At 39.6% G+C, this 144179-nt stretch overlaps 3 protein-coding genes across 6 annotated transcripts in view; 2 read left to right on the forward strand and 1 right to left on the reverse strand.

The window, feature by feature from the left end:
* The first annotated feature begins 25088 nt into the window (after positions 1–25088).
* On the forward strand, positions 25089–50344 carry oprm1 (opioid receptor, mu 1). The gene is made up of 3 exons (XM_072678422.1): positions 25089–25615; positions 46965–47335; positions 48489–50344. Exons 1-3 carry the CDS (start codon positions 25356–25358, stop codon positions 49022–49024), a joined length of 1167 nt encoding a protein of 388 aa, XP_072534523.1. The 5' UTR covers positions 25089–25355; the 3' UTR covers positions 49025–50344.
* A 26407-nt stretch (positions 50345–76751) lies between these two features.
* Positions 76752–81670, forward strand: sf3b5 (splicing factor 3b, subunit 5). Its single transcript, XM_072677061.1, has 2 exons — positions 76752–76892; positions 81125–81670. Exon 2 carries the CDS (start codon positions 81149–81151, stop codon positions 81407–81409), a length of 261 nt encoding a protein of 86 aa, XP_072533162.1. The 5' UTR covers positions 76752–76892; positions 81125–81148; the 3' UTR covers positions 81410–81670.
* Positions 81671–96991: 15321 nt separating this feature from the next.
* Positions 96992–144179, reverse strand: part of phactr2 (phosphatase and actin regulator 2) — a 56158-nt gene continuing 8970 nt past the window's right edge. The window contains exons 1-13 of one of the 4 annotated variants that reach the window (XM_072678426.1): positions 138714–138874; positions 120445–120606; positions 119960–120034; positions 118615–118755; positions 116798–117022; positions 112044–112524; positions 110550–110713; positions 109204–109360; positions 108563–108618; positions 102198–102259; positions 101366–101503; positions 99723–99799; positions 96992–98421 (exon numbers count right to left, since the gene is read on the reverse strand). In XM_072678426.1, coding sequence (XP_072534527.1) covers positions 98406–98421; positions 99723–99799; positions 101366–101503; positions 102198–102259; positions 108563–108618; positions 109204–109360; positions 110550–110713; positions 112044–112524; positions 116798–117022; positions 118615–118755; positions 119960–120034; positions 120445–120606; positions 138714–138726 — 1767 coding nt within the window. In that variant the 5' untranslated portion in view covers positions 138727–138874 and the 3' untranslated portion in view covers positions 96992–98405. Of the gene's footprint in view, positions 98422–99722; positions 99800–101365; positions 101504–102197; positions 102260–108562; positions 108619–109203; positions 109361–110549; positions 110714–112043; positions 112525–116797; positions 117023–118614; positions 118756–119959; positions 120035–120444; positions 120607–126425; positions 126712–138713; positions 138875–144179 lie in introns of those variants that run through there. The other 3 variants (XM_072678425.1, XM_072678424.1, XM_072678427.1) reach the window with 3 other exon arrangements.

A 144179-nucleotide genomic window follows, 5' to 3' on the forward strand; every position in this document is an offset into this window, starting at 1 on the left:
AGTATCAAAAGGCACCTTCATAAGTTTTGTTAGGAAAGGTGTTTTATCAATATCAGTATATTATGCAGGTGGTCTTAATGTTTTGGTATTTTGTTTGTTCTGTGTACATATGCAGTATAGTGTATAATGTGAATGTAAGGAAATGTGAGGATGTGGTAAGGATGTATCACCTGGTAATTGGTACATTTCAGTGTTGTGATCCTGACTGATCATCAGGACATCAGGAGCTGCTGCTGTGATCACACTTCCCAATTAAACCAAATCCAAAGCCTGAGCCTCCACCTTCTCACTTCTGAAAGCAATACTTGTGCTCGGGCTGTTGTGTGTAACACTTAGCATTGGTGACACGATTGTTTCAAGTCCAAAGGGCTGATAAATGGTTGTGTTTAAGAGAAGTTTCTGGCTTAGGATGGCTCCCTGCCTCCTCTGTATCAAATCAACGTCCCGAACAGGCCATGCAAGAGCCGTCCTCTCTCTCAAGATCAGAAAGGAGAAGAGTGTAACAGTCCAGACCAGATGGGGCCAACGGAAAACTAAGCAGTTAATGTTGTAACAAATCACAAAGCCTTCTTTACTTCTCTTCCTTCTTTAATCTCTTCCCAGTAGTTTGGGAAAGCACTAGAGTTACTCCTAACAATGCACCATGCCAAGGTCAGAGTTTTAACAGGAACCTATTGCAGTAAACCAAGCGTGGCCCAAATTAATTATTTCAAGTTTGCCATAACAAAGGCAGTTTAAGTCATGAAGTCATCTCTAGCCTGGTCTTCCATTGCTTTCACAACAGCTTGCATTGTCTGATGCACTTCACAGAGAGGATGGTGAAATATCTGCCTTATGGATGAAACTCAGGCCCTCTGTGCAAACTTGTGAGATTTAACTCATTACAAGGTAATAATTGCTCCAAATAATTTGGTGAAATTCATTTTTAAATAAGCCTTAAGGCTTCAGTGATCATCTGAGTAGGTAGGGCCCTCTCGAAGACAATTTCATTTTTTTATTTCACTTCATTCTTGTTCTAACAGTAAAGTCCATGGGGGCCAGGCTCTCATTTTCCCAATCTGAATGAAGATGACAAAAATGCCAAACAGCAAAAATAACAAGAAGAGACATTTTCCAATAAAAACATGGCACTGAAAAGCTTAAGCACAGAAATCACGCAGCTCAGTGCACTGGAAACTTATCAAAGTTAATCAGGGTTCCAGTAAACACCAACAGAAAAGGCACATTTCAGAACATTGCAATCTAAAACTGAGCAGATTAATGCTAAATTCAGAAGAGAAAATGGAACAGTAAATCACTGAATTTACTTGATGTAACGTAACAATGGCAGAGAAAAGAAGAGACCACAAACTATCTTTAACAAGTTAGGGTAGATACTTAGTACTCGAGTGCTAGTTACTACCTAACAAGTGCTAACTAGATACTAACTGCCTGAGGGTTAAATACTTCTAATAATTTCTAGCTAGATACTAACTGCCCAAATAATAGAAACCTAGCTAGATACTCACTGTCAGTGTTCTAGATACTTTTAATACTTTAATAATTTAGTACTTTTAAGTACTGGATAGATACTAACTGCCTGAGGGTTAAATACTGAGTACCTAAGGGTTAAATGCCTGAGTACCTAAGTACTAGCTAGATACTCACTGTCGGTGTTCAAGATACTTTTAATACTGTAAGTACTAGATAGATACTAACTGCCTGAGTGCTAGATACACTGCAGTGCTGTGCATATGACTGTTTAACCTGCATTCATTTTCACATGAACATTCAGAAAGTGTCCTGCACTTGCTCACATTCTCATAAGTCATGGCTTGCTGTCAAATTAGCAATAGCTCTTCATGATCTCAGTCTTTCTGACCAGTTTTTCCTGCTATAAAACAAAGATTAATAACAGTAGATTAAATTAATAAATGCCATTCCATTGCCACGGCTAATAAATGTTCCTTGATTTTCTCAGCACATTATTTTAAGTAGGCCCAAATCACAACTCACAACGGTTCATAGCAGGACTATGAACTGTAAAAGAGTAAGTTACCAAACTCATGTCAGTGGTAGCGTCACTGCGATCAACATGCATAACCACACAATTTAACATCAGCCCTTTTTACCATTAACCATAGGAACCATTACTGTTATGTAAAAAATACATTGTATCTCCAACAATGGCAGATTCTTAACCTTCCTAACTATATTTGGACACAATGTAAATAACAACTACTAGATTCACATTTTGTCATGTGTGTAAAACATAAAAAATGAAGATGCAAGGTTTTGCTCATCAGCATTATGTTTTCATGTATCTTCTAATTAGTGATGTGATTAATTGTGTGATTAATTATGATTAATCACAGGTTAAAATCACAGGTTAAAATGCTAGCTAGCACGTCCTTGAATTTCTGGCCTGGAGAACAAAAAATGTATCCCTAATGAACTGTCTAGAGGAATACATTTTTTAAATAATATTTCAGTGTAGTTTTGAGAACTTCCATATTTCAGTGAATAATAAATAAAGTGTAATCTAAGTTAACGTGTTAAAGTTTGCAGATTAATCTTGTGTGCTAATGTGTTAACACTGATAGCACTATTTCTAATGTATGAGATGATTATGATGTTCTATTAATAGCATCTGAAAGCATTTGCCATGGAACTCCTATTAAACCCAAATGGCTGATGACCCTGAAATAGGAGGCTGTGTCCAGTTTGTCCTCTGGGTAATTTTTTCCTATTACAAATACATCTGTTATATTTACAACGACAGAATGCTGCCATTAGCCTTCAAAACTTTTGGTACAGCTGCATCCCAGAATGAACTTTTGTCAACTGATTGTTAGGATTTCACTGAAGTTAAGAAATATTGGGACTCGAGTTCAATGTGACTTTAAATAAAAAAGCCTTAAATCCTTTGCCTGTGAAAACTAACCAAACAATCACAGAGGTTCTGTCAGCAGCCCTGGGGGAGATTGAACAGAACAGCAGTGACAAAGTGGCCACTAGTTTAGAGATTCTACAGAGGAAACAAAATACACTGAAAACCTCTTAGCCTTTTGCAGTGTGGATCTCAAAGGTGTCTTTAACTTTGTCTTTAAAATTGATACACTATCAAACAGGGGGAGTGCCAACTAAAAAGCATCCTGGGATTTTTTTGTCAAACCAAAAGTGGGGGGGTGGGGGTGTTCTCATTCCGACCTGCAGACTGCTTAAATAAAGCTGTCATTTTAGCACACTTTGTGCTAGCTGTATACTAACTTCCTAAATGCTAGATACTTTTAATAAGTGCTAGCTAGATACATTTAACCAATTCTGGGTAGATACTAAGTACTGAGTGCTTGATACTTGATAACATGATAATTATAAATACTGCGCAAGTGCTAGATACATTTAATAAGTTCTAGCTAGATACTGTTCAAGTTCTATATGCTTTTAACAAATGCAAGGTAAATACTAACTGCCCAAGTTCTAGATACTTTTAATAAGTAATAGCTATTTATTAACTGCCCGAGTGCTAGATACTTTTAACAAGTTTCATGTAGATGCTAAGCACCCAAGTGCTAGATACTTTTAATAAGTACTAGCTATATACTAACTGAGTGCTAGACACTTTTAATAAGTACTAGCTATATACTACCTGAGTGCTAGACACTTTTAATAAGTACTAGCTAGATATTAACTGCCCGAGTGCTAGATACTTTTAATAAGTAATAGCTATTTATTAACTGCCCGAGTGCTAGATACTTTTAACAAGTTTCATGTAGATGCTAAGCACCCAAGTGCTAGATACTTTTAATAAGTACTAGCTATGTACTAACTGAGTGCTAGACACTTTTAATAAGTAATAGCTATATACTAACTGAGTGCTAAACACTTTTAATAAGTACTAGCTATATACTACCTGAGTGCTAGACACTTTTAATAAGTAATAGCTAGAAATGAACTGCCTGAGTTCTAGATACATTTAACAATTTTTATGTAGATGCTAAGCACCCAAGTGCTAGATACTTTTAATAAGTACTAGCTATATACTACCTGAGTGCTAGACACTTTTAATAAGTAATAGCTAGAAATGAACTGCCTGAGTTCTAGATACATTTAACAATTTTTATGTAGATGCTAAGCACCCAAGTGCTAGATACTTTTAATAAGTACTAGCTATGTACTAACTGAGTGCTAGACACTTTTAATAAGTACTGGCTATATACTACCTGAGTGCTAGACACTTTTAATAAATAATAGCTAGATATTAACTGCCCGAGTTCTAGATACATTTTTACAAGTTTCATGTATGCTAAGCACCCAAGGGCTAGATACTTAGATACTAGATACTTAACAAGTGCTAACTAGATACTGACTGTCCAAGTGATGTATACTTTTAACAAGAGCTAGGTAAATACTATCTGCCCAAGTGCTAAATAGATTTACCAGTAGATACTAACCACCTGAGTGCTAGATACTTTTAACAACTGCCACCTAAATACTGAACCCCTGAGTGCTAAATTTTACAAATGTATACATATTATCAATAGATATACGTATTACTTGGTAGCCATATATTTGCCAGGGTTGGGAAAAAAGGACTAGCCTTTACAAGACTGGAGCCAAAAGGAAAACTCCCCAATAGCAAGTCCATACCTGCTATAAAATAGTGGCACAAAGTGTTTACTTACTTCACCTCTAATCCAAAAATGTTCAATAATACCACAAAACCAAAAACAATGTTCTTCCCGACCATATTGCCTCATAAGTTAATCACAATTTCTCTATTTCTTATTTTTATTTGATTTCTTAGGAAACAGACCAAACCTTGTCCTAGATTGGAGTCCAGCACAGTGTTGAGACTAGCAGAGTTTTACCCAGTCTACACTGTCCACTTTGTGTCTGGGAAGGAAGCCCAACATCTTTTACTTTAAATAACATGTCTTTTAGACAAACAGTGTCATTTTAAAAGAATGGATATGTCTTACCAAGAGTAAAAGCACTGCTTAAAATCTCCGAAACCCGTCTGCGTATAAATAATTATTGAATACAGGTTTGTTTTAATGGATATTTGCATGGAAAAAATGTCCTGTCTTTTGTCACGACCACTATAATGAGTTCTCTTTTTTATCATTTTGGGGGTTAAAAGGTCATAGAGAATGTCTCTAGAAAAGGGACACTGGAGAACAAGGTCTACAGTCCCATGCTCTGTGACCATGCATTTATATACTCATGTCAGAATGGGAGCTTGACCAGCTGTCACCTTTTCAACAGCACTTAAAATTACTACACTCTGTCTAGACACGAAACTGTGTGCGTTGAAAGATCACACTTTCTTTTTCTATTACAGCCATTTATCATTCAGAATCTAAAGGACAGTATAAAAAAGGGGCCGTTGAAACCTTTTCCCTAGTACTGTATGAAAAATGAGGTAGCTTCCCGTACTAATTCACTATGAAAAATGTTGTGTAGTAACTTCAAAAGCCCAAGAACATAAACTCAACTCGTACTTAAAAGGGCTTCAAACATTTGTGTTATGTTCTGTTGAGTCTAGAGATCACAGTCGAAGAGGATATGACGCTTTTGTTGTGGTCAGCATTGGGTGATTTGGGGAGAAACTTCAAACAAAATGATTACTGAATGAATTTGCATACAATGAGGTATAGTGTTACCGGAAATCCACTATGCTTGCAGGCTGTAAAGGAACGCCTGCTGGTATGCTTCCCTTTTTTTAGAAATGCTTACAGGACATCCCAACACATTCTGCATGCTTGTCTCATCATGGCAGCAAAAGTACTTTCAAAAGTCGTCAACAGGCGAAGCAGCATTTCTCTGGATTGTTTCCTTTCCTGCCCTGCTCTACCGGTTCCCATAAAACCTCACAGATGGTTGATAATGTTGTAATTGCCTCATTACTTCTTGACTCATCCTTTCCATCTACCCACTAGACTGACAATAATATCTGGACATGAGGTTCAGGGTGACTTCTAGCTTCTCTTTAATGACTATCCATACTTTGAATGTAAACTAGGGGCCCTTCTAGAACAGAGTTATACAGTCTTAATGGTAAAGCCGCAAGAAGGACGACCCATTTTACACAAAGCCAGTTATTCTGCACATCAAGCAAAGTTACAGACGTGTCCTGGCGCTATTATCTGCAGGCAGATTTTGGTAGATAAGGCAGAAAATACTCTGTGCAATTAACCGTGTAAAAGACAATGCTCCACCGCTTGACTCACTGATTCACTGAAGATGATTTCACATTTCAAAAGCTCCCAACCCTCCACCTCCGACAGCTGGTATGCAGAGAGACGGAGAGGAAAAGATGGCAACAACCCTCCAGATAATGAACAAAGTGCAGCAGAGCAGCTCTCTGAATTTTTCGTCCTCTTGTTCTGAAAGACATTAATTGCTGAAGTATAACAAAAAGCATTCTTTTTTTAATATTGAGGGTCTGATTACGAATTGGAGTGGGGTTACGAGATTAGCATTTCATTTATTCTCCGCCATTAAGCAGAGAGCATTCTGATCGGTTACTCAGTCCTGTGTTCAAAGAATAATAGTTTTGTGCCGTTCCGACTAAAGAACGAAAAGTAGAAAAGGGATAATTTGAACAGAAATGGGTGAGACATGAATACATGGTGTATTTTCATCGTAACAGTACATTTTTAAAAAATATTCTGTCTGTTGGATTGTTAAAATACCCATGACAAATCACTATCTCATAATACTATCTCATAATACTATCTCAATAAATGAGCATTTCATAGGAATGCCTCCTTTCCTTACCTGCTTTAGATGGTGTTCAGCTTTGTTGGCCTACTAACTACTAGTCTATTATTAGCTAACTAGTGTAATATTAGCTTCTTAGTTCAGGGTCTCAGTTCTGTTACAGCAGGTTGTACTGGCCTTCTCAAAGTCAGGTTTGTCTTTCAAGAATCATTCTCTAGTCAAAGCAATAAACTGACTGTCTCTGTACTGTGTTGGCTTTTTTCCAAGGGAAAAACTCTAGACAATTAAAAGGTTATCATACTTTCATATCATACCTGCTTTCCATGTCTCCACCCCTAGGCCACATGTTCCTGGATGCTGAAGGCTGCCTATGCTACACTATATGAAGGGAAGGTTTTCTACTAGATTTGAAGCAGTGCTGTGTGGATTTGATTGCATTCAGTGACAAGAGCATTATTAAGGTCAGGATGTGGAATAATCACCACCCCAAAAGGGGGACCTCAAAAGTATTGGATGGAGCACCAGCAAAACATATTCTGTCTGTTGGATTGTTAAAATGCCCATGACAAATCGCTATTTAATAATTCTATCTAATAATACTATCTCATAATTCTATCTCATAATAAATAAGCATTTCATAGGAATGCATCCTTTCCTTGCCTGCTTCAGATTTAGCCTATCAGTGCTCAACATTGCTGGCTTACTAACTACTAGTGTATTATTAGCTAATTATCACCTGCACTCACTGTCTATCACCTGGAGAACAAAGTGTAAAAGGGAAGTATTACCTCTGCTAATACACAATGTCCTTTCTTGTGTTTTCACTCAACAGGGAGTGGGGATGGAGTAAAAGGTCAAGTCTGTCTCACTGTGGCCAGAACCTAAAACTGTGAAAGGGCTACAGCAATTCCTGGGGTTTGTAAACATTTACTCCTGCTTAGTTCAGAGTATTAGTTCTGTTATAGCAGGTTGTACTGGCCTTCTCAAAGTCAGGATTTTAAAGTTAGGATTTTATACATTCCTAAAGAGTGTTGCACATCAGCCTTTGGATTTAAACCTACCGACTCAGTATTCTGCACTGGAGCTAGATGCTTATAAGGTAGGCATGGAGGCAGTCCTCTTTCAAAGATATGGTAATCTTCCTTTTTCACGCATTTCTCTAAGAAGTTATCTTCTAACTATTATATAGGCAATATGGAAGTCATTGTAGAAAGATTGACACATTAGGAGTGAAGTCGTTGGTTAGAGGAGGCACATGAACCAGTCTGAGAGCTGACAGAGCACTGCAATCTGGAAAGCATTAGTAAATCAAACTAAGAACTGTCTAAGAACATTAAAGCTAATATCTTTTCTTGAATAAACTATCAAAGGAACCTTAGAGCAAATTCTGCCACCCATCTTGTGGGATGTGGAATAGGATACCTGCCTGTATTAGTATGAGCATCCCATATCCTTCTCAGGAGACCTATAGACTGCAGAAGATAAGCGATTTGCTGATGATCCCAGTCAAAAATGGTAGATCAGATTATCCTGCAATGTTAAAAACTTTGGTCATTTTCTGTTATCTGTACCAACATCCCTTGTCAGCAGGTCCTATTTACTTTTCCACACTTATCTACACACATCATCATCTACCTTTTAAACAATTTTAATTTTAATCAAATTTTAAACAACAGATACATGCTCTAATCTCTTCTTTTCAGCATATTGAGGTTCTATTGCACGGTGGTCCTTAGCTTGCAATCCCAAGAATAAGCAGTCTTTAGAGAGAAGATAGGGTTCACCCTGAACCTCATGTCCAGATACGTGGAAAGGATGAGTCAAGAAATAATGAGGTTTAAAGAGAGCTTGGACTGTGTGCAGATCCTGCGGACAGTAGGCCCAGAACTCTTTTCATCTCTGTCAGACAGAAACAATTTCAGTGTTCCTTGAGCTAGGCGGAGGTTCATGCAGTTGGCCGATTTTGCTACATCAAGCGTGTTTGGTAAACTGCCTATGTCTGTCTTCCAAGAATCATTCTCTAGTCAAAGCAATACACTGACTGTCTCCGTACTGCGTTGGCTAATTTCCAAGGGAACGATCCTCCAGACGATTAAAAGGTTATCATACTTTCAGATCTTACCTGCATTCCATGTCTCCACAGATCCTGCTTTCCATGTCTCCTAGGCCACATGTTCCTGATACCTTAGATTGTGCAGAATCACATGATGCCCATGCACATGCACAAGTCTTTCTCTGGGTGCTAAAGGCTGCCTATGAATCAGAATCAGAATCAGAATCAGAATCTCTTTATTTCACCAAGTATGTTACCCATACAAGGAATTTGTCTTGGTGAGAGCAACACGCATGACAAGTAACAAAGAAACACAGAACACAGTCTTAAACTAAAGGAAAATGACACTAAACAATAAATAGGGTAGGGGATAAATTAAAAAAAAGTAGAAAGTACTAAAGGTAATAAAGGTAATAAAGGTAATAAAGAGCTGAAAAATATATTTACAGAAAAGAAAAGGACATCTGTACAGGTGTGCAAATAGTCATAGTGCAAAATAGGCAGAGTGCAAATAACTGTTCAGTCCGGTTTGGTACAGTTCAGTTGTAAGTTTAGAGGTTTACAGTGGGAGGTGACCACTGTGATTGAGGAGCGCTACAGCTCTGGGGAAGAAGCTGTTAGCATGACGTGTTGTGCTGGTTTTGATGGACCGCAGTCTATGCTACACTATATGAACAAAAATATTGAAATATCTGCTGATTCATGGTTTCTTCTGAAATCTTGGGAAATCTACTGGCCAGGGAAGGTTTTCTACTAGATTTGGAGCAGTGCTGTGTGGATTTGATTGCATTCAGTGACAAGAGCATTAGTGAGGTCAGGATGTGGAATGATCACCACCCCAACATATTCCCAAAAGGGGGACCTCAAAAGTATTGGATGGAGCACCAGCACAGTATCATTGTTCCACAGCTTACAACTCTCTAGCCCATGCCTGGGTTTATCTGCTCCAGAGAATCCTGCTCTATTGGCAGTACAGGGACTAAACAAGCTGTGTGTGCGTGCATTTGCACATCTGTGTCAGTAACGGGTGTAACTTAAACCCTTCTAGATTACAGAAGTATGACTTAGAGGAGCAGTGCTGGGCCATTGCCACTGATTGACCCATTCCCTATTCTAGTGGCTAGTCCTCCACAGAAGTCTTACCACAATTCTGGTGCTTGGGAAGGAGACTACCCCCCCCCCAATCTGATTCATCTTGATGGGTCCTGTTGCCTTTCGTTGGGCCTTTCATTTCTTTGCTATGTGCAGATATAGCCGGGTTTCAGACCAAGCTCATTTTCTTGTTTTCCTAAGTGGTTATGAGCTGCCTACAGAAGATGCTTAAATTAGCAAATAAACAAATGACCTGATTGTTAGATTCTTTAGCACATCATCTGCACTCATTATGTTATAAACATTTCAAATGTGAAAAGAATGCATGCCTAAACAATCTAATCAATAAACTGCATCTGAGGTAAATTAATCCATAAATGAACCTATAAAATGTTCCTGTAATATTAAATAGACAGGGTATGTAATCATATGCATTTGAAAATATACTTCAAATAATTTGCTTGATTATGTTTGTTTTCTGGGCATTTTAACAAATCATCTCTCTAATTGACAGAATTGTAACGAATGAGCCTTGCCAGGATGTGTTTGTCACCATGGCAACAGCCGGACTCTTCTGCTGCTGGAACACAGCAGCGTATTCCTGTTCCTGCTCATGCCCTTACGTCCCAGGGTTATGCAATGTCTTTACACATGCCAAAGAAGTGAAAATGGTTCTCTGAAAAAATGAGTTTGCCTAGACAGGCGTCATCTTTTTCAAATAGTGCGGCACATGTTGTACTACTGATACAATCTGTCCCCATTTGAGGACAGCAATTTAAAGGTGCTTAAATAATGATGCAAGAAATCGTGGCATCTCAAAAGGTCCACAGTAACAAAAATAGCTCTCATAATTTAGAGAACTATATTGTAGTTACTGAAATGACTGAAATCCACAGCCAAGTCCAGAAGCATTTGCACAGTGACACGATTTCCTTTGTGCACCATCTCAATTCATTAAAAAATAAAGCAATCAAAAGTTGTAGTTTTTTTTATCTCTATTTCAAGGAGTTTTACAAAAATGTTGCAGAAGAAGTTGGACAAATCAACATAATTAAAAATAGAAGGATTATTTTTAATACCTTGACGCAAATTCTTTGTAGTCAGTGACTACCTAAAATATCTGGAGCCCATGGATATCACCAAAGGTTTCCTTTCTTGAGCCAGTTCCATTGGCAGTGCCTCCTCCATGTTTGACAGATGGTGTGGTATTGTGTTGGCTCATTAACCCTTCCTTTGCTTCTCTACACTTAAGTTAATCTTCAGTCTGCCCTGACTTTTTCATTATTCTTGATTGTTACCAGTGCTTTGCATATTAATATAAAGCCGCTGTATTTAAATTCATGAACATGTCTTTTGTAGACTTTGACAATGATACTTTTACCTCCTTGAGAGTGTTCTTGAATTGATTAGATGTTGTGAAGGGTTTATTGAGGACGGAAATTTTTCCTTCATTACTTTTGTTGTTGACCATGATCTTCCAGGTCTTTTGGTATTGCTTACCACTGCAGTCCTACTTTTTAAATATGTACCATATTATTGACTCGCCCATTCCTAAAGTTTCTGCTCTCTCTCTCTCTCTCTGATGAGTTTGTTTTGTTGTTTTTTTCGGCTAATGATGGCCTCCTCCACTTGCATCGACACCTCTTTGAATTGCATATTGAGAGCTCTCATTAACAGCTGCCAAATGGACACTTGGCATCAACTCCAGACTTGTCCTTAATTTGTCAGTAAATAGAGAGGGAACATACCACATCTGACTGTCCAACTGCTAAATTTTCCAATAATGTTTGATCATGTGAAAATGGACTATTAAAAATGATTGTAATTCCTAAGAAATTTATATTTTTAATTATTAACCCAATTGAATTAAATCTGAAAGTTTGAACTTTCTTCACATTTTAATTGCTTCAAAATAAAACATTTTGTAATTGTACAGAAGACAAATCCTTGAAAGGGACCACCTCAAGTGGCAAGCATGGCATCACCTTAATGGTTAAAGATTAAAGATAGTTAATTCTTTGTTCAGTCAACTTTTGCACTTTAAAAAAATTAAGCTTTTTGGTTGGTGTTGCCTCTGCCTCAGTTTCTTTACTATTCCCATCTGTAGGTTAGAACATCTTCTATCACACAATGTCCTCAGACTGTGAATTTACACTACATAAAAACACAGTTCTGAGTACATGTACCTTTCTGTTCTTTCTTGGATATGAACATGATTTTAAAGCTCTAGAGTGGCACAACTGTCTAACAGCCAGCTTGTCAAAAGGCAGATCATACATTGGAATCACACCAATACCACAGTCCTTTAATGCCTCCTATTCCTCGCTATATAGAGGAGGCGTCCTTACCTGCAGATGGGAATAAACAAAGAGAAGCAGAGGAACATAGCCTACAAATCTTACAAAATATTTCACTGCAGCTCATTCACTAATGTTTTTGAGTCAGTAACTCAAATCTATCATTTGCCAGACTGAGAACTGAATAAAAAAACAGTTAGGACAACGTTTGACAACACTAAAAAATCGATCTCGACTGCTCAAAGTCTTGAACAGATCTTGGACCACAGCCCTATCAGTAATTAATGCTGTTTTAACCAAAGAACAAAGTTGGCAAAGTTACTGCCATTAAAGGAGTTGATCGTTTGTCAAGAACAGGACATTTACAGGTCTGGTCATAATGAAGGTAGCAAGGATCGATTACATCTTGGAGAAATCCTGTACCTGCCAAAAACACTTTTATATAGCAAGTTTCTTTCCTGTCCTGATATATCAAGGTGTAACCTTTGGCCAGACTGATCACCAGCATGTTAGAGAATGCATATGCAGAAGGAGTATCTTAGCCACTGTAAAATATGATTGGATATTTGGTAATGTGGGGCTGATTTACTGCCACTTATCCTCATTTGTGAAGATCAATACAATCATTAGTTCTCAAAGGTAATCTGACTGTCTGAGCCAGGATGCTTCATCTTGGCCAAAGACGGACAGTAAAAATTAAAATGCAGGCCAACTTAAATGATGACATAATGTTGAGTTGAGTTAACTAAACTTAGTTTAGTCATAAGTTCTCATAACTCACATTTTTCTCCTAACTGCATCTCAGATGTTTGGTCTACAATACATATTTTGGTTTGAGTTGAGCCAGCTCATAAACATTAGTAAATATTTCGGAAGCTTTTTTAGTCAGTGTTCCTCCGCATGAAGTTGTATATACAAAAAGAACACAGTTCTGAGTAAATCTCCTGTTCGTTCTGTCTCAGACACAGATGTATACATGGCTGCACATGTCTAGAGTGGCACCACCGTCTAACTGCCTGCTTGTTTAGAGAAAGGAGATCATCAGTTTGAGTCCTAATAACACCACAGTCTTCTGTGTCCAGGAGTCTGAGAACAGGAAGGCTTCACACTGGACATTACTCAGTATGTACTGCTGCCCAAATGGGATGCAGAACTAAAAAGTGTGAGTTAGGAGACTTTTGGACTAAACTAAGTTCAAGTATTGACTCCAGAATCAGTTTCTTTGTCATTATAAGTCAGACTGATTTTTGTATTTACAGTGTTAATGACAGGCTCAAAACACACTGCAGAGAGTTGAGTCAAGTAAATCATTAAATAATATTTTTGAAAATATACTTTTCTATGTGTTATACTTCCATTTGTGTTCATTTGTTGTTCTGGATATCTGTTTTTAATTTCCAGAGTTAAAAAGCAATGCACAAGACAAATAAACATGATAGGGATGAGGGGAGAGAGAAAAGAAAAATGTGTTATATTTTAACATATGAGAATTATTATATATCAGTATATGCTTTGATTATCATATAACAATACAGTATCAAAGCGTTTTTTGTGATGTTTTGTCTTTGCCATGAAAATGTACATGTGCACACAACAACAGACATAGACATGCAGACAGTATCATACACAGCACACCCCCTGCCCACAATTAGTCCACTGTTACTTCAGTTTTGCCCAAATGAGTGGCCATCTCCCCCCTAGCTGCTGTTACGATCTGCATAGGCAATATAGTGCACTTCTAGTTGAAAGTGCTGTTTCTGAGGATCTGCTTATTATAGAAGCAACCCTTTGAGATCTTATTGTTAGGGCACAGCAGCCAAATGTGTGTGTGTGCTGCCTCTCACTATTAAAAAAAGGAGAAGAGGTCCATACATGCACACATGTACAGCCAAAAACATACATCTACAGGTGCTGTGTGTTTTCATGCTTCAGAAGAATATTTTTTTTTGCAATGGTTAATGCTAAAAGTAGTGGTTAGGCGTTTTTTAAGATTGTGAGGTTTCCTGACAGGTACAGAGAGGGTATATGAGGGGTGGATTTTTTTGGGTAGTTTTTCCTCCAAAATTGATTAAGTGCTGCACATCCCCATAGTGCATATAGGTAGTTGTCTGTGGTGTGAAGTGGACATTGTGCACAGATGTCGGTTTCATTAAAACACATGTGGAACATCCTGTGTTGTGTAATGTGTGTTCTATGTAAGACCTTAGTGAATAGTGAATTAACTGTGTGTGTGTGTGTTTTTACTCATTATAAAGGTATTTCTGCAACTCTGTATCCAGTGGTCATTACTTATGTTAATACTAAGTTCTTCTTTCCATTTACTGCATGGGACAGATGGTGGTGTGGGTGCTAGTGAGTAGTGCATATAGCCTTGAAATTATTATTTTTAATGATTAGTGAATTTGTTCATACTTTTTTTTATGAAAGGCAGCGGGGGGGGGGTGTTAAGAGGTTTATCTGTAATACTGTTTTTTGTTTTTAATATGCTCTTTAATTGGTGGTATTTAAAATATTGATTAGCTTCAATGTTATATTTTATGCATAGTTCATTAAAACCCCATGAGTGTTTTATTGAAAAGATGATGTAGATGGGTAAAACTCTTTTCTTTCCATTGACTGATTATTAGGGGTGATTTATTTATTGCAAAGTCTGGTTTATTACATATTGGTGTATGTGAGCTGGGATTCAAAACTTGTTCATTTATTGGTTTTCTACCAGGCTGAAAGAGTTGAGGATATTGCTGTGTGTTTAAAACAGTTGCGGTGCTTTAACATCTATTTCAGGAATGGCAAGTCAGTTGATGGGTATATTAGTGCAGTCTGTTTGTTCTATGTCTAGCCATTGATTGGTATAGTAGTGTTCTTTTCTTAATTTAATTAAATATTGTGAGGTAGTATTAAAGAACGTCCTGAGCATCTCAGCCACCATGAGCCTTATTATTTTGTAATGTTGTGATTTTTGTTGTAATAATTTGTTTTGTTATTGTTAGTGTGATTAGTGTATGAGACTATGCTTTTTTGGGTGGTTCAATTGAAATCATAGAGAATAGGTAGTTGATCTTTGACAGAACTGTAATTTTGACTGTTGCAATGCACCCAAAAATTGAAATGGATAAGTTCATCAATTAATTTAAGTCGTCTTTAAGTGACTTTAACAGTGGGGTGAAATTGAGCTGAGATAATTCAGATATCCTGGAGGAAATGGTAATTGCACATGTGAAGGGAGAGGTTTTGGAGAGCAGCATTCCAGTTTGTTCTGCATATTGGAAAAAATAATTGATTCATGCCAGTTAGAATATATGGATATGTGAAATGTGACGTCTTTTATTGATTGTGTGGGATTCTGACAGTAAAGCAATATATCATCTGCATATGGACTTATTTTGTGCATGATGCTTCAGGCTTCGACACCAATGATTTGTCCAGTCATTCTGGATACCTTTTGGTATATATTAAACAGTGAGCTATAGTCTTAGTGCACCGGAAGAAATGGCATTTTGAATTTACTTGCTTTTAATGTGGTTGATAACAAATTGATAACATAAGTTACATCGACACTCTTGCTCACTAGTTTTGGCTACATTAAAATTCACTGTTGATTTAACATGTATTATGCATTTTTAATCACTTTTGAAACCACACTTCTTTTAGTGTGTCTGTGTATGCATGTGTGTATAAAAATACATATGTAATCTGTATTTGTGGCACTGTACTCATGGCCTCTTACACTGCAAGATGCATGAAAAGCTCTGTCCTGGCATCCAAATGGTAAAACAATCTTCTTCTAGGTATCCAAACAGCCCCTCAGCCAAAGTTCCTCAGTGTTTCCCAGTGCTGACTAAAGACCTGTCTTTTTCAAGAGCACTTAAATGAACACTAACTGTGTCTGGCAGTCTCTCAAGAGTATCTTTAAATTCTAGCCTATTTCCACTAGCCAGGGATATGTTATATAAGGACAACAAAGTGATTCTTCAATTCATTCACTGTAAGTAAAAGCATCTGCTAAATGACGTAAATGTAAATGTAATTGCACACTGGCTTTGAATGAGGTACATTATTGAGGAAATTGCTGAAATTCTGTACAGTGTTCCTTTACATATTTATGAAAATGTACATTGCAGCACTTTCAGAGCAGAAAGACAGATTTCATGACTTGTAAATGACTTTGCCCTGAGGGCTGACATGCCGGGGTAACTCTCATCGTATTTTCACAATGTAATTGAATCCATTTAACATTTCCAAAGGAAATAATGGCATGGGGACTTGCATTACCATGATTAAAATCAATTACTATTGCATTAACAGGGACTGTGCTGCTGATACCTGACATTTGACACTGCTAACAGAATTATAAGATGACACAAAACATTGAAGACTGTAGTATGGGGCCAAATATGTGCTGTTGTCTTTTTGTGTGTGGACAGAAGGGAAGAAAGTTTGTTTATTCGTGTGTATGATTTCTTTGTTGTTGTTATTATTATTCACTGAGCTGAATAATTGTAAATCAGGAGGCATGTTGCATATTTCAAACGAATGCAGTTATCTCCATGCTGCATCTGAACCACAGCATAATGGTGTGAGGAATAAATAAATAAATTAGAACAGACAGGAAAATTAACATACACATTGACTTCATTATCATACTTCACGAGCACAATCATTTTCGACAATTAGAAGTCGAGGTGAGGAATGTGTGAGGAGCAGTAAATGCTTTGATGGATGAAATGCTGAAATGAGATCCAATTCTTTCCATTGATCAAATATTGACCGTAAAAGAAAAGCCAGGCTGAAGGTGTGAAATTACCCTCCTGAAAAACTCGGACACGCAGCAAGATAGATGCGAAGGCCCTCTCTTCCAAAGCAGCCCATGTGCTCTGCCAGTGCTCATTTCCACCACACAAGCTGAAGGACACTGATTTAGGTTGAATATTGAGAGGGGTTGAGCTGAGCATTTCTATAAGAGGTCATTTCAGCCTGTCCTTCATAACGTACTGAGATTGCTTTATGACAGGGCTGTAATGGAAGTGGTTGCTGGCTGTCTCCAACTTTTCCAGTTTTTCGCAGTTGATTGGGCACATTTTCTGAAACATGGTTGAAAGTGTTAAACTCCTTTTCAGTAAAGTCAGCACAACAAAGTACCTATGTACGAGCTCACTGTAGATCCATTACAGTGTTTAACTCCTGCTTTAATGGATTAAATCTGTCAATCAATTCAACAAATTCCAAAAATTGCTTAAACGTACACTGCCAAAATACTGCAGACAGTGGGCCTCGTTCACCAACTATTCTCAAGAAGACATTTCTTCTTAAAACTCACTTCTTTAATGAAGATTCTGACCTTCACCAATGTTTTCTTAGTTTGGATTTGTTCAGTTTATGGAGACAACAGGATCCATCATCATAAGAGAAGCTGTGAACAATTCTGCAGCACATCACGTTTTTAAACCTTTTAAACAATCTTGATGTTGACTATTTGTCAGGACTTATCTCACTAACAAATGTTTAGAGTCCTGGCGACAGGGTAGCCTAAAAGAGTTTCTTTCATTCTATTTCATAAGATGTATGTTATTGTAATCTATTTGTATTATTATTCATCATCAGTACTTGGGTCATTCTTCTATTAGGGGAGTTTTTATGCCCCCATATAATAATTACAAAATAAATAAATATATTAAATACCGTATTTATTGCACCAACATTATGCTTCTTTGGAATTGTGCCCAACCCAAACTTTCAAATAGCTCCAATAAAATAATAAAAAGGGATCAAAAATACATGTTTTTTATATTAAAAGACACCTAATGTTTGATTTCTGTTCATATTTGAACATATCTGAGCAATCTATTACCGCTGCCCATATTACATGGGAGCTTATGTCAGCCATGAGAAAAGAATGGGTAACGTAGAACCACACCATAATGTAATGTGGGATCCAATGAGACAACAGAGTGCCTACAGATTCAGAAAGAGCAGTACCTGCTGTATGTTCACTTGTATCTACAGCATAACACTCTCTTGGTGAGTGAAAGCTTGATTTCAGTCAAGCTAGCAAATGCAGACCATTAGGCCATGAATTTATGAGCTGGCACAACACAGCAATATTACCACGCTGACATTTAGGTTAAATGGTTAGTGCTGAGAGTAATGCTGTCAATGTTCGAGCTGAATGGACGTATATGTTACTAGTCTATGGCAACTGAAGTAGAGGAGTGTAGCACTTAGCCTAACCCTCTTATACATCAGGGCATAATTGCTGCCTTTCAGCTGACTTTTCTGACTGTAATACCTTTTATTCATAAGCAAACACCTGATATATAGGGATAAAGAAAACTTCCAGGACAGCCTGTCATCTTTACAGTGTTGACAGTCTTGTTTAAGCAACAAAAAGGCTACTTCAGGAGGTGCTGGCTGTATTCAATGATGGATGTATTTCATTCTTGAACATGAATTAAACATTTCGAGAGTCTGAGCTCATGAAGGTGCAACATCTGCTATGCAACATAAACTGATGTAGTGACTGATATGATCTAATAAACAAAATATTTCACCACCATCAGGTCATTACTCACTGAAAATGTTTCATTCATGTTTCAGAACTAAGTAAATCAATGTACGAATGAAATGACACTGTAATGAAATAACACTATTTATTGCTTACAGTTGATCTCAGTCGCTTTGGCACAACGTTCAAATGAAAACACTGTTACTGAAACACTGAGTGAAAACCTCCACATCAGCAGTTCATTTGCTGACAGCTCTGTATGCTCCTCTCACTGCTCCCACACAGAACGTAGCAGGTTACTGCAAATACAAACTACAGTTGTCTTTAATTGGCCCAATGGTGCAGTTGAGTAAGCCTTGCTGATCAGAACAGAGGACATTGATTTTCTGTTGAACTGAATTACTTTCACATGCACTAATTAGGCTGCCAAATGTGTGAATCTGTACAAGCAAATTAGTGCATCCAACTCCCAAACATATACATTACGCTAAATACAGCGATGTTGCTGCGGTGTCAAACAAATAGACATTAGGCGGATAGCTTAGAATAGAAGAAGTCATTTAAAAATAATAGAAGGATTACATTATAGCCTGAAGAAGATCACTACTCTCACCATGTTTGTTTCTAATTGAGTGAGCAAGCGTGTGTTTTTGAGATGCTGCTGTTGCTGATGTTCATTTTTTTCTTTTTCAATGGCTAGTTGAATGTAACACTCACTGACATAATGAAACTCAAATACTCCATTTGGACGTTTTTTAGTTTCTTACATAATTTAATAAAGCCAGCTGCCATTTACACTGCCCTGCTAGAAACCATTACCAGTCCAGCATAAACCAATTTAGATGTAGAAGGAATTTGTGCTGGTCTAAGCTGTTTGTTTCAGGTTGATGTTTAAACATTTATGATAAATGGACCAGTATAAATCTTCCAAAGTGCTACACCCCCCCCCCCCCCCAGTAAAGTGTTTTAGCAAGTTTGAATGTTTATTTTATTTATCTTATATACCAATTATTTTGTCCTTATTGGGATTTCCTCATTGACAAAATTATTCAACCCCTTAGTGACATACATCATTACTACAACTAACTTGACACAAGTTTCTTGCAGCGATCTACAGGTGTCTTAGCCCATTCTTCATGGCAAAGGTTTGCGTAATTGCGATGGCCACTATAGAATCCTTCAGCCCTTTTTCTCCAACCAAACCATTGTAGAATTGGAGGTGTGCTTGAGATCGTTGTCCAGTTGAAAGGTCCAACATCTCCCACTGACCCACCACTATACTTCACAGTAGGCAAGGTGTTCTTTTCTGTATAGATCTTGTTCTTCCTCTTCCAGACATAATGTTGAACCATAGGCCCAAAGAGTTCCAATCTTGTCTCGTCACTCTAGAGAACAGTATCCCAAAACCTTTGTGGTTTGTCCACATGGTTTTTGGCATACTGGAGTGGCATACGTCTTGTGCTTTGGAGTTCGCAGGGGGGTATGCCTAGGAGTTGTGGCATGAAGGCCTTTATCTTGCAGTGTGTGCCTTATTGTCTGGGCCGAAACCTGAGCAACCCCCGCAGTTCCTTAGCCAGGGAATCTTTTCAACAGTTCGTTTTAGGTCCCGAACAGCAGTCGCCGACAGCATCCTCTTTCTGCCACATCCAGGTAGCGTTTCCGCTGTTCCTGTTTGTCCAATTACGTCTGTGAAAATAAAGGGACTGTAAAACCATAGCTTATCTTCATACATCCACTGAAGTGATGTTCAGAGGCAACATGACGTAATACACACTGACCTCAGTGTCAAAGTTAATGGGATAATGAGGCATGAATGCAATCTCACTTTAATGCAGTTAAAGAAAAGCTGTGCCATTAGCGCAGTTTTCTTGGACCCCCCTGACCTATAGATGCAAATCCATTGCACTCTAGCCTTCAAATGATTTTGTTTGTATTAGATGTCACTCTTTACTCTTTGAATTGGTGATGATGGAGGAAGGACTGTGAATTGGGACGTTCCATTTCAAAACCTTACCAGATGGTTCTCTCCTCCAAACTACACAACAGACCACAATCAACAGTGTTTGGCAGAAAACAACCTACATCTCTACCTCCAGATCGATCCAATGCCTGAACTTAGCCCTGCAGGTCTCTCTCTCCCTCCCTCCCTCTCTCTCTCTCTCTCTCTCTCTCTCTCTCTCTCTCTCTGTATTTCAACAGATTCAAAAATACATTGTTTCATTGTTCATTTTTTTCCCCAAAATCAAGGGTATAAAAAAGAGAATGACCTACTTTTGTTGGAGTAACTGTCTCTAGCTTTCATGGAATGCTTTCTACTATATTCTGGAACATAGCTGTGAGGATTTGATTGCATTCAGTGACAAGAGCATTCAGGATGTTGGATGATCACCACCCCACCTCATCGACAACTCATCCCAGAAGTACTGGATGGAGCACCAAGATTCCAGAGAACAGTTCCACCATTCCACAGCTTAATGCTGGGGGTCTTTATACCCATTTACAGCATTTAGCTGACGCTATTATCCAGAGCGACTATTACAGAGGAGGGCCAATGTAGAGTCTTGACCAAGGACTCTTATTGGTGTAGCGCAGCATAGTCACCCAAACCGGGAATCAAACCCCGGTCTCCCACATGATGTGGTAGCTCACTAGCAGGTAGACCACGCCTGGCATTAGACATGGTGCCAATAGGTTCATGTTTATCATATCTAGTCCTGTTCTATGGGCTGTGCTTCTCTACAGACTCTAGACAAGCTGTGTATGTGCATTGGCAGCTTGAAGTAACTGAAACAACTGGGCATATAGTGTTGTGTAAACACAGATTTGTGATGCTCATCGGGGTCCTCTGCAGTCCCTCTTTTCATATTCCTCATAAATGTTGCAGCCTAAAGCCATAGTACTTAGATCGTAACTTGTATCATAACTATCTATGAAGCCCAGAGGTGATTTATGTCTTGGAGTCTTGATGCCTTCTTCATTCTTCATTCTTCATTCTTCTTGCTGCAATCATTTCACCTGCTGCAGTCACCCTCTATTGTCTGTTGTAAAAGGTGTTATGGACCTATAAATGAAATTGAATTGAGCTGAGCTGAAGCAAAAGTGTCTGGCCGAGAACATATTTACAAAAGATGTTGTTTTCCCAGGGCTTAACCCTGCCTTTGTAGAGAAGTGATAGTCTTCCTGCTCCTTCACACCTTTTTTGCATTTGTATTGAAGTGCCACCTCATTTGTCTTTGCTTATCTAACCCCCTCCTCAGCATCTGTGTGCATTTTCACCTTCCACTTTCATCAGCATCATCTTCTTCATCTTCTTCTTCGACCCCCTCCTCAAGCTCCTCTTCAACCACCCACAACCTCCCCCTCATTCCTAGTGTATAGAACCCTCTCAAAATATGCATTCTTTAGACTGGACCAGACTGTTGACAGACTGCTGATCGCCTCAGATGTGCCCGTGAATGATTATCTGTCTGCACAATAAAGGCAGATCCTCCTGAGTCCTCAATGCAGAGTTTATACCAGAATTTCCTTTCCTTTTTGCTAGTTTGGACCAGCATTTGATCATTTGGGAAAAGATTGATGAGAAGGGAGAGAATTCAAGAGGCTGGAGTTCAGGAGGCTTATATTTGTGGTAGGAAGCAAGTCAGGGCTATCGCTACACTACTTGTACAGGGGCACACAGAATTTAGAGGGACACAGCTGTACCCCCCCCCCCCTTACTAGTCATATTATTATTATAATTAAAGCAGCAGTCCTTAAGATTTTTTTCAATCAAAAGCAGTAGTAGTCCTTCTGAACGGAGAAGGGCAAAAATATTGTAATAAATGGTATCAGTGTGCTGTGTGACCATCCCTGCAAAAGCATAATATATTCATTCTAAAAACTAAGTGGTCTGGTAGGTTTTCGTGGGGTTTTTCCTGGCCTGGTCCTAGGCACGTCTCATGCACAGCATTAATTTACATTACTAAATTACCTCAGCTAATTGCGCTGATACCAACAAAACAGATACTGCGAGAGCTACTGCAAACATGGAGATATCAGAACAGCAAACTCAGCCTTCATCTGCTCATTCACCCACTGTCAGACCAAAGAAACTGACTAAATGTAAACTAGCAATATTTAGATTCATCGCTCTGAAAGGAGACCACAGTGCACATTTTAAAAGTACTCTTCTGCACGCTCTGGGCAATTACACACTCCCACCAGAGGGGTCCCCAAAACTCACCAATAATAATGCTATATGATTACTGCATGATCAATTCATCTTAGTTAGATAACACAGGCTTTTAAAAAGAGTAGTTTACCGTTATACTGACTATATCACAACGCTCAGTTTGCAAGCTTGTGTTACCTTTTACCAGCTAGCATAAATAAAGCCTATGCTAACCTAACTGATGCTAGTTTAATTAATACCTTTGCTTCAGTGGTCTAATATGTACAGTAACATGTAGCTGTAAGCTACCTTCACCTTGTCTGCTGCATGGCTAACTTTCTGTAAAATATTTATGAAAGTTCATTGCTCAAAAAAAAACAGAACTAAATGGATTCTGACTGAAAGCTGCTCGAGCTTCTGAAAAGACACTGGGGCATTTTGGGAAATGTAGTTCCTGTAGTAACTTTGGGTGGCGGGTCCTGTAGTTCTGTTCAGCAATCTAGGAAAAATAATTGGCTTTTTACCGCCTTGATGTTAGTGGGGCACAGCAACTTGACTGGGGCAGTCAAAAAAATTCAGCTAGATGTTAACCCAATGTTAAGACTAAATTTTGCACACATGTGCTTTAGTGACATATTGATGTTGATAAATAAAGACAGGCTTTAAAAGGCATGGCAGGTTTTGGTTTGTTTATTCAGTGAGTGAGTGAATGGGTGATTGAGTGAGTGAGCTAATGATTCAGAGAGTGAATAATTGAGTTAGTACATGATTGAGTAATTGAGTGTGAGTTATTCAGTGAGCAAGTAAGTGATTCGGTGAGTAAATAATTCAGTGGGTGACTGATTGAGAGAGTAAAAATTCAGTGAATGAGTAAGTGAACGAGTAAGTGGTTGATTTAGTGAGTAAGTGATTCAGTATGTGTACAGCTGATTTAGGGAGTGAGTAAAGGTGTGATTGAATGAATGGTTGATTCAGTGAGTGAGTAAATGATTCAGTAAGTGTGTGGCTGATTTAGTGAGTGAGTAAAGGTGTGATTGAATGAATGGTTGATTTAGAGAGTGAGTAAATGATTCAGTAAGTGTGTGGCTGATTTAGAGAGTGAGTAAATGAGTGAATTAATGAATTGTTGATTTAGTGAGTGAGTAAATGAGTGAATCAATGAATGGTTGATTCAGTGAGTGAGTAAATGATTCAGTAAGTATATGACTGATTTAGTGAGTGAGTAAAGGTGTGATTGAATGAATGGTTGATTCAGTGAGTAAGTAAATGATTCAGTAAGTGTATGGCTAATTTAGTGAGTGAGTAAATGAGTGAATGAATGATTGATTTAGTGAGTAAATGACTCAGTAAGTGTATGCCTGATTTAGTGAGTGAGTAAATTATTCAGTAAGTGTATGGCTAATTTAGTGAGTGAGTAAATAAGTGAATGAATGGTTGATTCAGTGAGTAAATGATTCAGTAAGTGTATGGCTAATTTAGTGAGTGAGTAAATGAGTGAATGAATGGTTGATTCAGTGAGTGAGTAAATGATTCAGTAAGTGTATGGCTGATTTAGTGAGTGAGTAAATGATTCAGTAAGTGTATGGCTGATTTAGTGAGTGAGTAAATTATTCAGTAATTGTATGGCTAATTTAGTGAGTGAGTAAATGAGTGAATGAATGGTTGATTCAGTGAGTAAATGATTCAGTAAGTGTATGGCTAATTTAGTGAGTGAGTAAATGAGTGAATGAATGGTTGATTCAGTGAGTAAATGATTCAGTAAGTGTATGGCTGATTTAGTGAGTGAGTAAATGATTCAGTAAGTGTATGGCTGATTCTGTGAGTGAGAAAATGATTCAGTAAGTGTATGGCTAATTTAGTGAGTGAGTAAATGAGTGAATGAATGATTGATTTAGTGAGTAAATGATTCAGTAAGTGTAAGGCTCATACATTTACTGATACCATGATACTGTATGGAGTGAATGAATGAATGGTTGATGTAGTAAGTAAATGATTCAACGAGTGAGTGACTGAGTGAACGATCGAGTGAGTAAGTGACTGAATATATAAGTATACAATTGATCCATGATTGTTGTAAATGAATGTGAATATGAGTATGTGAACGATTCAGTGAGTGAGTGAGTGAGTGAGTGAACGACTGGAAAACCCTGTAAAAGCCTGAACACCTGACAGAACGGATCTTCACTAATTCATCGAGCGAGTCCTCAGAGTCGCTTTTTCCGAAAAGCCAGAGCTTGGGGTCACGTGCTTTCGCGCGTGACGTCATTTCGCAGCATAAAACGAGAGAAACCCTGTGCGCGCGCGTGTGCGTGTGTGTGTACGCGCTGAGTGCTGCTGGTGATGACGGGACTGGCCATGTAAAGTGCTGGACACTGCGGTCAGGAGTGCGCAGGCTGTCAGGTGTGCTCTGAGGTTAGACGAGAGGAGGGAGGGCGTGTGCTCTGCGAGATCGGACAGGTTATCGAGAAGAGAGAGAGAGAGAGAGAGAGAGAGACTGATAGTGACTGAAGAGCCTGATAAACTGCACCGATCTCGCGGCTCTTCACACCGGCAGTCATGGAGAGCAGGGGGAACGTCTCGGATGGTCACCACCACCAGTTTGCGAACCTGCTCCTGCCGAACAGCAGCGCCGTGCTTTGCCGAAACTTCAGCAGCAACGCGAGTCTTTCGGACCCTGACACGAGATGCAACCAGACGACTGATGTGAACGAAGGGTCCACTCCCGTGGTCATCGCCATCATCATCACGGCTGTTTACTCCATCGTGTGTGTGTTGGGACTGGTGGGCAACGTCCTGGTCATGTATGTCATTATCAGGTAAGATGCCTGGAATTGGTCCATCTCTTTTCTTCTCGATCGAATAAAAGAAACCCCATCACAGGTGGTCAGGGGCTTTATGGTGGTCTTCATGGAGAGATGCAGTGGGCAGATACCTGTTGAAACCACTGGTAAGGTCTGAATAGGGTGTCAGTGCCATTCAGTGAAGCTCTGCCAGTGATGAGCTTTAGAGAGGAATCTGTGTCCCCTAAAGCTCTTCTGTTTCATGCTATGTTAGGTATGGCTGTGTGTGTGTGTGTGTGAGAGAGAGAGAGAGAGAGAGAGATGGAGACTAGGAGTCAGTGCCTCATAAGCTTGATGTCTGATAGTACAAATCACAACAGAAGGTAAATATAAACACGTCAGCATCTTTAACGTTGCCCCGACGTGGAGCTGTAAACATGTTCTGGGCTGAGGGACTGAAGGTACAGGAAGGGATTGATGCCTTGAGCAACACTGTGTACTGTGTGAGGAAAGACTGGACCAATGGAGATGAGAAAAAGACCACTTCCTCTATAGCTTTCACCATGTGTTTACGAGTGGTCCACAGTCACACACCTCTTCACAGTTTCAGTGCTCCAGTCGGGGTCTCCTAAAAATTACAATTTACAAAAATTACACTAAAACTACATATTGAGCTTGGAGGATAATGTTAATATGGAAAAAGGATAATTGTCCTCAAAATGATTGTGAAGAACAACTTTACAGTGGTCCCTTGTAGGCAATATGTTATGCAATATGTTTACATTGTCCCTGATGGCAATATACACCAATCAGCCACAACATTAAAACCACCTGCCTCTGATTGGTTGAGGCATGGACTCCTCAAAACCTCTAAGGTGCCCTGTGGTATCTGGCACCAAGCCGTTAGCCGCAGATCCTGTAAGTCCTGTAAGTTGAGAGGTGGGGGCGAAATGGATGTAATAAATGAGCCAGCTGTTCACTGGCTGTCCTTCATCAGGGCACTTTTGGTAAGTACTGACCACTGTATCCCAGGAACACCCCACAAGGTCCTGAGCCAGTCGTCCAGCCAGTTGCAGTTTGGACCTTGTCAAAGTCAGATCCTTGCTCTTGGCCATTTATTCTACTTCCAACACTTCAACTTCATGAACTGACTGTTCACTTGCTGCACAGTATGTGCAGTAGATCCCACCCACTGACAGATGCCATTGTAACCAGATAATCAAGGTTGTTTACTTTGTCTGGTTCTAATGTTTTGGCTGATCGGTGTAAATAACATGTAGGCTTATTATCAACTAGGCCAACTTCTTATATTACTGGATCATTTATGACGGTAACTATATTTTATACAGGTGATATGCAACACTGTTAACATCCACTGGTTCTTCATGTTTATCTGGTAGGAAACCAAAATATTGCAAACTGTGTGCATTGGCACTCTACTAGACAAGCTCGTCCCTTTTACTCTACACAGTAAATATGCCAGTGTTAAATCAACTCATGGTGATAAATGTAACCCTTGCACTGTTGGTTTAACACTCACAGTGTTTATGTTGTTAACTGGTGGATATTCAGTTTGCTTAGCTTATGAATCAGTGCAGTATTTTCTACTGTACCTGATGTAGTGTAGTGGGTAACAGCATTGCCTACCTTGTAGTCAAGTCAAGTCAAGTGGGTTTATTGTCATTTCAACTACATACAGAGTACACAGTGAAACAAAACAACATTCCTCCAGGACCATGGTGCAACACAGACAGTGCATACAAAACACAAGTGCAACACAAACAAGTGTGGACAGACAATACAACACAGTACAGACAGAGAATAATAAATAATAGCCGGTAGTGTGCAAATTATGCAGTGTGTAATAAATATTGAGTCCAGTGAGGTAGTAAAGTTATTAGTGCAAATGCTTGTGCAAAAAATGCTTCCCATTTTATCTGGGGTAAATGGTTGGAGAGAGAGAGAGAGAGAGAGAGAGAGTGTGCATGTAGCAGAAAAGACATCAGTTCAGAAGTTGAGTTGTGTTGAGGAGTCTGATGGCTTGGGGGAAGAAGCTATTGCAGAGTCTGGTCGTGTTGGACCGGAAGCTGCGGTACCTTCTTCCTGATGGCAGGAGGGAGAACAGTCTGTGTGAAGGGTGGGTGGAGTCATCCACAATGCTGGTTTACACTGCCCGCTGCATCCGCAAAGCAACCAGCATTGTGGATGACTCCACCCACCCTTGTAGCAGACTAGGGGTAAGTTCTCTGGCCAAGTAAGCACACCACACTACATCACTAAGAGTCCTTGGGCACTCCTAACACTGCATTCTGATACCTGTTTAAAATGGTTCATATGTAAGTCATGCTGGAGAAGAGTATCTGTCAAATGCCACAAATGTGTTGCATACAGTTTTAGACTAGTCTTAGAACCATCAAAACAGAAATCTCACGACACGTTAAAGAAGACAAAAGAGCAGTTATTTGGCTCATATTGGCAGTTGTTACAATGATCATGATATTCAATATTATAGTCTGTCCAAGGCTCCTACAGACACAATTGCAATAGCTCATTTTAAACATAGAGACTGCAGTCCAGCTGTTTTAAAGGGCCATTTGTCCCAAAGCCTCTGATGTTACAGTAACAGTAAACAGATCTTTTGTTTGGGGCCTTGAAACAACGTTCCTTGCCACTAAAGCTAACCCTGGTAGCTGACATAAGCACAGATAAACTAGGAGGGCCTAAGTCTTGCCAGTCAGTGAAAGGCAAATGTAAAGATTTAATAGAACTCCACAATCTAGTACATACTCTCAGATCCAAAGCAGTGTTTGTGTGCTGAGTCAGACGTCTGAATGATGTGTTGTTTACTGAATCCTGTCGTCTTACTGAATCCTAAATCATGGTTATTTATTTTTGACTCAATTTGTGTGTTTTCTCCATTAATATAGACTATGTTTAAAGTTTTAACAGCAAGATATGTTCATTACACAATCTGTGTCAGAAATACACACTGTACAACAAGCTCAAAAACTAGACAACCAATACATTTACATGCATTTAAACACTCATATTCGTTTATGTTCTCAATCCCAGACAACCATCCAAGTCCATCTTTGAAAATGAACATTACATTAAAAGAGGTTTGTGTATTGGATTGAGATGCACTCTTCAAAATAAAGGTTATTAAAACTATGCCACAGAAGAACCACTTTAGGCTCTATAAAGAACCATGTTTGTAAACAATGGTTTAAAGAACCGTCCCATCATAAAAAGGTTCTTTACCAATGGAAAGGATCTTTTCACTCACACATCTTTTACAAACGTTACGTAATGATCATTCCTGTGACTTTACTTGACATGTTTTGTGAGATTTTCGAAGATAAAGTATAAAAGAGGGGGAAGCATATTTTCTTCATGGCATGTGCCCAAATATACTTATAAGAAAATCAAAAGGCAGAGTTTAACACATATGTAGATATTAAATACATTTGACTGACTCTTATAACCAGAGCAACTTGATTCACATATGAGTTACTTTACACTGGAAGGCAAATGTAGTGTCAGGAGTCTTGCCCAAGGACTCTTATTGGTGTAGTGCAGTGTGCAGCTTGTTCAACCGGGGATTCAACGCCATTCTGCTACAGGGAAGGCTACAAAATATTGCAACTGCTCTACCTGTAGCTACAGGCTCTTTGTTAATTGTTTTTAGAGAGTGTAAACATCTGGCCTGTTAGACAGTGTCCTTCTCTATGTCCTATATATACAGAGACCTTTAGATTCTAATGCTGATGGTTTTTCTGAAAGAATAGGTTTTGATTTATGTGCTTTGTGAAGCTACAGGGTCCGCTGAGAGTTTATCAAGCCATTACATTTTTAGAGGAATGTGCGTCCTTTATTTGCTCTGGCAACTTGGCCTGTTGCCACGACCTACATGTGATTAATTGTTTGATTGCAGGTCGATATTGGTTTATTGGAGCTATATTATCTGTCATTAAAGTTGGCCTCAGGGGCTAAGCAAATATGGGCTGATAACACGGAGCTATTTAAAGACATTCTTTCCATCAGAATGAGCTCCAGCGAGCTGTAGTCGTGCTGTCTGTCCTGAGAATTTCTTCTGCTGCAAATTCCAACCAAATGGATTTTAATTCAGACCAACTTCTCAATAAAGGGCGTAACAGGATTGTTGTATAATAATTTTGATATTTGAGCTGAAAAATATGTGGTCTTTTAATGAGAAAGACGAAACCCCTACATATCTCCCAACGCTCAGGAAGAACTGAGCAGTTTAATTCTCGAGAGCATTAAAGGGACGCAGTGTGAGCCACACCAAACTGGAATGAGTTCAGGTCTCAACTCATTTCTGAAATGTGGAAAGGAAGCATTTAATACAGCACGTCTAAAGGAAGTAGGAGCAAGATGGGTTATTATTACACAGAAGGAGAAAGGCAAACTTAAAGAGTTACTCAGAAAGGGTTTGTGCTGAGGCTTGTTTTTTGCAGGCTTCAGTGCTGATGCACATGTAGATGCACTTGTCTTATTTATTTTCACAAGCTGTGCCCTTTTGGATGGCATTTTATTTGATGCGTGCCTGCATAAGGACTTTATAACACACATACGCAATATATTTAAAAAGCAGTATTTTTGTTTATGGACAGGTTTTGTCAGTATTAGCAAGATCTATTGTGAATTAAATGCCATTTTGCCATTATAGTAAAGCTACATTCGTTTTACTGATGAAATGAAGCATTATACCCAAGTAATGAAACTTATAAGACAGAGGACTGGTTGAAAAAGTAGAATTTGATAGTGTTGCACCAATACCGATACTGTACTGGTATCTGCACTGATAATGGCATTTACACACAGTATCGGTATCGCCAATAGAGAGCATCAATACCAAGAAGCTTATTGATGCCCCGAAAACCAAAAGTTGAGTTTAAGCTTAAGTTTAGTATCTTTATGAATAGAGATGTGAAATCAAATGTGGAATTGCTGAATAGGCACTTTTTGTTTCTAAATTGACATTTAACACTGCTCTGAAATGTGAACTGAACATAAATTAAAAAGCTGTCTGCATTGTGGCAATTAAATTTTGTTTATGCTGTTACTCAACCAGTGAATGCTGTTTTTTCAAGCTTATTATGTCTTATTGGGATAAGATACAAATACAAATAAAAATACAACCTATAAAAAGTGGAACAGGATTTATAGCAGCCTATCGAGTATTTAAGTTAGAGTTGGTATTGGTATCGGTGCTCGGTATCGGCGCTTGATATCAGCAGATACTTGAAAATCTGATATCGGTATTGGTGCATCCCTTTTGATTTTAATACATTTTTTCCCATGTCATGATATATTGTGTTTTAAACGAGGCCATGTCTTATAAAATCCAATAATTGTGAATGATGATTCATAACAGTGTTATAAATGTATATTATAAACAAATTCCCAGCTATAAGGATCTCGGTTAAGACTTTGTCTTGTGCCACTTATAAGCACATCCTTTAAGTAAAAATTGAAACTTTGGCTGTGTAAAGGTGTGTATTGTTGTGACTCAGTATCTGGTTTATGTATTTTAGACATCATTAAATGTTCAGCTAATAATGAGGTTTCTTTCAGCTCAATGCTCTATAAATCAAAAGTTATAGAGCAAACGCTCAGAGATTTCAGGCGCCCTCTGCGACAGATAATTGTATTTAAATACTCACAGTTTTTAACCTTCACCAAACAGCATCTAGTGTTCAGGAGCCCTTACAAAACTCAGCACATGACGAGCAGGAGTGGCTCTGCACAATCATGTGGAAAATCAATTTTTTAGTGTGCAGAGGGAAACTGAAGAGAATTCTAATGGTGCCCAAGCTTTTTGTTGTCATGGAGAAGCTCCCGGCATCTCTGCCTTTACCAACCAACAACTGTGCCTATAGAAGACCTTCTACACGATAAAAGGGGGGAACATGAATAGAGGACACTCCACATTTCCATCTGCATCTTTGCTTAGTGGAACACAACCTGTATTGCAGCACAATAAGGCGTGCAACTTCAGCATCATTCGCTTTTGAATGCCTTTTAAAAGCAGGCCTAGGTTAATTACTGTGTTTTTCTTCGCTAGCTTGTAAAAGGTACAAAATGGTTGCTTTAATATGTCTAAATAAGCAAACGCTGACCTTTTAACATCCTTATCCTTATGTTCACCTCATTACCTGTGACATTTCTATGTTTATATATTTATAGTTTAAACTCATCAATACCACAATCACTTCAGCTCCTGTGGGAGGCCTTAAGTAGGACTGGTTCATTAGTTTGTGTGTGTGTGTGTGTGCACCTTAGCTTGATTGATATATCTGTGTGGTCAGTCTAAACTCCCACCTTCCTCTGTCGTTTTTTTCATAACGTGGTTCAGCAACCTAAATGTCCTACAAGTAAACTTAAACAAGCACTGTTGATTTCGCCTCTCGAGTCTGTCATTGCTGTTTATAATACAAGGTAAATTTCTTCCGAGTGTAATCACCCCCTCTCGTTTGATTACAGCGATCATGGCCTTTGTGAATGTAAACTCAGCCACGTTTGTTGTGTTCAAATTGAGCATGAGCCTGGAGCATAAAGTGCTGCCAAAATCAGGTTCAGAAACCATTACATGAATCATGGTGATGTGTTGCTTGATGCTCATGCAATGCAGTAAATGGATTTTAATGAATGGATTTTAAATGTTAAAATATATAGCACTGTGCAAATGTCTTAAGGTACCATTATACGTATCACGTATATTGAAGAACATGTATCTCCAAAATGGTGACTTTCCAGGAGAAGGCAAAAATGGTCTTAACTTGAATGGAAGTTAATGTTGAAAAAGAGCATTTCTATTGGTCTGTTCATTCAGAATTACCGACACAGTGTACAGAGCAGCTACAGGGTTAAAACCATGAAGAAAACTAAAAACGGACAAAAATGGAGATACATGGTTTTCATGGTTTTCATTGTAAAACAGTATGCAGCATTAGATTGAATACAAATAAATACATAAATACAGAAGTCAGGAATCAGAAGGTTTAGGAAGGTTATAGATGAATGTAAGTATTAGAAATGTACAGGTAGTTTCTACAGCTTAATAAACATTCCCATTTCATTTTATTCTCATTTTAGTCTCTCTTTAATATCCCCCAGTGCAAAACATCTCAAATACAGTGTGTGCCTACTGTTTATGTCTACCTTATTTAATGAAAGAGTTGAAAGTATTGAATTCTTTGGCAAATTGCAGCATTTGCTCATCCCAAGTATGTATGTTCAGACCCACCAGCAGCTCACCTGATTCCATCAGGTCAATAAAGCATTGATTAGATAAATTAGGTGTTGGATAGGACGATGGGAACAGCAAATACTGAGCTTCTTTGAAAATAGCTTTAGAAATGATTCAGCAACAACATTTACACTCACATCAAATCAAATGTACAAAACTTTTTTGCTTAGCTTCACACCTCATTTTCTCACATGAGTTTTATGGTAACTGTAGTACTGTATCTTTAGCATGTATGATGCATATTAATCAGCTGCTCTGTTGCTACTGCTCCTATAAACTGTAATCCTTCCTCCTGAAAGTTTGACAACCATTACGATCCACAGTAAAATATGGGTTAGTCATTGTTTTATAGAGGAAGTCATTTGAAGAAGAGATCGATTCGTGGTCGTGGTGCGAACCGTTTTTAAGCCCAAAAACAAAAACAGGAAACGGATGGCATTATGGGACAGAAAATGCAGTTCTCTTCAAATCTTTTTGAACTGAAGTGTTATTGGTTGTTAATGTGTTTATGGTTCTGTGTGGCTCATATTTGCGGATCATCTTATTTGTGTCATTTAGCATTTTATAAAATCTGAATGGCTTGTATGTGGTATTTCTAGTAATTAGGCTTCACTCAGTAATCAGTAAAAATTAATTTAGTAATTGCAAACTATAAATGGACAGTGTTACACCTCATATTGAATGAAATCATTTAGCCAGTTAGCATGTCTATACATTTGAAAAAAGAGAAATTTGCTATTACTTGAGACAATGTGTTAAATTGCATTAAGGCCTGGTAATTGATTATGAGCAGTTCTATAGCTATACATTGGTGGCATTTGCTCCTCCTGTAGAGTTACCATTTTGGAGATAAAGGGTTTTGTAGCAGTGATGATATGCACTGATTTTGAATCCTGATACATGAAAATGTACAAACTGTTGAAATTTAGACAAAAACATTTACAGTAATGTAGAAATATAACTTGTTTGTGTTATAACTCATTTTATTTCAGTAAAATGAAAAAAGCGCTGTAGTCCAGAATCAAATATTGGTTTGAAATATAAATCATCTTTGATAATTGATTTTAAACCGATACCAGTAAGATTCTAACACCATCGTGCATCCCTAACTGGTTCAGCTCAAGGCAAACAACATTACATATCTGAGTCCTGCTTCATGTACTGTGAATCCCTGAGGACAAGAGGTCTGTTTGAACAGACAAAAAGCATATGCTGATGCCCGCTGCTCAGAAGAGACACGGTGACGAGAAGAGAAAGGATGTTTATTGAAATTGATCTCACTGGTCTTCAGTTCATTGACTGCATGTCAGCGCACAACAAACACATTACAGATGGATGGTTCCATTAAATAGAGATGTCAGGTCAAGTGCGTTTTCATCTTTCAGCAGCTGTTCGAATCTCTGTGGAATTAATAATGAACCCCTGTGTGCTGTAGATTCCTGACTGCCCATCATGCTGGGCTTCACATTAGTACTCAGTGGCATCCGTAATATAAATAGTGGAACACTGTGACCTCTCTGATTTGCTCATGCTGTTTTATGTCCATTTGGCAGTGCACGTCCCCACAACAAGCTACAAGTTCACTCCATCCAAATGTCCGTCTTCTGCCCTTTGACCATGAAAAAATTCATAAATAAATAAATAAGAGGAAATGACTGACAGAAATCTGAGACCCTCAAAATCTAACAGTTCTGAAAAAACAATATAGAGATATGTCTTGGGTAATGCATCACCCTTACCAGTATACTGTTATCTTGACATTCCATAGTATTGCTTTTCAATTTCAGTGACATTTTTAGTAATATGTTTGATGGACAATGGTCATAAAATGAGTGTCTCTGTGGCCAAGCAGGTAATTTTATTTTGTGCACTTTTTCATATGGCACCTGGGACCTGACAGTTAACTGTAATGGATGTAATCTGCTAAATACTTCAGGTTATGATACAATATCTGTTTAATGTCCAATAAAAAAAAGTAGGCTTTCCTGTTGGAAATGTGCTTTCTTGTCAGGGTGAGATTTATGAAACTGCATAAAGCTCCCTTTTGTTGAATTTTAAGAGAATTACACCAGATAAATTAATACATGATTTTAACGTACCATCTTACCTATCACTATGCGAAAGAAGTAATAAAGTACACAAAAATTCAATTAACTAGGACTAATTATGGTATCTTTGTAATGAAACATTGTTAGGGTTCTATACTATAGTTTTAAGAACTGGTGATATCCATGATATAGGCCTGCAGTTTCTGATGTATGAGCAATTGAATCACAATGTTCCCTAATGTTACATCCATCCCATCTTAAATTTACCTGACCCTAATGCTGTTAATATTTTCACAAGATTTGTTTGTTAGCCATTGTAAGCAATCTGTAAGGAACTATAAAATAATATCCAACTTTCCTACCATATTTTCTATTCTTTTGTAAAAAAAAAAAAAAAAAAAGCACAATGCTGCCTTTACTGTTGGATGCTCTGTGAGAGTGAGTACAGAGGAGAATTCACAATTCGCAGAACATATCATTGATTTTCACTACTCAGTTGAAGTATATTCTGATATATTATATAATTCTGTATTACAACATATCCCCAGTATTTAGAAATAAATGACAGCACTGTGAAATCACATTATTAAAAGAAAGAGCTGATAAAATGGCAGAAACAGCTGCTTCTTCTGTCTTAGCATTAAAAGCAGGCAGAAGAGCAGAACTCTACTGGGTACATGCTGCAGACTGTCCATAAGCCCTGCCGTATCTGACACTTCAGCGCCATAGCAGAACCTGTAAACCATGATCCGTCAGCCTTCTATCACACCTTGACAAATAACAGCACGCTCTGAGTCTGTGCCAGGCTCTGGCATGAACAGATAGAGCGTCTGGATGAGCTTTAATGGATTGGGTCCAGGTGCTGGGACGGAACGGACCAGCCAGCACAGTGGCGCTGCTGACGTCCCGCATGCAAACGTCTCTTACATAAGCCTTAATTTGCCTTTTTATTCTTGACTCACCCAGATTGGTTTGTCTTGATCCATTGTAGCTATATTGTCTTTTGTCTGATGACTTTTCAGTTCACTGGAGCCGAGCACTGTCACGTAAGAGAAAAGAAGCTTTTGATAGAGTTCTGATGGCCCTTCTTGCCTCTCGTTCTGTCCTCGTTTTATGGAATCAAACAATGGTTTATGTTGACTTCAAGAGTGTGTCACTCTGAGAGCTCGTCTTTGTGGAGCTGACAATTACTTTTTGAACAATGTGGCTTTTCTTGCGGTGCATGTTTTTGAGTTTATTAACAAATTAGTCATGAGCATGGGCTTTTCAAGTGTTTGCCAAACCCTTTCTCTTTAACAATGCATGCCTCTTATTGTGTGGACATAATGCATCGCTGAAGGACACTTGTGAACATTTGTGATCTGGAGGTAATTCTCCAACTCTAAAAAGCATCCTTGCTTAGCATGCTCATTAATCCATATTTGGAATATGGACATCTCAGTCGGAGAAACACAAGAAAAAGGCTGCACCAATGAGCAGATTGCACTGTAGATGTTCTGGTGTTCCCTAGCAACAAGGTAATCCTGGGGTTTAGTGATAGCAATGAAAGCTGGTTCACCAGTGATACCAATAAAACCTGCTCTATCTGATTATTAGATTCGGCTCATATTGCATTTTCTTACAAAAGTGGCTCTTGTTTTGATTTTCCAGGATCTCAGTTCAAATTGAAAAGGAGGAAAGGCAAATGGCCTCAAAGCGTTTTGATACAACCTTCTAGCTCTCATCACAGATAAACCTTTGGCTGAGATTGATTGCTACTTTCATACAATTTTATGTACCCTTTCATTAAAACATCTACTTCAGTGACAGACCAATTAATAGAACTTACAGCCACGACAAACACTGTCATTATCCCATAAATAGGCCTATCACAACGCAAGAAGAGAGCAGTAAAATGGCCTGTTGTCTCTGCCTCTGTCATCAGTCATTATTCTGGCCCTCACTACATGCCAAAGCCGGAGGGCTGGTTGTCATATCTCAGCATGCTTAATCATCTTCAGAGGCACTTCACTCTGCATGTATCCAACTGTCAAAAACCTGAACACAAACCATCTTCTCAAGATTGAGTGCTTTGACTTTTTATGTCTGTTGGCTAGGAGAAAGGCTTCCTGTCTCTTTCAGTATAAATATTGTAGACCAGTGGTCACCAACTCTGCTCCTAGAGAGCTTACCTTTATGCAGGCTTTAGCTTCATCTATGATCCATGTAATTATTGCCTCCAGGGGGCTTGACTGGAGGTGAAACCTGCAGAGAAGTAGATCTCCAGGAGGAGCGTTGGTGACCACTGCCGTCAACCATTAAACAGGTTTGCAATAACGGAAGCTGCTTGTCTTAGAGTCAGCTAACCTGATTTAACCTGGGTTGCCAATCATACAGAAGAAAACGTATGTCCAGATGTTTGTAGACGCATCCTTAATCAAGGGTATTAGTTGCAGTAATTTACTGCACTCTTTGTTGCAGAAACAGCCTTTACTCTTGGGAAGGCTTTGCACGAGATGTTAGAACATTGCTGTGGAGATTTGATTGCATCCAATTACAAGAGACTACTAGTTCTAGTACTGACGTACTGATGTGCGACGAAAATTCTGGATCACAGCAGAAACAGCCTCTTGGGAAGGCTTTGCACGAGATGTTAGAACCTTGCTGTGGAGATTTGATTGCATCCAATTACAAGAGACTACTAGTACTAGTACTGACGTACTGATGTGCGACAAAAATTCTGGATCACAAAGGCCACGCTAACTCATCCCAGAAGTGTTGGAGGTAAATCTGTCAATCAGAGAACACAGTGCGTGCACCTCCAGTAGATGTTTGACATTGGGCATGGTCACCTTAGACTCATGTTTGGCTGCTTCAGGGTGTCCCATTGCAATTAATAGAAAGGCTGTCTTTAAACCTTTGGACATGCAGTGTTTAGTACTGTGATATCAAAATATCGTGTCTCTATTTTTCCTGTTTTTCATGAGAGATACAAGGGTTTGTTTACAGCAGCAATATTTGGATTACAGCAGCAATACAAGGATTGTTGACGGACTATATGTGCAATAAAACTCATCCAGATCTGACTGGTTTCACATCTCATATTTCCTCCTACATAGAAGAGCAGGCATCTCTCTGCAGCCTAATGAGAGGTTTTGCTTGCAAGATAGCGTCCTCCATGTTGTATGTGATATTGTAGCAATGCCACTGATTTTATGACTCCAGAAGAGTGAAGCCAGCAGTGGATATGCTTTCTGGCTGTGGAAATTACAAATGTTACAAGTTGTAATGAAGAAATTTCCAATGACAATAATGAGGAATTAATTCGTAGCGGGTTTTCAGCAAGCATCTGAAGTGTCGAAGACTACACTTCCTATTGGTGATTAGCAGCCGAGTTCAATGCCTCTGAAGACTGCTGTGCCATATAGTGTGCCAAGTAATGGATCCCTGGGACATCCATGCAATTAGAGACAAACCCTAGTGAGAAAAAATGAGTGATCGTTTGTCTGGTGCAAAGAGGCTTTTGATGGCTCTGTAATCATCAGAAATAACATCCAGTGTTGTGATTGGATGTGGGAGGACATGGCAGCTAAGCACTTTGTGTCATTTTTTGGTTATTTTAAACTTCCTCTAACACATGGGATTAGTTGGATCATGAAAAGGCAGAAAAATCTAAGACTAATCTTTGGGGGTGTGCAGAAATCCCCCTGCAGAAAATCTTAGTCTTTCTCTGGAAAAGAAAAGCGCTTTGATGAAGGTGAAAGGTGAACACACTAAAGACTGAATCATTAGACATTTGATTTTATACACAGATCAGCCATAACATTAGTACCATGTTGGCAGCAGATCCTTTAGGTCATGTAAGTTGTGAGCTGTTCACTTGCTACCTAATATATCCTATCAGTGTTTTTCACTTCATGTGGTACTAATGTTATGGCTGATCGGTGTATTTATCTGTTGGAATGTTTTTATTTACATGTTTCCTGCTTTTTAACTTTTAATCTGACAAATGATTGCTGGTCACTGACTTTTGCACAGCACTGTATATTTTTATTATATCATCTTATTTTTGTTTGAAATGTTTGAAAAGGCCAGCTGCCATTCTTCATTCTCCTCATTCTGTGAACATTTCATGATGAATAGACCAACAAATATGGTCCACAATTGCTTGTAACTAAAAAACATACCTTACCACTCATTACACAGCTTTGGTTAAATCCTATTTTTTCTAGATGGCTGAACTCTAGTGTCTGACTGACCTCACCCCAAGGATAACTTCCCACACTTTCAGATGACTGTAGAATCTATATGCTTGAAAAACTATATCAATTGTTTTTCACTATTCATGTCAGGATTCCATTATCTGCCTCTCATGCAACCTCAATATAGTTTTAATAAATGTCAGTGATTTCTGAAATCTGTCTCATAAGCCCACCTCTACTAAATAATATCTACAAATTGGAAAATTATGAGGTCTGTCTATCTATCCATCCACTCATCTGTCCATCCACCAATCTTTAACTTAAGATAATAAAAGCTCCTCATTTTCTAGCTCAGAGATCTTAGAAATGCTCAAGACTTTAACATGCTTGTTAATCTCCTCTTTTATTTTAGTAGGAGTATTCAGGCAAAAGACTTCTGATCTGAAATCATCCATCCAGCAATTCCTCTTATCTGCTTCTTCCTGTTTAGGGCCACAGAGCCTGCCCTTAATCATTGGGTGCAAGGCAGATGTACTCTCTGGACAGGGTTTACAGCTTTACAGTAATCCAGTAATAGGACAAGAGATTAACAAAACATAAAACAAAAAAGGAAAGACCCCCAGTGAGCGGCCAAAGGCAACAGTGGCAAGGAAAACCCCCTCAGAGCTAAATTATTGATAATAAGACTCTACTGTGCTCATAGTCATAGTATAATAAAATGAATATTAGAATAGTATGGATAGAAAGAATAATTAAAGAAATGATTAATGGTGGTTAATGGTGGTGGAAATATTTATAGTAGCAAATAGTCAACATAGTCCGTAGGCTAATAGCAGTAGCAGGAGAGTGGGCAGCTGGTCTGACATAACTTGGGTCTTCTGATCATTTTGTTGCTAGATTCAATGGTAGTATGTTATTCTATCATTATAAAAAGTGTATATAATGTGTAGACTGTGGTATAATTAGCTCAAATTGTCAGATTTATGTTTAATAGTATGGTTTATTTTCTATTCAGTTGGTTTTTTAGTTGTTGCTGGGTGTTGAGGGATTGGGTTCAGGGTTCAGATGATTTATTGTGAACTTGAGAATGCTTTATGAGGATTTGTTCTTTTTTTTTTTCATTTCTTCCAATAAAGAATATATAGTAATCTTGCAGTTTTAAAGCAGTTCATTTCTAATGCTGGAAAGCCAGAGGAAAGCTGCATGTTATGTTCTGCCTAGTTTAAATGAGAGCATAGCTGTATTAATCTATTATAAATGTTACCTTAAAATAAGCTACAGAGATTGAGAGGATATGGTTCCACATTCTGGTTAGGTTACTGAACCTATTGAGGCATGCCCTATATCCTCTGCCATACTGGAAATTCTGTTGTTAGGTTGGAACCGAGTTACATTGTCCACAGGCTAGGAGCAGTGTATTGGTGTGTTGCTGTAGGTTGATTTCAGTTTGGGAGTTGAGCTTTTATCTTAAGAATTTTGGGCCTAGCCTAAGACTTGTTTTTTGAGGGCGAGGGAAGAAACCATCAAAGTTCTGTCCTTATTCATGGCATTAGCTCTATATGGGCGGAAATAATTTTACATGGGGATATAGAGTACTAAAATTTGTAAAACTGTAAAACTTCAGATTCACACAGGATAAGAAATCTTGGAGATAGGAATGGCTACCCGATTTATGCCCTGCCGTCACCTAAACAAAATGATGATAACCCACTTAAAGTAATGATGAAATTTTTTATAACACGTATGGTGTTGGTTATTGGCTTGGCTGCACAGATGCGTCATGCCTCTCAGAAGTCCTTGACTCGCCTTCTGGATTTGAACGCTGTACAACACCTGGGGTGTGCCACAGACTTAAATAACACAAGGTATCTGTGCAATGCACAGTGAAACGACATGCCTCCTCAAACGCCTCTGAATATTTACCCACATGTCGATTCGCACTTGATTAAGGATCACCTTTATGCCTCATTTTACAGAAGGTATAAGGCGCTGGAATCTTTACTGACGCAGGAGTAACTGCGTCAGTAAAGACAGTTAGTCCGCTGTCAGACAGGACTAAAATCACTGAGAAACTTTAGTACTAATTCAATATTTACTTTACCCCACCTCTCCATGTAAATCGAACCCGTCTGAATAGGGCTGGTAACTACCTAAGGCTTTTGTAGAAGAAAATCTAACTTTTCTATTTTTATTTTTAAATGTACAATACTATACAGAGGTCAGTGACCACACATCATTTTATTTGAACGTAATGCAATACCAAATGTGTCAGTCTTTAGTGTGGCCACTCTTTACTTTTCTTACAGCTTCCATTCTTTTCAGGAGACCCGCTTTCAGTTTTTCTGTAGAAATCTGCAGGGAGATTTTTCCACATGTTCAAAGGTCAGTCTTAGAAGTTGAAGCGCATGTCACTGTCGCCTTTGGCTTGCTCAAAAGATACTCTGACCCGGTTCTCTGTAAGGCTGCTTTGTGACAATACTCATTGTGAGTAGAGCTATATAAATACATTTGAATTTGTATTCAGTGATTGAATTCAGTGTCCGTTGTTCGGAGAAGAGCAGCAGTTCCAGCAGTTTGATTTGATCAAATGTTCTTCTTGCTGTTTGTCTGATTCTTTTTCTCAGAAGAGCTTCCTGATCGGCTCCATGTCATTTCAGTGCCCACAGTATTGAGTCGTCTCAGTGAAAGGATGTACAGAAACATGTTCATTTTCCTGTCTTTCAAAGATGAAAGAAATGTCTGTATGGAGGACAGTTTTAGTGGCCTATTAGATATTGCACAGTTGTTAGCATTCCCATTTTCTCAGTATATTGTAGTCACTTTAGTCTGGAAGCTCCTGAATCTGTCAAAATTATGTCCTGAAAATTAATAAATTGTACTTACTGGCAATTTTAAACAAATTAATTTAAAACAAATAACAGTTTTCTAACTTCAAGACAACTTTGAGACTATAATGCATTATTTTGTATTTGCCTTATCAGAAAGCATAGGTTGTTTTCACAAGATTGTTTGTTTCCTGATGGCAAACATGAAAACTGGACTGGCCCTTCAGGCCCTTTTAGCAGTTTTAGTGCCATAGAAATCTTGAAGGTACTGTTTCTTCAAGGGTCCTAATTCATCAAGAGATAATCCATCCTCTCTATTTCTGAATTGTATGAACAAGCACTCAGGCTCGTTTTACATGTACGTTCTTGACTCTAGAGTGGCCCATTGGGTCTCAAGTGCTGGCCAGCAAACCCATGCGAATTACGTCTTAGCCAATGGAATCTGCAGCTTCTGCGTCCAACTAGCTGTAGGTCAATGACCTTCAGGCATTTGGTTAAATCCTCAGTGTGCAGCACACAGCTCCATGTCTTTCTGCATTATTTCTTTAGTGACAGCCACCTAAACAATATAGCCTCATCCGTCAGACATTACGCATGCATCTGCAGACATTGTTATACTCTAAACGCACACCAGACAAATCTCTGTTTACATCCAATTGGTGTGCCTGGATGAGCCAGAGGTAATACTTTATCTCCGCTTATGTGAGAGTCAAATAGCGTGGCTTCAGTCCACATGCGTATGCTTTTGTCAGAATAATGGTTTATACAGTGAAAAATGCCTCTTAATCTATCATAATCTGTGATGGGATTACAGTAAATTAGGCGTTTTGTATGCCTATGGTACAGCTGGCTCATGAATATTATTCTTTTTGGGAAATATACTAAGCATACCAAGGCCTCCATAGTCTTTCTGTACTGGACTTTTTGGCACCATGTTTGAAAAGAGTAAGTCTAGCAGTTTAGCATTTCTAAGAAATTGTCATAAAAGCATAAATACAGTCAACTCATCCCTTTTAAATAAGCTGCTTTGGAATTACTGCAGGTGGACTGAATGCATTTTTATGCAGTTAATGATCTTCTGAGAATTCCTCATTATAAAGCATGAAAAGCTTTTAGATTGACAATATAGAACGATGGCAAATGATTACCCTGCATAGGAATGAGGCATTGTCATGAATTATGCATTATTCTCATGAAGTATCAATTCGGAAAGACACTGGAGTCCACTTAGAATCTCATTTCAGTTGTCTGGACTAAACAGCTTTTTGAAAGCAGGCTCTAACTTTCTTGATTATAGAGAAATCTTTCAGATGAAGAATTTATGCACCCTTTTTTTTCTTTCATTTAAAATTCAAATGTTACCTTTCGCATTGGAAATACTGCATTCATGCCACTCTTGATTAACTATAAAGACAGTGATATACAATGAAGCGAACGGCTAAAAGACAAGCACACTTTACCGTTACACGCCTTATTAGTAAAATTAGGTCATCATTAGCTGAGGAGAGGGAGGCAAATTTTGGTGACACACCAAGAGTGACTGACTCAAATGTGAAGTGACTGCTATATCTATGCTTGTCTGCACACAACAGAATATCCCCCATTAAAATGACGGCTCTTCCACGCCCTTCCACAGCTTTTGGCTGTCCGTGATCTCTACAGTATCAGATTACTTTAAATACTTCACTGCTAAGTTGAAGGCTGGCAAGTGTTTTCTCATCTGTCTGTATCTCAGAGGCCTGAGGAATGAGGTGATTTGCTATGCCAGGTTCTGAATTATATGTCTGAAGTTATGCAAGCCTGGGAGATGAAATTAATCTTTGAGCCCCTTGAGAAAAACTAAGGCAAAATTATGAGGCTTTGGCCTCGGGTTTAGCACTTCTTCCCAGTATCACATGACATTTTTGTGTCTCACTCTTTTGCACTATTGAAAAACCTGCACCGATTCATTCCATCTTCCAGTATGGCACAGCTGGAATTCAGACATTATGGAAGCTAGCAGAGTGACCTGTTAGAGGAACACTAACATCGACTTACCTTCATACTTTATACATAATTTGATGGTATTCACAGTACATCAGCATCGGGTTGATGAAATTCTGTGTTGCATTTAATAAATTATGTGCATGCACTCACTAAGTTGATTAACCAGTACATTTAAAAGTCTAATTTTGATCTGTTTGGATTGAGCATCACTGAAAACTTTGCATTGCATTATTACAGAAATCAGTATTTAGTCATTTATAGCAACATTGAATGAGGCCCTGCCAAACAGAATAAAAATAACAGCTACAGATTAAGGAAAGATTAAGTTTTAAATCATCAAGTCCGAGCGTCTATGCAGTTTACATTAAGCAGCAAAACTATCTTGCCTCAGCCTTTGAATGGAATGACTGAATAGAAATATTTCTTCATCTGTCATATTCTGTGGTTCAATTACAGTCCATTAGGCATTTTGTATCTATAAATGCCCAAGAGTACTTGGGCGAAATGTAGTGCAGAGTATTGTGGTTTCCATATTGATTTTTGTATTTTATGGTATCTAAGCTTAGACGTATCTTTTGGATCCTAGTCGATACAAACTAGATATGGATATTTTCTGAGCAACAGAGCTCTGCTAAAGGCTAATGTAAATGTAAATGCATTCAATAAGCAACACACTGGTGATCCTAACTCACCATTGAATTGATTGCAAGACTGGACTAAAATGCACAGTTTATGATCTTTTGTTTTACTTGCCATCACCTTCAAATGGAACGACTGAACAGAAGTTATTGTTACTTTTAAAACCATATTATATCAATATTATATCATGCAATATTATATTATTTTCAGTTGTTTCTTCATTGTTTTCTAAAAGTCTGTGTCTCTGATTCTGGAAATGTTGTTCTTTTGGGTACCAACATTCTATAGCTAATATTGTTGTATGCATTATATGTCTAAATGTTTGTGGACACTCATTCTAATGAAAGAATTCAGCTACTTTAAGTTGCACCCATTGTTGACACAGATGTACAAATGCACACACACAGCTTGTCTAGTTCATGTAGAGAAGTACTACCAATAGAACAGGACTCTCTGGAGCTCATAAACTTAAGCTTGTTGGCACCATGCCTAAAGCCAGGTATGGACTAGAGGTGTATAAAGCCCCCAGCATTAAGCTGTGGAGCAGTGGAACTAAAGCAATACTTTTGGGATGAGTTGGGGTGTTGGGGATGAGGTAGGCTGATGCTCATTCAACATCCTTACCTCACTAATGCTCTTGTTGCTGAATGCAATCAAATCCTCATAGCAGTGCTCTTGTAGAAAGCCTTCTTCCCTGGAAAGTTGAGACAGTTACTTCAACAAAAGCAGGATAAACTCCTTTTTAATACTCCTGATTTTAGAAAATATTATGAAGATAGTGTGTTTTAATAACATCCATATTTAAGATTTACACAAGTTGCCTTGGGTGTATCTGGAATGCCCCCACTTTTACCCAGTTGTTTGAATCCACCATTTCTTGAGATTTTTCAATTTGACCTCTAACTGTGATGGATAACTGAAGAGGTTTCCTTTTACCCTAATTTGTTTACTTGCTCCAGTGACAGAAACAAAGATGCTGGAAGTTTAATGCTTAAGTAAATGCAATTAAGCCTGTCTTAATGGTAATTTAACTAATTACTTACATGTATTATTTAATCAAGAAAGAAATAAGTAACCAAGTAACAAACCTAAATGATCTGTCTGAAGACTCTGAAATCACTTTTTTAGCATTTAAACTGTAGTTTGAACCATAAACACACTCCTCACGCTGCCGGGTTAACTAATAAAGCCTAACCTTCTGGGGGAAAGAGCACATTTGCATTCAGACTCGCAGATCACTGCTGTTAGAGATCAATGCTGCAAAACAGGGCCCTGCCTGATATGGAAATGCCCTGACAAATAACAGATGGTCAGTTTAATTCACATGTTATTCAGTGTTAGCCGATCAATAGTGCCGCAAGGCAAGCAGCTATGAAATACAGTGTGGCTATTAGAGATGTCCCAATAATGTCAAAGTAAAGTGCAAATAACAGTGACCAGTCTGATCCCTGCGTCACTGTATGACAATGACTATTAGTACACGTAGGGTGTCTGATCGCTGTTTCAGATTTAGAACATCTCATCCATTTCTTGCACTTTAACTTGGTCTAATCTTGATATGTTGTCCAATAACTAATTTGTTGTCCTGGAAACCCTGACAATGCAGTTTTAGATGCTGTTTATTGATTTAAAGCAAATGTGACTTTTATAGTGTTACATTTTTGTTTACTAACATTGGTTAGATTTTTTTATTGGCTAATTCACATATTGTTTAGTTTACTGATCAGTAATGTAATCCCTTAGCCCACTGTTCCACTGTTCCACCTTTCTGCTTCATGTCCAAGCAGAATATGACACTGACACTCCCACAGTCCAGCATGACCACTGTAGTCCATATCTGTTTGTGACTCATTCAACAGGACACCTTGGAACCAAACTAGGACACCCTGACTGAGCAGCAGAAACACCAGACCTCAATCTGGACATCCCTGCTGTCCAGTGAAAAACATGTATCTTTGCTTTTAGTTTTCTCCAGCGCTCAAACCCTGTAACTGCTCTGTACAGTAAATCCAGATAAATAGACCAAAGTTAAGGATATTTTGTCTTTTTCTGTAAAGTCACAATTTTGGAGATATGTGTTATTGTTTGGACAGCGACGGTATGCAAGTAAAATGCTGAAATAGGCAAATGTAAATACCAAATAGAATATGCACATGGTTAGTGGAATAAAACGGACAAGATCTCAAGAGACTGGTGTTTTTCTAACCTGACAGCATTGACTTTATTGACATCGGCAAGGGGGCGCATAACCAAGTACCAAGATACAGTGCAAGTCATTTATTGTCTGGGCAGCTTCATTGTAAGTCATGTAGTTATGAAAGTGATGTAAAACAATACTGAAATTTAAGGGTTTAAACATAAAACGTATACCATACTATTCTGTTTACAAAAATTAATGCAGAATCTCTGTCCTCTGTGCTTCTATCCAAACAGATACACAAAAATGAAAACTGCGACCAACATCTACATCTTTAACCTTGCGCTGGCAGATGCCTTGGCTACGAGTACTCTACCTTTCCAAAGTGTCAACTACCTGATGGGCACCTGGCCTTTTGGAGATGTGCTGTGCAAGATTGTGATGTCCATTGACTATTACAACATGTTTACGAGTATCTTTACTTTGACCACTATGAGTGTTGACCGCTACATCGCAGTGTGCCATCCAGTTAAAGCTCTGGATTTCAGGACCCCTCGCAATGCCAAGATTGTAAACGTCTGTAACTGGATCCTCTCGTCAGCTATTGGTCTGCCAGTCATGGTCATGGCCTCCACAACTATGGCAAAAATTGACTACCAAGGCAACTGTATGTTAATTACTACATTCACACAAATCTATCCATCTATCTATCTACAGTATATATATATATATATATATATATATATATATATATATATATTGTATTAGGAAGCAGATTATTTGCAGAAACGTGAGCGGTGAGATACTGTATATAGTTAAGCTCCTACAGTGGTTCAGTTGATCACTCTTAATGAATACAGGCAAGCATAAGAATAGACAAACTGTGAATTAATGTTTATGTGTGTAATCAAATAAAACAGTCAAACATCTAATTTGATATGTTCCACCCTGCTGTCGAGAAGCACCCAGCCTTACTGTTGTAGATTCATTCTTGAGTGATTCCAGATGACGTGTCCTTGAGGCAACCAGTAAATATGAAAAACTGAGAGGGTGCAGTGTAAAGATCACTGTACCGGCATGAGTAATAGTCAGGAACTCCTTAAGCAATGTCTTTGACATGTCTTTGAAATGAGGACACTCTAGTTCCCTAAATGACTCCTGGCTCAGATGTTTAATTCAAAGAAAAAAAAGCTAAACCTTTATGTTGTTTTGAATTTTTTAAATGTATAAAATGCTACATTTACAAATCTCATTTTTAAACATTTATACATGTTTTCTTAGGAGACCATATATTGAAAAATTCCATAGATTTATAGTGGTTCTTCTCTGCCATCACTTTCAACGGACCTCTAGTGTGCCTTTATTTTAAAGAGTGTAATGGACATTAAGTTCCTTAAACATTAACAAATAGAAAACTCAAGTTTTCAAGTTCAAGTTTCAGGTTTATTTGTCATTTGCACAACATGTCAGGACATTTATGCATTGAAATGCTTGTGGCGAGGCTCAGGTTGATGCTCTACAGGAGGACAAAACTACATGCATACTAAACATATTAATATAAAGTTATATAAAAAAATATATTAAATAAATACAAAATACACACAAAATATACACAAAATATAGAATATACAAAGACAGGAGGGATCTGTAGAAATTCTCTGATATGTACATTTATGAGACAGGTATAGTCTGAGAGAGAGTGGAACTAAATATAATTATGTATGTATATGTCTATTCCTGTTGTATAACTGATATTCCGAATTCATATATATTTTATAAACGATTTTTCTTGTCTGTGCATTGCATTCTTCCTTCTGCAGCTATGGACATCGACTGCATTCTGGAGTTCCCTCACCCATCCTGGTACTGGGAGAACCTCCTGAAGATCTGCGTCTTTATCTTTGCCTTCATCATGCCTGTGCTCATCATCACTGTGTGTTATGGCCTAATGATCCTTCGCCTGAGGAGTGTCCGCATGCTCTCCGGCTCCAAGGAGAAAGACCGCAACCTGCGGCGCATAACACGCATGGTCCTGGTGGTCGTGGCCGTCTTCATCATCTGCTGGACGCCCATCCATATCTTTGTCATTATCAAGGCTCTGGTTACCATACCCAATTCGCTCCTGCAGACCATCACCTGGCACTTCTGCATCGCGCTGGGCTACACCAACAGCTGCCTTAACCCAGTGCTCTACGCCTTCCTGGACGAGAACTTTAAGCGCTGTTTCCGTGAGTTCTGTGTGCCCAGCCCCTCCGTGCTGGACCTGCAGAATTCCATGCGTTCTACGCGGACCCGCAACCCTCAGCGCGAGACCCACTCCAGTCTGACGGTGGACCGGATGAACCGGCAGGTATGACTAGCATTGGAGATGTCATCGCTGGATTCTCGTTGCCAGCCCAGTGTTGACATGAACTCAGAACTGACGCAGGTCATCACAGGTCTCTGACCACTGTGGAGGAGATGCTAGCCAACGGTCGTTTGTCTGGGTTTTTTAAAGGCTAGGCCCTGCTGAAAAGTGCATTTCAAAGTTAGGAACGTACAGTGACTGTTCAATATTTACTATTGAAGTTAAATATGTACTATAATAAATATATTCATTCAGCTTCACTCCAGTTCTAGTCGAGGTTTGCTGTGTGTCTCACATGGACTGAAATAAGCAGTGTCCTGTCACAGTATACTCTAAACTGTCTCTACAGTGTTTCGTAAGCTTTGAAAATGAATAGCTTGTCATTTAAAAACACTGATTTTACAAAATACATGGCATGTTGTCTGTTCACTTATTTTCAAAGCTTTATAGGCCCACATGATTTGTATAATAAATGCTGTATTTCTGCTTTGCCTTTTCTCAGACTGTTTTAGCTGTCTCTGTACAATTGGAATAGAACTGAAAGAAGTTCTGACATTGTATTTATCTCCAATTTCTTTACAAATGACAGTTATATATGTATGTGTATATATGTATTGTGAATAATCTTTTTATAAACCAAACCAGTGCTTTATATTTGCCAAAATGTGCCATCATAACGTAGCTATTAAGTTATATGTTGTAAGTAGGAAGAAATAGGATGTTTCAAAAGGCAGTATATATCAAGGGGGACTTTTTCCATGTATCATTGTATTGTAATTCAGTGTTCTGTTCGATTTTATGACTAAATTCAATATTTTTATAGTTGTACAGCTAATATTTTTAGACTTGCCTGTTGCGTTCTGTGCTTGTACTTCTTGGCAGTGGTAGCACAACTTGAATCCAAATCTGTCGCCAATTCATAGCTTGAAAGGACACACACATTGTTACTAATATATATTATATACATATATACATATATATGAAATAAAATCAAAACGTTCTTGCTACAAAGTATACTTTTTATGCTTCCGTGCTTGCAAATGATGTATTGTGCTTGCTAATGCAGCTCTGTTTTTCCTCTGTACATTCTAATGTGATCATGTATGTATCAATTCTAGTGGAGATACTTTTGACAAACATAAGAAAAGCATTTAATGGTATGAACAGATGCAGATCAATCAAAATCCTGCATGATGGCATTTTTCTTGTACCTGACAAACAAGAGCCGGTTGTTCTTCATTTCTGATGAAAAGTATTTATGTAAAAGCAAAATGATATTGAGGTTTTTTTTTCTATATTCATTATCAAAATAAATTATTTGCTGTGAAACATACGTCCTCGTTTTCTTCATTGGACTGGTACAGAACCAGTTATGCAGAAACATAAAGAAGCGGTAGTTAAACGGGGTTCTACAGGCAGCTTCTTGCCAGAAACCTTTTTATCCTCTCTTTTTTATTCCTCCTATCAGAAGATGTGATTTAATGATTGGAGAAATGAGGTGGCCAAGGCCATTTTTATGTGAACAGGTGGTGAAAAGATTTGGGGGCATCAATTTAATATGAAGCTGAAGTTGGCTTGTTATTCACCACCTAATTAATTTTTTTTTTATTCCACCTAAGAAAGTGCAGCAGTAATAATAATGAGTAATAGTGGAGCAGACATTTGCAAGAACCTTCGATCTCCAAAGAAGCAACTTTACAGGAGGAGAAAAAACATGTACTTTCATTGGCAGTCAATGTAAAAAGAAGTTATTATATTATTTTTATTGGTTTATTCACCATGGAAAACAAAAACACTGAAAAACAGAAAATGGAGATAAAAGGTTTTTGCATGACAGCATGAAATGTTCAGTCATGTTCTGCAAGTATTCACACACAGCTAGAAAATAAAAAGCAATCGAGCATTCAGAAAATGTTTAATGAATGGCAGAATGCTTTTTTCTCCTTTTTTGGACCGTGGTACCTTTTCTGGTGCTTCTACAGTATTTTGGTATTTTGCAGATGAGAAAAGATATGAATATACTGTATATATTTTTTATATATCCTGAGTTACTCTTTTTTGTTGCTATCCATGAGCACAATTACATGGCAGTGTTTAACATAGATATATAAATAACCATATTTTAGAGGAGATATGGCAGAGAAATATAATTTTGGCTGTGTTTAACTTCATAACCCATTAAAAACAATGTAATTATTACATGACATGAAGAGTAAGCAACTGCTCTCCTTCAGCATTGGCAACTAATGTACTGACCATGCCGTCTTTATTTACCTTCGCATTTCCCCCAGTTCCCGTCTGTTTGCTGTGTATCTAGCGAAGGTTTCTCTCATCCCATCACAAAAGTGATCTGTGGGTCCGCAGAGCCTCATTGGTTTACTGTTGCTATGGATACCGCTCCCTGCATGCTGATCTAACGCACACAGGGCAGTCACTAGACTGTTATCGCCCTCTCCTTCACTCCAGTCCAGAGTGTTTTTTCAGCGAAAGCTGGAGCTGCTGCTGTTGAAGGAAACTTTATCAGTATTAAAATTCACCAGTTATGTCAGGGGAACAGGGATTTTAAAATGCATGAGAAAAAGTGTGTGCAGGGGGGCTGCAGGTGGTCGTGGGCCTTATGAGTCTAGTTAAACTCCATAAAATCAGTGTAATGCAACGTGACACAACTGAGTTCCTTTTCAACAGATGTGGACCGAGGTTATCACACCACAGAGAATACACTGCATCCAGAAACTCAAAACAGCATTGCGTTTAGTGTTGACTGGCTGCTGACTCTCTCTGAGCACCACTTTTTGTACTCTATTACTGCATTAAATTAACCCAGAACCCCAAAGAGCCACATGTGGTTTGGGATTTACTCAGATAAGTCACTAATAGCCTGATCAGTAACAGAATAAGATTAAAATTGATTCTCCTTCAATTTGAAATATGATTCCTACACAAAGTTGTGAGCATTAAGGTGCAACAGTCCACAAGGTAGAATCCCTAGGGAGTAGTAGGAGTTCCAGATCACCTGATCCTGAACACACTCACAGCACTCCTGCAAGACCTTGAGAAAAGAGAGAAATCTCTACCTTACAACACCAATGACCGTACCTGAGATGATGCAAGATGAGGTGAAGTAGAGCCGGAGGAGGAGTAAGGAGGAAAACAATGAGGAAGAGAGGTTGGGTCAGTCCAGTGATGGATAGACCTGCTGGAACAGTAGCTGATTAAACACTTCTCAGGATGGTAATAAAGTCTGCTGAAATGTATGAAGCACAGGAGTCATGTTAGAATGACCAACCAAAGACCATCTGTATGTACGGACCCCTTGACACCAGCAAACTGAATGGTCAGAGATGTACTGGCTGGGTTCTAAGACCCTTCTCAGACCTGGGACGAAATCATCGTGAGACAACAGACCAGTGAATCAGTTAATGACTTTGTGAACCATAACTATAATTTACTATGCCTTCAGCTAATCCATAACAAGGGTGACCAAGGGTGGTTTTTAAAAAAGAGCATGCTAGGGACACACAAGCATCCGTCATGGCTGGGGGTTCAAATAGGCTTAAGCCTTAGTACTGTAGCAGTGTGTACTGTATGTACAGACAAGGTTTTACATGAGGACTGTATACATGATGTAATGTGAATAGGAGCTCCTTGTAACACTAAACACAGCCCTTCAACAAAGAGAGCCAGTCAGCCCTGCGAGCTGAGGAGGGTCAACATGCTTGTAGGAAAAGCCCACCTCGAGGTGGAGAAGCACAGTAGCCAGAACAAGCCTAAAAATCATGTTATTGTGTGCATTATTGAGCCAAATGCTCTTAACTACTTATGTTTATTTAGTCTGATTTTATTAGTGATAAAAAAAATATGTTTTTTAAATAGGTAGTATTTTGGCCTCGTCTCATTCAAGGAGCAAATGAACAGACTTTCTTATAAGGACTTTAGTATGTATGAGGGTAGGAGGGATTTAAATGTTTGTAAAATCATGCAACCATGTTAATCATCATAAATACGAATGAATGAATAAACAGCCTTAAAAGCCTGTACTGCTAAATCACCTCCCTTCATTTTGACTTGAGGGTCTTACAAGTAACATTAAAAAGTCATATAAGATGATTGGTCTTTATTTCCTTTATTTTTACTTTCCTATCCTTTATTTCCTACTTTCCTATTTCCTTTACTTTCCTTTCCTTTATTTTATTTGAAGCTGTGGCAGTTTGCCCAATGGCTGCTTGTAGATGCAGAAATATATTGTCGCTGCCCAATGACAAACATGTATCTCCAAAATGGTGACTTTACGGGAGAAGGCAAAAATGATATTGGAGTTCCAATTCCAAGTCATTTAGAGCATTTGGTTCATGCAGAATTATTTACACAGTGTACAGAGCAGCTACAAAGTTCAAACCATGGAGGAAACAAAAAACAGACAAAAAGGGAGATGTATGGTTTTCATGGAACAGCAGCAATATAGACCAATAGTTAAGGTGAGGAGGTGGGACTTAAGCAGTTTGACCAGTAGTTCCATGTAGATGCAGGTACATGTAGACCAATAGTGGTGGTGAGAAGGGAGGACATAAACAGTTCAGAATGTGCGGCGACTGAGCAAAAAAATGCAGACAGGAAATCACATGCATATTTCACAGCCTAAAAAGAAGACGCCTGATCACCCTACCCCTGACATTGTGGTCATGTGGACACATTTTGGATTGCCACCTCTGCTGGGAAGCTTGTTTAAAGCAGTCCTGCTTCCCAGCTTACTCTGCACTTTCAAGGCACTCACAAACTCTTTTTCTTCTCACGATGATGAAGTCGAGAAAGCCTCCTCGGTTTCCTCTTCCTCTTTGATGCCACAGCTCTGGTACCAGACAGACACACATATAGACTTCTCTTTGCTGATTCCACTTCCCCTACAGTGCTGCAGTGATCAGCGACTGAATCAGAGCCCAAACTTTGAACAACACGCTCTGCACAAGAATCCTACTCTGGTATGTGTGGCTTACTTCGGGCCCATCATCACAGTGCACAGTGTTTGCACTGTCAGCATGTTTTAAAATGGTTTTGTAAATGGTGGGCTTAGGAAATCATTACTGGTACCCACAGGTTTTCCTAGTTTTTCCAACAACTGCAACAAGTCATTGTGAAATGTGTAGTGTGTCTATGATTGAACATAGGTAAGACTTAATGTGACTTAATGTATTACATGTTTAATGTTTTGGCTTATTTTATCATTTTAATGTATTATTTTACCTCAGATCACACCAAAGCATATCAAAAGGGTTTATAACCCTGACAGAGTTTAGGGCCATTCAGCCAATCCAATGCCCCTTCAGCTGGAGGTCATGGACTGTTCTTACACTCTCCTGTAAAATGTTTTGAATCTTTGAATTTGTTGTTTTTGTACTTAAAACTTCTATTCTTGTTTAATTTGTCCATAAAACATTTTCACAGAAGTAACTTTCTGGACAGCAACAGATTTCGTAATAGTATCCTTTCGTGAACAACGTTCCTGTTCAGTGTTTCTAATAGTGGACACAGAAACAAAGATTCTTGCCATTTGTAAAGTCTCCTGTGGATTTTTCGCTGTTACCCCTGTTCCCTCTTTTAGTATTGCCTGTTGTGCCTTTGCAGTAATCCTAATAGGGTGCCCACTCAGGGAGAGTAGCAACAGCCCACAAATTTCTCCATTTGTAAACAGTTTGTCTTACCATGGTTTGATGTACAGCCACGCTTAAGCTATGCTTCTGCAGCCTTTTTTTAAGCATCAAGGCTTATAATACAAGCATCAATAATACAAGTATTTTGTAGTAAGTTTTAGAGATTCTTCTAGGAATCCTGTGGACAGTCCTGGAGGGTCCCTACAGTTCTTTTTTATAAGAGCGTAGCATGCAGCACTGTTGTATGCAGTTGTTTGACCTCTCATTTAAACAGCGCCAAGATTCATGTTTTGCTTGGTTTTATCTGTTTAGGTCTGTTCTTACTCATAATTTTGTGCCTCCATTGCCAAAGTAAAACAGCAACAGCACGGTGGACTTCAGCTTCACATGCGAGTCTCCAGTTTTTTATTTTTCTAGTGATTAATCTGCTCTGATGTAATGAGGTGGTATTTGTTGCCCTTGCATCGTGTGGTGAACTCTGTCAGCCTTGGTGCATTAATGCACACACTTTCTATGCTTCAGATGACATTGGGGAACTCGTGATGAGTAGGTCTGTCAATGCCACCGGGTATATATTCTCGCTCCCGCGTGGTTGAGCAGTATATTATAGCAATGCCACGTCGTCATTTCCAGCAAACATTTAGCTTAAATTATTTACTGGACTGTTTAGTTTTCCCACAATACACAAACCATTTTAAATTCAACCAAAGCCAAAGTCAAAGACCTAAACAACCACTACAGCACAATTCTAGCACAGCACTATATAAATATATATTATTGTACATTCCTGTCTTGTTCCAAACAGGAACAAGAACAGTTCAAACTGTCCAGCAGAATATAGTACAAAACATAATATGTTGAACTGCATAAAAAATACATATCTTAAGTGTATCTTTCAAAAAACTTTAATTCTAATAATTCTGCATTTGTGTGAACCCGTTCAGCATGTCCTATGCTACTGTGTTTCTAGGGCACTTGAGTAAAAAGGATCAGTAATTACAGTACCCAATGCAATATGAGCCTATTAAAGCTGCAGATGCCACTATGAGATGATTGAACATGCTAAAAAAAGATTCATTCACATTGTGAAAATTTGAGCGCCACAGGCTGAACTTTGTCCTAACGGTAGTGGCACATGAATTGCGAAAACCTAATTACTGACACTCTTCTTTATGCAGGAAGCGGCCAAGACTTTTTACAGTAGCCTGCACAAAACCTTGCATATGTTCAGTTCCTAGATAATAAATAGCTACATCAAACAGAAAAACACCATTTATTTCTAAATGATCCATACAGAACTAAAAAATGTATGCATGGCATCAACATACACTATGTGTCAAAATGTTTGTGGACATGCCTTTTAATTAATGCATTCAGCTATTTTAAATTGAACTCTTGTTGACACAAATGTACACACACATGGCTAATCTAGTCCCTGTAGAGAAGTATTACCAAAAGAAAAGGGTGCAGATAAACATGAAACTATTGGCACCATGCCTAATGCCAGGCCTGAGCTAGAGGAGTATAAAGCCCCTCAGTGTTGAGCTGTGGAGCAGTGGAACTGTGTTTTTTGGACCAATACCTTTTTGGGATGAGTTGGGAAGTTGGTAATGAGGAGAAGGGGGGGGGGGGTAATCATCCGACATCCTGTGTGTAAAACTGTATACATCCACATTCAGAATGCTGTGGCTCTAACAAAAGCAGGATAAACTCTCTTTAATACCCTTGACTACAGTAGAAACAATAAATGAGCAGGTGTCCAAATACTTTTGTCCATATATTTCTATCGTCATCAAATAATTCCATTCAAACTAGTACCGTTATATTAAAACACAAATAGGTGTAGGAAGCCTTTCTGCTTCATACAGTGATCACATCTTATGATGGTTTTGTAGGGTTTGTGTGTGTGTGTGTGTGTGTACTAGCCAAAAAAATGTAGCCAGAAGGTGACTATAGCACGGTAGCCCAGACCTTTTCCAGATATGACCTGGAGAAGCTGTATGTGGGAACACAAATGTCCAAATCAGTCATATCGGACCTTACCTAGACTTTATCCTGTCAGCCCCTTAGTACAGAGTCTGGGCAGGTAATTTTCTAGAGAATTCACAGTGGGCATTTCTTCCCGACTGGTCCGAAACCAAGAACCCATGCTATTTTCGCAGCGTACATTTTCCATCATGGCGTACATCCCTTACATGCTACACAGGTGCCTACATTATCCTAAACCATTCTCAGCATTTTCTATTGAACATTTTACTGTTCTGTCACTATATGTATATGTTACATTTAACTGTATAACACTTCATTTTCTCTAGGATTTCATTCAAATATATACAAATATTGTGTACTGACAAGATTAAAGACGCGCATAAATGCACAGAGCTGCTGGAACATGTAACAGATCTTAATGATAATCACATTATTTCTTTGGGCGATTAAGAAGATTAAATCATTTGAGGTCAGCTTGACCTCAGCTGCATCATTTCTGCTGGAAGAGTTATAGTAAAGAGGCAAGAGTGACAATTTAGTGCGGCATGAGAATCATTAAAGTTTCCAGAGTTCAAAGCGGTCAGTTGAGAAAGAGCACTCTGCATATGGTAGCCTATTTACCATATTTCCTGGTGTGAGTTGATGAGTTGATCTAATTTTCATCCACATGTTTCAAATTGTGAAAGTGTTAAAAGCATTTGGAGCAGAAGGATTCACATAAGAACATATTCTCTGGTTTCTGGACCTCTTCAGAGGAGCACTGGGAAGAATTGTGGCTTTGAATAACTGTCAACTCTAGGTCTACAGTCAATACTGCCCTTTTACTACACAATTAATTTATACAACCCAAGTTTTAAAGTAATTACACAGCGCTGCCAACTTTTTACAGCTTTTTTGGAGTGAGCCCACCAAAACCAGGCATGGACAAATCGAGGTGCAGCAGGGGATGATGATGCTCTTTTTATAACATATTTCCTTGGTATTACTGCAAGATTTTTATATTCACATGTTCACTATTATACATCCTTTCTGAAATTTTGGTTGCTATCATGAGTGTCATTACATAGCAATGATCAACATATGTAGTTTGTGCCATTTGGGCAACAATACTACATTTTATGTAGGATGGCAGGCATGTCTACATGTCTGCATAGACAACCCCTAAAATTCCACTTCAATTTTTCCTAAATAAAAGTAATTCATTCTAAAACATTCTTACATTATATTTACAAAAATATTTAGACACTCCTTATATGAATGACACTCCAGAATGCCATCAACTCCTCACAGCAATGTTACAAAATCAGGTGTGAGATCTCTGGTGAATTACGTGTCTACAAACCTTCGGACGTGTAGTGTATATCTGTTTCCACACTACATGCAGCTATCAATATAATATCATATTTTGATGTATACAGTTGTGTGAACAAAATGGTATCCCAGGTGGTTGCTATGGTGTTGCTGTGTTATAGCTGTTGGTTGCAAAGCTGTTGCTGTAAGATAGTATTATAGCTATAGCTATACCATATAAACCACTAGGGATACCATAGCAACCAGCGAGAAGCACTTTAGCTGGGCAACCATTCTGATCCACACTTGTGAATTCTCAGCACTTGCCAGTCCTCACCCGTTCAATGTTTAGTGGAGTTTTTTCTACTCTCCCTGTCACACCATACGCTAGTGCACTGCGTGCAGTTTGGGCAGCAGAGCTGATTTGCTGTTTCCCAGTCGTCCCTCTGTGGTTTATTGCTGCTGTGAGTACTGGTCCATATGCACTGATCTAACACGTACATGGGCAGACAATGACTGGCGATAGCTAGTTAGCCTTCATTTATTCAGAAGGCCACAATTGCCGGTTTAGACATTTTGTTAATTAGTAAAAGGCTGGCAGAGGTGGGACCGATTTGGTACTATGTGTTAGAAATTGTAAATGTTCTAAATATGATGTGAGAATGTGAAAATAGACCTAATTACCTGAGTCTCACGGCCAGTGTGTTAGTGCTGGCACCCCTGAACAACATAATGAATTCTGTATACATTCAATTTATACTAAACAGTGGTGAACCATGACAATGTGACGTAGACCAGTTCCATTTTATGCTTGGCCTAAGCTATCATTTTTGGTTCGCTTTAGATTAAACACAAACATTCAAAGCTTGTAAAACATATTCAAATAACCCACATTAACATATATTTTACGTTGTATGTTGCAGTTTAACTGTGTCTCTTCCAGCACAGAGCCCTGGTGCAGTATAGAGCCCGGCCACTGCTGTTTTCCAAAAACTGACTGAATCCTGGTTAAGCTACTGGGTGTGTTTTACAGGCAGAGGTGTATCGAGACTCCCAAGAGTGACATTTACAGAAGTAACTGGGCCCTCTACTGGAAACTGTAACGTGATCGGTTGATTTCTCTATAAGATCCCAAATTATCTGTGTTTAGTCTGATGGGTTAGGCCTTTAGTTCTGTCCGTTGATGTTAGGCGGAAAAGTCTAGACAATTTTCAGTTTCGGTTTTCCATTTAAAAAAAATGTGATCCTTTAGTTCCCATAAAAGATTATGACACAGGAATAATGGATTAAGGCAAATGAAAGTAATGAAATCTTGAGTTTAATGAAATATCCTCTGAAGACCTAGAATACCCTGAGGATTCAACACTGATTATTCCTATTAAAAACAATTTCCAATGTCCAGGCTTTAATGTCAAGAAATGACAAAAACAGCAAAAGCAAAGCTAGATAAGACATGCACAACAATTACTTTTCTTCACAAACACAACATTGTAGACTCTTTCTCGCACTTTAAGCAGAATGTCTCCAGTCACTTCTATGCACCACGAGTGAAAAAATACTAGCATAAAATTACGAGATGCTTTTGCTATTTCTGCCAGTAACTGATAAAAGCTTTTAGAGGGGAAATTCTATATAGGAAATGCATTCAATCAAAATCAATAAAAACCCACAATATCCTCAGAGTCACCTCTCTCATGCTTGTGTTTCACAGCCATGTATTGAAAGTGCACACCAGCTGTTTGCAGTTATTACTAACCCATTCACTTCTCCACTTGGGACCCTAGGCGGCTGTAGAGAGGGCAATAATTTGATTCTTAATACTTTGAAATCAAATAATCGTGGCCTTTTGATGCCATTTCGGTCCATCCTTTTATTGCAGAGTTTCCCCACACGTAGACCTGCTTCAAAGCCCAGGGCAAATAAACACACAGAGAACTTCTGTGCTCACAGCAACAGCACACATAACCACAGGCCATAAGACAGCATGCTCTCATTACCCTAATGTGGGCTGGTGTATGTGTGCTCTGGAGCAGCAGGGCAGTGAATGAGGATAAGGAAAAAGGGCCTGGAGGAGTGGGATTTTACATAACGGCTATATTAGCACATCCTGTTATAAAAGTGTGTTACAGCTACAGGCTGCAGAAGAAGAATACAGTAAATGCCTGATTTAGTAAATATCCATGAGTCATGGATATCTCATATCTGATGCATGTCATTAAGAACATAGCATTGTTTTATATATATTATAATGAACATACACTAGAAAGATGATTTTATGATTATCTTATGTTTTATAAATAGTTTCTCCGTCACAACCAACTAAGACAAGCAGGAAGTTTTGGGCTTGAGAGTCAACTGTTGTTAAGTTGATTCTCAGTTGTGAGTCGACTCTAGACAAATAGATCAGGCTGCAACAGTTATGTCGCCCTAATCAAAGATTCTGAAGACACTTCTGAAGGAGGGGGGCTTATGGCGCTAAAGTCACTGACATTTTGCCTCAAAACTGCAAAAACTGACCCAAACGTTCTGGGGAAATACTGACATTGATGTATCTGTCCTATTACATTTTCAGAGACTTCATAAATCAGCCACTGGTTAAAATACATCCTCGGAATGCTCAACATGGCATGGCATAAAGTCCTGCCCTTCAATGAAATGAGTCGATCAGCTTGCTGGTTATTGAACAGTATCGGCTCTGACATCGTGACTAAACAGTAGTAAAGTGACCCAATAAACTAGGAGTAAATATAAATATAACTAAGAACTATGAAACAGGGAATAGCATTTTACAGTAGCTAGTTATTTACAAGTTACTGTGCAGATACTGAGTGTGTGTGTGTGTGTGTGTGCGTGTGTGTGTGCGTGTGCGTGTGTGTGTGTGTAGCTAATATTAAAAGCAGAATTGTGAAGCCTATATCTTCGGAGGCGAGCATGGTCCTGGACAGAAGCGCTAAGTGTTCAAAATATCTGGTTTTGGCCCTGCTGAAGACATGCAAGGTACCATCCCAGTGACTGTTGCATTTCTTAGAGCCTTCCCTAGCGCCTCTTTAGAGAGTGTAATGCAGGACAGAGTGTGACAGAACCTAAAGAAGAGTAAACGTTTTATATAGATATTTTATGAAGTCATACATGCTTTTGGTTATGTACGTTCCTGTACGCTCCTAAAAAAGAAGCTACAAAGGGTTCCTTGAGCAAAGCCATTGAACAATATTTGGTTATATAAGGAATCATTCTTGTGATAGAGATAGAGACTACGCTGTGCTACACCAATAAGAGTCTTTGGGCAAGACTCCTAACACTACATTGGCCCACCTCTGTAATATGAGTAACCTTGTAAGTCGCTCTGGATAAGAGCGTCTGCTAAATGCCATAAATGTAAATGTAAATAAATGGATGCAAATGTTCTTTCCTATTGTAAAGGTGTTTTTACACCCACATCCCTTTTTACAATTAATTAAATCTAAAATAATTTGTCACATTAACATAAACTAACAGTGAAAAGCTTTGACAAATAGTAATATATCAATCAAGTGAATTATAATGTATTTTAAAGCAGGAGAAGGATGAGGATGTGGTAAAAGGCTGAATTGGAGATATAAAGTGCAGTGTGGTAGTGGACAGCTAATAAATAATAATATAAATATTTATGCATCAGAATGCCCTATGCTATGTAAATGAGGATGTAAATAGACCTCATTGTTGACTTGGTAAGGGCCTGAATAGCCTGCAGGAAGAAGCTCCGTCTCATTCTCTTTGTGTTAGCCTTCAGGGAATAAAAGTGCTTCCCTGACTGTTGGCCCATTTTGGCCATTTTGTTCCATTTGTTCAGTGTCTGTAAGTCATAAAACTCCCTCTTTTATTATTCTAATCACCCTCTTAATGGCGATAATATAACACAAATATGAAGCATGTAAATAACTAACAGCAAAAACTAGCTGGGCTAATGATGGGGTTAAAAAAAACTATGAAAATAGACCATATCCCAAGATGTTACACTATATGTTCAAATGTTGGTGGGCACCCCTTCTAATAAATGCATTCAGCTACTTTAAGTTGCACCCATTGCTGATACATATGTGCAAATGCACATACACAGCTTGTCTAGTCATTTTAGAGAAGTACTGCCAACAGAACAGAAACTGTGTTCTCTGGAATGATGGCATGGTGCTCCATCCCATACTTTTGGGATAAGTTAGGGAGTTGGAGATAAGGTGTGGGAGTGATCATCCAACATCCTGACCTCACGCTCTTGTTGGTGAATGCAATCAAATCCTCACAGCAATGCTCCAAAATGTAATAGAATTATTCTTCCCTGGACAGTTAGTCCAGCAAAAGCAGAGTAAACTTTTTTAATACCCCTGATTTTAGAAGAAACAATGAATGAGCAGGTGTCCCAATACTTTTGTATATAGAGTGCATTTTCAAACATTTGTGCTCACTCTCAAACTATTCATGGATCATTTGTCTAAAAGCAGAGTTTTTCTGGTAGAGAAAAGCTGTTCAGTTTGTTTGGACAAAATTCACTGACTCCATCTCTTACACACAGACCATCTGCGCCGTACCGCGCCAATCTACTTAGAGTTTTCCATTATGTCTAATGCATTTAGGTTTTACAGATTAAACATGCATTTGCAAGCTTTACATTTCATATTGTGTCATTTTGACCAATATATTTTTACTGTTGAACATCTGTCCGATATCGTTGAACAATATCTGTCACTGTTGTGTTAATCATTGAAACCCACATCAGCATCATCTCAATGCATGTATAAGAAGCAATGTGCACATTAAGCTAAAGGTGGCTTGGTCAGTTAACTGTAAGTCCAATAATTTTTGATAAATGCTGGGGGCCTTTCTACTCCTCTAGCTCACACCTGGCATTCAGCATGGTGCCAATAGGTTTATGTTTATCTGCTCCTGGTAGTCTATTGGCAGTGCGTCTATACAGGGACTAGACCAACTGTGTGTGTGTAAGTGTGCAGTTTCACATCTGTGTCAGCAGTGGGTACAACTTCCAAGTAGCTGAATGCATTAATTAGAATGGGTGTCCACAAACATTTGGACATATAGTGTAAATAAAAATACATTTAAATTCTAAAACTTCTAATCTCTTTTACAGTAAGAAGAGTCTGGTATACTCCATATTTTATATGAAATTATTGCTTTTCTGTGAAGCCTGATCACTGCTTACTATTTGGCCTACAAAACAACAAACTGATGACTAAGGTAACCTCTTAAATTGAGTTTCTGGCAAGTAGTATCACTCTGTGGCAACTCCAGTTCATATTGCTGTGCATGTAGCTACAGATTAGTACTCCTAGTGTGTAATACATCATGGCGCAAAGGGGGTTAATTATCAAAATAATTACTAGATTACTGCAACAGTTTAAACCGGAAAGCAGAACATCAGTGACTTTTTAACTCCAGGATTGTCCGGGATGATGATGGCAACCTAATTTTATCCTTCCTACACAACCACAGATGATAAGGTATAAGTGCTAGGTCTGTAATACTGCAGCTGCTCTGCGCCATCTGTTATCTTCTTCCTGCTGCAGTTAAAGAAGCACATACAGGAACAAGCGGAAGTCTCTTCTACAGCTCTTCTTCCAGTTTCAGATGCCACTGGCAAACTTCCTGACGAGTCTGTCAAAGCTACTGGCTGTATATTCCCAGTCCTCCATGGCTGTGTAATAATTCATAGCAATGTAAATCAGTAAAAGATTTAAACCATTTAAATGAAACTCAAGCTGTCATGGTTCCAAACCTAAATGATCACAACAGCACAATCTTTTTTTTACAAAAATATTCAAATGATAAACACTGGTCCTCAAAAAAATATGCAAATATGCAGTTCTCCCTGCCAACAGTTCTGCTCCAACTCCAGCACTGCAGCTTCGCAAACAACTCATCAAACAACTCATCACACACTCTGCTAGAAAGAGATAGATCTCGGCGAGCTGAAAATACCCCATAGTGGCCTACTGCTGTATCTGCACACACAGCATAACTGAGCTCTGTAAGTACCCTCAAAATGTCGTGTTTTGCTAAAGATGAAGATGAAGACGTTCATGTTCTGTTGAGAAGAATAACAAGTGTAAATTATAATATCTTACATATATAGCTAACATCAGTGTTTCCCTGCCCCGCACATTTTGGTGGTTTCCCAGTTTTAACACACAACCTGTTAATGAGCTGATTGGTTGAATCAGGTGTGTTGGGAGCAGGGAAAGCACTGAAATGTGCAGGGCAGGGCTGTGCTCTAGGACCAGGGTTGAGAAACACTGGCCTGCATAACTTGCATATCGTTGCTGTCACACAAAACATTTGTATCTCCGTTTGCTGTATTTCCCTTTTTTTTTACATAATTGAATCTGGCAGATGTTGTGTGTAATTTCACCATGAATGGACCAATAGAAATGCTCCAAAATGACCTATTCTTTTTACTTTTACTTTAATTAACAGTAATGAGGGATTGTCTTCTCCTGTAAAGTTTCAATTGGGAGATATGTGATGATGAGATGATGTGTAAAAACCATGTATATCCATTTTTGAAGCTTTTAAAAATGTTTACATCTATTTTACTTTTCGGTCCACGTCCAGAGAGGTTAGCTACAGTGCCATGGGCTGTAAACCTCTTAATGTCATTGTGCACACAGCGGACACAGGAGCATCTCTGGATCTCTGAAGCTTTGAGACTGTCCGCAATTATTTACAATTTTAGTTCTTACATTCTCAGACAGTTCTTTGCTCTCCTTCTTTTACTCCAAGCTCCAAGCTTTTCTCCATTTAAACTGGTCAAACGTGCAATGATCAAAAGCTATTGCTTACCATTTTGAAAAACTGTCCATTTCTGGAGTTCTATGTGGAATGATCAGATCAGACCTTTATCTCAGCTTTTTTGTGTCTTTGTAAGTACCAACGCATTTGCAATTGCAACACATTTCTATGAGTTGTGGTGCTTGTTGGCAGGAGTGCCAATCATTTTGTCCACGACTAAAGCACTTTTGATCACACTTGGTCCCTTATAGTTTAGGATAGACGCTCAACTTGTTAAAAACTGTTGATATTTTGTTCAGTGTTTACGAGGTTAGGACTAGGTTCAGGTTTAGGGTTAGATTTCATAGATTTAGTAGACCTAATCTACTGCATTTCATCTAGAGTTGAGTTGTGTGTAGTTGATATTTAGGTGAATGTTAACTGAAGATAAGCTGATTACATACAAAGCATCTACAGGGGACCATCAAGAAAAAGTGTTACTACACATTTGACATTTTTAGGAAAATGCGAGCATAAATGAAGCAATCGCTGACGAAAAGAGGAGATTTTGGAATGAAGGAAATAAAAATGAGAACACAAAGATTTGTAGTACACTTATATAAAAGCTAGGATGACTAAAGTGTGACAAAATCAAATCAGGAAGAACAGATGAAAAAAAAACGAAAGATAAAAAAAAAAAAAAAACCTAAATGGAAAGTGAATAAAGGTTTGAGTTGTTTTAATAAACCTGTCAACAGAAGGTGTTCGGGGACTCTGAGTAGGTGATGGTGATGTTCTCAGGCCATCCTGGAGGAGTTCCAGTCCCTCTCATACAGCACCGCTGCCAATCTAGCAAATATAAACACACACACACACACACACACACACACTAACACACCATGTCACTAAACACACATTATCAGGAGTGTTGCTGTAAGTGTGTGCTGACCTTTATGTGGTGAATGATGATTATGTGGTGATTTTCTGTTCAGAAAATGATACATAATACATAGTGTTGAGGAAAGTGCAAAAATGGACGACTTAAATGGTGCCAATAGCAACCAAGAATTACTACTTGAAGCGAGAGCTTTTGATAAATGGATGTCATTTAGATTTGAGTCAGAAGAGAACAGTAAACTGGTCTGGATGGCACCACAGAACGGCTGAGCTTTAGTCAGTAAAGACAATCAAAGCATATATAAAACCATAATAAAGAGCATCACAAAACAGGAAATTGGAAATATAAAATAGGCTCCCTCTCATGTTCTGTTGCTTTAAAATGACATTTAAAGACCTAATACAAAAATATTACACATTTATTGGAACAGTTACTCAAAATGACTGTAACACCATTTAGCTATGCCAAGATATGTAATTTCACTTTTATAGACTAGTAAAAGTCAAATTGTCTGTCTGCACGAAGCAAATAAAGATCTGGGTGTGATTTGAGCAGGTTGGGAGACGAGCAATATTAGCTTAGCATCTCCTGTCGTAATCTAAGAAGCAAACCTTAGATATAAGACATGTCTGCATGTCTACTCGACTGCATCTGGGGTCAGTGATCAGTCATGTCAGTTTGAAAGTTAGGTGGGTCAACACTGTAACCGACATATCCTTGCTTCATCCGTAAGTGTGTTCTTTTTGTCCAACCTTTTGTGGCGAGGCTGGACAAGTGTTACAGACTGCTGGCAATAATCCTATTCAGCCTCTAGTGAGAAACTGTTGCTATCTTCATTTTACTTCACAGAAGTTGAGTTCTAGTTTAAAATAGTATCAAACTAGTGTCTAGCAAATCAACTATGATCTAATCTTAAGATTGATAACTGGGTAAACATTAGATTTATTATCTCAAAAGAATAGTTTGGCGAAAAAATGAGCAAGATTTATTGCTTTCCACAGTTTACCCCCCTTAGTTTACAGGAGTTGCTAACAAGCCCTAGACTTGCACTGTTCCCTGCAATAGCAGGGTAAACTCTTTTTTAATAACCTTGATTTCAGAAGAAACAATGAATGACAAGTCCTAATACTTTTGTCTTCTTTAAATTCAAATAAAACAAACATATTGGGCCCTATCTTATCAATGCGCAAGGCACATCGGGGATGCTCATTGCTATCTTACAACCCGCCAACAGTCTATTTTCATGCCTTCAGCCTGCATTGTTTAAGTAGCAGCGGTGCTTGCAAATATATCTACACAGATAGGCGTGGTGGTCTCTAAATGAGGTGTGTTCAGGTAAATTTCTGCCGTATTGCTATCTGGACAATGGAAAACACAGGAGCGCCACTGACTGAAAACAACCTAGGCAGACGTCAACAGTCAGGCCTTCATTGCTGTCTTGGCAGTAAGTTGTCAACACAGGCGCAAGCCCAGCGCAAGTATAGCCCAGCAATCCGCCAAAGTCAGACCGCAACTGTATCCTAAAGGGAACAGCAAGTGATACACTGATCGGTTTATTGCATGTTACCCCCAAACACACCCATGATAAATTAAAAGACTCAGTACATGCCTTTTGTGCTTTTTTTATGGGCCGCACAAGGCATACTTCTCCTGTCGTTGCGATAGCTAACACACATTGACACACCCTAAATCAAGCTCTGTGGTGCACGGTTGATGACTCACCTAAAGATCGCTAACATAGGGCCCAGGATGTTCTGCTTACAAAGAAAGGGTTTGGTTCCAAAGGACATTACATGTGATTTTCATCCATTTTGATGTCCTAATAAAGTAAGCAATCAGGAGTGGAAATTGTACTGCTGTACCATGATTAATTTACCATTGTCTATTATCCCTACAGACTGAAAATAGGGTTTTATTACAGGGTACTTCAAATACCTTAATTTGTTTTGGGATTACACTCTTCAGGACAATGTTAAGGGCAATAAAAGTTAAGCATGCACACTTTGACAGAATGTCCTTGTTTTAATGAGTTAGGAGTCAGAAATAATTAAGAAAACGCAACAACAGAATTTAATGGTGTATACACCCAAAAGTGCTCCAGAGGCCAAGAAGTTAAACACACTGTTTATGGCTCCAGTGTGCATAGAGCCAGCAGTCAGAGTCAGGTGAGATTTCATTTGCTGCAGTGACGTACGGAGCTTGTGGACCACAATCACCTTACACAGCTTCATCTTCCCCTGCGTCTCCCTCAGCACTGCAGGGTCCTGTCAGCGAGATTAAAGGGCCTGGTCACTACAGCGGCTCTTCTGCTGCTGTTAACAGATCCTGTGATGAGTAGCCAGATGTCCAGGACAAGGTTCACTCGCAGTAAACTTGGAATGAAGTGGCTGAAATGGAGCTGATTAATTGCTTCGCTTTGCATGAACACCGTGGTTTTCCAAGAGAGGGAGGGGGAGAGAGAGACAGAGAGAAAGGGGCAGAGAGAGAGAGAGCGAGAGAGAGAGATACATTTCACATAATTCACTGAAAGTCTTTGAAGCTAGTCCAGTGTCCCTACAGAATATAAGACTTCAGCTGCTAATGTCTTCACAGTAAGGATAGGAAGTTTCATGATGAGCTCTGTTGGGATGTTCCCTTTGTCAGAAAACCAACCAACCAAGTCCACACACTAGTTTTAGATTTCCTCCCCACATGTACTATGTGGACAAAAGTATTGGGACACCTATTCATTCATTGTTTCTACTGAAAAATCAAGGGCATTAAAAAAGTGTATCCTGCTTTTGTTGGAGTAGTCTCTTTCTACTACATTTTGGAGTATTGCTGTGAGAATTTGGTTGCATTTAGCGACAAGAGTGTATGTGAGGTCATGATGTCCTCAGCTCATTGCAAAAGTATGGGATAAAGCTCCCTATTTCCAGAGATTAAAGTTCCACACAAGGGTGTAGATTTGAGTAGAGACAGTAGGGACTAGAGCAGCAATATCCAGCTACTACAGAATTGTCCCTAGCAATGTTTGAATCATAAAGTCAATGATCTGTCAGCAAATTCACTAATTAACATTTTCTTAAATTCAGTATAGACCAAAATAATGCAAATAAATAAATGTAAATTTAAATGTTTTTTTCTATTATGAATGTTTAACCTATGTTCTATCATAAAGCTGTTGATTAACATAATCACAATTGTGTAATTATTGTCACAGGAACATTCTGCCAGAAAAAAAACCTACGTCCTCAATGAGTGTGCTGGCTACCATGTCTTTACATAAAGGTTCTAGATGACATGAAATCATGGTTAGAAGTCTATCATGAATGCAAAAGGCCTTCCAGGGTGCCCCCTGTTGACTGCTTTTATGTCCCCACCAATGTCAAAATAAAACCTATGTCCTTGGTTCCACTGCTCCACAGCTCAATGCTGGGGGGCTCTATACTAGGGCTGGGTGATATGATAAAAATACAATATCACAATATTTAAAGACTTTTTTCACGATGCACAATATTTATCACGGCACATGTAATCACAGACTAAAAACATCAGTAGAAACAGATTCTTATAAATTACTATTTGGATACTCATATTGAATTGTAAGTGATTACATTGGCAGTGATTTTTATTCAACATCTTCTGCTCTTCATCAGATTAAACCAGTCTAATTCCAATGTTAGTAATGAAATCTGCAGCTGATCAGTGTTTATTAAGCACTTAGAAAAGCATATTGTCATCATGATAACACAATTTATCATGATACGATAAAATATTGTCATATTGCCCATATACGCTGCTCTTTTTGCCCAGCTCTACCCATCTTTACCCATCTTTACCCATCTAGCCTATGCCTGGTTCATGTTTATTTACATTTACATTTATGGCATTTAGCTGACGCTCTTATCCAGAGCGACTTACATGGTTACTCGTATTACAGAGGTGGGGCAATGTAGTGTTAGGAGTCTTGCCCAAGGACTCTTATTGGTGTCATGCAGCATAGTCACCCAGACTGGGATTTGAACCCCAGTCTCCCACATGGTGTGGTAGCTCACTGGCAGGTGGTGGTGTTATCTGTTGCACCACACCAACCACTGGCCCAGAGAGTCCTGTCCTATTACTCTCCTAGGAGTTTTGTTTGGTACTGATTCCTGTAAAGCTGCTTTGTGACAACGCTAGTTGTAAAAAGTCCTATACAAATAAATTTATTTTGATAATGATTTGATTTAGTCTTTTCTACAGGGACTAGACAAGCTGTGTGTGCATTTACACATTTGTGTCAGCAATGAGTGTACCTTAAGTAAATGGGTGCATTCAGTAAAAGGGGTGTCCACAAACATTCATACATATCGTTTATCAAAAATAGAATCCTACAAACAAATAAAGGCTTCCATTTCAAAACTCTTTATAACCTCTCCATTCAGAACTGGGTTGGTAAGAGGTTATAACACCTATTGTAAGAAACATATGTTTACGTCTCCTCTTAATGACAACAAAATTGCCATCATATATCAATCAGTCACACTGATTGAAGTCCATTCCCAACATCTTACTAAAGTGAAAAAATGGCTGAAAACAGCTGAGGTATTAAAGAGTTTTTCCCTTCAGAATAGAAACGTCTAAATAAAGCCTTGAAAATAATAGAAAAAGACTCATTTTAAAGGAAAGTACATACAAGGCTCCAGCGAAATGTGCAGTCAGTGATGGTCAGCATTTTATTTAATTGAACTTTTGCTGGAATTGTGTCCAGCGTTATGCTCCTGTCTGACATTCAAAGACGGGAGATTTTCCAAGGATCTGTAGAGAAAAAATGGCACTTTAGCTTTGATAATTGAAGATACTAGCAGCAGGGCTGATGTATTCTGCTCTTTGGGGAAGGCCACATCTAACTAGCATTGGCCTCCAGCCAAAAGCTTAAGCAAATCAGACCAAACAGTTACATGTCAGGCCCTCTCTGCTGCCTTTACAGTTTCTTATGGAATAAAAAAATATATACAGTTTAAGAAAATCAATTCAATCAATCGATTACGGCACTTACAGAGGTCAGTCAATGGAAATGGGCATTGGTAAATGTATTGCGTATCCTTTCACAGGTATAGTAGCCACATTTTAGGCTTACCATGGCATCTAGTAGATAGAATATATCTGAGAGGTTTCTATAATACATTTCTGAGGCTATTTTAAGAACCCCCCCCCCCTTTCCCCCAAAAAGAAAAAACAGCGCAACTGTAGCCAGCTGTGGCTCTGTTCTGGCACCCTGTATGTGGGCTGGGGGAAATTTGTAAGTGTGGGTCAGAACTGGGTCACAGATCGTATCTGCAGTGGACCCTGCCCGCCCTCCTGTGCCAGATTATTAACGACAATTTTAATTAGGTTTTTGGAAATGTCAAGAAGTTATCCAAACCAATAATGTGCTAGTACTGCAGCCTACACAAACTATTGTGATGGAAATATGAGACATATGAGACATTATATTCATGTTTGTCTGAATTTCCAAAACCAGAATCATAAAATCATTGTTGTTTATCCTATTCATTATATGTCTGCTAATATTATACTCATTAGAAGAGGCTATAGCAGCTGCAAACCTTCATGTTTATCTTGTTTTAGGAGTAATTGCCGCCATGATGTCAACAAAGCAGAGATAGAGCTTTATCTAGCCTCTGTCTCTAATCAATCACTATGATATCACTGATGTGAAAAATGTATTTCTCTGTACCAATATTTTTGTGTGGCCGCCCCGTGCGAAAGTGTATCATGGCACGGACAAAGGAGATTTCTGAGGACCTCAGAAGAAGAGTTGCTGATGCTCATCGGGCTGGAAAAGGTGACAAAACCAGCTCTAAAGAGGTTGGACCAGAAAAATTGGGTACAAATGAAAGAAACTCAGGACCATTATGACACTCCCCAGGAGTGGTCCACCAACAAAGACCATGCCATGAGCAAGTTGTATAATAGCCTGCAAGGTTACAAAGAAACCCAAGGTAACTTCAAGGCAACTAAAGGCCTTTCTCACATTGGCTAATAATAATGTTCAATAAAGTTCACCATCGGGAGAACACTGAACAACAACAACGAGCCAGAAGGCTACTGGAACAACGCTTTATAGACGAATGAGACCAAAATACATATTTACATTTTAATTAAGAGGAGTTATGTTTAGATAAAGGACATCATCACATTCCATCTGTGAAACACAGTGTTGGTAGTAACATGGTTTGTAAATAATAAATAAAAGGACCAATGTAGTATAGATATATCATTATGAATTTATATTAAGATTATCTATTTATTTCACTGTATTTCATAACTAACTTAACTAACTTACTACTGTGTGTTTCAGCTATAACTAAAAGATCCATATTCAGGGGCAGGGTTTAGTGAAAGGTACAGTATTATTGTCCACGTTACATAAATGAGTAAGGGCACATCCTGCAGAATGTATTTAAGTAAAAAAAAGTAGGATATTACACTGTATGTAGTGTAGTACAATTCTCAGATAAGGTAGATTCTTTTTTAAGTACAGATATTAGAATAAAATACTAAAGTACATTAGAGATGTAAACATACTACAACTACTGTTCACCACTGGCGGTTAGTGATGTTTGTTTATTGGAGCTCAAGTTGTGTCCGTCAGATGGAGATATCAGCTAGGCTTGCACTTTCATAGTTGCAATAACCCCCAAAAAAGTTGTTAATCATCAACTAAAAGTTCAGGATTGTCTGATAGGTCACTGTGTCTGTTTTTTTCTAATTCTACTGTTTACATTTCACTTGAAATCCTGTAATATCTCAAAATGATTATTTGGAAAGAAAGTAATAACACACACAGACTGAGCAAGCTGAACTTTTGAGATATGGATAAGTGCTGCTCTTTTTTTCTATTACTGGTAAATCTATAATGCAAATCCACATCTATCTATCTATCTATCTATTTCTCTCTCTCTCTCTCTTTCTCTCTCTCTCTCTCTCTCTCTCTCTCTATATATATATATATATATATATATATATATCAGTTACGCACAAGCAGGACACACTCGCATGGCCTTATCTGCTTGATAGATGGTGCACTGGAGCCTGCAGACATCTCTATACCCAGTTTATGGCATTCTGCTTTCCTGCATTGTCATAAAAGAAGACTTAATCTGATAGTCTAAGCTTTGTTCATCCAAGGCCATTATAATCAGTTTCTCATCTTACCAGCAACTCGCAGTCTAAATCTATGAGACAACGTGCCCTATTAGGAATTACTGTATATTACAAGGATGATGTGCAGGGGAATTATGGCTTTCTGTGACAGTAATGAAATGGATTCTTTCATTTCCTCTAAATCGCATTAATAAGAGAGGAAAGCCATTCCGATGACAAATGCATCCTGAAAATGGCACCTTTTTGTTACCCATTTCTCTTACATGCTCTCTGTCTCCCTGTCTCTTACAGCCAAGGCTTGTAGGCTTGTAATATGCATCATGTTTATTTTTATAGTGTCAAATTGAATAAATGGCTTTTCTTATGAGTGGAATCTAAACAATGTGTTGTGCATGTAAACATCCCTCATTACCAGAAGCATGAAAGGCATCTCATCATGATGGAAATCAAATTTGCCTTCAGACATTACCCCCCCCCCCCCCCCCCCCCCCCCCCAAGACAAAACAGCATTTGATAAGCTGTAACTGCTGCACCTAATGAATGAACCTACTGAGCCCATCAGGCTGTGAGAAGTCCCTGCTGTTGCTGGACAGGTTAGTGTTAAGGCAGCAGAAACACACTGAGACCACCAGATAAAACACCAGACCAAACAGCCATTAAGTTATATATTATTACACTATACGGAGTGTAAAAAAGTATTGGGACACCTGCTTGTTCATTGTTTCTGAGATTATGGGTATTAAAAAGGTTTATCCTTCTTTTGTTGGAGTAACTATCTCTGATTGCATTCAACAACAAGAGCGTTAATGAGGTGAGGCTGTTGGAAGATCTCTGGAAGAACTCCCCAATTTATCCCAAACTTAGCTGGAGCACCATCATTCCAGAGAACTCAATGCAGTGCCCTTTTAGCCCAGGCCTGGCATTGGGGAACGCTGTCAATAGGTTCATGTTTATGTGCTCCAGAGAGTCCCTTTTTATTGGCAGTACTTCTTTACGAGAACTAGAGAAGCTGTGTCAGTGCATTTGCACGTCTGTGTCAGCAAGGGGTGCAATGTAAAGTAGCTGAATGCATTCATTAGAAGAAGACACATCTGCTATGACACATCTGCTATGGTTAGAACAATGCTCCTGAAAAATCAAGCTTCACTCTCACTTTAAATCTGGAAATAAAAAAAGACCAGTCTGTCCAGCCTTCAACTGTGAGAAAATGACTCAACACTGTGGGTCTGAAAGGAAATGGAGATCAAGCTTTTAGTGAGAAAAAGAAACTTACACAAAAAGAGGAAAGTCTGATCAAAATCTGATGAAGCTGCTGCTGCTCTCAGAACAATCGAGTGGCCACCCCAGAGTCTAGACCTCAATTAACTGAATGTGGGAAACTAAGAAGCAGAAAATGCTCCAGCTTCTAAGGGCTTTGGAGATGTGAACAAATCTTCTGCAGAAAATCTGACGTGAGTCTCCTGAAACAAATAAATAAAATAGAGGTAAGGGTGGAAACACAAACACTGAAACACTTAACTAAATATATGTGATTATTGCATTCAGCTTTTTCTTCCTGAAGCTGCAAAAACTTGACAAAGATGTACTTGACAGATGTTTTGACTGGAAATGAAATAAATGCAAAATCTACAACTTCTTCATGCATACACACACACAGACACACACACACACACACACACATAACTTTAACTATATTGAACAATCTTCAGTTCAGCCTTCTAAAAGGAAATCATGCAGGCTGATAAAATGCAGGGCCAACCTGATTCAAACACTAAAGTGAGGGAAACAAATGTGGCCCGAATTCAGCCATGGCAAAAAGCCATGGTTTGCCTTGTGCCAGCAGTTAAACAAAATAAAACCCCAGTGAACACATTTATAACTCCTCTCCAGCCTTTCTCAAGTGAAGAAAAATAAATGAAAAGATGTAGAACAGTGCGCAGTGCATTCCCCACATTGTTTTCTGGTGTAAACATAAGTACATCCCAGGAACTGCTGGACTTCACAATGATCTGGCCATCTCCTTTGAGAACTCACTGGTCAATCCATCTATAGAAGCTCTTGGTAGTAGTGGAACGAACTTCTCCTGGGTGTCCGAACAGTCGCTCACTGTCTTCAAACGCAGACTGAAGACCCACCTCTTCCAATAGTACTTATAGTGTCTCCATACTGACTCCTTACTAAAACTAGAAAATTTGACCATATCAGTCCAGTTCTATCAGCACTTCATTGGCTCCCAGTTAAATCCTGTATCGAATACAAAATTCTTCTATTAACATATAAGGCCCTACATGGCCTCGCTCCTGAGTACCTGCGGGATCTTATTGTATATTAAGAACCATCAAGACTACTTAGATCTCAGGGTGCTGGCCTCTTACTCTAACCTCAGCAGGGAGAAGAGCCTTTTCTTATAAAGCCCCCCTTCCAGATATAAATAACCTTCCAGATAATGTTCGAGACTCAGACAAAGTCTCAATCTTTAAATCTAAGCTGAAAACTTATAAGTTTAGTTTAGCTTTTGGTAATTAATGTTCCTTAGATAAAGGTTGCAGGTCCAGGGGTTCACGGACCCAGGGAATTGTAGTACACTGAGATGCTGGAGCTGTCGTCTCACTGCTTACACACGATCACTCAGGTTTGTTGACGGTGGAAGATGCTGGAAGATTGCCCGCTGAGGTCCCCTCTACCTGCGTCAAACCAGCTGCCACCTACCAGTCCGGCCAGCGGGCCCCCCCACCCGCCACCACCCATGGCGGACCGGCGGCTCTCCCGCCTGCCACTGCTGCCTCTTTGGTGGCCGTGTTGAAACCTAGATGGACTCGTGGATGTCTGCCACTATTAATATCACTACTATTAACTTTCTGTTGTATCTGGTTTGGTAATTTTTATCATTATTATTATTATCATGTTTAAATAGTTCTGACCAGAGGAGAATGGGTCGGGTCCCCCTTGTGAGTCTTGGTTCCTCCCAGGGTTTCTTCCTCCAGCTCTGAGGGAGTTTTTCCTTGCCACTGTCGCCGTTGGCTTGCTCACGGGGGTCTTTGATCCTTCATGTTATTTCTTCTTTCTTCTTTATCTCTGTCCTTTATTAAGTACTAATTATGTAAAGCTGCTTTGTGACGACAACAGTTGTAAAAAGCTATACAAATAAATCTGACTTGACTTGACTTTTGTATTCAGTAGTATCTAAGCTTAGAGGGATCTTTAGCTATACAAACTAGGTAAGGGTATTTTTCTGTGTAAACAGTGAAGCATTTGTCTAAGTCGCTCTGGATAAGAGTGTCTGATAAATGCCTTAAATGTAAATACTGTTGATTAATATTACAGTTAATTTTACCTACTCATAAAATGTTATATGCACCATTAATTACTTCTTCCTGCATTCTCTCTTTAGTTGTTGTGGACCCTCACTGATGTTGCCTCACTTACTTGACATGTGTCACAAATACTCCTTTTAAACAAGAAAATGCCAAAGAAATATGTCACATATCACTTATGTTTATTGTTAATCTGACTGAAAAAAGCAATAATAAGTGTTTACTGATCCAAACTGCGCTCTGAACGAACTCACTGTACATCTCGCAATAGAGGTCATAGTCTTATAGATTATAGTTTTTGATTACTTTTGATTACTTTTGATTACTTTGATTACTTAATAACTACTAGCACTATATATATATATATATATATATATATATATATATATATATATATATATATAGACAAAACTAAACATATAATATATATATATATACATATATAAAAATATATACATATATATACAAAACTAAACATAACCCAAGATAATTAAATAACTGTAATTATTTATTATTTTTCCCATAATATTTGTGTAGTTGCTAAAGTGAGTTTGGTTGTATTGTCTACAGCAGTTTGTTAAAATCTGTTAAAATCTCTTTGTTGTACTAATAATAATAATAATAATAATAATAAGAGAAAGAAACGGAGGAACTAGGAAGAGAAACGGAGAACCGGCGGAACTGTCGCAGGGTGATCTGTGTTGCACCCAGTCGCTTTTCGGAGTGACTATTTCCGCCCTGCGCTGCTTCTTCTCTCAGCTAAACGCTTTGAAACTGTGAGAAGAGTCGAAACACTTCACTGTAAACAGAAGAACTGTGAAATACAGCAACTTACTGCGACTTTCTGAGACCAGGTATGATTTTAAAGTCTTTTTAAAGTCATTTTAGCCTGCTGTGCTGTGCTCTGCTCTGCTGTGTGTAGCGCGACTCCTCGAGTCAGCGTTCATTCAGTACAGGCTGTTAGCTCTGCTGAGTGGCCCCAGTACGGCTGGAGCCAGAGTGTAATCTCTGCTCATCTAAAGGTGGAGATGACCTCTTTTTTAATTTTAACTTCACCTCCTTAAACGCAGCACAGCCTGAGGTAAATGTACAGTAATCAACAGGAAGTGAAGCAGTGCTGGATCCAGCCGGGTCGTCTAGTTGTCGTCGCTCTCCGAGGGGTTTTGATTCTTATACGATTAAAAAACAACAGTTGCTTAAACAGTTTTACTCTGCTTTTACAGACAAACACGAACACTTTGACTTTAGGTGGAAATAAAGTCCAGGGATGCTGGATAAATTCGGGTTTGAGTGTTTATTCCTCCACAGATACAGTCGCTATACCTGCTGTTTCATCAATCTGGCAAATTTAGCCAGTGTCGAATAAAATAAGTTCTGGTACTTTGGTGCTTATAATCACCCAAAAGTAAAAGTAGCTAGCTACCTTTCCAAAGAACTAAAAAAAACAGTGTTTGGCGAAGTACCATGAAGCCAGAAGATCCGCAGTAAACTGATTTGCCTGCTGGTCCACAGTGACATGATGATCATCTGTGATGTGCAGATTGCTTTCTTCACTGTAGTAGAAGTAAATACTATAAATAAAATACTATAATATCTTTTAAATACTATAATAAATAGTTGGTAATCCTCTCTCTTACACACACACACACACACACACACAAATGCAACCCAAGCAGGTCTCTTTGCTTTTGAATTGAGCAGATTGGCATTGAATCCAATTCCGAAAGTTTTTCCATACAAAGCTGTGAAGCATTTTGATGGCTGGTCGCATAAAACAATAAGCTAAAATAAAAAGGATCGGATGGATCAAAGATTAGAAAGATTAAAACAAAATGTGAAAAAATAAACTAATATATAATAATAACCTAAAATATATAGAGAAAGGTTTTTCCAACATATCAACACATTGCAGTTTTTACTTTTACTAATAAAGGAAAATGACCCAACATTAAGTACATGGAAAACTTTCCAGTAATTTGTGACCAATCCTGCACAGTGGGTTGGAGGAATTTGGGCTCTTTTTGCCATTTCAACTCTGTGATGTTTTTAGGTCCACAAGTTTTCTATTAACGCATGTTTAAGTTCTGAACTTTGACTTGGCCGTTCCAAAGTGTTAAATTTCTTTTACTTTAGCTATTTCTTTGCAAACAACTTTGCATGTTTGGGGTCATTGTCTTGCTGCATGGCCCACTTGTAGTAAAGTTTTGGTTTTCAAGTAGTCAAACAGATTTCACGTTTGGCACAATGTTCTTATGTTGATTTACCCCAAACAAAACACTTAATTTAACAAGTTCTGTTCAGGATTCTTTGGTCCATCTTCACACACTAAAGCCCTATGCAGATTGGATACGTTTTACATGGGCAGGTGTGGTAATGTCATTATTACCAGTTTCTTAGTGATTTTAGTCCCATCCAAATGTGCCATTAAAGTCTGTGATAAACCTCAGTTAAAGCCAGAAGACCAACCAAGGCTCTATGCTGTAAACTAACATGTCATCATTAGTATACATAGGTTATAAGATGCTTATCATTTAGGGTTGGTTTTTTTTTTGTTTGTTTGTTTGTTGTGGAGGTGGTGGCAGTGTGTAAATGGAGTAGCCACTCCCACATCAGTCAGTTATGCAGAAATTTCTTATCCCCTGTGAATCGGTCATAACTTTCACAGGCGAACTGTAGTAAAATTTACTATTTACAATTTACTTTACTTCACCTCCCCATGTAAAACTAATTCCATCTGAATAGGGCTTAAAATACATTAAAACAACTAATAAATTGACAAATACTCAAATAACCCGTATATTTCTTTTCTGCATATGATTTTCTGTCTGGTTATATATCCAGAAGTATAAACAGTTAAAGCAAAAGTAGCCTTTAGTGTCAGTTTAGAAGATGAAATCATGTATGATGGACTGCAAACTACTCTTTATGCATTTTTCTTTTATGAAACTGGTAGTAGTAGTAATAATCTTAATCTTAATAATAATTATTATTATTATTAGAAGAAGAAGAAGAACAATTTTATTCATAGAGTCCATTGACACAAACCTTAAGTTCCAACCAAGCAGTAGCAATGCTTTGCTGGTTTTACTGCAAACTGACTGTAAAAGCTAAACAAATTCAACATTCCACCTTAACGTTACACACTTGTATTTTCTGTGCATATATTTAAGTCTTTTCAGAATTAATGTATGAATTTATAGAGGCATAAAATAACCTTTTCTGCTCAGCTCAGCTTATTGATTTACATTGCTTAACTTCTGTTGAGAAATTGTCCTAGAAAGTGACCTCATTAGAGCTAAAAAGAAGAGCTTGTCCTCTTGCTAAAAATCTGCTGGTAATTGTCAAATTAATTAACTGGCACACAGCAAATACTTATTTCTGTTATTTGTTTTACTGCTTTTGCAACCCTACAATCCTGCAGTTTTATTTAAATAAATGTATCATCTGTTTATAAATTTTAATGCTAACAAAAGCTAACAAAAACACCTGTTCTTAAAGCTTTATTTTCAATAGTGCTTCATCTTTGATGCATAAGTATAAGACTCATGAACTCTGTAATACTGTTTCCAGGATTGGCTCCAGTAGTGCTGTTTAAGTAAGATGGCTCCTATATGTTGTGATACAGAAGGTATTTTAGGTGTATTTTAGACTGTGGGGGGGGAGGGAAACTCAGAGAATATAAGATTGTTGATGGTTAAATTGAGGACATTTATGCGCTTAAGTGATGCTTAAGGGAGTTATTGTCATGTTTTATATCTGGAAAGGCGTTTAGCTTCAGGCACTGTGAAGGTTATTAAGCGTGCTGGACCAGTATCAGCTTCGGGGGCGCTTTTTGCCTGACTGCCCATTTTCCAGGTCATTTCTTCCTTTTTGCTGCCTTGGAGTTATTAGTCTCTTTCAGATTCAATTTTGTCAACCATCCGGAGAAATTGATTAAATGTCCTTGGAGAAACTTTAAGAATATGTTTCAAAAGTTGGAAAACTTTCCTCTCCTTTTCATGAAAAATAAATAAATAAAAATAAACTACAATCCGTAAAGCTATATAGTCCTGGAGATCTGGAACTGGAATAAAAAAAAAACTAATGTGAATTATGGTTAAGAACAAATCACACTTAAACAATCCTTAACATATTTCAAATATTTTCATAGACTGTATGAGTTGACTAGCTAAGCCTCTCAAACTGTACTCTCTCAAAATATTAGTTAAATTAGGAGGGTTTTTCTATTTCCTATTGTTTCCTCCACCGCTTTAGCCGAACCTGGTTATGAACCCCCATCAGTCTGCAGGGTTTGGTGGCTTTCAGAGCAGAGAAGAATGCAGCTGTTTTTCATAGTTTCCTTTGCCCCCTCATCTCCTGCTTATTCAGAAGTTTGAAAGCAGGCCATACAACTGAAAGCTTTTCAGTTGTCTGTGCTGGAACATGAGTGAGGTACAGGAATGGCTCTGGTACCCAAGTGGTGGAACGAACTTCCCCTGAGTCGCTTACCGTCTTCAAACTTTGAATGAAGACCCATCTCTTCCAAGAGTACTTTGCCAACGTGTAGTATATGTTGTGCGTATTTGGTAGCCTCTAGCTTGAGGGATCTTTTTGATTCAAGCCTGTACAAACTAGGTAAGGATATTTTCTGAACCAACAGTGAAGCATTTTGTAAGTCGCTCTGGATAAGAGCGTCTGCTTAAATGCCTTAAATGTGATGAATGACGTAGTAAATGTGCACAGAGCTCCTCTTCTGATGGAAATCTAATCTTGAGGGCTCACTGGAGACCCATTAAATGCCAGGTGTAAACGGCTATGCGATTTGACAGTCTCTTGTGCTTAGATCAGGACACATGTTAATGACCGGTGTGAACAGGACCCAACATTCATTCAGCTATTCTAACATTTCCAAATGTAGTAATTAGAGCCATCTTTTAGGGTTGATTGGATTGGAGCCAAAATCTGCAGGACAGTAGATCTCAAGAAGCAGGGCTAGTGGCCACTGCCTCTGTCACTATTGCCAAACTGTGGAGGACACACATGATTCTCTCATTATCTTTTGATTTAGTTTCACATGATCTAACAGTGTTCTTCTTTCTCCCTTCAGCTTGAACCTTATCTGCAACTGAAGATGACTGACCGCTATAACATCCACAGCCAGCTGGAGCATCTGCAGTCCAAGTACATTGGCACAGGCCATGCAGACACCACCAAATGGGAATGGCTGGTGAATCAGCACAGAGACTCGTACTGCTCCTACATGGGACATTTTGACCTCCTTAACTACTTCTCCATCGCAGAGAACGAGAGCAAAGCTCGTGTGCGTTTCAACTTAATGGAGAAAATGCTGCAGCCCTGCGGTCCACCTGCTGACAAGCCTGAGGATGCTTAGTCAGTGGGCTGTTCTCAATGGACTCTGGCACTAGTGTTTCTGTTTTCTCTACTGCTTGTCAAAATAAATTCCAGTGTGCAGAATGAAGAGTGAAGAGGAATTTTGTTTTGGAAAACCTGATCTTGATGATTTGTTTGTTAGAATGAATGTTTACTCTTGGTAGATATTTACTTTTTTTGTGCTTTTATATTTTGAATGTGATCCAGAACTGAAAAACAATAAAGAAACCATGGCTCGTTTTAGCCCCTTTTAACCACACAAGACTACTGAAGATCATTTATCTGCTGGGAGAGTAGTCATAGAAATGACGGAAATGAAAAATGCATTCCTGTTGGTGGTGACTAAACCAGGCTAATCAAGTTTTCTGTAGTACTTGGGGATGTAGTGATGCACACAGCTCAGTTCAATTTTTCAGTTCATGGTTTGACATTCTCATATTATAAACAAAACATAAATAAAGAAGGAGACCTGTATCCGTACTGTTCCTGCAAATATGTGTAGAGCATTGAATTTGGTGTTATGCCACAAAGTGTTCAGTTACAGCTTTAGATGTCACCGTAACGGTGAGTGCATTTACCCAGTCTGGTGCCATGTGACTGATTTTCCTCGTACTCTCCCCCTCTAGATTAGGATTTCTAAATTGTGTGAAACGGCAGAGATTAATTTATCAGTGTTTGCTTCTGAAGTCGCCACAGATTTGTAGAACTTATCTATGCCCACTCTGCCATCTCTAAAGCATTTTCTAACATGGTGAAATGTGTAAGTTTATCTGCTGTGTACCTAAACCAAATTTCTTTATTTTAAATTGCTGAATTGTTTGTGGACACTCTTGCCTACTTAAGCGTTTTACAAGTTTAAGCGTCTCACTTAACGCAAGTGTGTTATTGGTTGTAGCCACATTAATAAACATTTTTTCTATTTTGCTTGTAGATTTTGAGAAACTTTTAAAAAGCAAAATATCACTCAATTTAACACAACTCCATCAAAGTACATTTGCTAAGTGTATATGTGTGTGTTTTGAGGCAGAAAACAAACCAAACCAGGGCCAATAAGGAGGCAAGATCGTTTATAATAGTAATGCTACCACTTCATCAGCTCTTGCACAGAGAGACAGAGATGTCCAGAAAAGGCTGCAGTCACTCTAAATAGAAAGTTCTCAGAGAGATGAGATCTCTCGCTGAATGGCTCTGGAAAGAAAATAAACTTAAACGCAAAGAATGTTCTGATCAGGGGATTATGGACGTCAGGGAGCCAAAAGTCCAGAATATATGGCATACAGGAAATCAGAGACCCTTTCTGAATAATCCAGCTCAGCACCAGCTTCTGCCACTACCTGGTTTCAGATGGTCTAATCTGATATTTGGTGGTCATGGTGGTTGAAACGCAGGTCCAGGCAATAAGACACTCTCTGCTTGTAAGCAAGATGATTAAGATGGTTGACCAGCTCGGCTCTTGCCCAATGTAATGCATGCTTTCATTTAAATGTGATGGACTAGCTGGTCTCAGTGGTTGGCTCAGTCCATGCTGGTCATGCCAGTCAACCAACTTGGTCAGACTGCTCTTTTGTTGGTCATGTTGGTTGACTTGCCTGGTCAGCAGGGTCATGTTGGTAGACCAGCTAAGCTATTAATGTCCAATGAAGACATAACCTGTGCTGGTCTGCTCACCATAGCTCCTGGCCAGCATATGTGTTCATTTGAGTACAGTATGTAGGTATGACAGAGAACATGGTGTGGGTTAAGTTGGGGCTGGAAGTGTGTTGATACGACATTGAGCATTCAGGTGTGTATGCAGTGTTCTCCCATTGCAATACGGTCTTGAGGTATTCTCACACACCTGCTAGTGGTAATATTTTTAGTAAATGTGCTGGTTCTAACAAAAGCAAGTGAGACCCCTACTCCTTGGTCTAGAAAACAGCCTACAAAATTTGTGTGCCCACAGCTATGGTGTGTGGGCGTGTGTGTGTGCGTGCATGGCTGCAGCCAGCCTGACAGGGTAAATCCTCACCAGCTGTCCCCACAGTTTGAGTCACGGTGGCGGTAGTGTGATTTGTGCTGTGTCAGACGCAGCATACTGCCGCCAGCGTTTCAGCTTTTCTCCATGTTCACACTCACGCTGGGCAAGACGTTTTTTTTTTGTGGCCTGTGTTCACGGCAGTATTCTCAACTCTCAGCCTTTTCATAGTGGATAGACTGCTACTGCTGCTCTCCACAGCTTCCTTATGCTTCTCACTAATTGAAATGATGATCCAACTGCTGTTATAAGTAACATATCTAAACTAACGCAGCATGAGCGTAGTCAGTGTTACTGCGGCAGGCGGTAGGATATTCAGACTGGCTCCTGAGCACACTGATATTGCCAAGCTTACTGCATAACTGCATTAACTCAAAGTTGTGTTTTTTTTTCCTTCATTTTATCACCTCCCCTAGAATAACTCCCTGGCTGACTGCTCACAAAGGCTGCTGAAGATTCTGTAATGATTCCAGCTTTAATGTGCTTCAGTAGCAGTAATCCTGGCCATGTGCAGTTCATTTAATCAGCCATTAAAGCCTTTATTCTTCTTTACCTCATAAAGTAGCATTTGACACATTCATCTGTTTTCAATTCAACCTGAACTGTTTACCTCGTTACTTAAGGACATAGCTAGGGATGTCTCGGTCCGCTCTGGGTCAAACAGGCGTATTTTAATGGATTGGGTATCGGCTACTTTGGCTATGTTTAGTTCAGACTGTAGGCCAACTGTATTTGTTTCTCCAATCAGATCTGGTGAGATAACTGTTGTGAAGAATGGAAGTATGGTGTTAGGTGGGTGCTCTCATGGAGAGGTGAATACTTAGCTCCATGAAGAGACACGCAGGGAACACGTCGTGCAGGGGTTTCAGAGTCAGTTTTAATGAGCAATGACAGCACCTCGACTTCACTCGTCACAACTTCCCAGACAACACCAGCTGGAGAACCTAGACTACAACCCAGCACAGTTCACCACAAGCACACACTCTCCCACGTTTTCCTCCACACTCTCCATTATTCGCTCTGGCTCTTACCATGCGCACTGTACCCCACCTTAAAGTGACCGATACACTGTCCACACTGCTGTTTGCAATTGATCCGACAGTATTTGCGTGTCCGGACATCACCAACCTGTCTGTATGGTTGCTGTGGCAACAACATAGGCACTTTCATCAGTCCATCAGTCCTTACAGAGGTCTGTTCACTCAGCGGCCATCTTTGCAATGCCACTGGGCAGTTATTTCCATGATCCTATTTCTATGAATGGGGAGATAAAAAAATATTTGACTGAATGTCAAATTACACTGACAACATGCTCAGAACACAGTAGTCAAAACACAGAGGCTTTGCCAAGACAAGTGCAAACAGTGAGCCACAGTGCACTCAGGTGAGAGGTGGAGCACATGGCCTGTCCAAGTGCAATTGGATCATGTGCAAGCCAGCAGAGTGAGACGTGACAAGAGTCTGCAAAGTGGAACTAATGAACAGTGGAACATGAAAAACTACTGTAAGATCTGTTGCTATAGGGCTCTGATCCATTTCAGCTGAATTTCCTGTAGACATGTGTCCACTTTCTGCCGTTCTTCACTTGGTCATTTGGTCATATTTAAGTAGGCAGCCAATTAATCAGTCCAGAATTTCACATTATATGAACTGTTCCCTAAAAAACAAGGGATTTTACTTCAATGTTTCACTTTAATGTACAGCACAATGCACATGTGTCATTCCTGAGGGACTCTCACCTACCAACCTTCTTTGGCCTATTAAAGGTTCGTATGGCTGTCCCATCAGGAGCTTATGCTATACACTATATATACAAAAGTATTGGGACACCTGTTTATTTATTATTCACTTCCAAAATCCAGGATATTATAGAGTTTATCCTGCTTTTGTTGGAGTAATTATCTCTACTGTCCAGGGAAGGCTTTCTACTAGATATTGGACCATTGCTGTGAGGATTTGATTGATTGTTATCCGTGACAAGAGCATTAGTGAGGTCAGGATGATCATGACCCACCTTATCCTTAACTCCCCAGCTCATCCCAAAAGTATTGGATGGAGCATCATCCATCATTCCACAGCTCAATGGCATCAGCTGGCCCATGCATGGCATTAGGCACAGTCCCAACAGGTTCATCTTGATCTGCTTCAGAGATTTCTATTCTATTGGCAGCACTTCTCTACAGGAACTAGACACACTGTGTGTGTGCATCTGTGTCAGCAATGGATGCAACTTAAAGTAGTTCAGTGCATTCATTAGAAGTATATTCATGACTAGGGATATATAAATCAGTAATAAGATATATATACTATTAGGGGTTTATGTTGTTAGACTGCTGCACAGCAGGCAAAGCCCTAATGGAGAACTTTTAATAAGCCAATGAGTGTAGGTTAGAGCTCTGTAGAATCACAGGTAACATTTTTAACATCTTGACAATTGAAAACCACATTAAACCTGAAAATATGTGTGTTGTTAAGCTCACAGTGAGCGAGCATTTAAGCTGGGTACATGGAGCAAATGTCATATTATCATATTAACACTGACAGAGAAACATAAAGAACATACTCAGGCTTTTTGTTGTACCAAAAATGTAAGCTATCACCATTTAAGATGCAACCATTTGGGTTTTTGTCTTTTTTGATTATATTTGTGTACCACTAGTCCTTCTGCATGGTCTAAGGATCCTTAAATGCAATCAGTAATTAATATACCGTAACCTCTTGCTGAATTTCACGTAGAGCAACATTTATCTATTCCTTGAACTTTAAAGTGATTGATCGCAATGTCTTGTTTGTTGACCGATTCTAAGGCCATTTGATAATTGAAACGTAATTAGATGAACATTTCATAAACCATTACTCATGTGGTTTTATAACCTGAAGGCATTACACTAAGTGTTTTTCTTAAATAAGATTAGTTGCATTCTCCCTGCTGGGGAAATGCACAGGTCAGCACCTGTAGAAAAGGCAGTACTCTTCAAAAGCACATTCCACTTTAATACCTTTCTGCAGTGCTCTGATTTACAATCCACCATTACACTGTAGCTGTTCTCTTATGCACAGCATGTGAGATGAAAATAATATGCAGGAAGGGGGAAGAATTAGCTGAGATAAGAGCTGCCTGAATAAAGTCAAGTAAAGATACTAGAATAAGAGAAATAAAGGGAAGCTGCCTGCAAAATGTTACATACAGAGGCTGTATAAGACCATAAAGTCTGTGATATACAGCACAGTCTGAAAGTAACTGGACAGAACTCCTGGTGTTTTGTCTTTATTCTGGACTAGAAACTGCAAAGCAGTCAACTACTTTGCTTTGCTTTGCTGAACTGACCACCACTGCCAAGTATCACAGTTCGTGAAAGCATTTTCTAGCCAGTTAGGAGTCTTCCAGTACATATTTGGGGGATCACTGTACATTCTTTCTTAGAAAATGCTACTAGTTCTGTAGGATTCTGGGTATCAAAAGCTGCTTTTTGAGATATATCCACAGATCTTTGATAATGTGTAGGTCAGAGGACTGTGAGGGCCTTCACCATGCGCCTCTGGAGGTAGTCCATTAATTTTGAGTTGTGTTTATGAACATTATTCTGCTGCAGAGGCCATGCTCTTTTCATCTTTGGGATGTCTGATTCTGAATTTGCTGGTATTTAATAAACCCATTCTTCACTCTACCAGTGAAATGTTCACATTTCCTCTCCACTGTCTGTAACAGAAGCATGACCAATCCACCCCTTGTGCTTCACAGTTGGAAAGGTGTTCTATACATGACATTTTGCAACATATATACAAAAATTCTCCAAATATACAGTACCCTTGCTTATTGTAGCCAAAACATTATATTTTTCCTTCAATATTCCAGAAGACTTTTTTGGATTTTCCTCTGAAAACGTCTGACGTTGAATTTTGTGGCAAGGAAGCATTCCATCATCTAACTGTTGTTTCTTAATTACATTACAAACTGAGGAACTGGCTACCTGAAAACACTTTGCTAGCCTTCTAGCTTAGCCCTCTCCTGCGTTGTGAGCAGGATTTTAACACAACACTTTTTCTGTATTTTTCCCAACCCTCTTATTCAGCTCTTCTTCCTTTGTGAGTTATGGCGTAACTAAATTATAGGAGAAGGACCTTGGTCTGAACTCGTCCTCCTGGCTCTCAAGCCCCTTATATACCCCCACCTCTCAGTTCAACTTTGTGTTGAACCCACCTACACCCCATCTCCTCCTGTCTGTGTATCATCGGGCCAGACTCCAAAATATTCCACCCTCCTGTTCCATCTCAGGGCGTGGTCCGCACAGATGAAAAGTTATTAGTGGTTGCTAGAATGTTGCTATGCAGTTGTAATGGTATTTCATATGGTTTCTAAGATGTCCTATGTGGTTGCTATGCTTTACCAGATGATTGCTATGGTGGTTGCTATTGTATTTCAGGTGTTGCTACAGTGTTTCTTGGTGGTTGCTATGGTATTTCAAGTGGTTGCTGTGATATGTGGTTGGTTGGGTGTTACTAGTGAATTTATGAATGGCACTTAAGCAGCTGACTGTTAGTTAGTAAACATCTGGCAAAAATAAAAATAGTAAAGAATATTAATTGGATATCAATGTAGCATTTATTTGCAATATTGCTTGATGGAATTGTTGTGGAATTATGGGAAAATTGAAATAGAAATAGATCTTCACAGTGAAAGCATGTATTTGTGAGATGCTGCTGATGTGGGTTACTATAATAATGTCTATGCGAAGGTCTTTAAAACATGCCAACGTCTTCTGTTCTCTCTGCTCCTGGAGCATTTTTTACCCTGTGTGACCATTTACAGTAAAATCACACCATGACGTCTATTCACATTTAAAGTGCGGATGACTTGACCGTGAATTGCCAAAGTGCAGACAGCTTGACCTCAGGTCTTTGTAAATATTTGAGAACAGTGTGCTAAAACAGTAATGTCAACAGCAGCAGACGAACCACTTTCATGAGCTGAAGCCTCCCATTAAAGACAAATATCAAGCTGGATCCACACCATCTGTACTCAAAGCACGAGGGCCTAAATAAAAGCGACCGGTGCCATTAGGGCCACTCCCTGGGTTCTCCCGGTTTTATTAGCCTGCTCGTTGGTTTTACAGCACTCTTCCCAGAGGAGCTGGACCTGCCGGATGTTCTGATGCATAGTTTTCCTGTCCATTGGCCAAGCAGCTTTCACAAGCAAAATGCATTTCCAGTGTTTGGATTGCCAGCACTTTATCACCATTAAGCCCCGGCTCTGTGGAGGAGGAGGTGAGGGTAATGGTAGATAGAGATAACTGGCTAACAAATACAGTAGGCCATCTGGCAATTAAAGCGCCTCAGTGTCTATAAACGGCTAAATGGTAAAAACTCATTGCTGCAATGATGGGAGAGGCATAGATATCCTGAGGTTTTTGGGTTGCTTTTTTCATAAAGAGAATTGACTATTAAAAAGGCAAATTATTAGGCTGCGTAAAAGCATTTAGAAAGATCACACAACTCAATGCCACGCCATGTCAGTGTCTATATACTGAGAATGGTCAATCACCCAAAAAACTCACATTGGGTCAGTGGTGGTTTTATGGTAATTGCTTTCCATTGATGGACAGGGTAGACGGCTGTTGACAAATTATTCAGCATGAGATAAACGGAAGATAAACCTAATAAGTGCACTTATGTGGTTGGTGTACAGCAGTCACTATTGATTATTTTTGGAATTATTGAATATTCAAAAGGAACATTACGTGGCAATTGTACTTTAGAAATTAGCTTCAGAATAATGTTGATGCTCCACTGACTGTAACAGGGAGAAGCGTCTCTATCACTGCCACTCCGGGCCGGAGTCCTTATACTGCACTATGGAAATATGGCAGCCGCTTAGGGACCCTGTGGAACGGATTGCAGATTCCAGATTCACAAAAGTGTATAAATAAAGAATGTTTTCTCTGAACTTCATGCTTTAGAGAAAAAAACACATTGATATTGGTTTAAAAATCTTAAGAATTTTTGATAGCCTCACATGTCTTAGAGCATAAGAGTTTAAAATGAGTCTGAATTTAAATAGCTAAATTACTCATTTAACTGGATTAATAGTGGAGGCTGTCCTTAAAGTACTGTTAGTGCCCACTTTAGGAAAATTCACTTCTAGCTCTTGTTTACTAAAAATGTTTGAAAGTTTGTTTTGGTTGTGTTATTTCTGCATTTTGCTCCTTATCCGCTACATAGATTTAACTTCAAATGAATTATTTTGCGTTGTTTTTGATAAGCTGTGAAATACAGAATAAAGGTCTGTGTTACAATTGCCTGAAACATTCTTGTAAAGCTCTTAGAATATTCTTATGAATCTCTTAGCATTTAGTGTTTATCTTACTTTCCTCTGTAAGTTTTTTATTCTTAAACTTTTGTGAATCCAGCTCAAAGTGTTGCACGGGTGCCTCATACTCGCTAAAATGTACAAGAGTTTGTTTCAGACAAACAGAAGTGAAGTAAGAAATGTTAGATCAAAAGAGCTAGACCAAAAATGCAGTAATTAGTATGATAATACAAAGCAGCAAAGTCCTGCATGTCTATATGGGTTTTATAAAGTCCTATATGAGGAATGATGGAGGTTTAAGGTTTAGTCAGCTCTTCTTATAAAAATGTATAATGGTCTTAATTTATCTTCTTTATAGTTTTGTTTAGCAAAGTAGATAATGTAAGTTTAAAGCCTAAAAAATTCATTAAACAACTTTAACAGTTTGCAAGTATTATGCAAATGATAATCCATTCAGTGTAATGACACCCTTGGGGGCAATTAGCGCCGGTACTAAAATGAGATGGGGTCATGGGCGGGGTTCTAATGATCACAGGTTTCACAGGAACATTTCTGAGACACTAGATCCATAAATTAGTCCACTCTACCAGGTACCTCTGCAGCTCCCTGTGTGGTGCGGCCGCTTCACAGTTGCGCAGTGCATTTGACTCTTTCCAATGGCTCAGAAAATGCGCCGTAAAGCACAGCAAGTTCTGGACGAGCTGCGGAGCATTGATGAGATGGAATCGGAGGGTGAACAGTGCGAGGTGTCTGATGGCGATGAGGAGCGAGAGGACGGTGAATTTACTATGAATTTTGAATCTGATTCAGGTTCCGAATCAGAATCTGAGACTCTGGCAGAGGGTGCAGGGGACTCAGTTCAAGAGGCAGAAGATGGAACAGTGTGGGTTGAGGAACCTGTTGGAGGCCTTCGGGGTAGAGCGCGAGGGCGCAGTGAAATGAGAGGAACTTCAGGGCCCACGCGTTACGCCAAGGACAGTATTACAGGTCCGTTGAGCAGTTTGCTGTGTTTGATTGACACAGAAATGTGGGAACTGGTTCGGAAACACACTCAAGCTGAAGCTGAGCGAGATCATGCTGAGAAGTTCAGACTGAGTGCTGAGGAACTGAAGGCGTTTGTGGGTCTCCTTTATCTGAGCGGTATCGCGGGCGGCAGAAGCTTGAAACTGGAGGAGTATTGGTCTGCTGACTTTGGGAACCCTGCTTTCCTGAAGACAATGTCTCAACAGAGATTCGGAGAGATCATGCACTATCTGCGCTTTGATGACAAAACGACAAGGGCTGCGCGGCTCGCGACAGATCAATTCGCCATGGTTTCAGAGATATTCGAGAAATTTGTGCAAAACTGCATTGCTGCTTACACACCGGGAGAGGACATTGCTGTGGGCCAACAACTGTTCCCCACCAAGGCGCGCTGTCGATTCACACAGTACACAGCCGATAAACCGGGCGGATTTGGTGTTCGGTTCTGGGTGGCCGCTGATGTTGATACGAAGTACATGCTGAACGCTATCCCCTGTCTGGAGAATGACGACAGAAGGCCGCCTGACCAGCAGCTGTTGGACCACGTGGTGCTGCATCTGGTGGAGCCTTTCCTGGGCGAAGGAAGAAACGTTACGATCGACGGTTTCTTCACTTCTTTGGCTCTGGCTCGCAATCTCTTGGCGAACAAGACCACCATTGTTGGCAGGGTGAATAAAAACACGCACGAGATGTCACCATACACACAGGCCCAGTCAGAAAGATTTTCCACCAAGGTGCTCAGGGCTGGAGAAGTCACGCTCACAGTTTACCAGGCCAAACACAGAGAAAACGTGTGCATCCTGAGCTCGAGGCATCAGACAGTTTCTACCGAGAAAGGCGCAAAGAAACTGCCCGACACGGTTTCACTCTACACCAACACTAAAATCGGCGTGGCTGTTATGGATCACATGGCACGACAGTATTGGATAAAGGGTTGCCCCCGTCGCTGGCCTGTGGCTGTGTTTTACAACATCCTACACCTGGCTGCGATAAACGCACATATCCTGTACAAGCAGAGCAGGAAGGTCACCATAGATAGAAGGAAATTTATCCTCGAGCTGGCGAAAGAGCTGTGTGACCAGCTAAACGTGATAAAGGCGACGGAGGAAACGACAGCTAAGCGACCTTTACCTGAAGCTCCCTCCCCGTCTGCGAAAAGGAGACAGTGTCAAATCGGCAAATGTTCAGGGAACAAAACGTTTGGCATCTGCGAGGCATGTGAGCGGGTTGTGTGCGGCAGATGCTCCAAAGCTGCACCGAAACTGTGCTGTGAATGTTGATAAAGCGCTATAGGCATGAGCTGAACGCGAGTTGGTCAGCAAACGTAAGCCAGATGTAGCGGAAGCCTCTCAATGCTAATGAAGCTAATTGCAAAAACACCAGCCAGCATTAAAGGAAACTTCTTCACTGACCAACTGACCATGCGTTCATTTGGACTGTTGGAGGCTCGTTTTGCTGCTTTGGCCTGAGCTTGCTTTGTTCTGCACAGTTCTGGTAATGTGTTCAAATAAGCTGTACATGAACTGAGCAGAAACGCTGTTCTCGAGCACGACAGGAACTCCAGGGCCCAACAAGGACACTGAGAGGAAACCAGTGGAAGATTTCAAAAGATCACTGACATGCATACAGTATACTAAATATGGAGCTGTAACATATTTCTAACAATCAGATGAATGGATAATAAAGCATTTGAAAACATTAAAGAAATTTAAATATAATTTTTTTACGCTATATCGGAGAGTTTGCCCCTTTTTAAACCTTTTAATATTATCTGTATGGATATTTGATGTTAACATTTTGTTGACAGTAATGTTAGTTAAAACGAAATTGTCGTAAATACACGTTTGCATTTGACCATCCTCCGTTTTCAAGCCGTGCCTTTATCTGTTATTTGAAATGACTGAGACTAATGAGACTAGTCAGACATGCTGTTGGGCTATTTTTGGTTAGAGGGGGCAAATCCAGGTTCAGTGAGTAAAAGTCCAACTGTCTGGACGTCCTTGCTGCGGGACGACTCTGCAGCAAAATCCTCAGTAAGAACAAAATAAAAATAAACAACAAGAACAAGAAATCCTGAGGCGGATTTCTACTTTCTGGATCTGGACTAGCCACCTCTACTTTTGGTATCAATTAGTTTCAGCTAAACAATGGCACATTGGTAAGGGGTCTGGGAGGTGTTGATCTGCAAGTGATAGGTTATAATCATAAAGATTTAAATAAAATATTTACAGTACAGTTTTTAATGTTCACCTATTTATAGATTATTACAAAAGAATTAATAAGAGGGTAAAGTGTGAGGAAAGTGGTTTTAGGAAAGTTGTTAGTTTCACTAATGTTTATGGTGATTATTATGGTTTATGGAATTATGCCGTGACCCCTGCTGGTGATGATACAAATGAAACATTAATACACATAAAATCCATTATAAGAAATATAGAGTGCTCCAAATACATAAATGAACAGCTAAATAAATAAACAAAAACAATTACATTTCTATGTTAGTGTTATAGCTTTATGGTAACATTAAGGAAATCTGGTATCTGTCAAAGGCAGTATTTAGTGACCATGGCTATTATATAAAATTCAGGAAACACAGGAGACATTTTTATTGAACTTTAATGTACTAAATATTGAGTTAAAACCTTTTATGTAGCTACCAGGTGAATGTGGTGATCAAATATTTGAAAAAGAAAGACTGTATAGCCCTATGTTTTACATTTTGAGCATTTCATAAATTATGAATACTCCATATTGTTGACATGAGAGATTTTTTTGTATGAACTGAAATTAAATGATATTGCCACAAATACGCACGTGATTGCTTTGAATATTTAATAATATTCAAATGTACTTCTGTTGCATCGAGTCCGGTGTATGTGTAGCTTATAGCTTCCATCAGTCAACCAGTCCAGGATGAAGGTCTGTTGACCACATGATTTAGGACGCGATCGTTAGGAAGTAGTTGGGGTCAGAATATGTCCACACTTCTAAGTTTTGGCCTAACCCTAACCCCTAACCTAACCCTAACCCACTCTAGACCTGTGGAAAGGCTCCTCTCACGTGGCCTTTCTCCGAACCAAAACAAAGGCCGCTCCACCAGACGATGCAGCAGTGTGTACCCGTGTCGGCTGGTTGACTACATGCACGGCTCCTGGACATTGTTGTGAAGTGGTGAGTTAGTGTGAAGGACGCGTGAATGTTGGCCACTTTGCGAGGTGATCATCTGATCATCAGACATTTGGAGGGTCAGTTTGCGGCTTTGAGGAAGACGATGGACATTAATATGAAGAGCATTTCTTTTGTTGACTGTGCTCGTTTTGTCCTGCACAGCTGCTGTAAATACTACTCTCAGCAGGACAGAGACTTCAACATCTGGCAAACACCAGCCACACCGAGGAGGACCACAGGAGACATTCCTTAAACTTTAATGTATTGAGTTAAAACCTTTTATGTAGCTACCAGGTGAATGTGGTGATCCAGTATTAAAAAAAAGAAAGACTGTATAGCCCTATGTTTTACATTTTGAGCATTTTATAAATTATGAATACTTCATATTATTGACATGAGAGATTTTTTGTATGAACTGAAATGAAATATGAATGAAATGATATTGTCATAAATACATGCGTGATTGCTTTGACCACTCCATTCATTTCCAAGCTGTTATTAACCATTACTTGGAATTACTTGGCTGAGACTAATGAGAGATGGTGTTGGGCTTCATTTCAGCTAAAACATTCATATGCAAAAACTAATGATGGCACATTAGTCGGGGGTTGTTGGAGGCATTAATCACTACCTGGGAGGGAGGGGGTCAGTCATCCGGGCCATGTAAAAGTTCTAAAAAAAAGTTTTAGGTTTTTGCATGTGTAAATTTATAACTTGTGGTATGTTATTTTATAATCATAGAGGTAAAGCTAATTTACCAGTACTAGTTATTTCCCAATTTAATAAAAATAGAAAAAAGCTAGTCTAAAAATCTTAGCAATGCTCCAAATACATAAATGAATTGCCAAATAAATATTTTAAAATAAAGAATTGCATTTACCTGACAGGGCTGGAAAGAAACATTGTACTTAAACAATCCCTGAGGATCGACACAGAATTCACTGGCACATGAAAGAAGCGTCTGGCCATGGTTGTATGACAGTAGCAGTGTGTATAAAGACTCAGCAGTCTTTTAACCGCCGCGTCGCGCTGTAAGAAGGTAAACCGAACCCAACAGGGTGCTTTTAGTAGGTAGTCACAGAGGTCAGATGGCCGGAGAGCGGCGCTTCTAGGTATAAGTCAGACTGGCTCAGCTGCTCACCTTTATCTTAATACAATATGTAACTCGTACATGCGTTTGTGAGATGCTGCTTGAGTTGGTTTCCCCTCTTTTAGCGTTAAACACGAAAGTGACTTGAGTCTCAACAGTGCCCCTTGTGGAGAGCGTTTACACTGCTGAACTAACTTGACTTTTGATGACCTGTGGATTTACTGATTATCATTTAAACTGCATACTTCACTAAGCTGATTAATGTATTGTAATGTGTTTTTTAAATTTTGAGACAGTTATCATGACGGGCAAGGACACTGCCAACATTGCTTACAATGCTGCCAAAACACTCAATTATTTTTTTTTATTTTTACAAACCCTGTCACTCACAAACCCTTAGAATCGTCCCCACCCCATATGGCTCCCCTAATGACAGCTCTAGATTGGTGTAGAGGTACAAGGTTAGTAAACTGGGTTTAACAATCATTGTAAATTAGCACTATTTTGTAATGTTTTAAATGTGTCTATTCAACAAGAATTTGGCTCCAAGCTGTATTTATGATGCAGCAATCTGAGAGTAATGTGAACGAGTCAGAAAAAAAGTGTCTGAAAAGACATGCAGAGGCCTAAAGGAGGTTACAGGAATAGTTGGAAATTCATGTTCTTTTACTCAGTAACAGATCAGCAATAGATATTTCTGCTGTCAGAATCACCCCTGGATCGGCCATAAACCTGGTCTACTGACAGCAAACAAGATAAGTGGGAGGAAATGGCTCACTGTGCTCTGTCATGTCTGATCCTTTCAATCGCCCGCTGCCGCATGTACATTTATTTCCATGTTGAAAAATGTCTGCCCTGTGCCCAAGGCCTTAACTAATGTAATAGATAGATGTCCTTTTATCAGAGACACCAGTGATATGTACATAGAAATCAACAAAATAACTGTAAAACAAAAGACTCTCTTACATGTGTTTCTCTAGTCTAAACCAGCTAGGCCTATGTAAGCTTACCAAGGTCTAAAATATGTCAGGTCTATATGTCAGGCTTTCTATAGCCCAAACCAGTCAGGCCTGTGTACGATTTCCATGGTCTAAATCAGGCTTGTGAAAACAGTCAATGGCCTTAATCAGTCAGGCCTATCTTGGTCTTCCATGACGCAAAATAATCCAGGCACCGTGAAAGGTTTCCATCATCTAAAATAAGACAGCCCTATGTAAGCTTTTATGGTTTAAAATAAAACCAGGTCCATGTAAGCTTTCCAGACCTGTCTGTAAGTTTTATGGTGTCTAAACTAAGCTTATCTGTAAGATTGTTATAGTCTAAATCAGGCCTATGTAAGCTTTATATAGTCTAAATCAGTCAGGCCTATCCAAGTTCCCATGGTCTAAAATAAGCTGGTCCTAAGGGGTGAGCAAACAAGGGTAACAGTTCATTTACAGACCTTTCTGTAAGCTTTATCTGGTCTAAATCTGGTCTATCTGTAGGCTTTATGTGATCTAAATCAGTCCCCACAGTCTAAAATACGCCAGGTCTATGCAAGCGTCCTATGGAGCAGTTTGTTGAGAATAAAATGCACACCAAGATATATAATGAATAATAAATAATGAATACAGATGACTCTAGGACATTTGGGGTAGGGGGTGTGCTAATTCAAATTACGTATCCTCTTGTTTTTGACATGTTGCTCCAGGCATCTAGCACCTGTAAGGCCACTTCACCTCCCTCAGTCTTTGCAACAGGAAACCTTTGGCCTTACTGTGTACAAATTTATGTAAAGTCTCATCCTGAACATAATCATAAACAGCCATCGTAACCTGACACTGCTAGTTCTTGATTCTAATGATGCAAGTTTTACATGGTGGTAACATGTCCAACCCCCTTTAGCTTGAGAATGTAGATGTAGAAAAGTGCTGCTCACTTTGCTCAAAAGAAAACACGCCATTTAAAACATGCGACTATAGTAAAGCACTAAAGAGTCTAGTACACAACATAATAGATGTATTCACATGTATAATATGCACATTCTGTACAACAACTGATTAAAAATAATTTAAACATTTTCCAGGACGTGTCTGCAATGATAAAATAATACTCTCACCATCTCACATGTCTGGTAACATCATTCTGACATTAGATATGTTCTATGTTTGATCCCACAGCATCTGACAATATAATGTAACAATGCTATATTTCTACTGAAAAGATAATGTGTACAATGGATTTGTGGTTTTGTCAAATCCACCTTTTTTACCTGACTAGCTTCACATGTTCTGAAAAACACACAAAGTGGTCCAGATCAGAAGAAGTGAAAGAATGAGGTTCCATTTGTTGAGAAAACATGCAACAAAAAAAAAATAAATCAACCCAGGTTATGCAAGGTTAGTCACTTTTGCCTTCTTATAAACCTGGCATGTAGCATGAGGGTGTTGTTTCAGTTTATGAGGAATAAACTTTCAGCTTGTTTTTCAGGGTCCAGTTTTGCAACTTTAAACTAAAGCCTGTGTATTGACCCTGTTTATGCACAAGTATTCCACTAATAGCCAAATCAATGGAGACTGCAACTGTAAAACCAGAGGGCTGTGATGGCATTAAAAAAGTAAACAGCAGTGTTACAACATAGACTGCATTTGGTCTTTTCCTGAACAACAGTTATACATATGATTCAATGTGGCCTAAAACATAAAACTGCTACTTTAATGTAACAGAAAAACAAGTTTGATTTACTGTTATGGATGCTACCAGTCTGGGTATATAATAAGAACTAGACGATCAAGCGTTTTACGCTTGATTTAAAGTAATGGTAAGAATTAGGTGAATATGATTTCGTAAATGCTTTTCACATGCATGAATATTCAGAGCTATTATGGGACTCGACGCTGTAATACTGCTTTAAAAAACAGCTGAAAATACAAAAATCAACGTCCTCGGCACACTGTAGATTTGGATACACAACAATGGTTCATTTGTCCCTTATGTCGTATGCCTGAGGCAAAATGTGAATCTTCGGTGATGGTCATGGTAAATAAAAAAAAATAAAAAAAAAACACAAAAAAAGTCTTGTCCTTAGTGTGTGCAAAAATATAACAAAACCAACAAAACAAATGAAGGAAAAAGCAAAAATCCCAGGACAGACCAAGGCACCTGTCTGCGTTCACATTTGTTCTTGTCCAGCAGTCTCTCTCTTTGTGTCTCTGCATTTCAGCTGTACTCCGCTCCCCCGGGCAGATGACGGTGATGGCTTGAGACAGGCCAGCCGGAGCGCCGCCAGCGCCAGAGGAGAGCCGGTGTGCAACAGGAGCCCAACTGTTGGCCCCGCAGCAGGAAGCGTAGTGGAGGGACAGGAAGAGAGAGCCCAGCGCAGGCGGCAGTCCAGAAAGCTCACGGTAGAAACCGCCTCAGGGCCGATGGAACCTGCCAAGGCACAGAGGGAGCAGACTCTTATTTTAGCACTAGTCTCAGTATGGAGCTGTGGAAGCAGACCTAACCAACATTTATGGGGAAACAAGCTCCCCTTCTTGGCATTCCCTCATTAGTTTGTTAAAAGCCAAAAATTCCTATTAAATACAGATCCAACCTAATTCATTTTGGGATTGGTATGATGCTCATAGAGTTCTGTCTGTCTGTCTGTGACGGTCTGCACAGAGTGAGTTTATTTGGCACAAGCAGTGGCGAGTTCTAGAGTGGGACTGTTACTCAACAGCTCAGCTGTACATCGTGTGTAGAATGATGTGGGGAATTAACAGACAGTAACTGTGCAGACAGGATCAGGTCATGAATACTGTGGTATTTATTTTATTATTATAGCCACTTTTTTATAAAGTAGTGACTTTAGTTCACAGATTCACTGGATCTGACTGATATAAAAAGTCTGAAATTATAATTTAAAAAGACATAAATGATACAGAAGCTATGGGTGCCAGAATGTAAGGTGGAAATTAAGGTGGAACAGACCATTTCAGTTAGAAGCTAGCAAATAACTCCAGCCTTGTGAAGGCAGCCATGTTTTATTTAGTGTCATAATTCTGCACTGAATTGGATGTTAGAAATGGAGGTGAATAATCAATTGAAAAGAAAAGATAATGGGTTTGGGGTGTTTTCACAATTGTCCCGAATACACAAAGTCGCATCCAGGACCGATTCTGGGCTCATTTTTTTTGGGAAGGGGGGGGGGCTCATTATCACTGGTTTGCGTTTACACAGATGCTTTTACAGATTTCAATTTCAAACATCACTTTTCTGCGCTAATTTTTGAAATATAGTAGGACACATTCAGATTCATCCTTTTACTGTTTTTCCTTAGATACAAACACTCAAGCAGTAAAGAACAGTGATTTCTGGAGTCATGGCCTTTCACTGTGCAGAAACACCAGCAAACAAGTTCTCCAAGAAGAAGGTTTTTAGCCATGCAGGTGTTAGGTTGAAGCAGTCACATGACTCCACAGGCAGCACCGGGAGTGGATAGCATCATGTGCAGCTCACCGCACTAGAGTCCGCTTGAAGCAAACCCCAGACTATTGATTACAGGAAAACAACTGTTGGGCCAATCCTGGGCTCAGAAATGGCTTTCACATTTGACCAAACATACCAAACTCTCAAAACAAGCACTTTCAGGTCCAGAAACAAATGCTAGTGTGAAGACACCCTTAATCTCTGTGCATAAACCAGCCCATAATGAAAGCAGATTTATTAGAGTTACTAAGCAACCGACTCACCTGGTAAACTGCTTGCTCTCTTCATGAACTTCCATCTCTTTGCTTTTGAACTCGTTAAGTTCCTTGCGTATAGCAGCCTGTGAGACAAAAAGATCAAAATTTTTTGTTTTTAATTTTTTTTATTAGTTTAATTTATGTTTGACATCTGTATCAAGAGACATTGCTTGTACAGGTAAATTCCTCCCAGACTGTATTTTCTCAACATGCAAAACAGCAAACCCAACCCAATTTATGACGGACAGCTGAACACACATAAGAGAGTCTGTTTATTATAAATAAAAGCAAAAAAAAGCTTTTAGTCAGTAGGTGGCATCTCAGAAAAATTGTTGAACCTGTATTTTCTGACTACAGCTCTACTCATACTCACTCTACAGTGATCTGCATATGAGCAAAAAGAAAACTCCACAGTAGAACAATGCTGAAAAAATAGACCATTTCTCAATAAATCATTTTCTGTTGGGTGCATGGAAATGAACTTCTGTAAAACACAAACAATGCTGGACTAATTTTATGTACACCCCTCATTTTTTTATACGCCCAGCCCATTTCTTAAAGCTAACGCTACCCAAACTGTCCTTTACATTTCTTTATCACCTACAGAAAAGAGAGGACAATGCTAAACACAAAGCTATGCTGTGCCATGCGGCTTCTGTGTGACCCCCCCCCCCTTTGCAGTGTTGTAAACCAGCCAATCAGGGCAGAGCTTATCAAATTATTCCTGAGTCAACTATAAAAAAAACATGTTTTAATTCTGTCAAATCCAGCCAAATCATAGGGTTATAAACGTTTTTCACCCCAACCAAAGTCACATCTACTATAAGGACAAAAGTATTGGGACACTCACTCATTTATTCATTCATTGTTTCTTATGAAAGCAAGGGTATTAAAAAAAAGTTTATCCTGCTTTTGCTGAAGTTACTGTTTCTACTTTCAACTAGATTTTGGTTTACTGCTGTGAGTGTTTGATTGCATTCAGTGACAAGCATTAGTATGGTCAGGGTGTTGAATCCTCAGCGCACTCAATCCCCAACTCCTCAACTCATCCCAAAGGTATTGGAACACCTGGCATTAAGCATGGTGCCAACAGGTTCATGTTCATATGCTCCAACGAGTCCTAATCTATTGGCAGTACTTCTCTACTGGGCCTAGAGAAGCAGTATGTGTGTCCATTTGCACTTGTGTGTCAGCAACAGGTGCAACTTAAATAATCTAAATGCAGTCATTGCAAGGGGTGTCCACAAACATTTGGACATATAGCATATCTGCACATCAACACAACTTAAAATCCTCAATAAATCAATTATATGGCATCTTCAACTGTAATAAAATAAGCCGAGCAACGTAGTTTTTCTTAAGTGGTTAAGTGTCCTCAAAATGTAGTATTTAGTTCTCAAATATTAATTACAAAGAATTACATACTTACCCTTGCCATCTAATAAGTAAGGAGAATGTATAGTGTGCGAGTGGGTCTTTTCCCAGCCTGGGCTGGATATCAGTTCTTCATCACGGAAAATCAAGACACTTGTGTGCCCCCTGCTGCTTCCCTCTTAACCAATGTGTAATGACCGGTTCTCTAGCCTCCATTTACAAGCACTCCATAATTATTTCATAAAGAAACGCAAGTGAACAGGATAATGGCCTACTTTGTCAGCAGGGGTCAGCCTGGTCCAGGGTTTGTCAGCACGGCGATCATAATCTTTCGCATCAGTCACCTCCACATATTCGTTAAAACGCAAGATCCGCCTGGCCACCAACTCAGCGACTGTGGGCCGGACGCTCAGCTACAGACAAAAGGGAAACATTACTTTTAACATTCTGATACATTATACCACAGGTAAGCGCTAAGTTACCCAGAACTGTTAAGCCCATCTTCACAGCAGCACAAATGAGCCACTCTGTTCAGGCTGGTACTGCTGCCCAATAAATAAATATATAGATAAATAAGTAAATAATAATAAAAAATAAATAAATGAATAAATGTATGAATTAATTAATTAATTAATAACAGTAATAATAATAATAATAATAATAATAAAACTACTTAATTGGTCACATTCAATTTATATTTTAACATTATTTGATAGCTTTTATGATGAATTATACCACAGTTCGGTCCTGTAATGTGATTACATATTTACATCCACCAGATGGAGCAGTGCACCACAAGTTCTCTCTTCTCCATCTAAATAACACTGCGTCAGTCTCCGAAGACATTTTAAACTCTAGGTTTACTTTTCACTTATTAATCTTAACACATATTGTTCCTCAACTATTTTTTAAAAACGATATACATCTAAAAATGATGTTATGGCATTATAAGAGTGAGGAATGTAAGAAAGTACCTAAATACGATTCCCTGCAGGTTTAAGGGGTTAAACCTTTTTTTAATTGCAAGATTTCAAGGTAATCTATATTTAATTAGTTGGAAAATGTGATTTTGAACATGAAAGAGAAGCAGATTGTTAAAGTATGTACCTTCCTGGAAAGCCGCCTCTTAATTTCTTGCTTGGCCTCGTGCTCCTCCTCCTCATTCTTCTCTGCAGTGACATAAGAGCAGACAAATTAATGCCTCAACTACATTTCACAAGAATATGTGATCTTATGTAAATGTTTGGACACCTGTGAACAAACAACTTAAAATAAGTGACACGCCCTCTACACAGGGAACCAGCTTGAAGATGACATTTCTTGAACGTTTTAGAGCACAGGTTTATTTAGATGTTGAATTTTACATAGTAAACAAAAGTTAACATAAAATATAGCTACAACTTTATGTGCTATTACTTCTGCTGTTCATGTCCTCCCATCCAATATATTAAAATAAGCTAATAAACATTATTGTACACGTGAAGTAGAAGTGCAGTGTCTGCAAAAACGTGTGATTTGTCAAGGGGTGCCCAAAAGTTGCGCAATGTAAGCTAGATTTATGTAAAAAAAAAAAAAATCAAGACGTGTAACATACTAAACCTATTTCACAGAGAATTTTAATTAAAGCTACTTTTTGAAAATAGATAATACCCATCATAAAATAAGGAAGCATCTGATTTTCTGAAATTTCTGAATTTTTCTGAAATTTTCAGCCATGTTACTCCACTGCTGTGTTCTCTTTACTGGCTTCCTGTAGCTGCTGCCCACATCAGATTCAAAACCTTGACGCTGGCCTACAAAGCCTAGAAAGGACTGGACCAGCCCCTCCGTACCTGATGGCAATGGTCAAAAGCCAATCTGCACCTAGAGCCCTTCGAGCTTTAAGTACGGCTCGGCTCGACCCGCCATCCCTCACAATCCACGGAAGACAAGCGACCAGGCTCTTTTCTGTCCTGGCACCAAAGTGGTGGAACGAATGGAATGAACTTCCCCTGGGTGTCCGAACGGCAGAGTCGCTCACTGTCTTCAAACACAGACTGAAGACCCACCTCTTCTGAGAATACTTGGGCGAATAGTAGAGTACTATGGTCTCTGTATTGACTTGTGTTTAGTAATGTCTAAAGCTTAGAGGTATCTTTGAATTTTTAATCTATTCAAACTAGCTGAGGTTATTCTTCAGTAAACAGCGAATCATTTTTGTAAGTCACTCTGGATAAGAGCGTCTGCTAAATGCCTTGAATGTAAATGTAAATCTGATTTAGAGCGTTGCAACTGAAAGCTAACCATTTAACCTCTCATAACTACATTACTGCCACAATCAGAATCAGATTCACAAACCCTAAAACAAAAATCTGTGGAACTAGAGACTAGACTAGAATGTGCTAGAGTAAACGATTACCAAATGATTTATAATAATTTCCACATTAAGGCTAAAAACCTAATAATAAACATAGGGTTAAGTGTTTTAATGAAGGGGTTCACTTTCAACACTCATTAATGAACCTGTGAACAAGTGGAAATACAGGAGAAACCAGACAGACAGTGACTCACAGGCTAGATGTCGTTCTATGAACGTAAGGTGAAACTTGTTCTCAGCCTCTGGCTTAAATACACTGTCTGAGTGCACCAGCTATTTGGGAAGTCAAGACTACACAGACACGTTGCTTGTTTCTGCCATCGTCAAACAGTATTAACGACCCACCAACTCGCTAAATCCATCTTCTTCAGTGCTTAGGAAACAGGGCACTTTTGACAATACTTTTCAACTAACCAAGTGCTTCACTTTTCTTGGTACTGTAAACTGTAGATATGTGAAAGCAGCATTACTCAGACCTTTTAAGATGCTCAACACTGCCTGTATGTGTACACCCAATGGGCCTCATTCATGACATGCGAGCAGAATGAATGTGTGCAAATTGTTACTTTTCGTATGTACAAACAACATATACACCACCTCCAGACCTCCAGAAGTGTGCGTAACACCCATAAGCCACTGGCTGCATTCCACACTAATACTATAAGGTATACTATACTATATACTGATCTTAATAGTATGGGTTTCGCAGGTTGGCAGGTTAATACACTAAGCACTTGGGCGAAGTGTAGTGTTGAGTACTGTGGTCTTCATACTGACTCCATACTAAGCGTCTAACTTTGTGGTATCCTAATCCTAGGTAATCCTAGCTGATACAAACTAGCTAAGTGTATTTTCAGAATAAACAGCAAAGCACTTGTGTAAGTCGCTCTGGATAAGAGCATTTGCTAAATGCATTCAATGGAAATGTAAGAATAAATATACTAACCTGTTTTTTTTTTTGACTAACTGGAAGTGATGTTGCTGCAGCCGGCACTGCCACTGTACTTGCATCTACCATTTTTCAAATAATTGTTTCAGATAATAAGTATCCATCATAACCACAATGAAAAACCAACTGGTTCGAAATGTATACTTTGAATATTTCTGTATACTCAACTTTGACACTTATCTATCCTACATATCCTACTCAAAAACTAGTTAGTATTAGTACGCAATTGGGACACACTCGCTGAAAAGTATTAATTGACATGGATGCATTTAAATGTTTAATTTGACTGCATTTTATTAACTAAAGAATTAGGTAATAAATACTACATAAAAAAATTACAAAATGACACTCAACAAGTGAATAATCATTTACCCATAGGAGCCTATTATTCAGAGCAACTCTGTAGAAAGAGCTTTAGCGTCTTCAGAGATCATACAGGTTTACCAGCGGAGAGTGAGGATTCACTGGTTAGCTGACTTTAGACTATAGAGATCCATTCTTTTGTATTTAAGCAACATTGTGGAGCCATCTTTAAGAAGGGAGTGCAACAGTCAAGCAATACCCCAAAATGGCTCAGTGGTTAGAGCACCGGGTTACTGATGACGGGGTTGTGGGTTCCATACCTGGGTTTGCCAAGTGGCCACTGTTATTCCCCTGAACAAGGCCCCATACTCTCTCTGCTCCCCAGGCGCCACAGCGGAGGCCGTTCACTGCTCCGGGCATGTGTGCTAACTGTCCACGGTGTGTGTGTTTGCTCACTAGTATGTATGTGTGTGTGTGTTCACTGCATGGATGGGTTAAAGTCAGATGTCAAATTCCATCTGTGTGCAACACAAACAGTGAATGTGGCGGCCTTTGTTTGCTATTCCCATACCTGTTACAGGTGCTATCCGTGTTTGGCTTCTTGGATGCTGGAATGTTACAGCAGGAGATTGCTGACAGATCAGGAGATCTAAGCTAGGTTTATTCTTGATGCATCGCAACTGGCATGCTAAAAATTACACAACTGCTGTGCTTGCACACTGTGTGTTGGTCCTGTGCATGGTCGTGCACCTCCAGATTTTTGTAACTTGGAGTGCAACATGCTTCTTTCAAAATGGATAAAATTGAAGAAGCTCTTGCAGAGCAGGTACAACTCCACAGGCATTTGTACGACCCCTCTATGAGAGATCATAGACACAGTCAAATGGCTTAAAATTCATGGTGCGTCAAGCATAAAAGCCTATAGCGTTTGTGCCGGTATGCACGTGTCTGAAGCCTTGGTGTGTATAGTTTCCCTAAGTGATTAACAAATAATAAAAGGTGGCTTCTGCATCAATATAGTTCTTTTCTTTAGTTTTGTTTTTGTAGAGGCGCTGAGGCTTTTTTGCTGTGCTTTTCAGTTCAAGAACTGTTTATATTGTGGGCATGGGTGTGGTTTATGGTATTGGTGTAATTGTAAAGCAATGTGCAAAACCATAGATTTGTATGGATTTGGCCCCCTTTTACAGCTACAACAGCCTCCACTTTTCTGGCAGGGCTTTCCGCAAGATTTTGGCATGCATCTGTGGGAATTCACGCCCATTCAGTCCAAATATGATGACGCCTGGCTTGCAATTGAGTTTCCATGGCCAGGTGTACCCTGTTCCCTCATTATTCCATGACAAGTTCATGTGCTAAAAGATCTGAAGTGTATTCCAAGCGATGAATTTGTATTTGGAAGCAGTTCTTGGGAACTGTCAATATTCTTAAAAAAGAAGGAATGCACAGGTGAGTTTAGCAACACCTAATATATATAACCACAGATCAGCACTACAGCAGATGGATGCAGAATTCTTTCCTTGGCAATGAAAAACACCTTCTTTAACATCTAGTCAAGTCAAACACTCTTGAGGAGGTAGGTGTATCATTGTCAAGGTCTACAATCAAGAGATGCCCATATTAAAGTAAATACTGGTTTTCTTCAAGATGTAAACCACTGGTAACTCTGAAGAAGAGAAAGGTAAGATTAAAACCCAACAAAAACACCCAGCTCTGCAACAAGATTTGGACTTTGGAGAGATGAAACCAAGAGTAAACAGAATATAAATAAGGAAAGAAAGGGTTCTTGACCCAAAGCAACACCACATCATCTGTCAATCATGGTGAAGGCACTGTTATGTCAGGAACATGTATGGCTGCCAACACTAATGGCACCTCACACTACAGATGAATAATGACCAAAAACATATCACACAAGTAACAAGACCTTTTAGATCTTTAGGCACATAAATGCAATGTTCTTAAATGACAGAATCAGTCTGAACTCATCCCATATTTTTTTTTAACTGAAGGCAACTGCAGTGAAGGAATGGGAAAGGCAACTTAACATTTGATAATATCCATGAGTTTCAGACTTCAGGCAGTCACAGACTGCAATGGATTTGAAGTATTAAAATCAATGTATTTAGAATGATTAGATTGTCCAACTGCTTTTGAACATGTAAAAAAAGGTGTATTTTCTAAATAGTTAATGCAATTTATCTGTTAAACCACATAAATTCAAGTTGAAAAGTCTATCAAATCTTGATTTCCAACTCCAATCCACTGTAGTGGTGTATAGAGGCAAAATTACTAAAAACGATACTGTCCATAGACCCAACTATAATTATTTCCAATTTTGGGAAAGCCTTACTTATGGAACAGACTATAACTGTCGAAAATATTTGTGTGTGCTGCAGCATTAACATCACCCTTTACTGGAAATAAATGGGCCAAGCCCAAACCCTGAAAAACAGTTCAAGACTATTCCAAGTTATTCCTCCTCCTCCAAACTTTACTGCTGGCACTATGCAGTTTGGAAGGAAGCATTCTCCTGGCATCTTCTGAACTCGTCCACAAGACCGCCAAATAGTAAAGCATGATTCATCACACCCCAGAGTCCAATGGTGACGTGATTAGGTCAATCTAGCCAACGCTTGCCACTTTGCATAGTGATCCTATACTTGTATGCAACTGTTTGGCCATGGAAACCCATTTCATGAAGCTCCTTAGATGCAGTTATGGTGCTGATGTTTCATATAGAGGCAATTTTGCGCTTTTTCCATCTTCTGTGCTTGTTGACCAAGTTGATTGAGTGTTGTCAAAGTTTCTCATAGCTGAGCTATTGTTGTTCCATCATAACAATGATCCCAATATTTCACAGCACCTGAGATCTAGCAGGGTAGAAGTGTCACAAACTGACTTGTAGGTGGCATCCTATGACAATGCCATGTTTTACGTCACTGAGCTCCTCAGAATGACCCACTCTAATGTTTGTTGTTTGTCTATGGAGATTTCATGACTGTGTGCTTGATTTTAAACTCCTGTTAGCAATGGGTGTGGATGTGGCTGAAACACCTTAACTAAATAATTTGGAAGGTTGTTCACATGCTTTTGGCCATATAGTGCATCATAGTACACATATTAATACCAATTACAGACAGCCTGGAAAGAATACTAACAGCAGCAGCAGTAATGTTGGTCAGAGTTCTTTATACACTGATATTCTCATATGCTCAGAGTATACTGTAAAGAGTATATTGTGTATCACAATAAGAACTGTTTGAAAGTTGTTTACAATATGATAAAATATTTGTCAACCTGCCCACCCCTTCTACATTGGTTTCAACTAAGATTTTTTCCTCTTCTTATTTAAAGGTGATTGTTTTTTTTCTATTGTTTGGAGGTTTTTGTATGACTGATATACAATAATATACTGTATACTGGTAATTTGCACTCTCAAGTTAGAGGATCTGATAAGCACCCAGAGCTACTTTACAAAACCTGTCTACAACCATTTGGTGGATTAAAGATTAAAATGAAAAATAAAATGATTAAGAAAAATCTGCAAGACATGCCAGATCTGTCAGTGCTTCAAAAGACACTACTCAGTACAGCTCAGCTCAGTAGCAAAATCCAAACTGTAGCATCACACCAACACAAATTTATTACTACAGTTGGAAGTAGTCTGAGATTCCAAACTCCTACATCTTTAATCAGACGTCAGTGTGTGTGCCAAGCATTTACTCAGCAGCCTCTGCAAGCTAGAAGCAAGGCTAAGTGGAAGCAAACATTAAAACCTTTTTACCATCAACAAACAGATTTTGGAGGCTATATCAATGTGATGGTGTCCTTTCAGTTTGAAAAGGAAAACAAGTGTTTACTCACGTTTCAGAATGTTTCTCTGCTCCAGCTCTTCAGTCGTGGGTCTCTGACTCAGACGCCTAGAGAGGGAAGACGAGCCAATGGACTGATCAGAGTGCTAATGGCAAATCACATTAAGAGTACTGGCAAGAAAGTGACTCCATAAATACTGAGCACTAAAAGAAAAGTTACTGAGAAGATGTTTGACAAGTACAAGGCTGGAAAAACACAACTTGGGTGAATCCAAATCCGGAATAGTCAAAAGATCAGGTCTGTGTTGAGCAGGGTAACCATACATAGTCTTTTTTAGTTTCGTCACAGTTTCGTGCTGCAGAAATAAAACCAGGTGCTTGGGCTACACTATTTTATAACAAAAGCTTCTAAAATATATTGTACTAATGTGCCACCGTAAGAGTTTGCAGACATTAGTAATTGACTAGAGCAGCCAAGATTACCGAAATAGGCTCAATAAATAGAGGGGGAAGAAACTCAATGCTTAAATGAACCTTAGTGATTTTCTGATATATTGTATTTTAGTATCTTTGGAAGCAAATGCAACCATAGTACATTTCTAGACTGCTAATATAATCAATAGTGACCCCAGATGTGAGAGTTCTCAGTTACGCTGAAATAGAACTATTCTGCAGGTGCTGGGGCAACCTCACCTCACTAGTTTGCAGCCGATCTGCTGCCGCAGTTCCTGTCTCTCCATCTCAGAAGTCCTTGGAAGAATATTCTTCTCCTCCAGTTCCTTCTTGCTGGGCCTGTTGCCGAGTTTGATTGCAAGCGTGTCTCTGCGGCGGATTTTGCTGGCAAGAGAACCTGTGGAAACAAATATTCATTCTAATCTCTTTTAGGCACTTGCATTCTGCCACCATTAAAATGTTATAAAGTGAGAGTGAGGGTAAAAAAAAAAAGAGAGAGTGGTAGAAAGAGGTCAAGAGAGGCCACAAAGCGAGAGAACACATAGTGACCTGTAAAAGTCACTACATACATCTTTTCAGCAGTTATAGGCTTGAAGCTTTTTTTCTGGCAATGCATCCTTTGTTTAAATAAGTAAGAGAAGATGCCAGAAGTCTGATGCCAGTAGATGGGGAAAAAAAAAAAAAACCTGAACATTCAGAAGTATAAACAAGATTGAAAGTGTACTGGGGTTTTACTTACAAGATCGTAACACAGATATTTAAAGTTGGTGTGTGCTAGCATGCAAATGCTTTAGAGCTCAGTGATCAAGCACTCTCATTTCATCTGCACACTTGGTGGCAATAAATGATGCCACGCTCTACATATGTGCTGTATTACAGCATTAAGGTTAAAAAAAACAAAACAATGTTTTGAGTTAGACTGGACAAAGGTGGGGCAATTTGACCAAGCAATGATTGATTGGTATCAATGGGCTCAAAGCATGCCCAAGACACATTCCCCACATCATTACAAATCCTCCACCAGCCTGGAGTGCACACAGAACATGTTGGGTTAATGGATTCATGCTGTTTGCACGAATTTGTGACCCTAAAATCTGTGCAACTCTGCAGATATTCATACTCATCAGACCAGGTTACTTTTTTCCCGGTCTTCAAATGTCCAGTGGTGAGCCTGGTGCAGCCCTGAAGCTGACAGAAGTAGAACCCGAAGTTGGTCTGCTGATTTTAGCTCATCTGCCTCAAGGTTTGATGTGTTGAGCATTCTGAGATGTTTCTCTGCTCACAATCATACACACAACTGTGAATTACTAGAGCCTTTCTCTGTCCATTCTCTGCTGACCTCCATCATCAACAAGCCATTTCTGTGTGCAAAACTTCCACTCACCGGGTAAACTCTGTGTGAAATTCTGAGTAAACAGACTGTGGTGATGAAAATTCATCAGTAGCTCAGTAGTTATAGAAATGCTAAAAACAGCTTGTCTGACACCAACAATCATGGCAGGCTTAAAATCACTGGGATCCTATTTTCCATTGCAACAGTGATCCTAATAATGTGTACTATACATCCTACTTATGAAAGTACATACTGGAGGTATACTCATCCTCTTCGTCCTCTTCCTCCTCATCTCTGTACAGTACGGGCCCATCTGAGTCTGAATCAGTGGACTGAGTCTCTCGAACGGTATCAGGAATAATGGTCACTCCTGGATTTTCTACATTGACCCCCTGTGGTTTCCGGGTTGCTTCAGTCCTGCAACATGCCAAACACAGGAGAGTGACTCCACAAGGTCTTTATAAACCAAAAGCAAACAGAAAAGACTTCGGGTCACGCTTACAATCATGCACTCACAGCCAACTGAATTTATGTGTGATATCGGTGCTTTGGTGTATTTTATATGATATTACTATTGTACACCCCCTCCAAGCAATATGCTCTTTCATTAACATTGTTAGATAAGAGTTGAGAGACCCGTGTGAGTCATTATGTGCCCGTCATTATGTGCCAGTCATTATGTGCCATATACAAGTAGGGTTTGTCATGACAGCATGACAACAGTCTTGCCTAGGGTTACACCACAGGAAACTATAAATCACCCCATCACATGTAAAGCCAAACTCTGAATAGTGTTGGAGAAACCCGTTACCATGTTAACATCACCAGACGGTCGAGGTGTTCAAGGCCTAGTTAGACTTAAGTAAACCAAATGTTTTCCTTATTTCAATCTTTTTATACACACAACTGGTAACAGCAAACATTTTATTTGATTCAGTATACATGTATTCACAGTACACTATATGGACAAAAGTACTGGGACACCTGCTCATTCATCGTTTCTTCCAAAACAGAAAAAAGGTATTTGGTTTTGTTGGAGTAACTGTCTCTACTGTCCAGCAAAGGGGATTTCTACTAGATTTTGGAGAACTGCTGTAAGGATTCTGTCGGCAGCAAGGACAAGTCTGTGCACAGACAGTGACATCTATCATGTAGGAAAACAGTGCAGTGGTGCAATGACCAATTCTCAATAATCAATAATGGTGCCTCCATGCACAAAGAGGGGATTGCCACAGGGAGTGGTGTAATGGATCGCCCTCCCACACAGTCCGACCTGATGTGAACCACGGATTACAATAGTGTAAATAATAGGATTATAATTGAACCATTATAGTGTGGATTACAGTTTTCCTGCTGCTGTAGTATTTTAGTCCACATCTTGCATTAGGTAATGTGCCAATAGGTTCATATTTACCTGCACCAGAAAGTCATCAAATTATCAAGACATTCTCTCACTGGACTGTTGGGGCATAATGGTTATGGTTTGAATTTGTGTTTTTCTGTTTTGTATTATAACTGCCTATTCCCCAAACTCGGCGGCTGCCCAGCAGCTTTTAGTGGGAGTAGAGGTTCGATTTAATATGTTCGCTGTTCCTTTTCAAATGTAAATGAAAACCTATCATATTAATTGTCTGTAATAACAGGTGGCAGATGTAGTAGACAGACAACAGCCTCAAAAATAGCTGAATGAGCCTCTAAAGGGTAGCCAAAAGGTAGTCATTGAGCAGGATGGTTTAACTATACTCACTGTTGATCGCCGTCTGCCGCAGCCTTCCCCTTTTCAGTCTCCTTCTTGGCGCTCTGAGACTCCCCTATGTTGTCTGAAGAAAGTTCATTTGAGGACTCCGTGAAAGAGGTCTCCTCTGTGGCTTGGTTTATGTGGGGCTGCTTTCTCTCAGTCTCTGCTGAGGAATCTGACTGCTTAGCAGTATCTTCACAAACCTGAGATGTCTCCTTAACTGCCTTCTCCTCTGCACTGGAGGCCACAGCCCCGTTCCTTTGGTCTTTTGTGGAAGTGCTTCTCCCAGCCTGGTCCGTGTCAGCTGGTGCTTTGGGACGAGGTTGGGGGGACTTGGACCGGTTGGTTTTCTTGCCATGCTTGGTCTCTCCTGGAGTCAGTTCTGAGACACTATCCTTGAGGTTCTTGGCACCAGCTGTTGAGGACTGTCCAGAGCCCTGAGAGGAACTCTTAGGTGTTCCAGCGGTTTTCTTAGGATTGGGAGCTTTGGCTGTGAAAAAAGGGTCATAAATGAGAACAGAGCAGTTTTTTTTTTTCACTGTTGTAAGAGTACTGACAGAAGCAGAGCTGAAGATGTCAGATGACACGTCAAAGGCACAATGGCAGCTTTTTCAAGTCAAGACAAACAAATACAACATTAAATCAAGCGTGAAATGCATTTCTCACACAAAGCACAGGCATGCTGTTAAATTATTCAATATTAACTTATTCAATGTTTTGGGTAGATATTTCTACCCAATATGGCCAATAACCCCATTGATGTGAACTCCCACTATCACCAACAATGCCCCCAACAATAGGAGGGTGAAGACTAGAACATCTCAGACAACACGTGAAGCCAGTCACCGCCTCTTTTGCTGATGCAGCACCACTAAGTAGGCAGTGCACTTGTAGGAAAGCGAGGTTCCCCAGCTCCGACACAACAGATAACAGACACCTGTGCTAGAGTAACGTGGGGAGGGAGTGCCATCAACCCACCCCTGAGAGACCAATTGTGCTCTCTCGGATTCCGGCTGCTGAAGGCAAGTGGCATGACCTAGGATTCGAACCAGCAATCAAAGTGGCAGCGTCTTAGTCCACTAGACCACTCAGAGCCCCGTATTTGGCAGTTGACTCTGAAATGGGGCTGAATGTTTTAACTTGGATGATATAAGTTTAGACAAATAATTATCTGCTAAAATGATCATCTAAACTCAGGTATTAAGCACCACATGTAATTTGATAGAGTCTTACGCTATAGTCTGCATATCCCCCTATGGTAATGCAATTGCCATATAATTACCAGCTGGGCTAGCTTCTAATATTACTGAATTATTTATAGGGATAGCTGTATTCTGAACAGACAGCATAAACACTGTTAACATCCATTGGGTCTTTACATATATTTGGATGGAAACCAAAATATTGCTAGACTGGTGTGCTGCATTTTTTAACAAGCTCATCAATGTTATAAACTTCTCTGTTTCACTTGCATGTGCCCTAGATTTCTTTGCCAGACTGAAAATCTACAACACTATATAAGCAAACTACATGGACAAAAGTATTGAGACACCTCTTCATTCATTGTTTCTTCTGAAAACAGGTGTGTTAAAAAAATGAGTAATCCTGCTTTTGTTGGAGTAACTGTCTGTACTGTCAAGAGAAGGCTTTCTACTAGATTGTGGAACATTGCTGTGAGGATATGATTGTCCATTGGTCCACTGCTCAATACTGGGTGTGTGTGGGGGGTGCTTTATACCACTCTAGCCCACGCAAGGCATTAGGTATGGTGCCAGTAGGGCAGTACTGTATGGGCAGTACTTTACAGGGACTAGACAAGCTGAGTGTGTGCATTTGCACATCTGTGTCATCATGAGAACAACTGCATTTATTAGAAGGGGTGTCCACAAACATTTGGTCATATAGTGCACATGTGTAACTATTAGTGGGTGTTCAGTACATATACACATTATTATATCCTTTAAATCATTCAATGCCTTTATGTTAGAATTGGATATGTACATTTCAGATCAGAGCTGTTATTTTTTTTACCATATACCACATTATTCTTTTTTTTTTTTACCCCACTTATCTTCCCAATTATCATTTGGCCAACTGGCCAGTTCTCACTCAGTAGCTCATATCACAATGCTGCCAAGCTGGCTAAATTTTTTCAAGCTGCTAATAAAACACAGCCTCACAAGATAGTTGAACATGCTGGAAGAACACCACTGTAAATTCTCTTATACAGCCAGCATCGGCTAGCATCACACCATATTAGGCTTCATTGGACTCGCTGCTATGTACCGAGCTCACAATCTTGACCACATGTAGACCAATATTCACATTAGACTGTTGCATCACATGGGTGCCTCTATTCAGCACTGTCCGAACAACAAGTGGGAAAATCTTAACAGATAATACATAGATTGTAACAAGCTCAAATATTTCTGCTCTCCACATATGATATATATTTATTATACTTGGATGATAAAGCCAAAGATCAAAGACCAATCTGAGCTATATCTGAAATAATGCACATGCAAAGGTAAAGAATGCAAACTTAAAAATAAAAATTGACATTCATTGTGGGGGATGAACTGTTAATGAAGGCGAGAAATTTCTAATCATGTAGATGAATAGGCTGCTGCTGGTGCTTGACACATTACCAGAAACAACAAAAGGCTGTTTAACAAAAGGAAGTTACTCCTCCCAGTACACACAATCATGCAGTCTACATGGTTGAACAAACAGCATGCAAGACATGAGCCACACAAGATATGTTCTCATTCTATGGGCAATTACTTCATGTCACACAGAAAGCAGGCAGTCTCATGGCTGCACCAGCAAGACACCAGACTGGTCATGCACTCGAGCCAACGTCAGAATATGCGCACAGCAGGAGGGATGACTCATAAACCTGCTTGTGCTGCAACATCACACTTAAAGCACCGTACATAGGCTTGTCCAAGCATGTAATAATACTCAAATGTGAAAATGCAGAAGTTGTGATAGATGTACTCTGTCCACACTGTAGTGCACATTTCCTCATTTCCCTATTTAGCAAAACTCTTTAAATGAGCACCTAAAATAAACCCTTTCAAACTGACCATATAGATAATTTCCTATGTTACACTTGCAATATTCAATTGTAAATATCTAATAGTTATAGCAAGTTACACAATGATTGAGATTCAACATACATTCTGTATCTAGAAGTTCAAGTCCATCTTTTATTGAAGAAGAAAAAAAAATTTAGGAGCACTGGTTTCATTTACTAGATTTTCTGAAACCGACACAGGCTTACATTATTTATTCAGTTTATTTTCCTGCCAAGACCAAGGCCTCCTAACTTTCTGCTAGTGATCATGATTGACTACAGCTGGTCGCTTCTCTGTACCCACATAAAAAGGGTTTGTCTGACAGCACTCACTGAACTGACCAACGCACAGTACAATGAGAACGTCCAAACAGCTCAGCAGAGATCTGAGAAGGATGACTGTAGACTTTACATAAGTCTCTGAGCCCTTTTTGAACAACAATTGCATATTCCAAGATTCATAAGTTTAGTTTTAAGTTTGGGAGGTGTGGCCACTTTGACAATGTCTGGAAGAAGATCCAAACGGTCATCCTGAGCTGAGAGTAAATTGGTTTGATAGTCAGGAACAACCCAAGAACCAGCTCAGGCTGGTTGGAAGACCACTGTCACTGTCTACAGTTTTACATCACCATGGCCGGAGAGGCTGCCATCCAAGAAAGAAGCCCCTGTTCCAAAAATCGATGCCTTCTGACTAACGTTTGTAGCTGACCACATGAACAAAGATTTTGTGGTCAGATGAAACAAAGAAGTTTGGAGAAGAAAAGATTAGGCATTCAACCCCAAGAACACTGTACCAACTGTGTAGAATGGTTAAGCATAATACTGTCAAAAGCTTGTTGATGCCTACCAAAAAGTCAACTAAGGGTAATTTAACCAAATATTAGAAGTCATGTATGTATACGTATACCCTGTATGCATAGTCTTGACCATGTGGTGATTTTAGAGAACCCTAAAAATGAACTTGTGCACTAAAATCTTATTGTTTTCTATTGAAGTATTAACTGTTCTATAACTGAAAATTTTTTTCTATTCAATTATTAAAATGAAATAATTTCAAAGCCCAACATTACCATGACATTCATGTCCATAATAAGTATATGTACTTCTGACCACAACTGTATATAGCTGAACTGTACTATGGGTTGTTGTGTATGTTTTACTGTGGGTAATGTTTGGTATACGCCAAAAAGAAACATATTGAAGACACATTTCCATCATCGTGGACAACAATCTGATCAAAAATCACAGCATGTATTTAAAGTGCCTGGGTATACAAATTCAAGCAGGAACACAGCTTTTCTAAAAGCTACATCAGTAAGGACAAAGCTTATGCAAGTGTTTCCAGGATTACACCTGAATCATGTACGGTTCAGCAAGTTCTGGTAAAGTCAAAGTAGATAACGCAAAGTTATTCATAGGGCCTACTTTGTACATGCATATTGTGTGCCCACAAGACAAACACTAACCTAATTAGAAAGCAATCACAGAAAGCAATCATTAGGTTCCCAAGGGCTTTAAAATAAGGCTCATTATTGTGGGACAATATTAACGTGGCGCGACTGATGCAACAACAATACAAGGCTGGGCATTACGAAAGGCAATGAACAGGACTCTTCCATGCACGGCGAATCCACCACACATGCAAACACGATGCTCCTTCAGCATTTGAAGTCCAGATACTCACCATTCCCACGGGTTGTGTTTCGGGGGGTTTGTTTGGGTGGGGGAGCAGAGGTCTGCTTACTGGTGCCCTTTGGCAACTTTTTACCCCCTGTCTTGACATCCTTCCTGCCCCCTGACCCTGCAGCCCCACCTGAGGGCTTGGCAGATGCGGGCTGCTGTTTTTTCGCAGTGGTCCTCTGAGCTCCAGCCTCGCTGGCCTGTGGGCTCTGCGTGTTTTCTTTCTTTTCTACAGGAGCACAGAGGGGAGCACAGTGCTCTAACGCATTAGCAACTGAAAAGCTGGCAGAGCCTCAGACAGACACACAGACAGAAAGACAGAGAGACAGACAGAGATTGGGGAGGACCAGTAATGATGTCAATTGCAATAAAGTCTTACAAATTTGGGTGAGTCAGTGGACCTGGCAAGTAGTGCTTTATGAACTTAACAGGCTCAAAGTGGATTAAAACAAATAACATTCAAGCTTCAAGAGGGAGGCTTTTCATCAGAAAGACACTTTCCTGCAAGTCCACTGCCAAATGTTATCAGAAGCCTAAAATGATCTGTCTGTGCAAAGTGCTCTGGACAAACCAAAGTACACACAAACAGAGCATAAACCAAACGAACTGGTGAACACTTCCCTCCTCTGACTTGAATGAATGGCTCACTCACACTAATGTGTAAATGTGGCTATCTATGAATACAGCTAGTATACACTTGTCAAACATGAGGTCTTTTACATAATGCTATCATATGCATTACTGATGGTACGCTTTTAATTAGCAGCATTTTTGACAGAACTACTGCTTTAAACGTTTGCTGGATGTAAAGGGAAAGCTTTGGATTGCTGACCATCCAGCATCATCCACTAAAGAATATGGTTTCTGATTCTACTAAATTTGTTACAGCCCAGAGGGAGGGAAAGACATGGAAGGTTGAAGTTCTGTGTAAGTGAACGACTTTAGCAAATGGTATATCATTCTGTAGCAATTGCCACAATAACAGACATGTACTCTATTCAGGCCTGACTGCTCAGCCGTAGTGGAGCAACCAAAAACCTCTCTGCAAAAAAGCTCAATATTTCAGCTATGGACGACTATGCCAATAATTGTTCGATTAGTGAGACGTAGGGAGAAGTTGTGTCTCGCCACACACAAAGAACTTTCACTTAAAGGATATAGAATACCCTTAGGGATTTACTCAGAAAAGAAGCACACATACAACTAGTGTTGCACCGATACTGTATCGGTACTGACGCCAATATTGGCAATTACACACAGAATCGGCAATGGAGAGAACCGATACCATGAAGCTTACTAAAGCAATACTTATATGACTTATATTACTACTTTTGGCACTTTCTTTCCATGTGGTGTTTTTGGTTCTAAAACCAAAAGCTGAGTTTAAGCAGCTTGTTTTAAGGCCACACACTGAAGTTTAGTATCTTTTTACATAGACACATGTACTTGTAATGAAATGTGAATTTTAAACCAGTTTTAAACCAAAAGAATCTGTTTGGTTGAGCTTAGTGAGATTATGCCTCCATAATTGTTCACTGTATTGTGGAAATTTTCAATGTTTCATAGTTCTGAAACTTTTCTAATGTACAGTTCCTTAACCAGTACATGCTGTTCTTTTTAAGGAGTATCAGGATTTATAGCCCTCTATCTGGAATTTAGAGTTGGTATCGGTACTCAGTATCGGCAGATAATTGTCCTCCTTCTCTTATAAAGTTTCTATTTAAGTGATATGGGGTTTTGTGCAACAGTGACGTAGCCCACAACAACATAGCAGCAAGACACAAACACACATAGACAAGCACTCAAAACTAAATTTGTTACCTTCTGTGTCGTTGGCATCTGGCACCAGATCAGCCTTCTCCTCTGTGAGGGTGTCTGGAGACTCGATGTCCACTCTGACCTCTTCAGTAACTCCACTGGGAACTGCATGTCCATTCAAAGTCTCTGTGTTTACCGGATCCTCTGAGAAATTGAACACTAGCTTTAACCACAGCCTAAAATGTACAGTCACTGCTGTTACAAAACCTTAAATACTCAAAAATGATACCATCACAGAGGAAGAGAGGCTAACTTTAACATGCATTAAACGTAGTGCGATTTTATTTCAAGAAGTATACACTACATGTCCAAAGGTTTGTGGACACCCCTTCTAATGGATGCATCTACTGCAAGTTGCTGCCACTGCTGACACATATGTGCGAATGCACACACACAGCTTGTCTAGTGCCTGCAGAAAACTACTGTCAATAGAAAAGGATTCTCTCAGGACAGGGCTTGAGGGATACAAAGCACCCCAGCATTGAGCTGTGGAGCAGTGGAACAGTGTTCTCTGGAATGATGGATGGTGCTCTATTCAATACTTCTGGGGATCAGTCAGGGAGTTGAAGATGAGGTGGGGTGGAGATCATCCAACATCCTGACCTCACAAACACTCTTGATGCTGAATGTAATCCAAAATCTAGTAGAAAACCTTCTTCTCTGGACAGTAGTGACAGTTACCCCAACAAAAGCAGGATTTTTTAAACACCCTTAATTTGAGTCCCAATACTTTTGTCAATATAGTGTATATTTGTAATGTAGAGGCAGATGATTTTATTTTTTGTAATAAATACTTAACATATCTTTGTAATGCTTTTAAGCCTTAGATATGTCAGGGACTTTAAAGGAGCTTTAAAGGAGAAGGAAAAAACCTTCTTAACATTCAATGCAAACATTCAATTCAAGTCAATGGAAACATTTTATTCCAAGATATTTTGGAGCATTATTCTATTGGTGTATTGGTTGATTTTCATTACACTTACACAATGTAAAAACAACTACCATTATTTTTATTTATTTATTTTTAAGAGCGACTGAAAGCAACACAATGAGTTTTGTTGTAAGTAGTGTTTAACACAGTTTTGCTTTCATTACTGAGTTCATGATAAGGTTATGCAATTACAGTAACTCCCAACAGTTCTCTTTTATTTTTCCATTTACAGTTTCAACCAACCAAAAGAATCTGTTCCTTGTTCTATGGTCAACACTTGAGAAAATATGCGCAGAGTCTCTTAAACCAGGCAACATCGCAGCACAGTGAACACATTCAAAACACTTACATAATCTAAACATATCAGCAGCATCATTTTACTTAACATTTTGGGCACAAAAAAAGGTAAGAAATCACCTTGATCTGGAATAAGGACACCCTTCCTGATGAGTTCTTCACGTGTCTGTCTGGTGGAAATTTTTCTCTCTAGCACTAGATGGACAGATAGGCAGACAGACAGGGAGAAAGTGGTTAATTATTGCACAGAAGCTGTGATTGTAAACCTCTGGTTACTAGCACAGCACCTGGTTTACTGTAATCACAGGCAGCCGAAGGCCATAGTGTGGTGAAATATATTTTATGATCCAGGTATATTGTAAATCACACAGTCGAGAACATAATCAACACCGGACTGCCGGACTGGGCAATATAACAGCAGAGCAGAGAAGTTAGCAGAGAAGCAAATAGAAGCTAAAAACAAAGGCTGTGCCTATTTCTGCAAACCTAACTTGTCTTCAGATTAAATGCATCTATATAGCCAGACAGCCATGATCTTCAAAACAGAAGTAAATAAAACAGCATCTCTAGACAGTGACAGTGAGGAGAAGCAGGTGAACTTTTACCTTTGGAGAGGTCCTGGAACTTATCACTGGTTCTTTTCTTACGCCACTTCCAGGGTTTGAAGATTTTGCCTAGAGAGGACAGCTTTCCCTTCCCTTTCAGCTGAGATGAGCCCCCAACTACCACATCGCAGTTGGCCAAAGAAGCTTTCTCCAGTCCATCCACTGTCAATAAAACCACAACACAGATCAACATTAATTGGGATCAGATTCAGCAACTCAATGTTATTATTGCTTGTGAATGCGACTGATGGTACAAGACAGTCAATATGGTAAAAACAACAACATCTATTCATCACAGAAGGCAATATATTGCTATACATCTCAGCTATCATAAATAATAGAACATTTTAACCCTCGAAAGTTAAAACACATTTATAAGCATACCTAAGAACAGATCAGTAACCATTGCAGTAGGACAGACAGTAAGCCCCATAGCATAATCTCAATTATCCTATATTTTTACATTACCCATAACTAATAGCTAATGCCCAGTTCTAGCAGACTGAGACACGTTGTCTTGCTGTATCTCCCTGTATTTTGCACCATCCATTCATCCATTCTTCAACAAGACATTTAGTCCCTATTGAGACTGCCACCCTCATATTTCACTCCTGAGATGGTGTTTGTTGAGGAATAGGCAGTACTAGGTTGGTTGGTCGTTGGTAGGCTAGTTGTCTCCAGAGTTATTGACATTTTTGGCTTGTGCAACTTATCTCCAGTCTCCACCCCAGACTCTGTAGCTCCTTCAAAGTGATCGTTGGCCTCTCTGTGATTTCCTCCATAAGACACCTTCTAGTTCTGACTAGTTTGAGGGATAGTCTTGTCTAAGCAGTTGCCGAGGTAGTATGATGTCGCTTCCATTTGCTCATAAATGGATATGGTCTGTGTGAACGTCACAATTCAGTTCATTTAGGTGACAATATACAACAACCATAACTTATACCAAACAGAATGTTTATTACATTATTTCATATTTATATTTAGAAATGATGTTTTAAACCATCAAACTGTTTGCTTTGCTCCAGCGTCCACTTCAGTGTTACGGTCAGTCGCAAAATTACCACTCCACCTTGATATACTGCAGCTCTACTACACTCCAACTACCAATCAGAATAATGACCTCAACGCCATGTGATTACATGAACGGAGATCTCTCCCAAATTAATTACAATGTGTTACAAAACAGTCTTGTACTTTCTAAAGTGTCAGAATGTCCAGATGAAGCCAGAGAACATGATCTCAAATGCAGGCAAGAAATCCCTAACATCTAAACACAATGACAAGTCATGACATCCACTTCCAGGGTCGGATCTGAGAGATCCCCCACCACCCCCACCACCCCCCGCTCCCATCAGCTCTGCTTATCATCATTTTCTCGATACATGTCCTGCGTTAAGTGACCTGTTGGACAAAGAATGAAAGGCAATGATCCATTTGTAGTCTTCTAAGAGAGGAACAGCTGCAGTCTTTTGTGCTCAATCATCTGCTCAAGTGCTTTTACTACAACTTTCTCTGGTTTTTCACTTCTCCTGTCATCTTTCAACTGCACAGGTCAGCTTCAAAATACAAACGTTCTAAAAAGGGGTCAGAATAATGTGCAGGTTTAGACAGAATTACAGGCTTACACCCTCATGGGAAGAAACAAAAACCTTACTGAGAAATATTGCTGCTTCCCAACATGTAATTAGGCTGCTGCAACCCTTTGGGTTGATAACGACAGAAAGAGTTGCTTCAGTTCAGTCAGATGGAATTCTCTGACGCTCTGATGAAGTGAATGGACCTCCGGTTAGTTTATGTGCCTTTCCCAACCTTATCGTAAAGAGTCTATGTCGCTCATTCACTAAGCATATCAACAGTGCTAACCCTAAGTTTATTCAACATCGCCATCTAAACAGCCTGTTTCTTCATTCTATGCAGAAAGGGTCAATAAAGTAATGAAAATGAAAATTTGACTAGAACAACAGTAGAACTCTTTGATGTTCTATAGAAAGGTTCTAGGAGGTTTTCCACTAATTTAAGGAACCATTTAACCAGGCAAAGAATCACTTGAGAGGTTTCACAATGACTTTTTTTTTGTTATCAAAGTTGTGATTTGTCGAACCTCATCTCTTAAACTGAGCACAAACAAATATTTGGCAACCACCTGAAACAACCAGAGGTTAACTTAAATAAAAAGTATGAATATCAATGAAAACAGAAATACCAATATTTAATGTACTGTCATGTACATTAGGGTTCTTCTAACGATCAAGGCAGATTAGTAGCGCTAGAACACCAGTCTGCTGCATATCCACACATCAGTGTGGTGAGTGCTTGCTTCTAAGCTCTACAGATCATCCCCAAGCTTAATAAATCTAAAGCTTGTATGTGTGGAAACAAGATCAAATATCATTAGCAAATGGCACCCCCATTAACCCTTGTTTGCATAAAACACACTAAGGAACAGTGGAGTACGGTGGAGTTAGTTTTAGAAAGAGATGAAACAATAACACTTTCTTTTACCAAAGATACTAATATTGAACTGATCCTACCAATGATCAACCAATGCCAATCCAATCTTTCTCCTTTAAAAACTCCTAAGCTTTAGAATAAGCTGAGAAATTTAACTGAAGCACTCCTACCCACGTGGCGGGACACACAGCTAACAACATGACACGTTGTCACATGATTGAACTGGAACCTATATCTGATCCAGCATTTTCTGCTGATATTGGCCCAATATTGGTATGCCATCTCTAGTTAACACAGTATTATAAGCAAACCTTTTAGAGGATCCGATGGGGGACATGTGCCCTGCTCATCCTATAACTACTATACATTAAAAACTATACATTAAGGACAATTAATACTCTAGTGAAATCATCACAAATCAAACCAAGGATGTACTGAGAGTATGACAACACTTTAGACAGCTGAATTGTAGACCCTTAGAAGTCTCAAAGTCTTGGGGTCAAACCCCAATGCCATAACACAGGGTGTATATTTCCAAAATGTTGGTAAATGAAATAACCATTTAAGCATCGTTCCCAACAACAACGATTATGATTGATTCCTGAAGAAACAACATTAATACACTTGTATGGTATTAACACAATGAATGGATGTCAAACTTTCTTAGCTCTCATCAGAGCAGTTTTAAGCAGTTTTCAGCTGTAACTATTTAACAGTTCAGACATGCTGGGCAGAGAAGCCCATGGCCCACTTAATGAGAGCTGAAGTCACTGCCCCACTTTGCCCACCGAACCCCTACAAAACGCCTCCACAGTAAACAGCTCTTAGAGTTTGACATTTGCTCATAGCGAAGTCATGGCTAATTCTGAAAATTTGTTTCCATCACTGTTTTTCAGATGATTTCTCCTTCATCCGTGAGGCAACTTTTCCACCCCATCCAAGCTGTTTTGAATTTCTGTTTTTTTCTACCATTTTCAAAATCCGTAGAAAAGAGGAAGCTGAAAGACCATACAGTGTTGTGAAAGGACAGATGACACCGATGTTATGCTTACATTGCAATTTTACATGAAAAACGATATCACATCCTCATCCTCATCATCATCATACATAACCCCCAACCAGGGAATGTGCCTATGGATTTTACTTACACATCTATGAAGAAGGCTTTAACATGTAGCTCACTGGTCCCATCACAGTGACAGAGTTCATTAGTGACCACATGCCACTGAAACACGCCAGCTTACGAATGCCACAGTGTTCGTTCCCTGTCAGCAGGCAGTCAGGCTCTGATGGGATTATTAATAGAATCTTTCAGACTCTCAAACTGATGCGGTTTGGGCCCTGGAGGCAATTCTCAGAAGGTCAAGTCCATTTGAAACACAGGCTGGTCACCAGGTCAGCAATGGGCAATCACTCTTCTCAAGGGGCACAGCTGGAGTGTTAAGGCTGACAAGGGATGAAACAGGAGTTGTACTGTAGAACTAGGACCAATCCCACCTAGACCTAGACATCTGGACAGAATGAGCCAATTTAGTCTGTATAGCATTATGTAGTTTTGGGAAATGAGGAAGGTCTAAAGACAAGCCAGTGATTTAGTCAAGCTGAAATTCTGGTGAAACGGTTACTTAACTCCAGGATACTTTAAAATACGACAAGTATACGAATAAGATAACGAATCACCAAACGCAATAAATGAATAAAAACACAAACAATCAAAACATCAGCAGAAGATGTGAGAGTGAGAAAAGACTGGAGGGTCTCAGCTGAAGTATTTTTCAGTCTGTCTATTGTTCATATCAGCGCTCACACCAACGTGTTTCATATTAGATTAGTCATACTATTGGCTTGCATCATTGGCTAAAAATAGAGCGAGTGAGCGGCTGTGGGGAGAGGTGAGGGGCGGGAGGGATTTCTGAAAAGAAACTTTGGCTTAGGTGTCATTTAAACAATTCATGTGTGTCATTTGTTTGAACAGGACATTTTTATGGCTCATCTTCTGGGAAGGCCTTGTATGGGGAATTTCTATAGGTCCATTTACTGCACCATCTATGACCAGCTTTCTCTCGCTCAACTGCGCGACTGAGCGACAGTAATGCACACTTTAGCAGTGAATGTGAAAAGCACAGTTTGTGACCACGCCAAAGATGAAGGAAGTCTGGGTTTTTTTTCCGTTGTTGTACGTTTTGTTTTCTTTAACTGCACTTCCATTTTCTAATCGCACAGTTTCAATTCCTGATAAATACTTAGTGGAAACAATGCAGTCATTTCAGAGGACGATTAGCTCAATTAGTGACCGGAAAGACGCAGTAATGTCCATAATTGACAGCGATGACCCATCCTATCTCCTGATAAGGAGAACATGACAAACAGAGACAAAAAGAAAAAAGTCCTTTCTGCATCTGATCTCATCAATATCCTTCAAAAGCATTTCTACTCCTGCCTTTGCTTCAACTATCATCTTCTGCAAATGGTTAACTTGTTGTGATTAGTTCACAACGTCACGACTTCCTCAGTTGTTCGGATCCGTGATCATATCTTACACAAACAAGAAAAGAAAACTCTCTGTTTTAACCTGTGTGTGTGTGTGTGTGTGAGGAGAGAGAGATATACATTGGGGTGGATATACATTAAGCACTTGGCAGCACTACAGCTCACTAATAATTCATCTAATGTGCAGAACTGAACATTTCAGTATGTACGTACAGTACAGTTTTTCAAAAGCGTAGTGTGAGCAGAAGCGTTATGGTAGATTCATCCACATGTTATTTTTGTTGTCGAATACTGTTTTAGCTCAAAATATAGAAACTTAAAGAGTGTTTAGTGTTATGAGGATGACTGTAGGTTAGGCTTGGGGCTCAGAGTTAACACACACATCTGTTTGGGTTGAGAGGCTGTAAAAAGGAGGTCCTATTAAAATCAGCCAGTGACACACCAGTCAATGGAAAACATTATGAGCAGTGAAGGAGCATTAAGCCACAAGACCACTGTGAAACAAGGCATTTGCTAAATGAATGGTGTAGATTTGAACTCTGGTTCTCATTCAGGATGGTTAGAACTTACAAAAGCTCAAGCTTTGGTGTTTCAGCCTGATACTTTAAGGGGGAAAAGTTCCCTTTCGTTGCTCAAGGCTGTTTAAAAAACACATTTTAAAAGGTTCTACATAAAAACATCTACAAATGATCTTTTCCCCACCCATCTAAAGAACCCAGGGTCGTCTGAGAAGTCGTTGATCTGTGGATCTGTGTAAACCCAAGTCTTTCCTACAGAACCCAGAAGAAGCCCGTTTCTAAGAGTGTAGCTAACTGTAACTCTACTTGTTGCTCAACCTCTTTTTCTATCCTAACTAACTGTCCTCCAACAGCCGCAGTGGGTCTGCAGGAACAGTGGGACTGCCAGAAGAGTGGAAGCTCAAACAAGCCCCAATGAATCTGGCTGGGTGTTCCCTGATTGCAGTTCTAACAAAGCAGCCATGTAGCCAGCGGTGAAAGCCCGAGACTAGAGGCGCATGAAAGCAGCCTGAGGAGACTCACCGCTCGTTCTCTGGGTCGAGCTGGAGACTGATGTCTGGCCCATGACTGTCTCGCCTGCTAAACTACAACCCGTCCACTCCCCCGACAGCTCCGGCCATGAAGTCCGCTCATTTCAGGCGCTGGTGCTCAGTGGGGCTTTTCCATGCTTCCTGGGCTCGTAAGAAACGCGCTAGTCCGACTTCTTCATAGCGAAATGCCTGTCATTCCTTTCTACACACTGCATGCAGCCTGCGAGAGGTCACAGGGAGGAAGTTGCCTGGCTCCTCCTTTCTGCAGCCCCTCAACTCAAACAGTCGCTTGCTAGCTTTGAGCAACAAGCCGGAGCTCCGTTTCCCAGCCCTGTGCTCACCTCCACAACACGAAGATTATTCAACAGCTGCTTTTCACTTTCTGTACTTTCAGATATGAAACGTTATTAATCCAGCAAGAGCAGACCAGTGAACTAACTACTGGAAGTGGCTGCCATAACATTACCTCTCACACCAGGCCTCTGTAAACTGTTATTAGGGATATTAGCTAATATTAGTGGATGTATATTAGTGATTATATATGATTGTATCATATATATATATATATATATATATATATATATATATATATATATATATATATATTGTATCAGAATTGACAGATCATTTTATATGAAATAAAATAATATAAGTTGATTATATTAATGGTATTATTCATTCTAGTGAATTTAGTCTCATATCCTATGTTATATGGATGTTTATGTATCCCCATCAACCGATATATGCATTAGATATGGACCTCAAGGAATAATCTGATATGCCCTTATATATATATTTATTTGATAAATATATATATATTTGTTTTAGGTAAATGTATATTAGGTTTAGGTAAAGCTAACCTACTGGCTAATATTTATTCATTTTAATGTTTTATCATATTTTTGACACTCTACAAATATACATTTCTCTGTATTTCTAGTTCTAGTGAATTTAGTCCCAATTCCTACATTTTATAGATGTTTATGTATCGCCATCAATCGATATTAAATATATTAAAGATATGTATAACAATGAGAAATATGATATGCCCTTAATAAGGCAATGAGTTGAAACCAGAAGATCAGAATGTTTAGGCAATGCTAACCTACTGCGCTAAAATGTATTAATTTTACTGTTTTTGTTGTATTGTTGTTGTATTGCTGACCCTTCTAGTGGATTTAGTCCCATTTTATTCTTTTACAGATGTAATCGGATAGCCCCTTAAAGAGGAAAGCTTTCAGAAATGAATGTATTTATCTGACGTTCAGTTGACCAGAGATCAAACCAAAGGATATCTTAACAGAATCTGTTTCCTTAGTTCCTCTGAGATCAGATCAGTGAGAACAATGTCTGCTTTTTTTCCTCCACTGTGAGACGACAAGTGTCAGTGCAGTCAAACACCCGATGTCGGAGCTGGCGTGATCTTTAGTTTTGGTGGTCTGGCTTGTGCTTGTTGTGTGTGTTTCCTGCAGAAGAGTCCTGGCCAAAAACCCTGCTGCCTTCAGTTCCCCTTTTCCCTCAGCGGAGAAGTAGTGGGTGGGATCCGGGCAGGAAGGCCTACGGAAATGGGCCTGCTCTGGAGATGGAAAGCATTGTTTTACACACTGTTCTGCTGCGAGTTCTCATCAAGCTTCTCCACCCCACCCCTTCCGCTCTTCCTGAGCATTCTCACTGCTATCACAATGCCTCTCTGACCACAAAGAGCTTATGAAGACCATGGGCAAGTACATGAGATTGGGCAACAGGGCTGTCAAAGTTAAAGACACGCTCAGGATGCATTACTTACAAGGCGGAAGGTTACGTCTTAGTGTGGCTTTTGAGGCAAATACTGGTTAGTGATTAAAAAAAATGGTTGTGGGCAAAATGTCTCTTTGAGGGAATTTAGGAACTATCGACTGACATTGGTGGTCCTCAAACAACAGCTGTCAGCATTCTCTAAATGGGGGTTTACTGTTGTATTAAACCTTTTAAACTCAGAACTAGTCATCGGGTGGTCATAGCACTAGTTCAGCACTTCTCCTGGCTTGTGTTTTAAACAGCACCTCCCCCAAGGGCAGCAGCTGGTGCTCTTAATGGTCAGAGGATGACCCTAACTGTACGTCAGGCTGATAGCACGCCTTGCCTGTTACTGATCAGCGCACACTCTGGCAGGGTTCAACACAGCATCTTGTGTGCTCTGACAAAACCGCTTGCTTTTACACCACACACATACACACACTGTACACAGTAAAAAAATAAATAAAAAAACTGGGGAGGCTGTACACTGAGTCTGACAAGTGTCAGATAATATCCATCTCATCAAACTATACAAATATTTACACTGGGAGCACCCAGTCTACCTCAAGCTCTACAAATAATGATATAATTACTGTTCAGCTAATCAAAGAGACCAGCTGAATCCAGTACATACAGACTGCTGGGTTTGATATCTCAGACTAGTTGATTACACTGCAGTCACAGCATAAACTATTTAAAACTATTTCTTTTAGGACACAGACCTTGCTGTTAGCTCTACTGCTTTCATGACAGTGTAAGGAATCTGCCTGGACGGTGGCAAAGGCTTTGTAAAAGAGCACAGACTACACTTACATGTTCAGCATAGGATGCTATGAGTGCTGACTCATAGCATCCTATACTGTATTCTTCATACAGATCATTTATAGAGGGGGTTTGGGTGAGTCACCAACACACATGGCACCTCCTCCAACATAGAGCCAGGTTCTGGAAAACACTGCCATCTTTTGGTCACCCGTCAATTTCCTTTACATAAATTTGTACTTGTCCTTAAAGGGGAACTCCACCATTTTTTCAACCTTTCTGCATAATTCAATTGTTTAATTGTTGCAAAGTCTAGAAAACAAATACATTAATTATATTTACTATCCAGTGAACTAGCGAAGCTACACACTGAGTGAAACAGTAAAACAGAGGTAAATCTTAAAAATACGCTTTTATTTAAGGACTATTTGGACTTAAATCAAAGGGTAGGGTAGAGCAGGGTAGTGTTGGGTAGAGCAGGTAGAGTGGCGTAGTGTAGGGCAGGATAGAGTAGTGAAGGGTAGTGCGGGGTAGTGTAGGGTTGTGTAGGGTAGAGTAGGGTAGTGTGGTGTAGAGTAGGGTAGTGTGGTGTAGAATAGGGTTGTGTAGGGTAGAGTAGGGTAGTGTGGGGTAGAGTAGGGTAGTGCGGTGTAGAGTAGGGTAGTGTGGGGAATAGTAGGGTAGTGTGGTGTAGAGTAGGGTAGTGTGGTGTAGAATAGGGTTGTGTAGGGTAGAGTAGGGCAGTGTGGGGTAGAGTAGGGTAGTGTGGTGTAGAGTAGGGTATTGTGGGGTAGAATAGGGTTGTGTAGGGTAGAGTAGGGCAGTGCGGTGTAGAGTAGGGTAGTGTGGGGAATAGTAGGGTAGTGTGGTGTAGAGTAGGGTAGTGTGGTGTAGAATAGGGTAGTGTGGTGTAGAGTAGGGTAGTGTGGGGTAGAGTAGGGTAGTGTGGTGTAGAATATGGTTGTGTAGGGTAGTGTGGTGTAGAGTAGGGTAGTGTGGGGTAGAGTAGGGTAGTGTGGTGTAGAGTAGGGTAGTGTTGGGTAGAGTAGGGTAGTGTGGTGTAGAATAGGGTTGTGTAGGGTAGAGTAGGGCAGTGTGGGGTAGAGTGGGGTAGTGTGGGGTAGAGTAGGGTAGAGCAGGGTAGAGCAGGGTTGTGTGGGGTAGAGTAGGGTAGAGCAAGGTTGTGTAGAGTAGAGTAGGGTAGAGTAGGCTAGTGTGGGGCAGAGTGGGTTAGGGTTGTGTATGGTAGAGTAGGCTAGTGTGGGTTAGAGTAGGTTAGTGTGAGGTATCTCATCAAAGTTTTCTCCAAACTATCATAAAACAATATATCAGAACAATCACATATTTATATTATGTATATATTATTGATATACATTTTACACAATAACTTTGTGACATATTTTTATAGGCAAATAAAAACACTTCAGACATTTGTTTTCCATCATCATCACTGTGAATGATTCTTACTTGCTAAGATGCAAAAAGAACCACCCGACTAACTCAATCAGTCAATCCTTTTATCAAAGCCACATTTCAATGCTCTCAAAATGCACAAACTGAATAAATCTTCCTCATGTATCCACTATATTTCCAACATCTCACCAATATGTTTCCAATATGTTTCCAGTTTCACATCAGATTTACTCAATAGTGTGCCTGTTTGTTCACATACCATGTTGTTCCTCCATCTGTGTTCAGAAATGACTCGGTCCGAATTCCACAGTGGTCAAATATCCCAAGAGACCCGAGTCTTGACTGAGTGAGGGGGAAAAAATCTATCCATTTGCCTTGGAGCGCAGCCTAAGTGCATATGAGAAGACAGGCAGAGTAGATAGAGTAGATCTTTTCCACTAAGCCGTACCCTCCCATCAACACAAATGCAACCTCTAAATGCTAATACAATGCTAATGTTTCAATCTAGATAAGCTACTTCCCATAATGAGAGCTAGCTGCAGCGCTCTCACCGGCCGAGGAAAGTGCTTGACAGAAGCATTAGTATGCTGTAAACTCTGCTCCCAGCAGTCACTGACTCAGCTGAGAGACAGTGCCAATCAAAATGATGACCCTTATGTCTGTGAAGCGCGCCAGCAATCTACTAAGAGTGCAGGGTCTGGGGTGGCCCAGTGAATATAAATACAACAGCATTCACAAAGCTGGGGGGAGGTGTTCATAAAATATTAACTGGCAATCTCAGCACAAAATATCGGGTAATTATTGTTTAAGTGGTGCTCTTTAGTTCTTTCCTCTCCTCATATGATTTATTCATTAACCACAAGTCTTGAGATAAAGCTCTGAAGTGTCGGAAAATATAGATTTTTTTTTCTTACAAGCGTGTGTGAATGGATAACCATTGAACACCAGGATTACAAGTGCAGGAGGAACCCAAAGGCATCACAGGTCAAAGGTCACTGTGCTACAGCGAGTGTCGCTCTAAATGCTCTGGGCCCAGTTCCCCACTTCCTGATTTTAACACTACGATGCCTTTGGATTCCTGGGCACCAGCTGTTTGTATCTGTGCACGTTCTGCACATAAGCTATTAGGCCATTTAGGACATTTGCAGAATGTTAGCTTTAATCCGTAAGCAAATCTTAATGTTGGACGAAAGGTGTAGTACCAGCATGGAGTTCATTTGGTGGCAAAAGCAACATATTAAGTATCATATTTACAGTCTTTGGCCTAATTGTGGCAGATGCTATTTACATATGTACAAGTGAACATATTAGCATCAAGCTATTTACACTAGGTGTACACAGCAGCAACCATGCTATTGACACTTGTGTGTGGGTGTGACTAGAATGAGGTTACTATGTGCCATTAGCAACTGTAGATGATGTAAATAGGCCAAATTTCATATGTGAAAATCTGAGATACTACTGGGGTGCTGGAAGCACACCTACACTATGCTATGATTTACTAGGCAGAACTTGTGCAAATAGGTGGGCCGTGTGGTTAATGCTATTTTCACTTTGTACAAATAGACACTGTACATTTTTGTCTATTTGTTCACTCTGTAATATGCTGTTTTGCTTCTGGAATGCCATATTTGCCTCTGAGTCTTGGCACATTTTGTTAGGGGGGGTCTTAGAAGAAGGCAGAGAGAGGATAGCATAAACAGAAAGGTGTCAGAATACAAGGAGAGAGCAGAATAAAGTGAAAGAGGACAGAATATAAGGAGTAGAGAGAAGCCTGGTGTGAAATACAGGGTTTCCGGGGGATCCAGGCCCCCCTACTTAACCCCTAACCCAATAATCCCCCTAACATCTCAAAATCTACATTTCTGAAGGTTCCAGTAAACATTATACTTTTACTTTAATTTTATTGTTACAGTATTTTCATGGCCTGCTTAACCCTCAGAATTATGTAGCTGACTATTGTTAAAACACACCACTTCATCATTCACCATTTCACATGAGTGAATTCAGGAGTGGATTAAACTACAATGTGAACATCAAACCCTGGGCTACTTTAGAGAGAATGGAGAATGAAAATACAGTAGGATCACTGTTTGCTGAGTTTTCTAACATTTGACTCAGATAATCAGCAGTTGTAGCAGTATCTAATGTTATGACACATACACTTTAGCAAAAAGTTGCTGTTGTCTGTCTTCATATGACCTGGAGGAAGCCCACACTACCCTTTACCCTCCCGGCACTGGTGGCATTTCGTGGCAGGGAGTCTTAGATACTGGGTGGGAATTTTTTTAATTGTGGTGAAAATTGGGTTCAAAATCAATAAAGAGCCATAAATAGCAGCCTGATTGCTCCAAAGGCACGAAAATATGAAGGTATTTCTGTGTTCCCGGCACTATGTTGTAGTATGTTTGAGTAGATAACTACCATGCTGTGCTGGAAACCCGCTCTCCAGGACTAAAGTTGTGCACCTCAATATCCAAAAGAATTATACTGGATACTTAGTAAGCTTGTGACAACTCATTAAAAAAGACACAAGTTGTCTGGTAGCTCTGCTCAGGGGACTGTGGGAATAGCTCTGGGTTAAGGAAGAAAAAAAGTAATTTATTAAAATATGAAGAAATAAGAGTGTTCGTGAAACATATATTACATGAAATCTAGTAACTAGTAGCAGAAATAAACACCATGAATGATTTGTTATGGCGTCAGCCAGAGAACGATGGCTTCCCTGATTGAGTCTGGGGGTTGCCAGCCCTTTAGCTCACTTTAGCTCCAGCCCAGATATTTGCAAGGCTTCATGTTGAATGTTCTTAATGTCAGTAAAAACCTACATATATCCTAAATGTACTCTAAATAAATTACTAAATAAATACAGTACTAAATACCTGGACTGGGCAGTCAGCCACAACGTCTTCTAAGAATTCTGCCCAAATCTGTGTAGGAATTATGGTTCTTTTAGATATAGACCTCTTGATCTCTTTTTTTAATTGGATCGGCTGGGTGTTGTTGCAGTAGTTAATGCATGAGAGATGTGACAAAACAGCAAGAGCCGATTCTGTGTGATGCGTTTGGGACGCTATTGTCTATCAAAATAAAGACAACGCACTGCCACTGCCAGTAAAGCAGGCCACCATGAGGCTGCTAATAAGAAAAAAATCTATCAGAGACATAGACAAAACATTTGCAGCTGGTTTTCCAGAATCGGTTTATCAGAATTAAAGTTAACTGAATGGCACATTGTTAAGAAGGAAGAGCACACTGCAACGACGGCAAACAGCCTGACAGAGGACAGTTCCGACCATGAAGAAAAACTGTTAGGCAGATCAAGATCTCTCCAGTATGATTACCATAAACAGACAAATACGTCACCATGACTTCAGAGGGCTCGTTATAAATAGACCCATAAGAATGGAAAGGTCAGATTGCAGATTCCTAAAAAGTACATTAAAGACCTGTAAAGAGTTTTGGGCAACTCTTTGTTAGAGATGAGAACACCATCTGCCAAAATGATGGAACAGGACAAGTATGGAGAAAAAAAAAGCACCATTTCTTTAAGTGAACAGAGACAGTTTACCACCTAGAGGCCCTCTAAACGCACTGGACAGTCCTCCACCTTGCATCTGGACAATAATCCAAAACATAACGCTGGAGAAGTTATTAAAATTCTTAATAAAGTTATTAAATTCAGTCACACCAACCTGAACCCAGTCATAGTGCATTTCATGAGCGGTGACAAGATTGAAGATGGTGAAGGCAGTAGCAGGTGTAGCATAGTGGGTAACACCTTCCCTGTGGTAGGCTAGGGTTTTCCCTGGGCAGGCAAAAACACCATGCTACACTAGTAAGAGAGTCCTTGGGCAAGGCTCAAGGCTTTATCTGCATGCTTCAGAATTGTATTGAATGCCTACTCGACCTGTTTACCCACATGTACATTTTTCTTTCTTTTATCTTTATAAAAACATGCCTTAATATGCAGTATATGCATCGTTTCCTTTGTGTACTGTCCTAAGTGTATTTTCGATAATCCAGCAACACACCTGGGGAATGCGAGGAGAGTTCTTCTGTGCTTCTGTGTTGATCTATCTAGCATATATACCAAAAACCAATAAAACAACTGTTCACAAAAAAAGTGCAAACCGGTGGGTATTCTTTGATAATAGAAGTTTTTGGCCCACTAGCAGGCCATTGGCTATAAGGACTTGAGGGGTTAATCTCATTTTTTCTTTTTCTTTTTTTTAAGAGCAAAGATTACTACACCCTATCATCCCATATAACCTTGGCTGACTCACCAAAATGAAATGAAATTTTTAAATGCTGCATCACAGCCATTGAGTGCTATATTTGGAGTCAAAACAATGAAAATTGTTGCAGCAGGACAATTTCTAATGGACTGCCTAGTGAACGAAATAAGCAGGGCAATAAAACTGATGCCGAGAATCTTCAGAAGAGCGCTTGGGTCAGCGACAGTGCTGGACAGCAGACAGTTTGTAAATGGTTTTACAAATCTCTTATGGCTCTGGCTTCAGTTGGGCCTTTTACCCACCGCTGGGGCACAACAAGGTACTGCAAACCTTGTCAATCAATATTTGACATCCTGCCTGTAAGTGTTTTTTCCCCAGCCAGGATGGCTCTTATTTGGAAATCTAGGACATTTAATAATAGCGCATCACAGGGAGAGCATTAGGTTACAGAGTGCAGGGAAACGGAGGCTAATGATGCCATCAGTTCGAAAGAGGAACCTACACCAAACCTACGGCGAGAAGAATGTATCACCTGCATACTGATAACACAGCTGTCCGCTGCAGGAGGGAACATGTTACGAGGCCTTTGCACAAATGGAATACCATTTGAGCGCGTTATCTGGATTAGAACATGGGTCATGGATGTACAAAGATATGCATCATTCCCTGTGGATGATGGATTCTGCAGTAATGTTAATTTCTGGAATCTCATGATGAAGCGACGCAAAACTACAAGATGGCATCCATTGTATTGCTTTTATTTGGTCAGTAAAAATTTTGCAGGGTAAACAAACCAAACCTAATCATTCTTAATCCATGCTTTTCCAGAATTGCTGGGGATGATTGGGACTCTCAACAATGCAAATCTATGAGAAACACACAATCTGAGAGCTTGTGCGATGCAATAATTCTATGTTACGTCCCTCCGGCTTTCATCTAAATATGTCATGTTAAACCGAGTCTCTGAGAGTTTCTCTAAAGTCACTGGTCAGCCCTCCATCTTGCATCTGGACAATGATCCAAAACATAATGCTGGAGAAGTTTTAAGCCCAAAGGTGGATTGTTCTTGACTGGATAATTGAGTCACCCAACCAGAACCCCAGTGAAGATGCAAGTGGTGATTTTAAGTGGTAACAAGACCAGGTAGAAGCTGGTGAAGGCAGCTTCTGGTGTAGCGTAGTGGGTAACAACACCACTTTCCCCGTGGTAGACTAGATCTGATTCCCTGGCTGGGCAAGCACAGCATGCTACATCAAAAGTCATTTGACACTACATTCTCCTACCTGCTTCTTTAGCTGGAGTGGGGCTTTGGATACCTAATAAAAAAAAGGAATGTAAATACAGGGTCTGGTGCAGCGATTCTATGACATGTCTCAGACCTTCCTTTAAAGAGGTCATGTTAAACTGAGCCTCTCTGTAGGCCACATATCTGCTTTGTTCTGGAGTAAAGCCTCTTCTTTTTTGCTCAACACTGTGGACACTGCATGTCCAAATGTTTGTGGACACCCCTTTCAATAAATGCATGCAGTTACTTTGCTACATGCAGTTACACCCCTTCCATGTAGTCCCTGTAGAGAAGCACTGCCAACAGAATATGACTCTCTGGACCTATGGGCACCATGCCTAAAGCCAGGCATGGGCTAAAAGGGTAAACCCACCCCCAAACCAGCAATGAGCTGTGAAGCAGTGGAACTGTGTTCTCTGTACTGATGGCGCTCCATCTGATACTTCTGAGATGAGTTGCGGAGTTGAGGATGGGCTGAAGTGGTGAATATCTAACATAGCTGTATGCAATCAAATCCTCACAGCAATGCCTCAGAATCTAGTAGAAAGTCATCTTTATTGGACGGTAGAGAGAGTTACTCCATCAGAAGCAGGATAAACCCTTTTTTAATACCCTTGATTTTGGAAGCAACAATGAATGAGCAGGTGTCCCAATACTTTTGACTAATATAATGTATCTGCTACACTAATGATTAAAAATAGAATGGTATACCCTTACTGACATTGGCATGGACCCCTTCGGCCAGCTGAAGATGTGCTGTGTGTTTGTTGTCTAAGTGGCTCATGATTAGTGAGCCTTTGACGCTGTATTTGATAGAAACCACATTTGGCAAACCAACCAACCTGCAGAACTGACATCAGACGTTACATGGATATAAGCAATGTACACATGAAAAGGCCTTATGCACAGAATTGTTCTCTTTCACATTAGCATGTCTGGGGCCTCAGCTTACATAAAAAGGTGAAACTAGTATCATCCAGTGCTTTATGCTTAAAATAATTTGCTCTATATAATCTTTTTGTAGAATAGACTATAATTTCTTTTACATAACCGACACTCTAAGCGTCGTATAATGGCACGCTTGAAATGGAAAAGAATGGAGGAGACATTGTGGAAAGCAGGTTGCTGTTCCAGCCCTCGTAGCCCTCGGATTTGTTCTGTTCCTATTCCCAACACATCAGAGCCAGATAATGAGAGGCTGTAGAGCACTGATTAGCTGGCCCAGGTGTGACGGAAAGCTGCAGAGGAACAAAACCGTGGACGGACTGGAAGCGTCCTGAGAGGAAGCCTGGAATTAGCTGGGGATAAACCTTTAAATTTGGACAGAAAGTTAAACTGAATGTCTGGACTTTGTCTGAATTCACCCTGTTTCTGTTCTGGACTTCCTGTAGTCGTCTTCCTCCGTCCACGCTGTGTCAACTTCATGTTCTAGGGGGTTGTTCTTGGAACTTAATCATGGGCTTATGGTTATTATTACACATCTTTGATTTAATAGAAAAAATGACTTAATTAAAAGGAGGTGTTTGAATTGCTGTTTTGATCCAGACATCTAGAGACACACTACATGTCCAAATGTTTGTGGACACCTTAATGAAAGCATTTAGGTACTTTAAGTTGCACCCATTGCTGAAACAGATGTGCAAATGCACACACATACACAGAGTGCCATAGAATAGAACAGGACAGATAAACTAAAGCTGTGGTCACCATGCCTAATGCCAGGCATGGGTTAGAGCAGTATAAAGCCCCCCAGTACTGAGCTGTGGAGCAGTAGATCTGTGCTCTCTGGAATGATGGTTGGTGCTCCATCCAATACTTCTGGGATGAGTTGGGGAAGTTGGGGATGAGGTGAGGTGGTGATCACCCAACATCCTGACCTCACTAATGCTCATAAATTCTCACAGCAATGCTCCATATGTAGTTGTCTATATATTTATCTATCTATCGGTCTGTCTGCCTGTCTGTCTGCATGACATGACAAAATGGCCCACTTCATGGTAATGCAAATGGCTAAAACCTGTTTAGAATTTTGCAAATCGCTGGATTTGCATTGCAAAACATCCTGAAGAGAGATTTCTCAAAGCCTCCTTACCCTACCCATGCATTTTCATTATCAGGGAATGAAATGCTGGCATAATAGACCAATAAACAATCCCATCAGCATGAGTATGCACACACACACGGATTAGATTTCAGCTGGGCACTGAGGAACGTCTACAGTGATTTTGTCATCCTCACACCAGGGATTTTAGTACTCGCACTGAATCTGCTCAGTACTGCACTCTTGACAAGCTACAGAGTTTCAGCACTTCACCATGAACTGCCCGTCACTGAGATTACACACTGCTGAGTTTCCTTCTGCATGGAGAACAGTTTGACTTAAGCGTTAGAGACATGTCATAATAGGCACTTTGTGATATCAAGACATTCCCAGAATTAGAGCGACCCCGATTGACCACATCATATGACATGGACCAAATATAGCCTGACTGTAACACAGCACCGCACCTCTATTTATTCAATGAAAAAAACACTGTGCTAGATGGATTCCCAGCATGTAGGCAGATCATGAAAAGCCTCCCAGACAGTCCTAAACCATGGAGAACTGTGAGAGCACATCTACAACTACAGGTTAGAAACAGCTCCTATGATACTGATCCTGTTCCTGAGCTTTACTTTGCCTCAGCAGTCCACCAGTGCAGATATCAGGTATGAAACTTTGGCAAGTACACTACACAGTATTCACACACACACACACACACACACACATTAAGGCACAGAGCTGAAAAATGAAATAAGCACTCACAGGCATGCTCCATGTCTGGAAGGAGAGAAAACGATTTCTCCAATGAGTTGCTTCTCTGTTTCTTCACTCAGCCCCTGTCTCTCTCTCTCTCTCTCTCTCTCTCTCCTCAGTCAGCCCCTCCCGTGCTGTGTCTCACAGCATTCCAGGTTGCGCTAGAGTGCAGCAGCAGGAAGAACACAGCAAGGGCTGGAGGATGACAAACAGCCATTACCTCCATTAGAGCACTCTGATTGAGCAAGTCCCAGCCCATTGAGTGGAACCTCCCAATCCACTGGGGCTTTCAGCTACTGCCCGGGGCGAGAGACAAACAGAGAAACAGAGGGGTGAGGGGTGGGAGGAAGAGAGAGAGAGGGAGAGAGAGAGAGAGCATGAGAGAATAAGAGAGAAACAGAAAAGAGAACTAGGGAGAGAAAAAAAAGGTGGTGCTGGTGGTGGGGTGCTCAACAGCTCCACGACCCTTACTAAAGTAGCCCCTCACAACAGAATGCACCTCATTTATGAGACCCCCTGTCCAATAATTATTTGTTCACATCATGATAAGGCAGAAACTAGGAGTGTCCAGCTGTAGTCCAGGAGGGCCACAGTCCAGCACAGTTTGCTGCCTCCTCTTTTTAGTCCATATCACTCCACTAATTAGTCCTTATCACACAATGCTCCCAAGGCTAGGAGGGTGAAGGTCCAAGTTACATGAAGCACCACCGCATCTTTCTGGACTGCTGCCAACACAATATTTGTAGACAGCTGGACACGCTTGGAGGAGAACACTAACCACCAGTTCTGTTACATCAGCTAACAGATACTCACACTGCCTATCAGTGCGCTTGGAGCGCCGTCCTAACAACCCAGAGAGAGTAAGGCCAGTTAAACTCAGAAACACCTATTAGACATTAGGCGACCTGATAGGGTCGCTTAGATGGTTGTCACAGAACACCAGTCAGGGCAATTGGTGCATTATTCCAGCGCTTTCACAGTTAAAGCAGCACTATGCTTAAATTGGTATTTTTCGCTCCTGGGCTCCCTCTACAAGTGGGGAGTGTAATTTAATTTCACACTGCTGTTGTAAATACAAATCTCACTTTGAGCTCCCCCTCTTTGACAAGTGCATTGGTTGACAAGCTGAGAGATACAGAACTGGCATCTGAAAGTGAAAGAAGCATGTGGACTGAGGTGGTACAGTAATATTGCAGGATTTTACATGAATATGACTTATAGTTGCATAGCGTTCTGACAGCAGACAGCAATCTCTCTATTACCCTGCGCGCAGATACAATCACTTAGCATAGCCTGTGTTGCAGGTGATGAGTTGCTACCGGACGTGTCCACCAGCACCCTGGCAGGCAGCCTGTTGGACTGAATTGCGTTATTAAACAAACCATATTTTTAGGTACAGCATCCAGTATAAAGAAACCAAGCACATGTAGGCTTTATATATTCACTACATGTTAAAAACCCTGACATTACTTTTTATATCATGTAAAATAAAATAAAAAACAATAAACTGGTACATTTTGGTTTAATTTACTCTAAACCTGTTAGATGCAGCATTCCCTCTATAAAAATTTGGAGGGAAATTGTCTTGTAAAAATATTGAACCTTTCATAAACAAATAATTCTATTTTGGATACAAAGAGATCGTTGGTATGCTTTACCCTCTGTGAAAATGCTGTTAACTCCATTTTGTGAAAGGACTGAAAATGCAATAGGAACTGAAGTCAGTGACATGGCTTTGAGGGACCGTGAGAACCGGTGTTCTGATTGGGAGTTGCTGCCATGTGTCACTGCTTACAGTCGCACCGCTGGACACCTCTGAGTGTCACTGACTCTCATTGAAAATAAATGACTTTCGTAGCTTGCAGTGTGCACACACAGTTACAGACAGTGGAGCATCTACATGATTTTAAAGCTGCTAATAAAATAAAATGCTACATAGTGTTTCAGTTAGCACCACATGCCTGGAACCCATAGGTTGTGTTCAAAACCACACAATATACTAAGCGTTCAATAAGGGATGTGCTACTAATGGTTGCATGCTACATTTACACACTATTTACTAGGCGTTGCTATGTGGCTTTTTGTTCATTGTTCTCTGAGATACATTCAATTCCCCATTTGTTCTTGACAGGAAAGAACTATGTCCCATTTAAAGTGAGAAAAATGAAGCTTCTAATATTCCTACATTCAAAACTGCTGATTAAGAATTAAGAAATTTTAAGAAAATCAAGAAAAAAGATAAACAAGCATTTAGTCCACAACAGTGAAAAAAGGCCACAACATCCTGGTGGGTCACTTTATATCACACAGGGGCTTCCACAGAAGGTGCAGGAACATCAGCCTAACCATTGGCTTCCATGTGTCGGACAGGGCAGAACCTTGAACAAGGAGCCTCACTGGGTGCTCTCCCTGTGGGTGAAAGTCTCTCACCGTTTTCCTTCTATTTTCAGCAGCAAGACTTGATGCCCAAAATTGGCCACCACCCAAGAAGGATGAATCATTGCTCGCAATGTTCCTCGCTGGCTGAATAGAAGCTAAAGAGAGCTTTCAAAGCTCACCCCTGGAGGCTTATCGGTCATATGAGCCAAGAATTAGTTTTAGTATTGTAATGTGCGATCAGGCTGAAGGCGAGAGGCAAAATGTGTACGCTTGGTGGGGGCGGGAGGGTGAGATTGGAGCTATATATGGAATAGTTCATGGAGAAAGCACAAAGCGTGTAATGCTGCTTGTATCCATCTTGCTCATGAGTAAACACTTTTTAAGAAGGCAGACCGCAACGAATGACAGTAACACTAATGGGATCACAAGAGCTTCAAGGCTGTCATAGGCTGCCTGTTTAGCATTGCTTCTTTGAGGATATGATGCTTTTGCCTGAGGCTGAGAACTACAAAGTCAAAGTGAAAGTAAAACTTGTGGGGGTTTTATTTATGTTTCTTTTTCTTAAACAGCAGGGCGACGTACTGGGAGCAGGAGTACTAATGCTGCATTCCATTCATCTTGGATGTCAGAGCTGGGAATGACTGGGAATGAGTGTTGGGGAAGGCTATCTAAAATATTTCCCCCATTTTTTGTCCCAGCATAGCATTGTTAGCAGTACTAGTTGATAACAACGCATTATACGGTATTCTGAACGTCCAAACATCATGGAAACACGGTACAACATGGTACACAGACAGGGTTGTGTACCATATTTACTGTGTAAATGGTGCTGCCATCTTGGATATTAACCTCAGGGTTGGTGAGGCTCTCTCCACCTTTCCAGTAGGAAATCTCACTTGGGGGCGAGTTCCAGTTGAAATTTCCAACCGGCAACTCAGACAAATCCCACTTTCAAGTAGGTATGAGAATGGAATGCAGCATAACTGGCTATGCTATTACGCAATGCTAAATGTTATGCTATACTCATATGCTGTGCTAACATGCTATGCTAATGTTTTGCTGCAAGTATGTTGTCTGGAGATGTTGAATAAAAACAACACCTTGTCTACACACAAAAAAAACAACAACATAGTGGATTTGCCAGCTCAACGGATTACAGGGCCTCTGCAACCAGGACTACAACACATCTTATTCAGAGCAACACTGGGACTAGTAAAAACCCAAGACTGATCTAATCATAGGAAAACCTGGAGGACACAAACTGCCATCATCATTATAATCATCATCATCTTATCCACTTGAACCGATTCAGGGTTGCAGTGGCAATAGAGTGAGCACAAATAGCACAAGGTCCTAGGCCTTCCCCCGGGTCTCCGCCCAGATGCCTGAACCACCTCAGCTGACTCCTCTCAATGCAAAGGAGCAGCAGCTCTACTCTAAGCCTTCCCAGATAACAGAGTGAACTTAGCTACCCAACAGAGAAAACTCATTTCAGTCACACCTCCTGACTACAGGTGAGATTGGGGACGTAGATGGACTGGTAAATCAATAGCTTTGCTCTATGGCTCAGCTCTCTCTTTAACACTGCAGTCCGGTACAGGGACCGCATTACTGCAGCTGCTGCATCTAACCTACAATCGATCTCACAATCCCTCTTTCCATCACCTATGAACAAGACCCTGATATACTTAAACTCCTACACTTGGGATAGGCTCACCCCCTCTTCCTGAAGGTAGCATACCACCCCTTTCTGAGATACAGCAGACAGTATTTGCTTATCACTGAACTGAACCGAACCAGCATTTATTATTTGTCATGTATTTATTGTATGTCTTTGCAAGTGTTTTTCAGCCTGGGCCAAGTTAAGGTCAACCTTAACCTAAGTTGGTCTCTTTTCTGAGGGAGGTTACATGTTTTTTTTGTTTTTTTTAAATGTACTGTGGTAGAGGTTTGGTGCAACGTCTGAGGTTTTACCCATAGCTTACAACCAATAACCCATTACATTGCGTTTTATATAAACTGTTCAAAGTCCAATGTCCACTTCCGAAAGTGAGTCATTGGAGCTTCATGTTCTTGGGACAGCATTAACACCATGTTATAAGACCACAGAAATGACCCCACATGACCTTTTGTGTTACTATGCCGGATATTGTGAGACTACACACAGACATTTTAACCCAGCAGGGTTACTTATAATGGTAATTAGGTCAAGTAGTGTTGAGTGTAGGCACAGCGTTGTGTAGTAAGAGTGTATTGGCTTGTTGATATTTGATACAGACACTGAAACGCTGTAGCCACTGCAGTTATAGTGAACATAAGGAAAAAGAGCACTATTACAATGTCACAGTAATAAAGTTTCCAGCCATTTTGAACTTCAATTTAAGGAGAACTGTTCCAAAAAAAGATGAAAAATGCATGTCACAGGTATTAATGTCTGGTTTGCTCCCAAAGGCCTCAGGAATTGAATCACAATTGCGTCACAGACTGTGTCCTGTACCAGGATATTTTAGAGACAAAGTCTGGCCGCCTCTACGGGGAGACTAAAACTGGGTTGTCATTGAAGCTTCGAATAAAACAAGGAATTACTCTGACATCTTGTAAAACAGTGTTCACTAAGGTCACCTCAGTCTCCTGACCTGAAACCCTACAGGGGTTTGGGAAGAGCTCCACGTATAAAAGGTCCAAAGACTGTGACTTCAGAAATTCTGCATGGGGGAACATTTTCAGGATTCCTTCCCACTGTAATGAGATACTATATCTAATGAGATGTTTTTCCACCTCATCTCACATTTCATAACAGTCTAGACCCATTATACTTATGATTATTATGGTTATAGGATTAGGAGGTTAACATTTCCACAATGCAGATATCTGCCCAAATATATTTGCCCAACAACCCTGCATGTACCCCCATCTGTCATGAATATATATTTTGTAAATAAATAAATCAGACAGTGTGTATTTGTCATCATTACATCCTGTGATATAGCCTTTGGAGGCATTAAACTCCTTAAATGTCCATCTCTGAATGACTATGATTATATTTTGACCAATTTATTATGCAAACATTTGGGGAATTGATAATTGCCCTTTAAT

Source organism: Salminus brasiliensis, chromosome 4 (genome assembly GCF_030463535.1).
Source record: "Salminus brasiliensis chromosome 4, fSalBra1.hap2, whole genome shotgun sequence".
In the NCBI taxonomy this organism is placed as follows: domain Eukaryota; kingdom Metazoa; phylum Chordata; class Actinopteri; order Characiformes; family Bryconidae; genus Salminus; species Salminus brasiliensis.

Excerpts from the sequence above, each read along its gene's own strand:
- oprm1 (XM_072678422.1), top strand. The coding sequence starts at position 25,356 with ATGGAGAGCAGGGGGAACGTCTCGGATGGTCACCACCACCAGTTTGCG. Across the intron at positions 25,616-46,964 it reads GTCATGTATGTCATTATCAG|ATACACAAAAATGAAAACTG; the intron begins GTAAGATGCCTG and ends CTATCCAAACAG. Across the intron at positions 47,336-48,488 it reads AATTGACTACCAAGGCAACT|CTATGGACATCGACTGCATT; the intron begins GTATGTTAATTA and ends TTCCTTCTGCAG.
- sf3b5 (XM_072677061.1), top strand. The coding sequence starts at position 81,149 with ATGACTGACCGCTATAACATCCACAGCCAGCTGGAGCATCTGCAGTCC.